The 103,404-nt window shown below is 43.4% G+C and overlaps 2 protein-coding genes across 2 annotated transcripts; one reads left to right on the top strand and one right to left on the bottom strand.

Moving 5' to 3' along the window:
• Nucleotides 1-3,135: 3,135 nt before the first annotated feature.
• On the top strand, nucleotides 3,136-45,116 carry NLRP4 (NLR family pyrin domain containing 4). Its single transcript, XM_007998210.3, has 10 exons — nucleotides 3,136-3,676; nucleotides 15,093-15,437; nucleotides 20,601-22,176; nucleotides 24,434-24,595; nucleotides 25,040-25,207; nucleotides 30,592-30,759; nucleotides 34,013-34,183; nucleotides 40,168-40,338; nucleotides 41,803-41,973; nucleotides 44,736-45,116. The coding sequence occupies exons 2-10, from the start codon at nucleotides 15,158-15,160 to the stop codon at nucleotides 44,851-44,853; spliced, it is 2,985 nt and encodes a 994-aa protein (XP_007996401.3). The 5' UTR covers nucleotides 3,136-3,676; nucleotides 15,093-15,157; the 3' UTR covers nucleotides 44,854-45,116.
• A 10,279-nt stretch (nucleotides 45,117-55,395) lies between these two features.
• NLRP13 (NLR family pyrin domain containing 13) lies at nucleotides 55,396-95,936 on the bottom strand. The gene is made up of 11 exons (XM_038006378.2): nucleotides 95,593-95,936; nucleotides 88,027-88,095; nucleotides 86,981-87,049; nucleotides 86,316-86,381; nucleotides 73,854-75,441; nucleotides 71,398-71,568; nucleotides 67,891-68,055; nucleotides 64,805-64,975; nucleotides 61,853-62,023; nucleotides 58,557-58,727; nucleotides 55,396-55,570 (listed from the first exon to the last, which is right to left on the bottom strand). The coding sequence occupies exons 1-11, from the start codon at nucleotides 95,909-95,911 to the stop codon at nucleotides 55,396-55,398; spliced, it is 3,135 nt and encodes a 1,044-aa protein (XP_037862306.2). The 5' UTR covers nucleotides 95,912-95,936.
• Between the last annotated feature and the right edge of the window lie 7,468 nt (nucleotides 95,937-103,404).

Here is a 103,404-nt window from a genome sequence, read left to right as displayed (position 1 = left end):
TATCTTTTACAATAAGACGCAAGACAAACATGGCCTCCGTCCCCACTCTTGTTTCAACATAGTGCACCTGTTCACTGGGGCATGAAAACGGATCTGAAAGAAAGAGGCGAAATTATCATATTGTTGATAATTTGAGTATCCATGCAAACTCCCCTTAAATCTATTGATAAATTGTTAGGATTCAAAGCAGATTTGGTGAATATAAATTAACATACAAATCTGATTGTATTTCTCTAAAAAAAAAACTAATTGGAATTTAAAATTTTAAAGGATGCCACGTGCAGTTCCAAGAAAAATATAAACTAGAAATAATTCTTATAAGAGATTGTAAACCTTAATGAATGTTATATAGAATGTTACTGCCATATACAAGATCCTTATAAATGAAGGATAACATTACATTCTTGTACAGGAATTATTATTAAGAAGATATCAATATGCTCCCAAATAGACCTTTATATTCAGGAAAACAATAAAATCCCAATAGAAATTTTCATATCAAAATATAATTCTGAAATGTATGTGGAAAATAGAAGGGACTAGTACAAGCCAAGAGATGCCTGAAGAACACAGGTGGGTGGGAGGTGGGAAAGTTGATTGAACTGGATCCACCCTATGAAGATTTAATTAAAAACTATGGTAATTAAGACTTATTGGTTGGCCAGGCACGGTGGCTTATGCCTGTAATCCCAGCACTTTGGGAGGCCGAGGCGGGCGGATCATGAGGTCGGGAGATCGAGACCATCCTGGTTAACATGGTGAAACCCCGTCTCTACTAAAAATGCAAAAATTAGCTGGGCATGGTTGTGGGTGCCTGTAGTCCCAGCTACTCGGGAGGCTGAGGTGGGAGGATTACTTGAGCCTGGGAGATGGAGGTTACAGTGAGGCAAGATCATGCCACTGCACCCCAGCCTGGGCGACAGAGAGACTCCGTCTGAAAAAAAAAAAAGACTTATTGGCACATAGATGAGCAAATACATAGTGACACAAAACATAGAACCCAGAAACAAATGTAGGCAAATATGAAAAGATGGTTTATAACAGATTCCTGGGCAGTAGAGTAGGTGAACCATTCACTAAAAGGAACTGGTGCCATTTGTATTTAAATGACCAAAAAAAAAAAAAAAAAAAGGATCGCTTCTCCCTACCTTAGAGAAAAGTCATGACAAGTGACTTAATATTTCTGTGTGAAATTCAAAACTGGATCCTATTTTAAAAGACAATATCAGATATCTTCATGAGTTAGAGCAGGGAATGATTTTTGTTAACAAGGCCCTCACATTTATAAAACATAAAGTACATGTTGATCAACTTGATTTCATTTAAAATAAAAGCTGTTCAGTGAATGGTTCTTACATAAAGAAAGCTACAAACCACAAACTGGGAGGAGATATAAGAAAATACATAATTGACCACGCCACTGTTTCAGAATATATCAAGCACTTCTTCATGCAAATAAAAACAGAAAACAACCAATAGAAATATAAGGAAAACAACGAAAAGGCATTTCACCAAAGAGGCAACAAATGGCTCACAAACATGAGAAAAATGCTCATGTGTATTAATAACCACATAAAAGCAAATGAAAACAATAAAATACTTTTTCCAACCAATATTTGGGGACTACTTTAAAATGTCGACAACATCGGGAGTAGGCAGTGAGGTGCAGCTGTGGGGATAGTCACCTGGGCCTGATGCTAATATAATCGGTAAAACCACTTGTGAAGAGGCAACTGAAGTCACCTGTGCCTCAGGGACCCAGCCATTCCACTCAGGTAGTCCAAGAGTCCTGTGGGCTCACGGATGCGTGCAAGAATGTTCAAAACAGCTTTGCTCATATTGGCAAAAACTGAGAAACAACCCAACCATCTATCAGTGACAGAATGCGTCATGAAATGGTGACCTATTCATACATTTAAATACTGTAAGAGCTAGAAACAAACCGCAGCTAAAACAAACTACCATTGATTAATCTCAAAAACATAGTAAGTCAAAAGAATCAAGTCACAGAATAATACATTATAATTTGAAAATGAGGAAAACAAAACATATCTCTTAGGGGAATGTATATCACTGGGAAAAACAAAAAGAAAATCGAAGTGAGTGAAGTTCACTTCACAACTGGAAATTCATTTTGGTGACAACATCCGAGGGTGGAACGGGTATGCTGTTACGGCTATAGGAGTCTGCAAAGGTCCCCATCATGTCCACTTCTCAATCTAGGTTCTGGACCACGGAGACTTCTGTTATGATTACGGTAATTCCTTAAAGTTTTCATTATGTGTTTCTACATTCCTTGATGTGTATATTTCAAAACCAGGGTCATCACGATCATCGTAACACTGAACTCAGGATTCTTATAAGGAAGAAGTAAAATTGTGATTGTAAAAGGATAGCTCCTAGGACACTGAGATTTGGTACGAACTCAGAAGATGACTGTAATGGTTGTAGGGAAGCTGGAATAGAAGAAAAACCATGCCCAAGGGTGAAATGTTGACCTCGTGTCTAAAAAACTTAGCACCTGTTCTGCCTATGCAGCAAGAAAGTAGCCAATATTCATTAAGTTCTTCTTGCAGGCCAGGCACAGTGGCTCACGCCTGTAATCCCAGCACTCTGGGAGGCCAAGGCGGGCAGATCACTTGAGGTCAAGAGTTCGAGACCAGCCTGGCCAACATGGTGAAACCCTGTCTCTACTAAAAATACAAAAATTAGCCGGGCGTGGTAGTGAGTGCCTGTAATCTCAGCTACTCAGCAGGCTGAGGCAGGAGAATCACTTGAACCTGGGAGGTGGAGGTTACAGTGAGCCGAGATGATGCCACTGCACTCCAGCCTGGGCCACAGAGTGAGACCGTATCTATTAATAATAATAATTAATAATTTCTTCTTGCACGATAGGTTTAGTTAGGGCAGAAAGATATTATGGCACATAGACATTCTTCAAGGAGTTTAGGATGTAGGAAGGAATTAAGCATTTAAATTATGAACAGAGTCACCTCAACTCTCCAAATGAACCATTTTGGAGAGACCGGAGGAGCATATCTGCAGCCGGGAGTCCTGGGAATCCTGAATAGGGACCTCAGCCTGAAACATCCCCTGCTCTATAGGACACCAGGAGCAAAGGTCTGGAACAGGCCCTCAAGGGGCAGTGGGAGTTTCGCTTCACATATTTTCTGGATCTGTTCATCAAAAGCCCTCCTGAGCCAATGGGAAGGGAGCAATTCATTGGCCAATCAAATGGCACCAGGGATCTTTTCCTCCCGCTTCCAGCCGCCAATCATTAAGACCCAGGAAGGCGTGGAGCGGTGAGTCAGCGCGTCGTGCTGGGCTGTGCTTCTCTTCTATCTGCTGATTTCCTTGGTTACTTTGGGTCTTCCTTTTCTTTCTCCCTTTTCCCCTGTCTCCATTTTTGATCCTGATCGGTCACAGCCAGGCTTCTCCATCCTGTTTACCCAGCGTTTTCCTTCTCTCCAGTTAGTGGGGTAGATGAACGCCCTGTATTTATAAGGTGCCTCCCAGTTGAGCCTGAGACCTGGGAGAAGAATGGGGAGTGGAGGTGGGGGACACTCGTCACGAAGGGAGACCTTGGAGCTTCGAGGGTGGGAATGTTCTTATTAGATTCTTCATCTCTGTTGACACAAACATGTAGGAGAAGCTGGAGGACATAGACAGGGATGAGGTAAGGGGGGCCCTGCCCGTGAACGGTGAGACCACTCTGCGCTCGTGAGCTTGCTCTCTGACCTAGGGCAGCAACATCTTTGATACTATAATTCCAGCATGTGATTTAAAAAGAAAATCACACTTGTAGTTGACTCATACTAATTGTGTACATGAGATGCAGAGTGATGTGTTGGTACATGGATACGTATCATTAAATCAGGGTAATTAGCATATCCATCTCCTCATACATGTATCATTTCTTTGTGTTGGAAACATTCGGAATCCTCAGGTGGGAGGAAGGAGAGGGTCAGGAAAAGATAGCTGTGGGGTCCTATTCTTAGTACCTGGGAGACGAAAAAATCTGTACACCAAACCCCTGTGATACGAGTTTACCTATGTAACCGGTGTACCTGTACCCCTGAACCTAAAATAAAAGTTAGGAAAACCCTTGAAAATATACAAGATATCATTAACTATATTCAACCTACCGTGCGCCCATTCCTACCTCCAGGTGTAATTTGATGTCCATTAACCAACCTCTTTTCATCCCCCTTCTCCAATTATACCATTTGTTTAGACTATGAAATAAACGTGTATAGAAAGAATATCTATCTTTCTATATCAATAAAAGTTGGTTTTTACCGTTAAGGGTTGAATTGTGTCCCAACCCTAAAAACACACACACAAAATCAAAAACAAAAACTAAAGTCCTAACCCCTTCATAGGGTGACAAAATAAGGTTGTTGCAGCTGTTACTAGTTAAGATGAGGTCATACTGGAGTGGGTAGGCCCCCTAACTTAACGACAGGTGTCCTTATGAAAATGGCCACATGCGGCTGGGCATGGTGGCTCATGCCTGTAACCCCAGCACTTTGGGAGGCCGAGGTGGGTGGATCACCTGAGGTCAGGAGTTCAAGACCAGCCTGGCCAACATGGTGAAACCCTGTCTCTACTGAAAATACAAAAAACAGCTGGGCGTGGTAGCAGGTGCCTGTAATACCAGCTACTCATGAGGCTGAGGCAGGAGAATCGCTTGACCCAGGAGGTGGAGGTTGCAGTGAGCCGAGATTACATCATTGCACTCTAGCCTAGGTGACAGAGAGAGATTCTGTCTCCAAAAAAAAAAAAAAAAAAAAAAAGGGGGGGAAATGGCCACAAAGCTGGGCGCAGTGGCTCACGCCTGTAATCCCAACACTTTGGGAGGCCGAGGCGGGTGGATCACCTGAGGTTGGAGGTTCAAAACCAGCCTGACCAACATGGTGAAATACAAAAAATTAGCCAAGGAGGCTGAGGCAGGAGGATTGCTTGAACCTGGGAGGTGGAGGTTACAGTGAGCCAAGATTGCGCCATTGCACTCCAGCCTGGGCAACAAGAGTGAAACTCTGTCTTAGAGAAAATGGCCACATGAAGATAGAGACAAGCAGAATGGCATGTGACAGAATGGAATTACATAGCTGCAAACCAAAGAATGACACAGATTGCCAGCAAACCACAGAAGCTATGAGAGGCAAGGAAGGGGGCCTCTCCTGGGTTTCAGAGAGAGCACTGCCCTGCCAACACTTTGATTTTGGACATCTAGGCTTCAGAACCATGAGGCAGTAGGTTTCTGTTTTAAGTTACCTAGTTTGTGGTACGTTGTCATGCCAGCCCAAGGAAACTAGTACAGTATTTTAAAAAATGGATGTGATTTTACCCTTAGAGAACAGCTTCGAGAATATATCCTTTACTTAGCATCACCAAATGTTAAAGGTTTACCTTATTTAGTGTCTCTCTACACTTATGTATTTTTCCTGATCTGTTCAAGATTTGTACACATTGTACAAATTTACACCTAGTGTTTTACCCTAAATGCTTCAGGGTTTGTGTTCTAAAAATAAGAATAAAAGTAAGCTCTTTTGATAACCACACTATGTAAAAAACAGGAAATTAATAGTACGTTATCTAATGTACAGAGCTTACACTTAATGGACTTCTTAAAATGTTTGCATTTGTTTTCACAAGTGGACTTAACATGCAAATTCTTACACTAAGCCTGTTGTTTTTTGTTTTAAGTTCTGGGATGCATGTGCTGAATGTGCCGGTTTGTTACATAGGGATACGTGTGCCATGGTGGTTTGCTGCACCTATCAACTGGTCATCTAGGTTTTAAGCCCTACATGCATTAGGTCGTTGTCCTAATGCTCTCCCTCCCCTTTCCTGCCCCCACCACAGGCGCCCGTGTGTGATGTTCCCCTCCCTGTGTCCGTTTGTGTTCTCATTGTTCAACTCGCACTTATGTGTGAGAACATGTGGTGGTTGGTTTTCTGTTCCTGTGTTAGTTTGCTGAGGATGATGTAAACTTGTTTTCATTATCCAACCTGTGCCTCAGTGTGAGACTGTGCGTTCTCTCTCACCTTCCCCCACACACACGTGCTTATGCTCTCTCACATACCCACACCATGCTCTCTCTCTGTTAGATTCTGGAAAAAAATAATTTTTATTTAAATTTTGAAATAATTTTCTGGTGAAGACGTTTGAGCCTGAAGTCTTCTCTGGGGAAAGGATTTCATGGTTTTTTGTTGTTGTTGTTGTTGTTTTGAGATGGAGTCTGGCTCTGTCGCCCAGGCTGGAGTGCAGTGGCTGGATCTCAGCTCACTGCAAGCTCCGCCTCCCGGGTTTATGCCATTCTCCTGCCTCAGCCTCCCGAGTAGCTGGGACTACAGGCACCTACCACCTCGAAGCTTTCACAACTTCACACACAAAAAATAGATGAAAGTTGTCATTTTCTAAGAATTTATGTATTTGAAAAAAATATCAGTTTTATTGGCATAAAAATGGTAATAGTGTCTATTTTTGATATCTGTAGGATACACAGTGGTATCTCCTCTTCTGTTCCTGGTATTTGTTGCTCATGTCTTCTTATTCATCAGACTTGTTGGGGTTTATCCAGTTTGTATTGTCCAAGAATCTACTTTTGACTGAGTCTTGTATTTTAATTTTTATTTCATTGATTTTTTTTTCTACTGTCTTTTGCTATGTTTTGCTTTTTAGCTAAATGTATAATTAGCTTATGAATTTACAACCTTCCTTATACCTTCAAAGTAACACATTTTTCTAGGTCCTGATTTAGCTGCATTTCACTCACTTTATATGTAGCATTAAATATTCAGTTCAAAACGTTGTATTTGATATTTTCTCTTTATTCATAGGTTACTTAGAAGTATGTTTCTTAATTTTGGTATGTCCTTCATTTCATTGTCAATTTCTGACATAAACTGTGATCAGAATATTCTGTGTAACTTATTTGAAATATGTTGAAGCTTGCCCTGAGGATCATTATATGGCTGACATTGGTAGATGATTCATCTACCTTAATGTGTTTTTTCCATTTATTGGATGAAAAGGTCTGTGTCCACAAGGTAAAATTTATCCATTGTCTTTAAACCCTTTATTTTCTTTTTAACTTGTTTAATTACTAGAACAAATTTATAAAATATCCTATGATTAGGGACTTGCCTAATTCTCCTTATGGTGCTGACCTTTGGGGGGGGTGTGTGTGTGTATAGACATACACATACACATATATACATATACACATATACACGTATATACATATACACATACACATACACATATACACATATATACATATATACATATACACATACATATACACACATAGACATACATATACACATACACATATACAATTATACACATACACACATACACATATACATATACACATACACACATATATACATATACATATATACATACATACACATATACACATACACACATATACACATACACACACATATACATACATATATACATATAAGCGTGTGTGTGTGTGTGTGTGTATTTTTTAATTTATTTTGAGATGGAGTCTTGCTCTGTTCTGGGCTGGAGTGCAGTGGTGCGATCTTGGCTCACTGCAGCCTCCACCTCCCAGGTTCACACCATTCTCCTGCCTCAGCCTCCCGAGTAGCTGGGGTTACAGGTGCCTGCCACCACGCCTGGCTAATTTATTTTTTATTTTTAATTTTTTTTTGGTATTTTTAGTAGAGACGAGGTTTCACTGTGTTAGCCAGGCTGGTCTAGATCTCCTGACCTCATGATCCACCCACCTTGGCCTCCCAAAATGCTGGGATTATAGGCATGAGCCACCGTGCCCCGCTGACCATTGGTATGTTTTAAGGCCGTGTTATTGTTGCATGTATGGTTATAATTGTTCTCTCTTCCTGGTAATCTGAGCACTGTGGTTATGCAGCATCTAGAATTATCACTAATGTTTTGGCTTGGGGTCTGCTCTTCTGATATTAATATGTTACAACAGATTTTTTTTAAAAAAAAACCTGGAATAATTTAATATCTTTTGCCTCTAATTCAAGTCATGCAATAAATGGAATGGATAGAGCTTGGTGAGTAAGGTTGGTTATAATACCTTATGCATGTATGACATGCTATTTTGTTCAGATTTCCCATTTAAAATATTTTTTAATTGACACATAATTGTACGTATTTATGGGGTACGGTGTGATATTTTGACACGTGTATCCATTGTATAATGATCAATTTTGACGTATGTGTCTGTTGTATAATGATTATGTTTCTTGAGACATTTATCATTTCTTTGTGGTGATGCTCAAAATCTTCCAGCTATCTTGAAATATCCGCCACACTGTTACTTGCTTTAGTTACCCTCATGTGTAAGAGAACGCTAGAACCTGCTCTTTCTAACCATCAGTGTGCCTGCTGACCAGTCGCTCCTGGTCTCCCCCTACTCTCCCGTCCCTTCCCCAGTCTCTAGTAACCGCTATTCTACTCTCTACTTCTATAAGTTCTTTTTAGATGCCCCACATAAATGAGATCATATGGTAGTTTTCTTTCTGTGCCTGCCTTATTTTACCTCATGTCCTCCACGTTCATCCAGGTTGCCACAAATGGCAAGATTTCATTATTTTTTATGGCTAGTATTCCACTGAATCTATAGACCACATTTTCTTTATGCATTCATTTATTGACGGGCACTTAGGCTGCTTCTATATCTTGGTTATTAGTGATAGTGCTGCAGCCCGGGCGCGGTGTCTCACGCCTGTAATCCCAGCACTTTGGGAGGCCGAGGTGGGTGGATCACCAGGTCAGGAGATCGAGACCATCCTGGCTAACATGGTGAAACCCTGTCTCTACTAAAAATACAACAAAAGAAAAAAAAAATAGCCAGGCGTGGTGGTGGGCGTCTGTAGTCCTAGCTACTTGGGAGGCTGAGGCAGAAGAATGGCGTGAACCTGGGAGGTGGAGCTTGCAGTGAGCCGAGATCGAGCCACTGCACTCCAGCCTGGGTGGCAGAGGGAGACTCCGTCTCAGAAAAAAAAAAAAAAAAAGTGCTGCAATAGACGTGGGAGTACAGATATCTCTTTGACATCTGAATTTCCCTTTTTAAAGATATATATACCCAGCAGTGGAATTACTGGGTTATATGGTAGTTCTATTCTTAATTTTTTGAGAAATTTCCATACCATTTTCCATAGTGGTTCTGCTAATTTACATTCCTACCAGTGGAATGTGAGAGTTGCCTTGTCTCTGCATCTTTGCCAACATTTGTTATTATTATTTTTTTTAGTAATAGCCATTCGACCTGGGGTGAGCTAGATTTTTTTAGGTTCAAACTTGCATGTTGTTTAGTCTTTCAACTTTTGTTTTTTTGTTCTTCGTTACCTCTTTAAAGAGCAAGTATTTGGTTTTTGTATTTAGTCTCACCAGCTTTGCCTCTGTACCATTGAGGCAATTATTTTGTGTAATTACTAATGAGAGTTTAAATCGACCATCCCTTTTTTATTTACCCTATATGTTCTAGGTTCCTATTTCTGTCTTTCTTTGTTATTTTTTGGATTAGTTTGACATTTTTCCTCTTTATGTACTTTGGCAGGCAAACTTTTTTATGGTTATATCAGAATTCTATCAGTGGGCTTATCAGAATTTCATATCAAAGTTTTACTTCTGTCATCTTCCTGGAGAAGAACATTAGATCTCTTGATGTCCTTTCTCTCTCTCTCTTTTTTTTTTTTTTTGATTTACGTGCCAGCTGTGATAAATTTTAATTCTATTTTCTGTCTCACAAGACTGACTCTATAAAGCAACTTTTCTTCGAATTCACTGTGGCATCTCTTAATTTTCACCTGGAATAATTTTCCTTCTCTCCAGTGGTCAATTTTCAGAATTTCCTAGAGTGTAAGTCCTCTGTTGGAAAATTTGTCATTTATCTGCAAATGCCTATTTTTACTTTATTTTTGAGACAGAGTCTCACTCTGTTGCCCAGGCTGGAGTGCAGTGGTGTGATCTCGCCTCACTGCAACCTCCGCCTCCCGGGTTCAAGCAATTCTCTTACCTCAGCCTCCCGAGTAGCTGGGACTACAGGCACCCACCACCACGCCTGGCTAATTTTTTATATTTTTAGTAGAGACGAGGTTTCACTGTGTTAGCCAGGATGGTCTCAATCTCCTGACCTCGTGATCCACCCGCTTCGGCCTCCGAAAGTGCTGGGATTACAGGCATAAGCCACTGCGCCTGGTCTTATTTCTTAAAGATTATTTTATTCTGGTTAGACTTGAGTCAGCAGCTCAAGGTGTTTTGGGCACCTTCTATGGTTTGCTGCTTTAGTTTCTTCTTTCTGTAGTATCTGATAGGTCAGCTGTCAACATAATGGCACAACCTTTCGAACAAATTATTGCCCTCCCCTTGCCTTAACCTCACTCTGGAATGCTTTCAAAATTTTCCCTTTTGTCTAATTTCTTTATGTTCTAATGTCATTAAGTTTCCCTGTAATGTGTCTAGGTGTGGGTTTGTTATTTATACTCTTGGACTTTACTGGGCTTCTTAATTAGTAGATTGATTTTTTTTAATTGGTTAATAGAAACATCCAGGTCAGGCACAGTAGCTCATGCCTGTCATTCCAGCACTTTGGGAGGCAGAGGCGGGTGGATCACCTGAGGTCAAACGTTCGAGACCAGCCTGGCCAGCATGGTGAAACCCCGTCTCTACTAAAAATACAAAAAATTAGCTGTGCGTGGTGGCGGGGAACTGTGATTCCAGTTACTCGGGAGGCTGAGGCAGGAGAATCACTTGAACCTGGGAGGTAGAGGTGGCAGTGAGCTAAGATTGTGCCACTGCATTCTAGCCTGGGCAACGAGAGTGAAACTGTCTCAATTGAAAAGAAGTTATAAAAAGAAGCATCCTAGTAGCAATCTTACATTAGGTTGGTGCAAAAGTAATTGCAGTTTTTGCATTATTTTTCATGGCAAAAACGGCAGTTACTTTTGCGTCAACCTAATAAAACATACTACATCTGGTCCACAGTTTCTTTTCTCCTTTTGGGGAGCCAATAACAAGTGTTAGCCCTTTTCATCCTCAGTCTCTTGTCCTTTTTTATGATTTTAGTCTTTTTTCTCTAATTCTCCTTGGATGACTTCTCTTAACTTGTCTTCTAGACCACTAATTATCTCTGTCAAATCTGATACTAACACATTGTATTAGCTTCCTGGGACTGTCATAACAATGTACTACAAAACAGACAGCTTATGCAACAGAAACTTACTGTCTCACAGTTCTGAAGGCTAATAAGTCAAAAATCAAGGTATTGGCAGCTGTAATTCCTTCTGAAGACTGTGAAGGAGAATCAGTTTCATTCCTCTGTATTAACTTCCACTTGCTTTAGGTGTGCTTTTGTTAGTAAGTGGCATTTTCCCTGTGGCATGATATCCTCTTCCCTCTATTCATATGTGTCCAGATTTTCCCCTTTTTTATTTTTACTTTTTGAGATGGAGTCTCACTTTATTGCCCAGACTGGAGTGCAGTGGCATGATCTCGGCTCCCTGCAAGCTCCACCTCCCGGGTTCAAGTGATTCTCCTGCTTCAGCCTCCCGAGTAACTGGGATTACAGGTGCGTACCACTACTTGGCTAATTTTTGTATTTGTAGTAGAGACAAGATTTCACCATGTTGGCCAGGCTGGTCTCGAATTCCTGACCTCAGGTGATCCGCCCACCTCGGCCTCCCAAAGTGCTGGGGTTACAGGTGTGAGCCACTGCGCCCGGCCAGATTATCCCCCTTCAATGAGGTCACCAATCATATTGGACTGGGGGCCCACCCCGCTTTAGTATTACCTCATCTTACATGTTCCAGGACAGCTAATTACATCTACGAGGATGCTATTTCCAAACAAGCCCAGAGTTCAGTTGCACTTGATGACCTCCAGTGTGGCTCATTGTATCTACAAGGATGCTATTTTCAAAAACTTCATACTTCAGCTGTAACTTTTGCGGGGGGACACACATTGGATGCAGAAAAGATTCCCTGGGGATTTTTGTGGTAGTGGTGGTAAAGGAGTGTGTGTGTGTGTGCACGCGTGTGTGCATGTGTGTGTGTGTTTGGGGGAATATTGAAAGTTCGATCTGTAGCAAATCTGAATGCAGTCTTTCCCTTCACTTTCAGAGGATCTCTTCCCAGAGCAGGAGGTATCAGTATTTCAGCCTGTGGCAAGAGGCTAAACTCTGATCTTGACACTGTCTCTACATCAAGAAAAGTCCAGCTCTCGTTGCCTGCTTCTCCAATACGGTTTCAGAGCAAAGCACCAGCAATGTTCTTGCCCAAAGTCATTCTTTAAGTCAGTGGTTTTCAAACTTGGGCGTGTGTCAAAATCAACTGAAGGTGTAACAAATGGCTCTGCCCTACCCTCAGCATTTAGTATGTCTAGGGAAGGAACTGGGGATTTCCAAAGCAAGTTGCCAGTTGGTGCTGATGTTGCTTGGAGAAGCATTGCCTTAGGCCTTGCTCAGTGGTGGCCTCAGGACTCAGATACATGTTCCTATAATTAAGATTTTACTAAAAGTAGGCTTTAAAAAACTATTGGCAAAAGCACCCAGAGGAGAAGCCATGAAGGTCACCTTTCCATCATCGTATTCTCATTCTGAATACTGCTTAATAATTTTCCCTAATTTTTGTGGGGGTTTTTTTGTTTGTTTCTTTGAGGCAGTCTCGTTCTATCGTCCAGGCTGGAGTGCAGTGGCGTGATCTCAGCTCACTGCAACCCCCACCTCTCAGGTTCAAGCGATTCTTGTGCCTCAGCCTCCCAAGTAGCTGGAACTACAGGTGCCCGGCTACTTTTCTCTAATTTCTGGATCTTAGATGTTATTAAATTGTTTTTTAAAGATTTTTCCAAATTACCTAGTTTATTTGGATCAACATTCTGCCTAATGGCCACCCATGAATAAAACAGTTTTATTTTTATTTTCCACTGTATAACTTAAGCCTTTTATTGACTTTACTACTGATCTCTAATTTCATTGCCTTTAAGACAAAGATGACCTCGCTACTGTTGGTTTTTTCTTTTTGAATTATGATTTGCTTTACAGCTCAGAGCTCAATTGATTATCATGAATGTTCCATGTATGCTTGAAAAGAATGTGTTATTGTTGGTATAAATATCCATAAGATGATGTGTTGATTTTTTATTTATTTATGTATTTATTTATTGTTTGAGATGGAGTCTTGCTCTGTCTCCCAGGCTGGAGTGCAGTGGTGTGATCTCAGCTCACTGCAAGCTCTGCCTCCCGGGTTCACGCCATTCTCCCTCCTCAGCCTCCCAAGTAGCTGGGGCTACAGGTGCCCACCACCACACCCGACTAATTTTTTCTATTTTAGTAGAGATGGGGTTTCGCCATGTTGGCCAAGGTGGTCTCAATCTCCTGACCTTGAGATCCACCTGCCTCGGCCTCCCAAAGTGCTAGGATTACAGGAGCGAGCCACCGCGCCCGGCTATACTGTATTGTTTAAAAAGTCTCTGTGTACAACCCACATGATATGGCTGTGTCCCCACCCAAATCTCATCTTGAATTGTAGCTCCCATAACTCCCAGGTGCTGTGGGAGGGACCAACTGGGAGATCATTGAATCATGGTGGTTTCCCCTATACCATTCTCATAGTAGTGAATAAGTTTCATGAGACCTGATGGTTTTGTAAGGGGAAACCCCTGTCATTTGGTCCTCTCTCTTGTCTGCCGCCATGTAAGATGTGCCTTTTGCCTTCTGCCATGATTGTGAGGCCTCCCCAGCCACATGGAACTGTGGGTCCATTCAACTCCTTTTTTCTTTATAAATTACCCAGTCTTGGGTTGTGTCTTTATCAGCAGCATGAGAACGGACGAATACACCACACTTGAGAGGTGGGGAGTTATACTGCATCTCCTTAAAGGGGAAGAATCCATCTAGCTAAGCTACTTGGAATTCTTCTTGCTCAAGTTGTTACAGTTTTAGCTACTGGAGGCTCTTTCAGCCTGCGCCGGGTTTCTTTTGTTAGGAAGTGGTCTTAGAAACCAAGATCTGATCTGGACCCTGGGTGTATTGATTGCCACTAGGGTATCTGTTATACTTCCAGGCCTTTGCGTGAGTGTGACCATAACAAAGTACCGTAGATAAGACTATACTTCCAGGGATCATTTCTCTAGGTCACTACAAAATACTGCAGACTGGATGGATTACCAACAGAAGTTTATTTCCTCTAGTTCTGAAGGCTGGAAGTTCAAATCAAGGTCCAGCAGAGTCCGCTCCTGATGAAGACTCCTTCTGGATTATACACGGCTGCCTTCTGTGTCCCCACGTAACAGAGTCAGAGGAAGAGATGGGGAGAAAGAGAGCTAGGGAGGGACTTCCAGTTGTTCCAGCACCATTTACAGACAATCCTCCTTTGTTGTGCCTTTGTCAAAATCAGTTGGCTACATTTATGGGGCATGCCTTCTCTATTGTTTACTGAGAAAAATGTAATTTCTATATTTACAATGTAATTTCTATATTAAAATGTAAAAATGTAATTTCCCTATTTACAGTGTAATTTCTATATTTAAAAGTAAAAATGTAATTCCCATAGTTACAGTGTAATTCCCGTAGCTACAGTGTAATTCCCATAGCTACAGTGTAATTCCCGTAGCTACAGTGTAATTCCCGTAGTTACAGTGTAATTCCCGTAGCTACAGTGTGATTCCCGTAGTGTAATTCCTGTAGCTTCAGTGTGATTCCTGTAGCTACAGTGTGATTCCCATAGCTACAGTGTAATTCCCATAGCTACAGTGTAATTCCTGTAGTTAGTATAATTCCCATAGCTACAGTGTAATTCCTGTAGTTACAGTGTGATTTCTAAAAATGTAAAGTCTATATTTGCCTGGATATTGAGGCTATATCAGGTGACTATAGGATTCTCATATCTTCTAGGTTATTGTGTCTGATTCCCCCATCTATTATTGAGATTTTGCATGACCATTTCAATGAAAAGGTGAAATGAACCTAATAACTTTCTGCCTTCATCACCATGCCCCCAATACTGGCAAGATACTATATAAGAAAACGGTAATCTTGATCCATTTATTTTTAATAATTTGGCACTATCCTGAATTTTCCACAGGTTTTATTTATTTGTTGTTCCTGGTCACTGTCTCTTTGTGGATTGGTGTCTCTGCTCTGGACAAGATGGCGGCCTCTTTCTTCTCTGATTTTGGTCTTATGTGGTATCTGGAGGAGCTCAAAAAGGAGGAGTTCAGGAAATTTAAGGAACATCTCAAGCAAATGACTTTGCATCTTGAACTCAAGCAGATTCCCTGGACTGAGGTCAAAAAAGCATCCCGGGAAGAACTTGCAAACCTCTTGATCAAGCACTATGAAGAACAACAGGCTTGGAACATAACCTTAAGAATCTTTCAAAAGATGGATAGAAAAGATCTCTGCATGAAGGTCATGAGGGAGAGAACAGGTGAGGGCCTCTGGGAAGAGGGTCAAGGCTTCTTGTAATGACTATGTCCTAATTTTGGTAAATGGTCTCTGCCTGTCTACAACAGGACCAGAATGTGCTATGGGAAAATATTAGTCGGTTTTTCTTTTTTTTTGTTTTTGCTTTTGTTTTTGTTTTTTGTAGATGGAGTCTCACTTTGTTGCTCAGACTGGAGTGCAGTGCAGTGCAGTGGTGTGATCTTGGCTCACTGCAACTGCAACCTCCACCTCCCAGGTTCAACCAATTCTCCTGCCTCAGCCTCCTGAGTGGCTGGGATTATAGGCACCTGCCACCATGCCTGGCTAATTTTTGTATTTTTAGTAGAGATGGGGTTTCACCATGTTAGCCAGGCTGGTCTTGAACTCCCGACCTCAGGTGATACACCCACCTTGGCCTCCCAAAGTGCTGAGATTACAGGCATGATCCACCACACCCAGCCTGAAAACATTGTCTTTATAGGCAGGAAATGCTCTCTTAGACCTGGTGGTTATATGTGGATAAAATGTCGGTGGCTATTATGTCCTAACCTGTATTGTACCTTTATCTGGGTCACCAGTGATTTTTAATCCTAAGCTGAGAGCTTGCAGCCAAGCCAGAAACTCTGAGGTGAAGTTGTAGCATAGGAACTATGCACTTGAGTTATTTGCAAGAACAACCAACACCTGCGACAGAGGATACGGTGAACTGAGGCTGACTGTTGTAGTCGTGCATTTAGCCAAAGTTCACATCAGAGGAGCTATGATCTATAAGCAGTGTGGCTTTTAGAGTCACATTTATATTTATCCTGGCATAAGGTGTTAACCGTGACTTTGCACATTTGCGATATCAATGGCAGGAGATAGCTCTTTCGATTTGACTGCTGAATTGTTTCTCTTTGTCGTTGTTCAGTGTTTTACTGTGATGTGCCTGGATGTGGTTTTGTTTTCGTCCCGACTGGGATTCTTTAATATTCTTGCAACTGAGATTCAGTAACTTTCTTCAGTTCTCAATTTCAGCCATTGTCTGTGTATTCCATTCTTCTGTTTCTTCTTCTGGGACTCCAGTTTCACCTACTGGACTTTCTTGTTTGTTCGAGATAGGGTCTGGCTCTCTCACCCAGGGTGGAGTGCAGTGGTGTCATCACGACTCCCAGCAACCTCAACTTCCTGGGCTCAAATGATCTCCCACTTCAGCCTCCCAAGTAGCTGGAACTACAGGTGTGTGCCACCATGCTTGGCTAATTGCACACCTGGGTAATTTTTATAAAAAATTTTGTAGAGACGAACTCTCACTATATTTCCCAGGCTAGTCTCAAACTCCTGGGCTCAAGTGATCCTCCTGCCTTGGCCTCCCAAAGTGCTGGGATTACAGGCATGAGCCACCATACTGGCCTAGACTCTTTATTATTATTATTATTATTTTATACAGAGTATCACTCTGTTGCCCAGGCTGGTATGAAGTGGTGTGATCTTGGCTCACTGCAACCTCCACCTCCCAGGTTCAAGCGATTCTTCTGCCTCAGCCTCCTGAGTAGCTGGGATTACAGACACCCACCACCACGCCCAGCTAATTTTTTGTATTTTATTAGAGACACGGTTTCCCCATGTTGGCCAGGCTGGTCTTGAACTCCTGACCTCAGGTGATCTGCCCACCTCAGCCTCCCAAAGTATTGGGATTACAGGCATAAGCCACCGTGCCTGGCCTTGATTTCTTAAATTTAGTTCACGTTTTATTTGTGCAGTTTGCCTTTTCACATCCATTTTTTCTCAATATTTATTCCATCTTCTATTTTATTGAGCATTTTAAATTACTTTAAAATCTGCCTGAAGATTTTAACATTTACAGGTCTCTTTCTACTGTTTCTTTTTATCTGGTCATACAGTCTCCTAGTATATACGGTAATTTTGAGTGCCAGATTTTGACTATGAGACATTGAAAAGATTGAGGATCTGTAATATCTCATTCCAGTGAAATTGGAATTGGTTCTGGTAGTAGTTGGGGGGAAAGTTCCTTAATAGTGAGGATTAAAATAATTGGTTTGAAATAAGATAATTTGAGAGTTTCCATTTTTGGTGATGCTAGCCTTTCTTGCACATTTTCTTGATCTGGAATATTACTTGAAAAAAACCCTTCCCAGTCCAATTTTTTTTTTTTTTTCCTTTGAAACGGAGTTTCACTCTTTCACGCAGCCTGGAGTAAAGCAGCATGATCTTGGCTCACTGCAACTTCATTGAACGCCCCAGGTTCAAGTGATTCTCCTGCCTCAGCCTCCGGAGTAGCTGGGATTATAGGCGCCGCCTGCCACCACGCCCGGCTAGTTTTTATATTTTTAGTAGAGATGGGATTTTGCCATGTTGGCCAGGCTGGTCTTGAACTGCTGACCTCAGGTGATCCGCCCACCTTGGCCTCCCAAAGTGCTAGGATTACAGGTGTGAACCACCGTGCCCGGCCCCCCAGTCCAAATTTTCAAACAAATTCCCCCATGTTTCCTAGAGTGTTTTGGTGTCACATGCTGCAGTCTCAGCTACACTGGAAGCTGAGGCAGGAGGATCACTTCAGCCCAGGAGGATGAGGCTGCAGTGAGCTGTAAGCCTCCTGCCTTGGCCTCCCAAAGTGCTGGGATTACAGGCAGAGCCACCATACTGGCCTAGACTCTTTTTTTTTTCATTATTATTATTTTATACAGAGTATCGCACCAGTGCACTCCAGCCTGGATAACACAGCGAGACCCTGTCTCAAAAAAGTAATTTATATAAAGAAGAACATTCTTTGCACGTGGAACTATTTTAGACTATTGCTAAAATAAAACGTAAGCAGGTCTGAAGATAGATCTTCCACTGGGTACTTATGCCTTTATCTCTTTTCACAGTTAGTTTGAGGTTGTAGCCACTTAATTCCCCTTAATGAGCAATGAAACATGTCACCGAAATCTCCAGAAAAGCTGAGAGGACCAGGAAAGCAGGAAGCCACTGGGGAATGGGCAAACAACTTACTGAGCTTAAGATGCTAATGGGATCCTACCAATGTCAGATGGCATTTTTACCAGTTAGGAACTTCAGGGGACTGAAAGATTGGGGGAATCCCTTGTTCTCCCCAGTAACTTAACGTAGCATTACCTACTGTCACACCCAGCAGTCTATGGGCATTGGATTATATCTTTCACCTGCATCCAATCAAATCCGTAACCATCATGCAGGGGCATAGGGAAAATTTCTTGCCTACAACCGCCCCCCACATCTCCAGTCCCTCGGCAACCACTCACCTGCAGAATATAAACATCATACTAGTTATTTAAGGAACAGATAACTGTAAGGGAGTTTTCAGCCTGGCTAAAGGATCCGGCTCTAGGCTGGTGCTCCAGAGATGACTCTAAGAACTGTAGCACCAGGGAGCTGCTACCTCTCCTGTAGCGAGGAAAGAGGGAGATGGGAAAGCCCACTGTTAGAACTGTGACTTTAGAAATACACCACAATGGCTATGATTCAGAAATTGGGAAGCTCACCAGTGCAGCAGCTGCCTAAAATCAATGACCACAGGAACTGGTTTTTGTTTTTGAGACAGTCTTGCTCTATTGCCAGGGCTGGAGTACAGTGGTGTAATCTCTTCTCACTGCAACCTCCACCTCCCGGGTTCGAGTGATTCTTCTGCCCTGGCCTCTCGAGTAGCTGGGATTATAGGCCTATACCACCACGCCCGGCTAATTTTTGTATTTTTAGTAGAGATGGGGTTTCACCATGTAGGCCAGGCTGGTCTCGATCTCCCGACCTCAAGTGATCCACCTGCCTCAGCCTCCCAAAGTGCTGGGACTGCAGGTGTGAGCCACTGCCCAGCCAACTACAGCAATTGGAGACAAGTCTTCTGTTACAGAAGAACCCAGTGTCTGTGCGTTCATGGAAGCTGGCAGCAAAACAGGCGGAAGATATGACTCCACTCCCCTTCTCCTTCCAGTGTCACGAGAGTGAGGGCAAATCGCAGAACTTAATCTGTACCTTGATCCTAGCTACAAGGAGTTGTGGGATGTGTAGGGCTTGGTCACTATTGTTGCTGGATTTTTTTCTTTTTTTTTTTTTTTTCTTTTTGAGACGGAGGCTCACTCTGTTGCCCAGGCTAGAGTACAGTGGTGCCATCTCAGCTCACTGCAACCTCTGCCTCCCAGGTTCAAGTGATTCTCCTGCCTCAGCCTCCCAAGTAGCTGGGACTACAGGCGCCTGCCACTATGCCCGGCTAACTTTTGTATTTTTAGTAGAGACGGGTTTTCACCATGTTGGTCAGGATGGTCTCGATCTCTTGACTTCATGATCTGCCCACCTCAGCCTTCCAAAGTGCTGGGATTACAGGTGTGAACCACCGCACCCAGCCTGTTGTTGGGTTTTTTTGCTTGTTTTTTCTTTTGAGAATTTTGCCATCGAAAAGAAAGCTCACTGGCATAAAGTTGGAATGGATGCGAGGTGCCATTCTATCCTATCTACTGCACCTTGTCTCTCTTCTAGAGGCAACTGCCTAGGTCAGGTCCTTCTTAGGTAGACTTTCAGATCTAGTCCCTATATGTGAAACCTATATCTGTGTCTAAATCCCTTGTTGACACAAATGAGTAAATGGAATAGACACTGTCCTGTTATTTATCCATGTGAAGAGATTATCCCATACTTTTAATATCTGTATAATAGTTTGTATAATATCTGTATGATAGTTTGTATAATAGCTGTATAATAGTTTGTGGTTTCATAGTTACTTTCCAGTTATTTTGCTATCATAGTAGCAATGAATACCTGTGAAAGTACAAGTTGTCAAACTTTACATAGTAGCAGCGAATACATGTGTGTGTGTGTGCGCGTGTGTGTGTGTACTGAAAGAAGTTGTCAACCTTTTTGTGTAGAGGACCACACAGTTTTCCATTTTAGCCTTTGTGGGTCATACAGTATCTCACAGCTATTCAGTTCTGCTATTCAATCACGAAGGCACCTGTAGACAATACACCCGTGAATGGCGTAGTGAGTTCTCATGAAACTTTACAAGAGTAGACTGACCGGGTTTGGCCTGGGGGCCACAGTGTGTAGCCCCTGGAAAGATACATCCTTAGAATAAAAAAATTTTCAGGGGCAAAGAATATATACAGGAATGCTTAACTTTGTGGTTTTTTTTCTCCTCTTGCCCTCACTGACTCAGGATACACACAAACCTATCAAACTCATGCAAAGCGGAAATTCAGCCGCTTATGGTCCAGCAAGTCTGTCACCGAGATTCACCTGTACTTCCAGGAGGAAGTCAAGCAAGAAGAATGTGAACATTTGGACCACCTTTTTGCTCCCAAGGAAACTGGGAAACAGCCACGTACGGTGATCATTCAAGGACCGCAAGGGATTGGGAAAACGACACTCCTGATGAAGCTGCTGATGGCCTGGTCGGACAACAAGATCTTTCGGGATAGGTTCCTGTACACGTTCTATTTCTGCTGCAGAGAACTGAGGGAGTTGCCGGCAATGAGCTTGGCTGACCTGATTTCCAGAGAGTGGCCCGACCCCGCTGCTCCTATAACAGAGATCGTGTCTCAGCCGGAGAGACTGTTGTTTGTCATCGACAGCTTCGAAGAGTTGAAGGACGGCCTGAACGAACCCGATTCGGCCCTGTGCGACGACGTGATGGAGAAACGGCCGGTGCAGGTGCTTCTGAGCAGTTTGCTGAGGAAGAAGATGCTCCCGGAGGCCTCCCTGCTCGTGGCCGTCCAACCCGTGTGCCCGAAGGAGCTCCGGGATCGGGTGGCCATCTCAGAAATCTACGAGCCCCGGGGATTCAACGAGAGCGATCGGTTAGTGTATTTCTGCTGTTTCTTTAAAGATCCGAAAAGGGCCATGGAAGCCTTCAGTCTTGTAAGAGAAAGTGAACAACTGTTTTCCATATGCCAAATCCCGCTCCTTTGCTGGATCCTCTGTACCTCTCTGAAGCAAGAGATGCAGAAAGGAAAAGACCTGACCCTGACCTGCCAGACCACTACCTCTGTGTACTCCTGTTTCATCTTTAACCTGTTCACACCCGAGGGTGCCGAGGGTCCGACTCCGCAAAGCCAGCACCAGCTGAAGGCCCTGTGCTCCCTGGCTGCAGAGGGCATGTGGACGGACACGTTTGAGTTTCGTGAAGACGACCTCCGGAGAAATGGGGTTGTTGACACTGACATCCCCGCACTGCTGGGCACCAAGGTTCTCCTGAAGTACGGGGAGCGTGAGAGCTCCTACGTGTTCCTCCACGCGTGTATCCAGGAGTTCTGTGCTGCCTTGTTCTATTTGCTCAAGAGCCACCTTGATCATCCTCACCCAGCTGTGAGAAGTGTACAGGAATTGCTAATTGCCAATTTCGAAAAAACAAGGAGAGCACATTGGATTTTTCTAGGCTGTTTTCTAACTGGCCTTTTAAATAAACAGGAACAACAGAAACTGGATGCGTTTTTTGGCTTCCAACTGTCCCAAGAGATAAAGCAGCAACTTCACCAGTGCCTGAAGAGCTTAGGGGAGCATGACGATCCTCTGGGACAGGTGGATTCCTTGGCGATATTTTACTGTCTCTTCGAGATGCAGGATCCTGCCTTTGTAAAGCAGGCAGTGAACCTCCTCCAAAAAGCTGACTTTCATATTATTGACAATGCAGACCTGGTGGTTTCTGCCTACTGCTTAAAATACTGCTCCAGTTTGAAGAAACTCTCTTTTTCCGTTCAAAATGTCTTTAAGAAAGAGGATGAACACAGCTCTATGTGAGTCCGTCCTATGACTTGTTATCTCTTTTCAGAATCTGTCTGTATTTTCGAGTGGGTTTTGCTGATGGAATGTTTAATATAGGATCATGGTTAGAAACTCCCTTTTTCTATCACAAAATCTCAGCTCACATCCTGGCCCAACCCTTTAGGGGCTCTGTGACTTTGTGAGCCTTGCCCTTCTGTGGCCGCAGTGGCCCCATTACAGACATGGGAATAATAACACATGTATTGTGAGGAGTGAATATGAGGACCTGTGTGAGGTGTTTCGCACTTTCTCAAGTATTAGCTGATCAGTGCTATAATTGATATTATTTCCATAGCACCACACGCATGTGTCTTGACCTCTTAGCTGCCAATTACCTTTGAAACTTACTGTAAAAAAAAAAAAACCAAAAACCATACAGCCTGGGTGTGGTGGCTCATGCCTGTAACCCTACCACTGTGGGAGGCCGAGGCACGTGGATCACTTAAGGTCAGGAGTTCAAGACCAGCCTGATCAACATGGTGACACCTCGTCTCTACTAAAAATATAAAAATTAGCCAGGTGTGGTGGCACACACTTGTAGTCCCAGCTACTCGGGAGGCTGAGGCAGGAGAATCACTTGAGCCTGGGAGGCAGAGGTTGCAGTGAGCTGAGATCACACCACTGCCCTCCAGACTGGGTGACAGTGAGACTCCCATCTCCAAAAAAACAAAGCAAAACAACAACAAACAAACAAAACCCTACATAAATAATACACATTTTTTTCTTTTTTTGAGACTGAGTCTTGCTCTGTCCCCCAGGCTGGAGTGCAGTGGCGAGATCTCAGCTCACTGCAAGCTCTGCCTCCTGGGTTCACACCATTCTCCTGCCTCAGTCTCCTGAGTAGCTGGGACTACAGGTGCCCACCATCACACCCGGCTAATTTTTTGTATTTTTAGTAGAGACAGGGTTTCACCATGTTAGCCAGGATGGTCTCGATCTCCTGACCTCGTGATCCGCCCGCCTCGGCCTCCCAAAGTGCTGGGATTACAAGTGTGAGCCACCCCGCCTGGCCAAATCATATAAATTTTAACTTATGGCTCACGCCTATAATCCCGACACTTTGGGAAGCTGAGCAGGAGGATGCTTGAAGCCAGGGGGGGCTAAGGCCAGCCTGGGAAAAATAGTAGGACCCCACTTCTATGAATTTTTTTTTTAAACTAGCCAGGTGTGATAGCACATGCCTATAGCACAGCTACTTGAGGGAGGCTGAAGTAGGAGGATTGCTTGCTTGAGCCCGGGAGTTAGAGACTGCAGTGAGCCATGACTGTGCCACTGTGTATCCCAGCCTAGGCAACAGAGCAAGACCCCATCTCAAAACCCAAAAGAATCACGTGTGGTGGATCCTATTATCCTGTTACAGGTGAGGAAACTGGAAGTCAAGTGAGCTGCCAGGATCTCATAGTTAGGACGTGGAGAGTTTTAGGGCTGAGCCTAGGCTGAAGATGTCAACTTAATGACTGGGCTGTGCTGCCTCATCTTTTATTATAAACCAGCCTGGCCAACGTGGCGAAACCCTGTCTCTACTAAAAATGCTAAAATTAGCCGGGCATGGTAGCGGGTTCCCATAATCCCAGTACTTCAGGAGGCTGAGGCAGGCGGATCACTTGAGGTTAGGAGTTTGAGACCAGCCTGGCCAACATGGGGAAACCCTGCCTCTGCTAAAAATACAAAAATTAGCCAGGCATGGGAGCACACACTTGTAATCCCAGCTACTCAGGAGGCTGAAGCAGGAGAATCGCTTGAACCTGGGAGGTGGAGGGTGCAGTGAACTGAGATTGCACCATTGCACTCCAGCCTGGGCAACGAGTGAAACTCCATCTCAAAACAAAACAAAACCTGTTTTGGATATAAGATAGGGTTTCTCAACCTTGGCACTGGTGATGTTTTGGGGGCTGGCTCTCCTGTTACAGTGGGGGGCTGTCCTGTGCATTGTAGGATGTTTAGAAATATCCCTGGTCTCTACTCACTAGACTCCAGAAGCACCCCTCCCTCAAGTTATAACACCCAAAAAGGCCTCTGGACATCCCCAAATGTCCCCTGGGGGGAAACGTCACCCCAGGTTGAGAACCACTAACATAAGGTGAGCTTACCTGAAGGATCTCCTTCTGACTGAAGGAGGCTCTGCCTCAGACGTCTTCTGTTTGAGAAGACAGAGTAGTGCGTGTGTGTGTTACAAGTGGCTTATGTTGACTGCCTGCCCGTGGAAAGCTCGTCCTTTCTTGACCGCAGGTCGGATTACAGCCTTGTCTGTTGGCATCACATCTGCTCTGTGCTCACTACCAGCGGGCACCTCAGAGAGCTCCAGGTACAGGACAGCACCCTCAGCGAGTCGACCTTTGTGATCTGGTGTAACCAGCTGAGGCATCCCAGCTGTCGCCTTCAGAGGCTCGGGTAAGTTGCGAATCGACCTTGACTCGAGTATGTCACGGAGATGACATATTCATCTCACCTCTAGCTTTCAGTTGAGGCTAACTGCACGAGCAAAGAATTAACACCCAGAGCCGTTTCTCAACCTCAGCACTTCTGGACATCTCATTGCAGCTCATTCTTCATCATAGGGCTGTTCGGTGCATTGTAGGGTATTAAGATGCATCCCTGGTCTCTACCCTCTAAATGCTAATAGCTTCCCCTTGTCCAGATAACCGAAATAGTGTCCAGACACTGCCAGCTGTCCCTTGTGGGGCCAGAATCTCTCAAGTTGAGAACCACTGAGCTGTGTCACTGGGCTGTGAAATCAGAGAATGAGTTCATTACAGATGATAAGAGACAAACATAGGTGTGCAGACTGTGCTCCCGTTAGATGAAACTCATCCAAAATTTTCTTTGTTTTTGCAGAATAAATAACGTTTCCTTTTCTGGCCCGAGTGGTCAGCTCTTTGAGATGCTCTTTTATCAGCCAGACTTGAAATACCTGAGCTTCACTCTCACGAAACTCTCTCGTGATGACGTCAGGTCCCTCTGTGATGCCTTGAACTCCCCAGCGGGCAACGTAAAAGAGCTAGCGTAAGTCTCCGTTTCCTGAGACCACTGATGGGATTTCAAAGAAGACTATGCATTTCTTTTTGCAGGGAGGGGCTGCATAGTTTTCACACATCCACCTTTTTCTTCTAGGATTTGTGTGCAAACTTAGTTTCCTGAGAACTTGAATAGGGAGGTTAAAGTTTCTCAATTGATGCAGTCATTTTGGAAAACTGTGTTTGTCTTCAGCCTTCATGGATTCTGGCAGATTGTGTAACCCAGTAATTCCACCTGGAGGTGGACAGAGGGACTGTCTCAGTTTGCTGAAAGACAGGCACCAAAGCATTCCCAGCAGGCATTCAGAATCTCTGAGAAGTAGAAATACCACTGACAGTAAGTTGGATGAGAAACCTGTGGTTACATGCTCCCTTTCCATGAGAATGAATACTCCCGGCCATATGCAAAAACTGGGATGAATCTCAGACACCGTTGATGGCAATGAGCCAGACTCAAGAGTACATCCTATGGCTTTATGCCTGTGAAGTTTAAAGATGGGCAAGGCTCTGGTGTTGGAGGTTCGGGCAGTGTATTCCTCCGTTCTCGTGCTGCTATAAAGACATACCTGAGACTGGGTAATTTATAAAGAAAAGAAGTGTAATTGGCTTATGGTTCTGCAGGACGTACAGGCTTCTGTTTCTGGGGAGGCCTCAGGAAACTTGCAATCGTGGCAGAAGGCAAAGGGAAAGCAGGCATGTCTTACGCGGGGGAGCAGGAAGAAGAGAGAAAAGGGGGAAAGCGCTACACACTTTCAAACAACCAGCTTGGGTGAGGACTCTCACAGGAACAACACTAGGGGATGATGCTAAACCGCTAGAAACCACCCCCAGGATTCCATCTCCCCTCCAGACCCCTCCTCCAACACTGGGATTACAGTTTGACTTGAGAGTTGGGTGGGGACACAGCCGAACCATGTCTGACAGCTGTTAACTTTGTTAAGATCGTGACCAGAAAGGGATATAGGAGATGATGAACCCGCTCTGTTTTTTGACATGCTGGTAACTCAAGTGCCTTAAATTCATGACAGTCCATTGGCTGGCACTTAACCATTGTGTGTACTTTCCAGTATGTATGTTTTAATTCAAGCATTTTTTTTTTGCAATTAAATAAGGGTTTCCTCTAAATACTTACCCTCTACTTATCTTCATTGGTATTCACACATTCAAATACTTCTCTATACTAGTCTTTGTCGGCCATTTTTCTGAGCTTGCATCAACCAAACACAAAAAGACCCAAACCCCCCCCTTTTTTTAAAAAAAATAACAGCTTTATTGTGATATCCACATACCCCAAAACATACTTTTAAAGTATGTACTTCATATACTTTATACTTTAAAATGTGCTTTTAAAGTATTTATATACTTTAAAATGCTTTTAAAGTATAATTGTACACTTTATATAGTTTAGTGATCTTCATATATATTCATGAGGATGTACAACCATCATGACTGTCTGATTTTTTAGAATGTTTTCATTATCTCAGAAAGAAACCCCATACCCGTTAGCATTCGCTCCTCATGCCCTTATTTCTCTGGTCCCTGGGAATTACTAATAAACTTTCAGTCCTATTGGATTTTCCTATCCTAGGCATCTCATATAAGTTGAATCACATGTGGTCTTTTGTGAATGGCTTACTTTCACTTAGCAGTATGTTTTCAAGGTTTATCCAAATTATACCATGTATCAGTACTTCATTCCTTTTCTTGGCTAAATAGTATTCCACTGTCTAGATATTCCCCATTTTGTTCTTCTAGTCATCTAGTGATGAACACTTGGGTTGTTACCACCTTTTAGCTATTCTGAATAGAGCTCTATGAACACTCATGTTTGAACACCTGCTTTCACTTCTTTTGGGCTTGTAACCAGTAGAATTGCTAGGTTATATAGTAATTCCATATTTAACTTTTAGAGGAACCACCAGGTTAGATTTTCCTCGGTGACTGCACAATTCTGTATTCCCACCAGCAATGTCTGAGCGTTCTATTTTCTCCACATCTTTGCTTACTTTTTACTTATTTACTTATATTTTATTTATTATTATATTTACTTATTTTTTTATTATACTCATCCTAGTAGGTGTGAAGGAGCATCTCATTGTGGTTTTGATTTGCTTTTCCTGAATGACTAATGACGTTGAGCATCTTTTCCTGTGCGTTTTGATTATTTCTGTATCTTCTTTGGAGAAATGTATTTTCAAGTCCTTCACACATTTTTAAAAACTTTTATCTTACATTCAGGGGTACAGGTACGGGTTTATTATATAAGTAAATTGCGTGTCATGGAGGTTTGGTATACAAATTATTTCATCACCTGTTAATAAGCATAGTACCAGATAGGTAGTTTTTTCTTCCTCACCTTCTTCCCACCCTCGGCTCTCAAGCAGGCCCTGGTGTCTGTTGTTTTCTTCTTCATGTCTATATGTACTTGGTGTTTAGCTTCCACTTGTAAGTGAGAACATGTGATATTTGGATTTCTGTTCCTGCATTAGTTTGCTAAGGATAATGACCTCCAACTCCATCCATGTTGCTACAAAGGATTTTCTCTTATTCTTTTTTATGGCTGTATAGTATTCCGTAGTGTATATGTACCACATTTTCTTTATCTAGCCCACTGTTGATGGGTATTTAGGTGAATAGTGCTGTGATGAGCATACAGGTGCATATGTCTTTCTGATAGAATGATTTATATTCCTTTGGGTATATACCCAATAATGGGATTGCTGGCTTGATGGTAACTGTATTTGAAGTTCTTTCAGAAATGGCCAAACTGCTTTCCATCATGGCTGAACTAATTTACATTCCTACAAAAATGTATAAGTGTACACTTTTCTCTGCAACCTCACCAGCATATATTATTTCTTGACTTTTTAATAATAACCATTCTGACTTGTGTGAGATGGTATCTCCTTGTGACTTTGATTTGCACTTTTCTAATGATTAATGAGCATTTTTCATATGGTTGTTGGCAACACCTTTGCACATTTTTTAATTGGGTTCTTTATATTTTCTGATTACAAGTTATATATGAGACATGCTTTGTGAATATTTTCTGCCATTCTGTGAGTTGTCTTTTCACCTTCTTAATGGTGTCCTTTTGAAGCACAAAAGCTTCTAATCTGAGATACACTTTATTTTTTTATTTTGTCTCTTGTGCTTTTGGTGTAATTGCTACAAAACCATTGCCTAACCGAAGTTCAGTAAGATTAACTTTTTCTTTCCTTTTTCCCCCCAAATTTGAGATGAGTCTCACTCTGTTGCCCAGGCTGGAGTGCCGTGGTGCAATCTCAGTTTATACAACCTTCACCTCCTGGGTTCAAGTGATTCTTCTACCTCAGCCTCCCGAGTAGCTGGGATTACAGGTGTGCACCACCATGCCCGACTAATTTTTGTATCTTTTTTTTTTTTTTAGTAGAGATGGGGTTTCACTATGTTGGCCAGGCTGGTCTCAAACCCCTGACCTTAGGTGATCCGACTGTCTTGGCCTTCCAGAGTGATAGGATTACAGGTGTGAGCCACTGTGCCTGGCCCTTTGTTTTCTTTTAAAAGTTTTGTTTTGCCTCTTATATTGAAATCTGTATGATCCATTTTGAGTAAATTTTTGTGCATAGTGTGAAGTAGGCCACATTGTATTTTTTTCACTCCTTGAAAATAATATTGGGTTAGTGCAAAGGTAATTGCAGTTTCTGCCATTAATGGCAAATTACTTTTGTACCAACATATATACACACGCACACACACACGTATGTGTATATATATGCGTGTATATATGTATATACATATATATGTGTATGTATATGCGTGTATATATGTATATACATATATGTGTGTATATGTGTGTACATATGTATATACATATATGTGTGTATACACATATATATGTGTGTATGTGTATATATATATAGAGAGAGAGTTGTTGTTGTTGTTGTTAGTTTTGTTTTTTAGAGGGAGTCTCGCTCTGTCTGCACCCAGGCTGAAGTGCAGCAGTGTGCTCTCTGTTCACTGCAACCTCAGCCTCCCGGTTCAAGCAATTCTCCTGCCTCAGCTTCCTGAGTAGCTGCCACTACGCCCGTCTAATTTTCGTATTTTTAGTAGAAACGGGGTTTCACCATGCTGGCCAGGATGGTCTCGATCTCTTGACCTCGTGATCCGCCCTCCTTGGCCTCCCAAAGTGCTGGGATTACAGGCTTGAGCCACTGCACCCGGCCGCACCAACCTATATCTTAAAGCTAGGAACAACGTTAAAAGCACGCATGGCCACAGAGCCCTCCTGCAGAGGCGTGAGGAGCCGTGGACTCGGTGACTTGCCAATTCCACGTTTATTTCTTGACAACTCCCATGAGGGCTTTCATCTTTATGCTATTGTCTCTGAGTTTAGTTTATTTTTTGTGGCAGCCAGAGGTAAGGAGTGTGGTTGAGGTAATAGAAAACCACAACTACTGGCAACACAAATCAACTCAAGCCCCCAAAAAAGGAGTCCTATGGGACTCAGGTTCAAGGCTTCTTCCATATTCTTTGAGGAGATATTACTTGAGCAAAGACCTGAATAATGAGGTTGTGTCTAACCACAGGCCAGAAAAAGAGCATTCCACTTGGGGTGCACACATGCAAAATAGCCCAAGTTCGGTAAAGGAGCCGCTAAAGATGAGTTTGGGGAGGATCAAACATGAATAATTCCTTAGAGAATGAAACTGGTGTTGTCAAGCAACTGAAAAGAACCAGGGTGACTGGGACACGGGGGCTTGGGAATGGGTAGGACCCTCGTGGATCATGTTGTATATTTTGGGATTTTCTCCAAGTGCAGTGAGATAAGTTACTGGGGGAGGCTAAGCCAAGCATGCATATAACTGAGACGGTGCATCTCAGGTTGGCCATCTCTGTACCCCAGAGACCGTAAGCCAAGCATGCATATAACTGAGATGGTGCATCTCAGGTTGGCCATCTCTGTACCCCAGAGACCGTAAGCCAAGCATGCGTATAACTGAGATGGTGCGTCTCAGGTTGGCCGTCTCTGTACCCCAGAGACCATAAGCCAAGCATGCGTATAACTGAGACTGTACGTCTCAAGTTGGCCGTCTCTGTACCCCAGAGACCGTAAGCCAAGCATGCATATAACTGAGATGGTGCGTCTCAGGTTGGCCGTCTCTGTACCCCACAGACCATAAGCCAAGCATGCATATAACTGAGACTGTATGTCTCAGGTTGGCTGTCTCTGTACCCCAGAGACCGGGTTGACAGGGATCAAGAAAGGGGTTGGGAGGCAGTGAGTCTCTCAAGGACGGCAAATGTGGGCTTCCTGACTCTTACAGGATTAGCAAGAGGAATGAGTCCAGGAACTAGAAACCAACAGAATGTGACCTTTTCCCTTTCCTGCAGGCTGGTAAATTGTTTCCTCTCACCCATCGATTGTGAAGTCCTTGCCTGCCTTCTAACCAACAACAAGAAGCTGACGTATCTGAATGTATCCTGCAACGACTTAGACGCAGGCTTGCCTCTTCTGTGTGAAGCCCTGTGCAACCCAGACACGGTGCTGGTATACCTGATGTGAGTGGATGTCGGGGGAGGCGGGGGGCCGTGGCGACAGTCGAAACCTGGGCCTATTGACAACAATCTGCTCATTGATGGAGGCCACATAGCAGAGGTTTAAAAGCTCATGCCTAAGAATCAGAAAAGACTTGAGTTCTATTTTAGGATTTACCACATAGGCACTGTCTTCTTGAGCAAAATATTTAACTTTGAATGGAGGGAGAGATCCTGTCTTAGAGGTCTTACGGCTATCAATTGAGATTGTCTAGACAGAACACGTACTACATTTCAAAACTGTGAGGAGGTTGGATGAATGCACCTGCAACACACATGGTACTTCCTGTGTTGATAACGGTTACTTCAGGCATGGAGAGTGGACCCGGTAGGTACTTGGGACAGTAGCAGAGCAAAATGTCTGTGGGCCTGTTGACCCCAGTTAATACTACATGTGATGTTCTTTCAGTAATTGGATGAGAAGAGACTATTCAAGTCAGTTTTAGGGTACGTAAAACACAGAAGGAAGACAGATGAGTAAGTGGTAAAGGCCAGTTGATTTACCGATTAATGGAATTCTAATATCTTTAGGTGATACTTATTAAAAAAAGAGGGAGGACAGAAGAATATATATGCATTTGTGTCTTTATTTTTTGAGATGGAGTCTCGCTCTGTCCCCCAGGCTGGAGTGCAGTGTCACGATCTCGGCTCACTGCAAGCTCCACCTCCTGGGTTCACGCCATTCTCCTGCCTCAGCCTCCCGAGTAGCTGGGACTACAGGCGCCCGCCACCTCGCCCGGCTAATTTTTTGTATTTTTTTTTTTTAGTAGAGACGGGGTTTCACCATGTTAGCCAGGATGGTCTCGATCTCCTGACCTCGTGATCTGCCCGTCTCGGCCTCCCAAAGTGCTGGGATTACAGGCGTGAGCCACTGCACCCGGCCTTTTTTTTTTTTTTTTTTTTTTTTTTGAGGTGGAGTTTTGTTCTTGTTGCCCAGGCTGGAGTGCAGTGGTGTGATCTCGGCTCACTGCAACCTCTGCCTCCCAGGTTCAAGCAATTCCCCTGCCTCAGCCTCCCGAGTAGCTGGGATTATAGGCATGTGCCACCACGCCCGGCTAATTTTGTATTTTTAGGAGAGATGGGGTTTCTCCATGTTGGTCAGGCTGGTCTCGATTGTGTCTATTTTTTTAATACACAAATATCATTGGAAGAAATAGTATAGTATAGGCTGACTGTGAGAAATAGAACTGGGAAGCTGGAAGATAGGGGAGGATGGAGATTTTTCCCTCTTTATACTTTCCGGGCATTTTGAAACATGAACAACATGAAAGTGAGAGTGTTCTGAAAATGTCAAGAAAATGAGAGGATTTATACCTCAAGCTAAAATAGAGGGATGGGGACAGGACTTAACCTCCCACCCAAAACAACCAAAAATAACCAACTAAATAAAGCAACTGTTTAAGACCTCAGACATCAGGCAATGAAGGACAGTGACTCCTGAGCAATGAGGGACAAACACGTGAGTCCTGTATTTGTCCTGGGTTACTACCTGGGGAGAGATTTCAGGATGCAGTTCAGGAAGGGGAACCCAGATGGAAGTTGGTAGACTCCCAGAGTTGGTGAAACCCCGTCTCTACTAAAAATACAAAATACAAAAATCAGCCGGGCATGGGGGTGCATGCCTGTAATCCCAGCTACTCTCGAGGGAAGCTGAGGCAGGAGAATCGCTTGAACCTGGGCGGCAGAGGTTGCAGTGAGCCAAGATCGCACCACCGCACTGCAGCCTGGGAGACAGAGCGAGACTGTCTCAAAGGAAACAACAACAACAAAAGCCCACAAATGCCTGGATATGCCAGAAAATGGAGATATAAGAAAGAAGCAAGCTGGGTGAGGCCTGCGTGGAAATGCAGATCTTGTGTCTGTCGACAGGAAGCAGCTGCCCGTTCTGTCCTAGCCTGTTGGATTTCCACGTAGGAATGTGACTCCTTATTGCCAGATAGCCCAGTTTTCAACAGAGGTTGAAATCTAGATTTCATATAAAATTTTAATGATGGTTATAGATTGCCAACTGATTTTGTTAAACACGAAAGTGCCAGAAAGTTTAAATATCTGTAGGCCATGTGTGGTTCATTCATCACTAGCTTTCACCTTCTACTTTTGTTTTTTTCTACTCCACACTTTTTTTCAAAGCGAACATGGATCCTTAAAAAAAAAAAAAATTCATAAACTGGCTGGGAGTGGAGGCTCCCACCTATATTCCCAACACTTTGGGATGCCAAGACAGGTGAATCGTTTGAGCCCAGGAGTTCAAGACCAGCCTGGGCAACATGACGAAACTCTATCCTGACAAAAAATAAAAATAAAAAATTTGCTTGGTGTGGTGGCACACACCTGCAGTTTCAGCTACTCAGTAGACTGAGGTACTGAGGTGGGAGGATCCCTTGAAGCCCGGGAGGTAGAGGCTGCAATGAGCTGTGATCATGCCACTGCACTCCAGCCTAGGTGACAGAGCCAGACCCTGTCTCGGAGAAAAAAAAAAAAAAAAAAAAGTTTTGAACCTATTATTATTTTAAAGAATAATGAAATTGAAAAAGTTGAGGATACTACACACGAGGTAATCAATGCACTTTACCAGTCCATGAGAGAAGAGTCTCAGAAGGCTCACGTCTTGTCAAAGGACATCATCAAATAAAGAATTAGAACCAAAATTAAAGCCCTATTAGAGTATTAGCTATGCCATATTACACGATACTTTTTCCTTCTGCGTTACCCTCTTACTTTCTAATTCTCCTATCGGGCAAGTAAGAAGAAATGAGAGGGTCAGACGCGGTAGCTCATGCCTTGTAATCCCAGCATTTTGGGAGGCCGAGGTGGGCAGATCACCTGAGGTCAGGAGTTCAAGACCAGCCTGGCCAATATGGTGAAACCCCATCTCTACTAAAAATACAAAAATTAGCCAGGTATGGTTTTGGGTGCCTGTAATCTCAGCTACTTGGAAGGCTAAGGCAGGAGAATCACTTGAACCCAGGAGGTGGAGGTCGCAGTGAGCTGAGATCACACTGTTGCTCTCCAGTCTGGGTGACAAGAGCAAAACTCCGTCTCAAAGAAAAGAAGAAATGAGAGAGGGTGTTTTCAGATAATCCAGAACTTCATCTTAGTTGGGGAGTTTGTGAGATTATAGAAATACTACCCTGAATATGAGATTAAGCAAAGCTCCCTGAGACGACATGTCCCTCTTCACTCTCCTTCTTTTCTCCTTGTGGTTTTGTCCCCATAGGCTGGCTTACTGCCACCTCAGTGAGCAGTGCTGTGAATACATCTCTGAAATGCTTCTGCATAACAAGAGCGTGCGCTATCTAGACCTCGGCGCCAATGTCCTGAAGGACGAAGGACTGAAAACCCTCTGCGAGGCCTTGAAACGCCCAGACTGCCGCCTGGATTCGCTGTGGTAGGTTTTTTGCTGTTTCTTGGAAGAACAGGCCGTCTTTTCAAGGGCATGCGCTTCTGAAAATAGGGCACCTGGAACTGAGGAAGGCCATAGTGTCTGTGCCTGGGAATGTGAAGGTTTAAAAAATAGTTGCCTCAGATTCTTGTAGAGACGTTCATGTAAACAAATCTGCACCCTGACTTCTGTGTCTCAGATTTAATATGTTGTAAATAGTTCTGCAGAGGCCTAAGAGAGCCAGAATTAGGTCTGGGACCTGAGGGGCAATTTCATGGCTAAGACGATATTTGGTGCGTGTTCTACAAGATGAATACAATTTCATCAGGTGCAAAAATAAAGCCAAAATTCCAGGTAGAAGGGTAAAATGTGAAGGCGGGAGATCCAAAAATACACTTGAGAATTAATGTGTGTAACAGAGAATGCTTTAGAAGAAGACAGAGGAGAGGGTAGCATGAGATCAGCAAGAAAGGAGATAGTGCAAAGATTTAATTTCATGTCCTCACATAGAGAAATATCTGGGTAATCCCTGTAGCAGCAGTGGCAATGTTTTAGAGTTCCCAGTTAGGATAATATGTTATGCTCTTTTCCTGAAAAAATACAGACTTGTGAAATTTGGCAGCATGATTTTTACCTAATCCATTAGGAAATCAGAGTTTAGAATTTTGTATTCCTCACTCGAAGAGTGTGTTAAATAACATAACAAAAACACAAAATGCATTCATTCTCTCCCGATGGTGTGGTAGGCTATCTGGGCCAATCATTGACACTGAAAGACACCAAAAATGTCAGATACAATATTAAGAAAAAACTTAAAAGCATCTAGAAGCTAAACAGAAATATTCTTTTTTTTTTTTTTTTTTTTTTTTTTTGAGGCAGAGTCTCACTCTCTCACCCAGGCTAGAGTGCAGTGGTGCGATCTTGGCTCACTGCAAGCTCCGCCTCCCGGGTTCCCGCCATTCTCCTGCCTCAGCCTCCCGAGTAGCTGGACTACAGGTGTCTGCCACCACACCCAGCTAATTTTTTTGTATTTTTAGTAGAGACAGGGTTTCACTGTGTTAGCCAGGATAGTCTAGATATCCTGACCTCGTGATCCACCCACCTCAGCCTCCCAAAGTGCTGGGATTACAGGTGCACCCAGCTTAAACAGAAATATTCTAAAGTAGCAGGCTAAGTAGATAGCACTTAAGGCTCTCCAAAAATCCTTAAGACATATTAAAAAAAACCACAACATAATCTTAAACTAGTACTGAAGCCGACACCTGAAAGAAACAAGAGCACATCATCTCTGGAGGTCGGTAATAGGATGACATGATCCTTGACCTTGGCTTATTCCTAAAAGGAATTTTTAAGGTCAGTAAATACCACACAGTTAAAATAACCCAAACCACAAGGAAATAAAGCACATTGAGCCAAGGACAAGTCAAAATACAAACACCTACCAAACTTTATCTAATTATCTATAAAGCAATTATACTTCCTGTGTTTCCAGAAATATAACAAGTTTGAATCTCAGGGAAAAAGGAGATTAAATGAACAAATAATACAACTAGAAATTATAAATATAATAATATATGGGGTGAATAGTAGATTAGACATAATTAAAGAAAACATAGTAAAATAGAAGATAGGTTATAATTACCTAGAAAGCAGCATGCAAACAGAAAAATAAGTAAACTTAGAATTAGCTTATAAGAGTTAGATGATTAAGACATTCTAACACACTTACTGGGAATCCCAGAAAGATAAAATATTTTAAGGCTAAAATTTTTCTGTAACTGATGAAAGATTCTAGTTCAGATTCAAGCATCCAAATAAGTGCTTAACAGGATCAATAGTGGAGAAACTGTAGAACACCCGATATAAAGATGTTGGCCTGGAAAGGTTTAACGAGGGGCTGGGAGCTGGTGGAAATGATCTACAAGAAAGGATAGACAGACTTGGGTGAAGAGTAACAGTGGAAACCAGAGGGCAGTACAGGGAGATATTCAATATGGTGGGGAGAGGGGAGGGTGGATTGTCAACCTAGAATTCTATAGCCACCAAAAACTATCGAGAATGAGGATAAAACACCTTTTCCAATAAATACCAATTTCTTACCACCAGATCCTTCCTAAAAGTAATTCTAAAGACTGTGTCTTAGACGAAGTTAATCATTCCAGATGGAAGAGAGACAGAGCAAAGGAAGTGGTAGATGTCTGGATAAATCTAAACAAAATGTGGTTTGTGTATAAAAATAATACAGTCTTGAAGATTTAATAGAAAACATATACAAGCGCCATAACAAAGTATAAAGGGGTAGATTGAAGTGAATACTCAAATTAGCAGAAAAGAGGAGACAGAATGATTAAAAATACCCAATCCAAAAAAGAGTGAGGAAACAAAAATTGAAGGAACAGATAAGAAAATGTAAAACAAGATATATATTTGAATTCAAATATACTAGTAATTAGATATAAACAGATGAAATGTCTCAGCTAAGAAAAAATTACCATATTAAAACAACTAATGTTTACAAGTTACTTATTAAAACATAAGGTTGTGGTTGTACAACATGGTGAACTGTAGTAAATGCCACTGAACTGTTCACTTAAATATAGTTAATCTCATGTAAATTTTACCTCAATAAAACGATGAAAATGAAAGGATAGAAAAAAAGGCCTTGCAAATATTAAACCAAAGGAAGCTGATGAAACTGTATGAATCAGACAAAATAGAATTTAAGACAAAGTATCATCTGGTTCATTATTTGGTTCCTGCTAATTTTTAAATTATCTTCCTACTCAATTGAACTTTAAATTTTATGAGGTGAACATAATTACTTCCCATATGCAGTCCAGGAATCCAAGGAGAGAAATCATAATGGAAATTAGAACGTATGTTGAAATGAAAAGAGAATATACTTTGCAACAAACTCAGATGGAGCTGTAGTACATGTATATATTTTAAAAGGAATCTAAAGAATAATGAACTTAAGGGTTTTTTTTCATGGTAAAATAAACTCCCTAAAGGACAGAAGGAAATAAAAATAAGGACAGAAACTAATAAAACAAAAATCCCAATGGAAAAGATGAGAAACCTGCAAGGTGGTGCTTTGCAAAACCAATTTTTGTTAATGCCGTCCTATAGAATATAATGCAAGCCACACAGGTAATATTAAATTTTCAAGTAGTCATATTAAAAAATGAAAGTAAATATTTGAAACTGATTTTAATAATATAGTTTATTTAGCCATATATCAAACTTCAATATGTAATTCATATATCACTTCAATATGTAATCAGTACAAAAAATGACTAATGAGATTTTACTTTTTTTGTATTAACTCTTTAAGATTCACTGTTTTATACTATGGCACATCTAGATTCAGACAAGCTGCATTCTAAGTGCACAGTGGTCACACGTGGCTGGCTATCACGTTGAACAGCGCAGGTGTATATCAAGAATGGGTAAAGAAACGTTTCTACAAATGCTACAGATATTAAAAAGATTCAATATGAGCAACTTTACACAATAAACTTGAAAATTTAGCTATTTTCAAGACTCAATAAGCTTCTAAAATAACTTAAATGTACCCAAAAGAAAAATGTATCAATCAAACCTTTTTATATAGAAAATTTCAGGCTTAGAAGCTTTCACTGGTGATTCTTACCAGATTTTCAAAGAATAAATAATTCCACTCTTAGAAATCAACTTTTTCAGGATCAGAAGAGAAGAAACTCCCCACCTTTTGTTTGTGACTAGCATAATCTTAATGCCAGAAACCAACAAGAATTTTATCAGTTGTAATATAATCCTTACAATTTTTGTAAGAAAGCAGAATTAAAGGCTAGTGTCTTTCATGAAATGCAAAAGCACTAAACAGAATATTAGCAAGCAGAATCCATAAATGTATTAAAAGAATAAACATAATAACTAAGTTGGGCTTATCCCCAAAATGTAAAGTTGCTTTAACATTAAAAAGATTAGTAAAAAAATCAGCGTAAATCACTTTACCGGTTACAAATAAAAATCATGATGTAAAATGCAGAAAAGTTTGAATTAAAACATATAGCTCTTGAAAAATTATTTGGGAACTTCCTTGATGATCTAAAGAATATATTCAAAAAAATCTAAAACAAACATTTGTCTAATGATAGAAAAGCTTTCTCTTCAATATCAAGAAAAAAATAAGAATGGTGGCTATAATCACTTCTAGTTAACAACGTCCTGAAAATCTTAGCAAATGCTTCAAGGTAAGAAACACACTAAACCTGTAATCCTTGAAGAAACACCTAAGTCTATGCAGATGATTTGAATGTACATAGAAACATCCAAGAAAATCTATAGCTAAATTACCAGAATTAGAGTCTAACAAGCTTGCTTGAAACAATATATCAAAAACAGTTACCGATATATCAACAAGAAGTAATAAGCTAGTGGAATTAAAGTACCATTTATAGTAACATTAAAAAAAAAATTACCTAGAAATAACTACCGTGATGTATGTGAGACTTTTGTAGAGAATGAGCAAATTATGGCATAAAACAATATTATATTCAAAGATTTAAATATTCAACATCTAAAAAGTCAGTTCTCCTTAAGTTGAATTCATTTGCTTTCATGAAATCCCAGTGAAAATGCCATGTTTTTGTTTGGTGATTGAATTGAACTTGAAAAGTAAATTTTACAGTGTGTATGGAATTTGCAAGAGGCCAATAATACCTAAGAAACACCTAAAATATAAAAAGTAGGGCCGGGTGCGGTGATTCATGCCTGTAATCCCAGCACTTTGGGAGGCTGAGGCAGGTGGATCACCTGAGGTCAGGAGTTCAAGACCAGCCTGGCCAAAATGGTGAAATTCCATCTCTACTAAAAAAAAAAAAAAAAAAAAAAAAAAAAAAAAGCCAGGTATGGTGGTGGGCGCCTGTAATCCCAGTTACTCAGGAGGCTGAGGCAGGAGAATCACCTGAACCCAGGAGGCAGAGGTTGCAGTGGGCCGAGATCGTGCCATTGCATTCCAGCCTGGACAACAAGAGTGAAACTCCATCTCAAATTAAAATAAATAATGTAGGAGCCCTTGCTCTAAATGTATCAAGACTTTCTAAAGTTTTAGGAATTAAAGTGTGAGATTCACACAGGGATAAGCAGATAGACCAGAGACACAGAAGAGAGATCTCAGAAACAGACTGATCCACGTGTGTTCAGATGTTGCATCGTGGAATAGTTTATCACTGGTGCAGAGAGAGGAGAGACCTTCAATGAACGGTGCTGAGGCAATTCCAGTTGTCCCTCCATATCTGCAGGAGGTTGGCTACAGATTTCCTCTGAGGATTCCAAAATCTGCAGATGCTCAAGGTCCTTATGTAAAATGGCATAGTGTTTGTTTAGAGACAGTCTCTCACTTCGTTGCCCAGGCTGGAGTCCAGTGGTGCCATCTCAGCTCACTGCAACCTCTGCCTCCCGAGTTCAAGTGATTCTCCCACCTCAGACTCCTGGGTAGCTGGGACTACAGGCACACACCAGCAGGCCCAGCTAATTTTCTGTATTATTATTATTACTTTTTTTTTTTAGTAGAGATGGGGTTTCACCATGTTGGCCAGGCTGGTCTCGAACTTCTGACTTCAGGTGATCCGCCCGCCTCGGCCTCCTAAAGTGCTGGGATTACAGGCGTGAGCCACTGTGCCTGGCTCATAGTGTTTGCATATAACGTACAGGCATCTTCTCATAATACTGTAAATGGTCTCTAAGTTACCAGGATAGGTAATACAATGTAAATGCTGTGTGAAGAGTTATACTCTATTGGTTTTTTCATTTGTATTATTTATTGTTGTGTTATTGTTTTAATTCTTGAATAATTTCAATCTGCCTGTGGTTGAATCTGTGGATATGGAGGACTGATGGTACCTATCCACATGAATGACAAAGGCTGTCATGCTTTGGTGTCTCTTTTCCTGATATTAGACCGAGGTGTTATAGCCTTGAAGCATGGTACCCTTACTCTTTTGCAGTATGGTAAAATGTTTTATCACTGTTGCCGGCTGTGAAGACCTCGCCTCCGCTCTCGTCAGCAATCAAAACCTGAAGATTCTGGAAATTGGGTGCAATGAAATAGGAGACGTGGGCGTGAAGCTGTTGTGTGGGGCTCTGACGCATCCGAATTGCCGCTTAGAGGTTCTTGGGTGGGTATTGCCAAAGTCCTGGTTATATTTTCATGAGTGGCAAAGATGGAGAGTGGATGGGAAGAAAGAGAAAGAGGAAGACTCCAACAGGACCACATAGCAACTATCCGTGGTTGCGTAATGAACCAGTGTGAAACTTGAGGGCTTAAGGCAATGAGCAGTTAGATTGCTGCTGGCTCTGCTTGTCTGGGCATTGCTGACCTCAGCCAGGTGTGCTTAGGAAGCTGGTTAACTGAGGGACTGGCTGGTTTGGGTTGACCTTGCTATATGGTATGGAGGTTGGCTGGCTGGGCTGGCTGTCCCCTTGGGGATGACAGGTGTAACCGAGCCAGTCATCTAACTGGTTGGTCTGGGCTCATTGACATGGCATCTGTATCAGTTTGCCAGGGTTTAAAAAGTACTATGGACTGGGTGGCTTAGATAACAAATGTATCATTTCACGGTTTTGGAGGCTGCAAGTCTGAGATCAAGGTGTCAGCAGAGTTGGCTCCTTCTGAAGACCATGAGGGAGAATCTGCTCCAGGCCCTTCTCCTTGTCTTGTCGATGACTGTCTGTCTTCTCCCTGTGTCTTCACGTTCTCTTCCCTCTATGTGTGTGGGTACAAATATCCTCTTATGAGAACACCAGTCATATGACTAGGGCCCCCAACACAGTGTCCTCATTTTAGCTTAATTGCCTCTATAAAGACCTTGTATCCAAATATGATTCCGTTTTGGGGTATTGGGGGTTAGGACTTCAACATATACATTTTGGCAGGGACAAAATTGAGCCCATAGCATCTCAGCAGTTCAGGAGATGAAGTATAGAAAACATCCGAGATCACCAGGTGTGATGGCTTATTCCTGTCATCCCAGCGCTATCGAAGGCTGAGGCAGGCCAATAGCTTGAGCCTAGGAGCTCAAGACCAGCCTGGGCAACATGGTGAAACCCCGTCTCCACAAATATTAGCCAGGCGTGGTGCATGCCTGTAGCCCCAGCTACTCAGGAGGCTGAGGCAGGAAAATTGCTAGAACCCAGGAGGTCAAGGCTGCAGTGGGCCATGATCATGCCACTGCACTCCAGCCGGGATGACAGAGACCCCATCTCCAAAGAAGAAAAATATCCAAGATGGTGGCTCAGAACTCTCCTAACCTTGCTTCCATTGTGTTACATTATCCAAATCAAGGTATGAAGCTGGCTCAGGTGTTATATTATCCAAAGCAAGGTGTGAAGCCAGAAATAGACTCTCTTAGTGGAATGAGCTGCAAAGTCACACTGGTGTAGGCAGGGCTACAGAGAAGAATGGACAGTCGTGGCCACTTTTACCACCTACCCGCAGACGCATGATCTGATGTCATAAACACTGGACTGTGAGATATGGCACTTGAGGCAATGGGGTGTGCCTCAGCTAGACATCTAGCTCACATCCCATCCTACCTCCACCCTGAGGCTGGGGTCACTTCTTATGTGTCTTTTTATTGCAGGTTGGAAGAATGTGGGTTAACGAGTGCCTGCTGTAAGGATCTCGCGTCTGTTCTCACCAGCAGTAAGACCCTGCAGCAGCTCAACCTGACCTTGAACGCCTTGGACTACGCAGGGGTGGTTGTGCTCTGTGAGGCCCTGAGACACCCAGAGTGCGCCCTGCAGGTGCTCGGGTGAGCTGGGGTCTGCTGTGCTCTATGGGCTAAGAAGGGATTGGCTGGGACCTGCAGTGTAATCACATTGCATTTAAAGTGCAAATGATGTTCCTTGTCTCAGGGTTGTTGCAGGAGTAAGAACCAAGCAGGTGAGTATAAAACTCTGACCACAGTAAGTGGTGAATGGTGAGTGCCTAATGAATGGAAGCACTTTTGGAGTGGCCTCATTGTCTGGGGTAACACTCGAGGTTCGTTGTCCCGGGGCCATGGAGATCCAAGGACGCAGACACACGAAGAGTGAGGTTAAGAGAAGTTTAATAGGCCAAAGAAAGAAGAGCTGTCAGCTACAGAGAGGGGTCTCAGAAAAATGAATTGCAGGATCCATGGTGAAATGCAGAGTTTTAAAGACAAGCCGGTGGGGAGGTGGTGTCTGATCGACATAGGGCATGAAAAACTGTTTACGACCAGGTGTGCTATTGGTATAGGGTGTGAATCTCTGGCAGCCCCCACCCCAGTCTTTTTATTAAGTGGGCAGGTTCTCTGCCTGAGCTGTACCATGTTGCCCATTTTTTTCTTACTGTACCCATGCTAATAAAAAAGGGAAGATGGTGCTTTCATGGTGAACAGGCCTGGCCCCCAGGTGGCTCTGTTCACTGGCACAGCTGCTGGCATTCCCCCCCGTGCAATCTTCCAGCTCCCTTATTTATGTTTGCAGCTCAATCTTTCAGGATGTTCTTTCTTAGAAAAGAAATGATTTCTTAGGCTGCTTTTTGTTAGAAGGGAAGCTCTGCTGAGGACTCTTTGGCCCTCACTATCTGCCTAAATAATATTTTACCTCCTGTATCACTTGTTACTATTATAATACAAATTATGATACATAAATATTTATTTTTAAATATTTTAAAATACAATTTATATGTATATTTGTAAGTATAACATTTATAAATATAAACAAAATTTATATTTTTTGTTATATTTATAATTACATATAATCCCACAAACATTATTTTACTAGATAACAATAGAATCCTTAACACTTATTTTTCTCATTCATTTTCCCCTACTGTTTTCAAACCAATATGAGATGAAGGCAATCATAGGCAGCAGTTATTACTAGGCTGTTCATTTCCAGAAAAGGGAAATATAATGGGTTAAACCTGTTATAATTCTAACACTAGAACATTCACTGATTTTTTTTCCCCCTTTTGTGAAGATAGTTTTGTTTTCTTGAAGTCTATCTTTTTAAATCTCCACCTGGAAAGGCTGAGTGCTCAACATTATTTCCTTTTCTTTCTTTCTTTCTTTCTTTCTTTTTTTTCTGAGACAGAGTTTCGCTTTTCTTGCCCAGGCTGGAGTGCAATGGCTGGATCTCGGCTCGCTGCAACCTCTGCCTCCTGGGTTCAAACGATTCTCCTGCCTCAGCCTCCTGAATAGCTGGGATTACAAGCAGGGGCCACCATGCCTGGCTAATTTTTTGTATTTTTAGTAGAGATGGGGTTTCTCCATGTTGGTCAGGCTGGTCTTGAACTCCCGACCTCAGGTGATCCTCCCGCCTCGGCCTCCCAAAATGCTGGGATTACAGGAGTGAGCCACCACGCCTGGCTCTTTCTCATTTTAATGTTTGCTAAAGATTCAGAATGTAGACTACCAAAGTAGACACGCGATTAAGGGGAAAGACTCAAATTGTCTGCGTTCTGAGTCATGGAGGTCTGTGTTTGTCTTCCAGCCTCACCACGTTTGACCCTGTAACCCAGGGCAAGGCATTTGTCCTCTTTGATTATCAGCCTCCTATCTACAAAATAGGGGTGATTATTTGGCATGGTAATTATGAAAGTATGCATCAGATAATGTGATAAATAGGACAGAACTCAGTAAGTGAGTTTTCATCTTCCTCCAGCCGGGGACCATAGATCATCTCACAAAGATGTATATTAAGATACATAGTTGCACTAAAGAACATAGCTTACTCCAACAGTGTGGGACAGTTGCATGCAAACAGCTGCCAAATGGAGACAAGAGGTATTATACACGGTGATACTTAATCCTTCTGTGTGATTCAAAGCAATGGTACAATGTATGGGGGCTCCAGAAACAGATGACTTGAATTTGTATGCAGACTACCACTATCTGGTTTTTGTGACCTTTTAACATTGTTTATTCTCATTGTCTTCATCCCAAGTTAGGACAATTATGCTACCTCATAAGGCAGTTATGAAAATTTAATGAGATATGCATGTAAAAGCCTTAGAAGAGGGCCAGGACCCAGGTACTCAGATAATGGAAACTATTAATAATTTATCTTTGAAAAAAATAGCTTTAGGCTTTCTCCCTAATGCTGACTGACTTCTTGTTGCAAATCCAAATGTTGATGTGGAGTGCATGCTCTCTCTAACCGAGTCTGGACACTTATTTCTGTCCAGTGACATGTTGGAGCCAGCTCCTACAAGCTGGTGAGAGCCACTTGTGTCTGTACCTGTCTCTTGTAACTCTGTTTAGTGACGGCAAGTGGGCAGCTCAAAATTGGCCATGATTGGTGTGGAGAATTTACACCACAGAAATTGGCAAAGCTATAAATTGGGACTTTTAAAATTTGTTTTCTGGAGATCCAGGGGTAACATTTATCAGCATACCGCTGCATTTGATGTGTATGTCTTTCCTCTTGGAGGTAACACCAGGGTTTCCTAGGCTTGTCCTAGGATGAATTAGGGAGAAAGATGGGCTGCAGAAAAGGGAAAAAATATGTGGATTAAAAATAGAACCTTTTTAAAATATTTTACCAGGCTGAGAAAAACTGATTTTGATGAGGAAACCCAGGCACTTCTGATGGCTGAGGAAGAGAGAAATCCTAACCTGACCATCACAGACGACTGTGACACAGTTACAAGGGTAGAAATCTGATTGCGAGGAACCTGGGCTCTGACTCGAACACCTGCAAAGGACAGGGACTGGGGCCCTATGTTACGCTGCACCCAGGAGGTACAGATCATTGACACTCTGGGTCGTGAGATTTCTGGCACCCCATTCATAGATTTTATATGATATATGTGGTTTTTATTTGCTCTGTGGCCTTGGACGAGCCACTGAAAGGCCTTCATGGTCTCTCGGTCTCACAAGGACATCTTAACCCCTCAATAAAGTGTTACATTTCTAAACATTGGAAAATCTTTTTTTGCCTTATTTGTGTACATTTAAGGGGTTTCAGTACGTGTTTTGTTACACGTATATATTGTGTGGTAAAATCTAGGCTTTTGGTATACCTATCACACAGATGGTGTACATTGTACCCCTTAGGTCATTTCTCACCCTGCCACCTCCCTCTCACCCTCCTGAGCCTCCGATGTCTACTATTCCACATTTTTTTTTTTTGAGATGGAGTTTCACTCTTGTTGCCCAGGCCGGAGTGCAATGGCACGATCGTGGCTCACTGGAACCTCTGCCTCCTGGGTTCTAGCAATTCTCCTGCCTCAGCCTCCTGAGTAGTTGGGATTACAGACATGGGCCACCATGCCTGGCTCATTTTGAATTTTTTTTTTAAGTAGAGACAGGGTTTCTCCATGTTGGTCAGGCTGGTCTTGAACTCCCAACCTCAGGTGACCCGCCTGCCTCAGCCATTCACAGTGGTGGGATTACAGGCATGAGCCACTGCACCCGGCCACTCTTTATTATGTAGGTCTCACATACAAGTAAGAACATGCATTATTTGACTTAGTTTCTGAGTTATCTCACTTAAGATCGTGGCTTCCAGTTCCATCGATGTTGCTGCTAAAGACATGATTTTATTCTTTTTATGGCTGAATAGGATTCCATTGTATATAAATCGTGTTCTCTTGATCCACTCATCTGCTGGTGGACACTTATGTTGATCCCAGGACTTAGCTATTGTGAAGAGTGCTTCAGTAAATACATGGACGCAGGTATCTTTTTAGTATGACTTCTCTTGCTTTGGGTAGAACACGGTAGTGAGGTTGCCGGACAAAATGGTAGTTCTATGTTTAATTCTTGGGGAAATCTCTATACTGCCTGGAAAATCTTGAAACAGTGTTTGCTACTGGTGAATGCCTGGCATAGGAGTGCAGGTTGAAGAAACTGTGGCCCCCTCCCCATGTTGACGTGGAAAGACGCTGGCCACACTGAAAGCACTAGAAAGGCTGGTCTGACTTGGGCACCCTTCCTTCTGTCGGTCCTACTGGGATTCCAGCTTGGGCTCTTGATCTGTTCTAGCCTGAGGAAAGCACCTTTTTTATTGGTACATAATAGTGGTATGTATTTTGGGGTTCATGTGAATGTTTGGGTAATTTCCATGGCATTGCTAATATTACCTCTCCTTGTGGTCTTTGCCTCTCATTATTCTTCCCCAAACTCCCCTCTGGCTCTCCTTTCCTCACTGGGCCTCTTGAGTTCTGAGGCTACCCTGTCTCCGCCTCCCATTGAATAAAGATCTCTTGGGAGTGGGAGCTGAAAAGAAATTTTAGGAATGGGGATATTTCACTTCCGAACTTTATTTTTTTAAAATATATTTGCTGAGGTTTTTTTTTTTTTAAATTAAGTTCTAGGGTACATGTGCACAATGTGCAGATTTGTTACATATGTATACATGTGCCATGTTGGTGTGCTGCACTCATTAACGCCTCATTTACATTAGGTATATCTCCTAATGCTAAACCTCCCCCCTCCCCCCACCCCACGACAGACCCCGGTGTGTGATGTTCCCCTTCCTGTGTCCAAGTGGTCTTATTGTTCAATTCCCACCTATGAGTGAGAACATGCGGTATTTGGTTTTCTGTTCTTGTGATCGTTTGCTGAGAATGATGGTTTCCAGCTGCATCCATGTCCCTACAAAGGACAGAAACTTTTTGAGACCGAGTCTTGCTCTGCCACCCAGGCCTGGAGTGCAGTGGTACAATCTTTGCTCACTGCAACCTCTGCCTCTCAGGTTCAAGCAATTCTCATGTCTCAGCCTCCTGAGTAGCTGGGATTACAAGCGTGTCCCACCGTGCCCGGCTAATTTTTGTATTTTTAGTAGAGACGGGATTTCACCATGTTGGTCAGGCTGGTCTTGATCTCTCGACCTCGTGATCCACCCGCCTTGGCTTCCCAAAGTGCTGGGATTACAGGCGTGAGCCACTGCACCCGGCCTCATTTCTGAACTTCTATGCCACTGATTTAGGAGTGAAGATTGAGAATATCAGCAACCTTGAATATCCATCAATGGACGAATGGATAAATAAAATGTGGCATAAAATGAAATACTGAGTCTTCAAAAGCAAGGACATTCTGATACATGACACAACATAGATGAACCTTGAGGACATTATGCTAAATGAAACAAGCCAGTCACAAAAGAACAAATACCATATATTCTCCTTCTATGAGGTACTTACAGTAGTCAAATTCATAGAGGCAAAAAGTAAAATGGTGGTTACCAGAGGCCAGGGGAAGGAGGAGAAAATAGTTATTTAATGAGTGCAGAGTTTGTTTTGCAAGATGGTAAAGTTCTGGAGATGGTGGTGATGGTTGTACAATGAGTATGCTCAGTGTCACAGGGATGTACACTTTAAATGGGTTACAATGGCAAATTTTGTTCTGCATGTTTTACCACAATGAAAAAAAGTGGGGAGGTCAGGTGCAGTGGCTCATGCCTGTATTCCCAGCACTTTGGGAGACTGAGGCAGGTGGATCACCTGAGGTCGGGAGTTCAAGACCAGCCTGACCAATGTGGAAAAACCCTGTCTCTATTAAAAATACAAAAAATTAGCCGGGCATGGTGGTGCACGCTTGTAATCCCAGCTACTCAGGAGACTGAGGCAGGAAAAATCGCTTGAACCCGGGAGATGGAGGTTGCAGTGGGCAGAGATTGTGCCATTGCACTCCAGCCTGGGCAACAAGAGCTAAACTCAATCTCAAAAAAAAGTGTGGAAAGAAAAATAAGGGAAAGAAACAGGAAAATTTGGAAAGTCATTTAGTCTGTCATCTGTAAACTGGTGATGATTAAGGACTTCCCATCTGGGTGAGATAGATGTGATAAAATATAAAAGCAGCTTGAACCAAATAACCTATTCTCCCAGCTACCTTAATTAGGTTCATGACATGTCCATTTCCACCCCCCAGAAGGAACATTAACATTTTTCTCCTAACAGTTTTCCCTCCACTAAAAGTAGAGGTCAGGAAAGAGGGAGAAGGAAGTGCTGACAGAACAAGCAGTGAGCTGCCAGGCACAGTGGCTCACGCCTGTAATCCCAGCACTTCAGGAGGCTGAGTCAGGAGGATCACTTGAGCCCAGGAGTTAGAGACCAGCTTGGGCAACACAGCGAGACCCTACCTCTACTATATATATAATATTTATATATAATATTAATATATATAATATATAATTATATATAGTACAGGTATATTATTTATATATATTAATATATAATATATAAATATATATTATATAATATATATAAATATATACATTATATATAGAGAGGTAGGGTCTCACTATGTTGCCCAAGCTGGTTATATATATTATATATACACACATATTTTTAATTATCCGGGCATGGTGACTCATGCCTGTGGTCCCAGCTACTCAGGAGGCCAGGGAAGGAGGATCACTTGAGCCTGGGAGGTTGAGGCTGCAGTGAGCCACGGTCACACCACTACACTCTAGTCTGTGTGACACAGCAAAACACTGTCTGAAAAACGTTTTTTTTAAATCACAAAAAAGAGGTACCGAGCTATAATAAGTCTAAGTTACAAATAAAGAATCTTAATGACAGAATTGAAGGAGATAATTCACCTAAGAGCTATTAATACATTGACAGGTGCTTACCGCACACTGAATATTTTATATGTGTTTTTTTAATTCTTGCAAAATCTCTGAGGTTGATGTTATAAGACCCTTCTTGTCAGGGGAAAAATTGGCTTAAAGGGTATAAGTAACTGCTACCGAGCTAAAAAGCTACCGCTCTGGCTGCCCTCACCCTGGGAATCCTTTCCCACCCAAGTGTCCTCCATTCCTGGAATTGCATCTCTGTCTCTTCTTCAAAGGATCTCCTGGGCTGTTTCAGCATCTACCACCTCTGTCTCTTATCACCTGCGCTATGCACCAAGCTTGACTCACCTCAGTCACACACTAGTCCTGGGCACATCTAGCCAAGCTTTTAACATTGCATGGTAGGCTGGGTGCGGCGGCTCACGCCTGTAATCCCAGCACTTTGGGAGGCTGAGTTGGGTGGATCACGAGGTCAGGAATTCGAGACCAGCCTGGCCAACATGGTGAAACCCCATCTCTACTAAAAATACAAAAATTAGCCAGGACACAGTGGCATGCACCTATAGTCCCAGCTACTCAGGAGGCTGAGGCAGGACAATGGCTTGAACCCGGGAGATGGAGGTTGCAGCGAGCTGAGATCATACCATTGCACTCCAGCCTGGGCGACAGAGTGAAACTGTCTCAAAAAAAAAAAAAAAAAAAAAAAAGCAAGGTAGTGGGTAAGTGAGGAAGTAAGTGTCGTGAGTGTCGAAAAAGCAAGCACCGTGGGTAAAAGGAGGAGTGGGAGGAAAGGTGAGTGAAGCTGGAGACATAATCCTTCTACCTTCCTCATAAACAGAGGCTTGAAGTTAGACAATTGGTCACAAGCTAATTGGTCTGTCTTGGTTCATGGGCTTCATAATTTGGAGGCAGCCTAGAAAAAAAGTTCAGCAGTCAAGGTACACTGGAATCCCTTCTATCTCATCTCTTTTCCTGAACCACCAACTACCCGGTTCCAGACAGGCAACACCTATTATGGACTCCCTGAGTCCTACAAAGTAACATTGCCCTGACTGTACAGTGGCTTTGAGATCATCTGACTACTGTAAAAAAATGTTGCTTTAAGATACTTTGATGTAACTGAATTCAAAGACAAACTTAGAAACTGTAGAATAACAACAAAAAATCCCTAAATACAAAATTTAGTAATTGAGTAAATATGATTTACTTATTGAGTATTGATTACTAAAAATTTAGTAATTGAGAATTTGTGGATCAAGCATTAAACACAGGATATCCCTGTGTTGTTTTTTGAGATAAAGTCTCACTCCGTCTTCAGGCTGGAGTACAGTGGCACGATCTCAGCTCACTGCAACCTCTGCCTCCTGGGTTCAAGCAATTCTCTCGCCTCAGCCTCCTGAGTAGCTGGGACTACAGGTGCCTGCCACCATGCCCAGCTAATTTTTGTGTTTTTAGTAGAGACGGGGTTTTACCATGTTGGCCAGGATGGTCTCGATCTCTTAACCTTGTTATCTGCCCGCCTCAGCCTCCCAAAATAGCTGGGATTACAAGCATGAACCACTGCACCCAGCCATCCCTGTTTTGTTTTGTTTTTTTTTTTCTCTGAGACAGTCTCGCTCTGTCACCAGGCTGGAGTGCAGTGGCACGGTATCTGCTTATTGCAACCTCCACCTCCCGGGTTCAAGCAATTCCCCTGTTTCAACCTCCTGAGTAAGTGGGACTACAGGCACGTACCACCACACCTGGCTAATTTTTTTTTTTTTGTATTTTTTGTATTTTAGTAGAAATAGGGTTTTACCATGTTGGCCAGGATGGTCTTAATCTCCTGACCTCGTGATCTGCCTGCCTTGGACTCAAAGTGCTGGGATTACAGATGTGAGCCACTGCACCCAGCCCATCCCTGTTATTTTTAAAGAAACAATTGTGAAATCTTGGGATAGTCTTTATCTTGTCAGATTATAAGAAATAACATGGTTGGCCAGGTGTGGTAGCTCACGCCTGTAATCCCAGCACTTTGGGAGACCAAGGCTGGAGGATCGGTTGAACTCAGGAGTTTGAGAGCAGCCTGGGCAACATGGCAAAACCCCATCTCTACTAAAAAAAAAAAAAAAAAAAAATTACATGGTGGCACACACCTGTAGTCCCAGCTACTCGGGAGGCTGAAGTGGCAGGATCCATTGAGCCTGGGAGGCAGAGGTTGCAGTGAGCCAAGATGGTGCCACTGCACTGCAGCCTGGGTGACAGAGTGAGACCCTGTCTCAAAAAAGAAAAATCAATGCAGAGTCTAATACTTCTTGGGGGAATCAATATAAGTGAAAATAAAAGCATATTAGGAGTTCTGGATGTCTATGTGACTTAATCCCAGTATAATAATTATGGAATTATAAATATATCGATCCTACTTCTCAATCCATGAGAATTAAGGCTTTGGGCTTTCCAGAGGTATTTTTATATCCTTTGCTTTATTGAATTCTCTCAATACCTCCAAGAATTAAAAACATACCAAGGAGGGACATAGTCAAGACTGAAGGCACAGCCAACTTAGGACCTTGGGACCAGACACAGTATTAGACTAGGATTCCAGACCTGGGTGTGTAATGAGCCGCCTCCCACAACCGTGACAAAACCTCCTGCGGGGAACAGCTCAATTGTCCCCACACATGGTGACATCAGAGTGACACACAGGCCAGGATGTCCTGGTGGCGTTTCCCCAAGATCCCTGGTCAAGCCACGTGACATCCGATCCGTGGAATCACCACCACCACTTGTCTTCCAGGTCATTAAAATCCCAAGCAGACTTGAGTTTCAGACAGAGCTCCTCCTGGGAGGTCTGCATCTCCTCTCTCACGACGCTGTGCAAGTCTTTTTGAATCCTGCAGAAAAAAGGAAGTACTGAAGTTGAGAAGCAGTGAAGCAATTTAGAAGTAATGATTTTTTTTTTTTAAAGGTTGAGGGGAAAATGTACAGGTTTGTTAGATGGGTCTATTGTTTGGTGTATGAACGATCCCATCACCCAAGTGAACATAGCACCTGACACGTAGTTTAACCCTTGCTTCCCTCCCACCCTCCTCCCTCTAGTGATCCCCAGTGTCTACTGTTAACATTTTTTTTTTTTTTTTTTTTTTTTTTTGAGATGGAGTCTCACTCTGTCACCCAGACTGGAGTGCAATGGCACAATCTTGGCTCACTGCACCCTCCACCTCCCAGATTCAAGCAATTCTCCTGCCTCAGTCTCCAGAGTAGCTGGGATCATAGGTGCCTGCCAGCACGCCCGGCTAATTTTTGTATTTTCAGTAAAGACTGGGTTTCACCATCATGTTGGCCAGGCTGGTGTCGAACTCGTGACCTCAGGTGATCCACCTGCCTTGGCCTCCCAAAGTGCTGGGATTACAGGTGTTAGCCACTGTGCCAGGCTACTGTCACCATCTTTAAATCCACATGTACTGATTGTTTAACTCAAATTTGTGAGAATATGTGGTATGTGGTTTTCTGTTCCTGCATTAATTCACTTAGGCTAATGGTCCCCGGCTGCATCCATGTTGCCGCAAAGGACATGGTTTCATTCGTTTTTAGGGCTGTGTAGTAGCCCATGGTGTATATGGACTACAGGCTTGTGTGTGTTCCTCACAGCACTATTCACAGTAGCATTGACATGGAACCAACCTAGGTGCTCACCAACAGCGGGCTGGCTGGAAGCAGTGAAGTACAGGCAGGGTGCGGTATAAAGGGGCAAACTGACAAAGCAACAAAGGTTTAGGCAAAAGTAATTGCCATTTTTGCCATTAACAGTAATGGCGGCCGGGCGCGGTGGCTCACGCCTGTAATCCCAGCACTTTGGGAGGCCGAGGCGGGTGGATCACCTGAGGTCTGGAGTTCTAGACCAGCCTGACCAACATGGAGAAACCCCGTCTCTACTAAAAATACAAAATTAGCCAGGTGTGGTGGCGCATGCCTGTAATCCCGGCTCCTCGGGAGGCTGAGGCAAGAGTATCGCTTGAACCCGGGAGGTGGAGGTTGCAGTGAGCCGAGATCCTGCCATTGCACTCCAGCCTCGGCAGCAAGAGCGAAACTGTCTCTCAAAAAAAAATAAATAAATAAATAAAAAATAAAAAGTAATGGCAAAAACCATTAGTTTAAAACCAATGGCAAAAACCATGACTTTAAAACTACTGCATTCAAAGTAACAGCAAACACCACAATGACTTTGGCACCACCCTACAGAAAGACTAGCAAATGAAGGTAACTTTTGTTTACCCTTTGATTGGGACCTCCCACCACCCGAGCCTAACCCACAGATGTCAGGGAGAAGATCTGATGGCACAGGAACCCCTTTCCATAGAGAAAAGGCACAACCACAAAGGCAGGGGATGAGAAAACCATGGTACAGATGACACAAGGGACCTCGTGGGCAGGCCAGGGTAACTCAGGCCATTGTCACTGCGTATGAATAAATCCACGCACTTCTCATTAATCTGCATCTAGCAATTTTTTTAAAAATCTGAGCGTTCTACAAGAGGAGGTGAGGGTCTGGACACCCAGTCAGAAGTCCCTTCTGCACACATGCATGATAGACAGCAGAGAAGCTTCATCTTTAATGGTCACTGTCCCAGAACCCTTTTTAAAACGCACCACTGAAGTGTGAAGTTGGCAACATCAAATCTTAAATCTAAAAGGTGCAGATTGTGACTCACTTCCAAAGAAGGCAAGGTTCCTTGGCATCTGAGATGACTTCTGCTGAAATGTACCTAATAACTGTTAACTGCTTACCTTTCTCCATGCCCCCCAACTTTTTTGTTTTGAGACAGGGTCTTGCTCTATTACCCAGGCTGGAGTGCATGATCATAGCTCACTGCAGCCTTGAACTCCTGGGTTCAGGCAATCCTCCCACCTCAGCCTCCCAAGTTGCTGGGACCACAGCTAATACTTTTTAAATTTTTGTAGAGACAGGATCTCCCTATATTGCCCACACTGGTCTTGAAGTCCTGGCCTCAAGTGATCCTCCTGCCTTGGCCTCTCAAAGTGCTGGGATTACAGGCATGAGCAACTGCAGCCAGTCTGCTTACTTTTCTGATTTCCTTAGAATACTGGATGGGGTACAGAGTATTCTAATTAAATGTTGTTCTTTCAGTGCCTCAAAGGGGCAACATAAAGCTTGGTGCAACCTCAGGGCCTTTGCCCATGCTACTGAAACATCCGTAGTACATTCCACCCTTCATCTCTAGTCACCTCTCATGTTCCCTTCCTGATGTAGGGACTCCTCCCTCCAGCCTCCTTGGGACTCAGGATCAATGGCACCACCTCAGGCAAGCCCCTTGCTATTCTGGTCACCCTCCTGTCTCATCTCAACCTACAGTTTTTCTTTCACAGCATTCATGACAATAGAGATTGCTTTTATGTCTCAGACCTGTTATCTCCTGGAGGAGAACTCAAGACTTGTGAGGACAAGGCTCATGTCCATTTGTCTGTCTGCCATGCCATGGTGCTTGGCCCAGAGTCGGTATTGAAAAAGAAGCCATGAGTTAATGGCTGTGGAGTGAAATGTAGAGTAGGTACAAGAATGATAAAAACGAGCAGGCTCTCAAAATACCCAAAACTCTCCAGGACTGCACCATCCAGTACGAAGATCATTAGCCCCAAGTGGCTGTTAAGATTTAATTATTAGGTTGATGCAAAAGTCATTGCCCTTTTTGCCATTACAAGTGATGGCAAAAACCATTAGTTTAAAACCACTGCATTAAAAGTAACAGCAAACACCACAATTACATTGCACCAACCTAATAAAACTAAACATTTAAAATTATGTTAAAGAAAACAGGCCGCTAGCCAGGAGCCATGGCTCACACCTATAATCCCAGCACTTTGGGAGGCTAAGGCAGGTGGATCACCTGAGGTCAGGAGTTTGAGACCAGCCTGGCCAACATGGTGAAACCCTGTCTCTATTAAAAATACAAGAACAACAACGATAAATTAGCCAGGTGTGATGGCATGCACCTGTAGTCCCAGCTACTGGGGAGGCTGAGGCAGGAGAATTGCTTGAACCAGAAGGAGAAGGTTGTAGTGAGCTATCACTGCATTCCAGCCTGGATGACAGAGTGAGACTCCATCTAAAAAAAAAAAAAAAAAAAAAAAAAAAACAATCTGGGCACAGTGACTCACACCTGTAATCCCAACACTTTGGGATGCCAAGGCATGTGGATCACCTGAGGTCAGGAGTTCAAGACCAGCGTGGCCAGCAAGGCAAAACCTTGTCTCTACAAAAATACAAAAATTAGTTGGTCATGGGGGTGGGCACGTGTAAACCCAGCTACTCGGGAGGATGAGGCGGGAAAATTGCTTAAACCCGGAGGTGGAGGTTGCAGTGAGTCAAGATGATACCACTGCACTCTAGCCTGGGTGACAGAGTGAGACACTATCTCAAAAAAGGAGAAAGAAAAAAAGAAAACTACTAATTCAGTTCCCAGTCACACTAACCGTGTTTCAAGTTCCCAATGATGAGATGCCGCTAGTGGCTACGTGGCAGGTGCACAGCATGGACAGAGATCACTCCCACCCTTAATGGAAGTTCCACTGGCCAGCACTGCCCGAAGAAGCTGAGTGCAATGGAAACCTGACACGTGCTCTAGAAGCCTAGTCAATCTAGCCTTGTCCCTGTAGGTTTTCGCCCGTGGAAAAGTCAGTGGGGATTACCCGAGTTTCTGCAGCCTGCACGTCGACTTTCTCAAAGCCTTACATAGCATCTTGACACCATCATGATCCAATTCGTTGCCTAGAAGATTCAGATTGACCAGGCTCTTACTGCTGCTGAGAACAGAGGAGAGATGCTGGCAGCAAGCAGTTGTCACATTGCATTTTGCCAACCTAGGGGCGGGCAGGAAGAAAGCATAACAGATAATCCTCTGAGACTGGAAAGTTAGAAAAGAGATATCACATCTACAGAAAAACTATTACTAAAACAGACTGCTAAAGAGTGGAGCACTTGCCCCCATGCGGTGGCTCATGCCTGTAATCCCAGCACTTTGGGAGGCTGAGGTGGGTGGATCACGAGGTCAAGAGATCGAGACCATCCTGGCCAACATAGTGAAATCCCCTCACTATTAAAAATACAAAAATTAGCCAGGCGTGTTGGCACATATCTGTAGTTCCAGCTACTCAGGAGGCTGAGGCAGGAGAATTGCTTGAACCCAGGAGGCAGAGGTTGCAGTGAGCTGAGATCACCACTGCACTCCAGCCTGGTGACAGCAAGATTCTGTCTTTAAAAAAAAAAAAAAAAAAAATGCTGGGTGCAGTGACTCACACCTGTAATCCCAGCACTTTGGGAGGCCGAGGTGGGTGGATCAGAAGGTCAGGAGTTCAACACCAACCTGGACAAGATGGTGAAACCCTGTCTCTACTACAAAAAAATACAAAAATTAGCTGGGTGCAGTAGTGTGAGCCTGTAATCCAATCCCAGCTGCTCGGGAGGCTGAGGCAGAGAATTGCTTGAGCCCGGGAGGCTGAAGTTGCAGTGAGCCGAGATTGCACCACTGCACTCCAGCCTGGGCAACAGAGTGAGACTCCATCTCACAAAAAAAAAAAAAAAAAAAGAGTGGAGTACTTATTCCATGCTGGGTACCTTTTAAATACTGACACGTAACTCATCTAACCCATCCATCAATTCCTATTAAAGGCAGATACTATTTTAAACTGTATTTGATGGAGGAGGAAACAAAAATTTAACCTGCCAGAATGTGAAACAAACCATTTTAGTATACAATGGATATGAGTTTATTAGATCTCTGAAAGAACTGAAATAGCACTATTATTCCTGATTTCCACTTTTTTTCCATCTTATTTCTAAATTCAACAATACAAAATTTGAACATATGGTTGGCTAGCTACTAGAAACACCAAGACAAAAGTGAGAAAGTACATTAGATCAGTTTAACACATCAGGAATCTCCACCTGAGTTCATAAATAACTATGACACGCTGGCCAGGCGCAGTGGCTCATGTCAGTAATTTCAACACTTTGGGAGACTGAGGCAGGCAGACCACTTGAGCTCAGGAGTTTGAGACCAGCCTGGGCAACATGGTGAAACCTCATCTCTATAATAAATAGAAAAAAATAGGCAAGTGTGGTAGTGTGCACCTGTTGTCCCAGCTACTCAGGAGGCTGAGGTGAAAAGATTGCTTGAGCCCAGGAGGCAGAGGTTGCACTGAGCTGAGATCGCACCACTGCACTCCAGCCTGGGTGAGAGTGAGAGACCCCATCTTTAAAAAAACAAACAAACGGGCAGGGCGCAGTGGCTCAAGCCTGTAATCCCAGCACTTTGGGAGGCCGAGACGGGCGGATCACGAGGTCAGGAGATCGAGACCATCCTGGCTAACACGGTGAAACCCCGTCTCTACTAAAAAATACAAAAAACTAGCTGGGCGCTGTGGCGGGCGCCTGTAGTCCCAGCTACTCGGGAGGCTGAGGCAGGAGAATGGCGTGAACCCAGGAGGCGGAGCTTGCAGTGAGCCGAGATCCGGCCACTACACTCCAGCCTGGGCGACAGAGCGAGACTCCGTCTCAAAACAAACAAACAAACAAACAATAAAGCCCTTCTTTTAGAAAGAAAAAGGTCAGAATGAGTCTCTCTCTTAAGGAAATAGTTCAGTAAGTTGCTTCATTAACTGATTCTTTTGAAGACGAACTTGGTTCAGAATGCATTTATGCCAAACTGTCTTAAATTTGTCACTGCAGACACCATTAACCTATTCATGTCTCTTTCAGGCCTATGAGAGAACAAGTCTAGTTTTGTTTAAATCAATGATTATTTGTGGTGTCTATAGCGTAGATTTAACAATCTCTGAATAGAGGTTTGAGGGGGCTGGTAAACCCCAACAACGCTGGAGGTGGTTTACAGTCTGAGTCGGTTCATTTGATAGTAACAAATCCTGACGAACACCTTTTCGGAAAACATCACTGAGCTATTGGATTAGTGAGCCCTGGAGCCATTCCCTACATGAGAAATGGCTGTCATTTAAACCACATTTAGCAAAAACTCCTACGTTTCAGAGCAACTCATCTGAGTCTGCTGAGTCTACGTTGCATGACGGTTAACAACCGTGAAGTGGAGATTCACAGTGTGGAGAGCAGGCTGCACCCACCCGCCAGCGCCTGGCACCCACCGTGGACGGATTGGGAGGAATAATATTTGCAGTGTAGCGAGGATAGTGGTAACAAGAGTGAAACACTTCTCTAAACGAGAAAAACTTCAAGCTTATCATGTAGCAGGAGAGATTTGTTTGTTTGTTTGTTTGTTTATTTTTTGAGATGGAGTTTAGCTCTTGTCTCCCAGGCTGGAGTGCAGTGGCCCGATCTTGGCTCCCCGCAACCTCCACCTCCTGGGTTTAAGCGATTCTCCTGCCTCAGCCTCCTGAGTAGCTGGGATTACAGGTGCCCACACCTCTATACCGGGCTAATTTTTGTGTTTAGTAGAAACGGGGTTTCCCCATGTTGGCCAGGCTGGTCTTGAACGCCTGACCTCAGGTGATCCACCCGCCTCAACCTCATCGTATGCTGGGATTACAGGCATAAGCCACTGCTCCCAGCTAATTTGTGTATTTTTAGTAGAGATGGGGTTTCCCCATGTTGGCCAGGCTGTTCTCGAACGCCTGACCTCAGGTGATCTGCCTACCTTGGCTTCCCAAAGTGCTGGGATTACAGGCGTGAGCCACCGCGCCCGGCCGAGATTTATTAGAGGAGGACTTGTTCTTCCTTTGTCTCACTTTCTAACCCCTGATGGGATCCTGTCATTTTATCTCCGTACCCGCCAAAGTAGAGAAGGGAGACTCTGCAAGGAGGACAGCATCAACTCACCCAAGTGTGTGCAACGCACGATGTGAAGGTTTCAGAGCCTCACACAGTAGCTTCACTCCATCATCCTGAAGATCATTTTGTCCCAAATCCAAGATTTTCACGTTATGATTATGCCTGAGGGCATTAGCCAGCTCTCGACAGCCCTCTCTTGTGAAAGAACAACCTGACAAACTGCAAAATAGAAACGTACAAAAGGGGGGAAACTAATTGCGTCCCGAAGCTGTGCTGTGTTTACATCTGCCCATCTCACATCCAAGGCAAGGAGACACCCTGAAGCCAGACTGTTTACACCTGCCCGTCTCACGTCCAAGGCAAGGAGACACCCTGAAGCCAGACTGTTTACACCTGCCCGTCTCATGTCCAAGGAAAGGAGACACCCTGAAGCCAGACTGTTTACACCTGCCCGTCTCACGTCCAAGGCAAGGAGACACCCTGAAGCCAGACTGTTTACACCCGCCCGTCTCACGTCCAAGGAGAGGAGACACCCTGAAGCCAGACTGTTTACACCTGCCCGTCTCACGTCCAAGGAAAGGAGACACCCTGAAGCCAGACTGTTTATGCCTGCCTGTCTCATGTCCAAGGAGAGGAGACACCCTGAAGCCAGACTTCTGTCCCAAGCCTGAAATGAGGAAGAAGTGAGTCAGGAGGGCCGAGACACCTGCAGGTGCTCTGTTTGCCTGAGATAGAAAGAAGAGGGCACAGCAGTCCAGCCCTGTCCCTCCCACGCCCCCGCAGGTGCATGAGTGTGAAGGGCCTCTCTGTGGTGGTTACGCCCCAGCACCCAGAGTTGGCTTGGTTATCACAGTGCACCATTCTCAGCCCTCGAGTTCAACAGTTGAGCTGAAGATACCAGGAATCTCATATAATGGCAGGTCTGAATTTCCCAGAATAAATTACTATACCATAATAAGTTCAAGACAGTTAATCCAGGTGACTATTTGGAGAAAATATGGGATGAGGTGGGGAGGGATGAGGAGAGGAGGGACAAGGAAGAGACAGGAGGAGAGAAAGGAACATTGGAAGGCTGATACCCTTATGCGGAGAAGGCGCATGGCAATCCAAAATCCTTAAATCCCCTCTCCCCGGCAAAAAAAGGTTTGGCCAGGTGTGGTGGCTCATGCCTGTAATCCCAGCACTTTGGGAGGCCGAGGCAGGTGGATCACGAGGTCAGGAGATCGAGACCAGCCTGCCCAACATGGTGAAACGCCATCTCTACTAAAAATACAGAAATTATCCAGGCATGGTGGTGGGCGCCTGTAATCCCAGCTACTCGGGAGGCTGAGGCAGGAGAATCACTTAAATCCGGGAGGCAGAGGTTGCACTGAGCCGAGATTGTGCCACTGCACTCCAGCCTGGGCAACAGAGCAAGACTCCGTCTCAAAACAATAAATAAATAAAAATAGAAACAGTTTTGACTATGTGAAGGATGTCCATGTGGCTAAACCCTCAAAGGCCAAGTGTAAGAGAACTGCCAACCTGATAAATGATACATGCAAATCAAAGACAGTCAGATCTCCCTAGAGTTTAGACATGGTGGTCAAAGGGTACAAAAATCTCAGCAGGAATATCATTTTTTTTTTTAGATCTATTACATGTCATGGCAAATGTACTTAATAGAACATTGTACCTTTCAAAATTGCAAACATAATTTCAAATATTGTCACCACAGAAAAGTATTTGAGGTGATGGATACGTTAACTTTATTCCACTTTGCATTCATAATCATAACACTTTGCACACCCAAAACATATACAGATGGTAAATTTACAACAAAAAGATTAAGCTTTTAAAAACAAAGAATTCCCTACAAGTGAGTAGAGAAAAAACAAAATGCAACTGGTAAAAAAAAAAAAAAAAGTTTTTATCAGTGGTTGTCAGCATTTGAAAACATACTCAATTTCATTCTTATAAATGCAGATGCAAATATGAAACTACTTTGTGTTTACAAAGGAAGAGATATCACCCACGGGATGGGCCTCAAAATCATCTTAGAGGGAGAAATTAGTTCAACCATTGTGGAAGACAGTGTGGTCATTCTTCAATCTAGAACAAGAAATCCCATTTGACCCACCAATCCCATTACTGAGTGTTGGTGAAGCTTTAATGAAAGAAGATAGGTCATAAATCAGTAATTGTTGAAGTTTGAGCATGGATTGGAGTATATGCTCTTCTGTCTACTCTTAAGTTTCAAATTCCCCTGGAAGAATAAAAAATCTATCGACCGGCCAGGTGCGGTGGCTCGCGTCTTGGTACACGGTAGATCACACATAACCTCATGTCTTGGTACATGCTAGATCACACATAACCAGCACCCAGTAAAAACCCTGGGCAGAGGGTCTCCAATGGGCTGCCCTGGTAGACTGCACTTGGCATGATTGCCACAGCTGGTGGCTGGAGGAATTGTGTGTCTTGTGTGATGTTGGAAATAAAGTTTGGAGTCTTAAGGAAAACGAGCACTCAGACCAAGGAGTTCTCAGCAAAGCAAATTTACTTCTGCCCAGAGGGATCCTTCTCTTTGGCCAGTCGCCCCGAGAGCACATAGAACAAAGGAAAATGAAAGTTTTTATCCCTGATGCAAATCCTGACCCCGTGCCCTTTCCCCACTGGCTGGGGTCGAACCGCACAATCTAAACTAGACCTGATTGGCTAAACGTTTGAACTTTCTCTTAGATAATGTGGGCCCGTAAGGGAGAAAGGGGAGAAGGCGAAGAAGTCTTCTGCGATGATGAGCTAGAAAGCTAGTTTTCTTCCCAAATAAGGAAAGGAATGTGAGCTAACACTGAGAAGCCGCTGGTGCCTGGACATGTAAAGGCAGAAAGAAAAAGAAGAAAAGGGAAGGGGAGGGGTACTGTGGATTTAAGAATAAAGGATTGATCAGGCTGTTTGAAGAGAAGCCTTGTCATATCCCACATGTAACTACATGGGGAAGAGGACTCTTGGGAGCTTATGTCTGGTTTCCTCTGGACTCTGTCCCAAGTCCCTTTCTCTTTGCTGATTTGCCTCGTGTCCTTTCATCCTGATGAAGTGTAGCCGTGAATACAACTCCGGGCTGAATCCCCAGTCCTCCCATTGAAACATCAAACCTGGGGGCTGGTCTCGAGGTCCCCCAGACACATATACATTCACAGTCATCCCACTTTCCCCGTCCCACACCCCCAACAAAACCGGAAGCTCCTCTATGGCAAAGAGCTTGTCCACACCTCACTCAAACCCCATCAGGAACTCAGGCATGGGTGCTTCAATTCCCCCATCGCTCTCTTCCATCCACTCACTCAGAGGGAGCCAAGAAAACTTACTTCAGGCTCTGCAGGTTACAATCCGGGTGACCCAAGGCCTCACACAGGAACTTGACTCCCTCATCTCCCAGGTGGTTCTTGCTCAGATTTAGGTGTGCCAGGCTCCTGTTCTGCAGGAGAGCATCTGACATGTACCTGCAACTGGGTGCTCCCAGCTGGCAAAACCAGAGCCTGCAGGGTGAGAGCCACAGAGACAGATGCTCAGGGAAGCAGCCCAGACCGAGGCTCCCAGGCCAGAGCCTCAGGCCGCCTCCGAGTCTACACATGCAGCAGCTCCCTGGACCACGTGGCCTTTCTTTTCCGCTGGACACCAACCCAGTCTATGCTAGTACCTTGCGTATCATAACCCTCCCTCAGTCCAGGTTTCTACAATGGGCATATCAAGTCTGTGCTTCTCAATCGTGATTGGTTTAGGAAAAAATAGAGAAAAAAACTTTCAAGGCTCCAAGGTTCTGGAGCCAGTTGGGCATGGGTCCAAATGGGCTTGTCTGTCAGCAGCTGGGAGACCCTCAACAAGCTCCTGCACTCTTTTCAGCCTTCAATGCCTTCCAATGTAGTAGAAGGCATGGTCTAGCAGTAGGATGGTCTAGCAGAGAGCTGCCAGTGAGCCCATTAGCAGTGCGTGTGCTTGGGATGGCACTTGGCAAACAGGCAGTGTACAGGTTATAGAAGATTATTATGTCACTAATACAGATGGCATATGTTAGATATGTATGTATTGTATAATATGTTTGTGTTAACATGTAAGTTTTATGAAAATATATGTAGTTATATACTATCATATATTAATATATTAAATATTAACTATATATTACATATATGATACACATATTACATAATACATATATCACTAATATGAAATATGTTACAGTTATATACATATATACACAATGTACATACATATAATTACAATAAATTATATTATAAATTATAATTTAATAATTTGTTATAATATATAACTATATTATAATTAGTTGTAATTATATAATAATTATAATTGGTTAAAATTACAACATGTAATTATGTGTGTATGATCATGTTACAATGGGTAGAATTAACACGATTATAATTATACTAATTATTATTAGGGTTATAGTTATATTAGGGTTCTAATACTAATTATAATTAGTTATAATGGTGTTACAATTCTACGCATTATATTATCATACACATAATTACACACATGTATGATTAACTCACATTATACATATGAATCACATATCGATATTCCTGTTCTTGCAGACTCAGTGCTCAGTGGGCACTGGCCCTTTGCTCCTTTGCCAGTTCAGAGTCCGTGGTTCTCCAGGATCATGAACTTGGTGACACCTAAAGGCCCTTGACCTTTCTGTTTTTTATACTCAGTCTCAGGAAGTTGTCCAGTCTCTGCAAAACCCAGCTTTCCCTCTATTCTACACCTGCACCACAGCAGCACAATGCAGCTAGAGAAAGGAGATCTAAAGAATCTCACTATGTGTCCACCACTGTACGGGGTCTCTCATCCTCACACAGCAATCCTCTGGATTCCCGCAGTCCTGCCTACAACTGCTCACGTAACATCTCTGCGTGGTTATTCGATAGGCATCTCAAGCTCCTATATCCCCAACCCAAACTCTTTTCCCCCAGACCCAGCTCTGCCCCCAGTCTTCCCCGTGCTGGAGAATGGTCCCACCCTTTACCTAGCTGCCAACCTCACCCTTTGGGAGGTGTTCTTGGTACCCTCCCTCCTAAACCACCCTGAATCCATCAGCAAACCCCATTGGTTCTACCTTCCCATCTATCCTGAAATCCTCTAACCTCCCCCACAGGCCACTCTCTCCTGGTCGATAGGAGCCCCATCATCTCTTGCTCATACTGGTATTTTTGTCCCGACTGTAGTCTACCTGTCAACAGCAGCCTGCACGACCTTTCAAAGTAGGTCAGATTACGGTCATGTCCCACTTCCAATCCAAGCATGACTTCTATCTCACCCCAGACAAAACAGATTCCTATATAGCCCAGCATGTCCCAGGCACCTCCATCTCCTCCCACTATCACCCTCACTCACTTTACTCCAGCCATGCTAGCTTCCTCATTGTTCTTCCAACATACTGTGCTCATTCCAACCTCACGCCTTTTTTTGAGACGGAGTCTCACTGTCGTCCAGGCTGGAGTGCAGTGGCGCGATCTCTGCTCACTGCAACCTCCAGCTCCTGGGTTCAAGCAATTCTCCTGCCTCAGACTCCTGAGAAGCTGGGATTACAGGCACATGCCACACACCCGGCTAATTTTTCTGTGTATTTTTAGTAGGGATGGGGTTTCACCATGTTGGTCAGGCTGGTCTTGAACTCCTGACCTCGTGATCTGCCTGCCTCAGCCTCCCAAAGTGCTGGGATTACAGGCACAAGCCACTGTGCCCGGCCCAACCTCAGGCCTTTCACTCTGCTGGTTCCTTCTCTGCATACTGCTGCCTCCCCTTGCTTCATCTGAGTCTCTAATTTTAGTATCACCTCTTCAAACAGGTTGGTGAGAGAAGACCCTGCTGGGAAATCAACCCCATCCCTGTCATTCTATTCTCATTCTACTTTGTTTTTCTTCATATCTATTGTTTTGTTTTCATATGTCACTCATAAAACTGTATCTTCCACATGGGCAGGAAGTAAATGTCATATCTACCACCCCAGCCTTGAGGCCCTGTTCTTTCTCTGCTAAGAACTCACATATGGGTTGACCAAAAAATTCATTATTTCCTGGGGTCCTTGTGGAAATTAATTTTCTTGGCATAAACTCCAGAGGTGGAATCAACAGATCTAGGCTGCTACTCAGAATCTGTTTTAGAGCAATTCCTGGCACACAGTAATTACTCAGTGAATGTTACTTTTTAATAATGTAAATACATAGCAGATGAAGAAACCATTATTCTTGGTATCTGTGCCCATAGAGTCATTTCTAGAAACAGAACCAGGGAAAACTTACTCCAGTCTCTCTAAGGCACACTTGGGGTGAGTCAGGGCCACACACAACAGCTTGATGCCGTCATCTTGGAGCTGATTAAATCCCAAGCACAATCGAGTTACGTGTTGGATGCTGGTGAGAAACAAGGCCAGGTCCTGACAGCTGGCCGCCGACAGGTTGCATTTCTCCAGGCTGTGGAAGTTGCGGGTATGAGGTGAGCCTCAGCCATGATGCCCGGGTTCCTCTACTTTTCTCTCTCAACCCCTTAACCCCCGAGACCCAAACACTATGGGAAGATTCAATTGAGGAACAAAAGCTTAAAGGAGAAAAAGGACCAGGTGCAGTGGCTCATGCCTATAATCCCAGCAGTTTGGGAGGCCAAGGTGGGCAGATCACCTGAGGTCAAGAGTTCGAGAACAGCCTGGCCAACATGGTGAAACCTCATCTCTACTTTAAAAAAAAAAAAAAAAAAAGGCTGGGCATGGTGGCGGGCACCTGTAGTCCCAGCTACTCAGAAAGGCTGAGGCAGGAGAACTGCTTGAACCCAAGAGGCGGAGGTTGCGGTGAGCCAAGATTGCACCACTGCACTCCAGTCTGGGTGACAGAGGGAGACTCCATCTCAAAAAAAAAAAAAACAAACAAACAAAACAGTGAGTCAAGGTAGGATTTTCTCAGCCCTGTAGAGGTGTGGGCTGGATCACACTTAGTTGCAGAATGACAGGACCACCCTGTGCATTACAGGAAGTCAGTAATAACTAGCCTTTACCCACTAGGTGTTACCCACTAGCAGCATCCCCCGCACCATCGGGACAACCAAATATGTTGTCCACGCATTGCCAAATATCCCCTGGGGGAAAAATCAAATCATCCCTAGTTTCAACTAATTTAATAGAATCCAGTTGAAAACCCCTAGATCTGGGGAGGATCAAAGAAGCCCAAGGAGATTATGCAAAGAAAGGCTGCTGGGTGAGACAGCCATGATCAAAGTGAGGGGAAAGCTGGCTGGAACTGAGACCTAAGGTGGTGGGAAGAAAGAAGAGGCCAGGTGCGGCGGCTCACACCTGGAATCCCAGCACCTTGGGAGGCCAAGGCGGGGGGATCACCTGAGGTCAGGAGTTGGAGACCAGCCTGGCCAACATGGTAAAACCCTATCTGTACTAAAATTACAAAAATTAGCTAGGGATGGTGGTGTGTGCCTGTAATTCCAGTTATTCTGGAGGCTGAGGTGGGAGAATCGCTTGAACCCAGGAGGTGGAGGTTGCAGTGAGCTGAGATTGTGCCACTATACTCCAGCCAGGGTGACAGAGTGAGACACCATCTCAATAAAAAAAAAAAAGAAAAAAAAGGATAGACGACCAACAGACAGGTAGAGAGACAGACAAACAGAAACAGAGAAACAGAGACAGAGAGACAGAGACAGAAAGAGACAGACAGAAAGAGATATAGACAGATATAGAGATAGATATACAGATAGAAAGAGAAAGAGAGAGGGATAGAGAGAGATAGAGACAGAGAAAAAGGATAGAGAGATAGAGATAGAAAGAGATAGAGAGATAGAAAGAGAGACAGACACAAAGATAGAAAGATAGAAAGATAGACAGAAACATAGATAGAAACATAGATACATAGAAACATAGAGATAGAGATAGAAAGAGATAGAGATACAAAGAAAGAGAAAGAAAAAGAAAGAAAGAGAGAGAAAGAAAGAAAGAGAAAGAAAGAAAATAAGTATGTCAATGTGACAAGTAAAGACAGTAGGGGGATCCCCGAGGTTCCCCAAAACATACCCTACTGCCACCCCCGCTGTGCCACCCCAACTTGCAAGGAAGATGCTTTGAGAAGGCCGCAAGACTTACGACAGCTGCTTCAGGGGACACGTTGGTAGCGTGGAGGACTCCCTCAGGCTTTTCACATCAGAGAGATCATTGTCCCCCAGGCTGAGGAAGCTGAGACTTGTGTTCTCAGTGAGTTTGAGAAAGAGCTGACAAGTCTGGTGGGTCAGGCCACAGGACTCCAACCTATCACAGAGACCCCGAGACAGACCGTTACTCTCCGAAAGAGTGATCTGCGTTTACAGAGCCCCCTGCTCCATGAATGAAAGCTGACTTTCTCCCTCTTCCTCTCCCTTTCAGAGGTTGGATGGCCTGCATGTCAACGCTACTCAAAGTTTGGTCCACGATCCAGCAAGGGCAGCATGACATGTAGCCTGTTAGAAGTGCTCATTCTCAGGTCCCACTCCAAATGTGCGGGATCTCTGCAGTTGAGTTCCTGGAATCTGTATTTTTTTTTTTTTTTTTGAGTTGGAATCTTGCTCTGTTGCCCAGGCTGGAGTGCAGCAGCACAATCTGGGCTCACCGCAACCTCCGCCTCCTGGGTTCAATCGATTCTCCTGCCTCAGCCTCCTGAATAGCTGGGATTACAGGCACATGCCACCACGCCCTACTAATTTTTGTGTTTTTTAGTAGAGACGGGTTTCACCATGTTGGTCAGGCTAGTCTCAAACTCCCGACCTTGTGATCTGCCCACCTAGGCCTCCCAAAGTACTGAGATTACAGGCATGAGCCACCGCGCCTGGCCTGGAATCTGTATTTTAAAACACCCACTAGGTGGGGCCAGGCACAGTGACTCACGCCTGTAATCCCAGCACTCAAGAGGCCGAGACAGGCAGATCGCTTGAGTCCAGGAGTTCAAGACCAGTCTGGGCAACATGGCAAAACCCCATCTCTACAAAAAGTAGAAAAATTCACTGGGTGTGGTGGCACACACCTGTGGTCCCAGCCACTCAGGGGCTGTGGTGGAAGGACTGCTTGAGCCAAGGAGGCAGTGGTTAAGCAAGCGGAGATCGCATCATTACATTCCAGTGTGGGCAACAGAGTGAGACCCTGTCTCAAAAACAAAACAAAATAAGAAATAATCTCCCCCAATGTGAGGCTGATACACATTAAAATTTGAGAACCACTGCTTCGCACATAGGAACATTTTCCTTTGCTCATTTCTCTGTCTCCTTTTGCTAAAATGCTGAGTGCTGTCAGCCCTCCCAATGGATCGTGGAAGCAAGGGGTGGTCTTGCAACCCCCCTTGACAGATCTAGGGAGCCAGAGACTTACCACAGATACTTGAGGTTGCAAGCTGAATGTTTCAAAGCTTTAAGAATCAGGGGGACAGTCGCTCCCAGTTTGTTAGAGCTGAAGTTCAGATGGGTCAGCTTGCTGTTACCCTGAAGGACAAGAATGAGGTCCTGCAGAACGCACTCAGGAGTTACTGATTTGCACCTGAGGAAGGGAAGGGACATGAAAGCTGGATTGGGGGAGAAGACTGGTTTCCAGGATCCCGTCTGCCCCCTCACCCTGCCTTCTACCACACGCACTGCCAAGGATATACAGGGTACACAAGACATCTAAAACAAGGGCTGAGCCATGGTACTGGACCTTGAAAATAAAAACTAACATACTCCCCTCAAAAATCAGTAAACTCGGTTACATGTACGAAGTGAGGAGTCCCTCCCCTCCCTCTCCACCTCTCCTAGAGATCTGCCATGAAGAGGTCCTGGGGCTACCTACTCCTCTAGGAGCAGGTGGATTGTATGTGTGACTCCCCCACTATACACATACAATCCAACCTAGAAAGAATAATGCAAGCCCAGCAAGGATAACTCTCTTGCAATTTCTTGAACTTCTTTCTCCTTATCTTGAGAACTAAATAAGACCAACATTTTAATATTACAAGAAAAATTTAAAAAGAAGACTGCCCGATCCCATTACTGGGTATATGCCCAAAGGAACATAAATCGTTCTATTAGAAAGACACAAGCACACATATGTTCATTGCAGCACTATTCACAATAGCAAAGACAGGAGATCAACCTACATGCTCATCAATGATGGACTAAACAAGAAAATGTACCCAGACACCATGGAATACTATGCAGTCATAAAAAAGAACGGGATCATGTCCTTTAGGAGAACATGGATGGAGCTGGAGGCCATCACCCTTAGGAAGCTAATGCGGGAACAGAAAACCAAATACTACATGTCCTCACTTATAAGTGGGAGCTACATGATGAGAACACATGGACACCGAGAGGAACACCAGGGCCTGTTGGAAGGTGAAGAGTAGGAAAAGGCAGAGGATTGGGAAAAATAATTAATGGGTACTGGGATTAATATCTGGGTGATGAAATAATCTGTACAACAAACCCCATGATACACATTTACCTGTGTAACAAACATACACTTGTACCCATGAACTTAAATTTTTTTTTTTTTTTTTGAGACGGAGTCTCACTCTGTCGCCCAGGCTGGAGTGCAGTGGCCGGATCTCAGCTCACTGCAAGCTCTGCCTCCCGGGTTTATGCCATTCTCCTGCCTCAGCCTCCCGAGTAGCTGGGACTACAGGCGCCCGCCACCACACCCGGCTAGTTTTTTTTTTTTTTTTTTTTTTTTAAGTAGAGACGGGGTTTCACCGTGTTAGCCAGGATGGTCTCGATCTCCTGACCTCGTGATCTGCCCACCTCAGCCTCCCAAAGTGCTGGGATTACAGGCTTGAGCCACCACGCCCGGCCAACTTAAATCTATTTTTAAAAAATAAATGAAGGCCACAGCCCCCTATGCCTGCCTCTCATGAGTTTGGTCCAGCTCACTCAGTACCACTGATGTTTGAGGAAAATTCTGATCAAACCTTTCACTCTGAACTGGTTGAATCAATGCACGCATCTAGGCTTTAGACCTGGAAAAGTAAGACCTAATGGTGGGGGAAAACCAAGGTAGAATTCATTGGCCTAGATGCCAGATCCTTCAAACAAATCCCACCTCAGATTCAACGCTATGCTTTTCTCTGCAGTTTTCCCCGCTTAATTGTTATGCAAGGCCCACCTCCATCTGCTAATTTCTTCCTATTTTCAAGCCAGATCTGAGACCCTGTCATTCATTCCTCCTTGGATCATATTAGCAGGGGACCAATACGCTTCTGTCCACAGCTGTCCTCCAGCTCTGGAGAGGACACTCCCCCTGCTCACCTTTATTTTAAAAGGTTCTATTTTTAATTCACATACCTTTTCCCTTTTCTGCAGCTCATCCTTCTCCATAATTCATCCCAGGACAAGCCTAGGAAACCCTGGTGTTGCCTTCAAGAGGAAGGACATACACATCAAACGCAGTGGTATGCTGATAAATGTTACCCCTGCATCTCCAGGAAAAAAAAAAAACAGCAGTCCTAATTTATAGCTTTGCCAATTTCTGTGGTGTAAATTCTCCACGCCGGTCATGGCCAATTTCAAGCTGCCCACTTGCCGTCACTAAACGGAGTTACAAAGACAGGTACACACACAAGTGGCTCTCACCAGCTTGTAGGAGCTGGCTCCAACTTGTCACTGGACAGAAATAAATGTCCAGAACTGGTAATAGAAGTGCTGACGGCTTTCTTGGTATCATTTGAACATACTACATACATTCTCCTCATGGTGCCTTCTATCTTGTTTTCTTGTCTTGGAATGTTTTCCCCCAGGTATCCACGGACACAGTCCCTCCTCCTCCCCTACACTGAGTCATGTCGGTCTTTACCCAAATACCTTTTCAGCGAGGCCCTTCTGCCTCTCCTACCGAAAACATGCAACCCACCTTCCTCCTCACACATCCTTTCTGAGCCCCCAGTTTTCTTCAGAAGATGCCACCCTCTTGGGTCTTATTCTGATCTTTTGTTTGCTTTCCTGACACAATGTAAGATCCCTGACAGCAGGAGTCATCTGTTGGCTTCACTGCTAGAACCTCCGAACTGAGAACAGAACCTGGCACACAGGAGACGCCCGGTACTCACGGAAGGCAGCAGTGACCCATCAAACGCTACCTACTGTTGCTTAAGACACGAAACGGTCTCAGACTACACGTGTCTGCAGCTCCTCTTGAGTGCTTTGACTCCACCATACCCTTGAAGTTTTCCACTCCTTCAAATCCAGCTCAAAACAGGACTGAGGCCCTATGGAAAAATTACTTTGTCTACAGGTACCTCTAGTGTGAGATCGTTCGTGATAGATCGGCATTTTAAAATTTCAGCCTGCTTCGCCTAAGTAGCAGTTTCATAAATAAAAGCACAGTTTATTGTAGCCTCCTGAGCACCTAGCTTGCCTTCTGGCAAATAGGTAGCCAGAGGTTGGATGGCCCGCATGTCAACACTATTCTAAGTGCCGTCCATGATCCAGCAAGAGCAGCGTGACATGGTAGCCTGTGAGAAGTGCCCATTCTCAGGTCCCACCCCAAACGGGCGGGATCTCTGCAGTTGAGTTCCTGGGAATCTTTTTTCTTTTTTTTGAGACGGAGCCTCGCTCTGTCACCCAGGCTGGAGTGCAGTGCCGTGAACTTGGCTCACTGTAAGCTCCGCCTCCCAGATTCACACCATTCTCCTGCCTCAGCCACCCGGATAGCTGGGACTACAGACGCCCACCACCACGCCCGGCTAATTTTTTGTATTTTTTAGCAGAGACGGGGTTTCACCGTGTCAGCCAGGATGGTCTTGATCTCCTGACCTCATGATCCATCAAAAGAGAGAAGTACTCATCGAATGAGAGAAGGTGGGTGATTCTCCTAAGGTATCCTCTTGAGCTGTTGGTGTCTCACACTTACGTCAGTTTCTGGACTTTGCATCTTGGATTTTTCAGTGCAAGACAGAGACCCTTCACAGAGGAAGCATGAAGTTTGCTGTTACTCAGGTCTAGCTCATGCAGATTCTCATTTGTGACCAACGTAGAACAAATACTGTTCCATGCGTGCATCCTGGAATCAACCTCGCTTGTCCTTCATGAGGGAGAGAGAACACCATAAGAGCAAATTAGCCTCAAGCAGCACCTGGAACGGAACCTACGGCACACAGAAAGAAGCCCTAACAAAATTATTACAATTTTCCTAATGGGGCTGGGTGCAGTGGCTCACGCCTGTAATCCCACCACTTTGGGAGGCCAAGGCAGGAGGATCACTTGACATCCGGAGTTTGAGACCACCATGGCCAACATGGTGAAGCCCCGTCTCCACTAAAAACACAAAAATTAACCAGGCGTAGTGGTGCACGCCTGTAATCCCAGCTACTCGGGAGGCTGAGGCAGGAGAATGGCTTGAACCTGGGAGGTGGAGGTTGTAGTGAGCTGAGATCGCACCATTGCACTCCAGACTGGGTGACAGAGAGAGACTCCGTCTCAAAAAAAAAAAAAAAAAAAAAAGACCGGGCACGGTGGCTCACACCTGTAATCCCAGCACTTTGGGAGGCCAAGGTGAGCCGATTACAAGGTCAGGAGATCAAGATCATCCTGGCTAACACAGTGAAACCCAGTCTCTACTAAAAAATACAAAAAGTTAGCCGGGTATGGTGGCGGGCGCCTGTAGTCCCAGCTACTCGGGAGGCTGAGGCAGAAGAATGGCGTGAACCCGGGAGGCGGAGGTTGTAGTGAGCTGAGATTGCACCACTGCACTCCAGCCTGGGCGACAGAGCGAGACTCCGTCTCAAAAAAAAAAAAAAAAAAAAAAAAAAAAATTCCTAATGCAATGGGCTCTGAATGTTATTAAGTGTAATCGAGTATTAAAGTCATAAATCAAGCTTTTTATTTCACAAGAGATGAGGGAAGTAAAATAGAAGACACATTTCTTAAGTACCTGAAGGGTATATGCAGTTATACCCCGCAAGCCCACAGTTGCAGCACTGTTAAGAGTCATGTTTCCAGTTTTGGCAGAGGTGGGTGGGAGTGGAGCAGGGGGGTTGTGCACACACATGTCCATTTTCAAATAAAGATTTCTGGGGCCCATCTCACATCTACTTAATCAGAATATCCCCAGGATAGGAATTGAAAACTGAAATCAATGTGTGGCTTAATGTCTCTGTATTCAGCCATCTGGGACGAAGCATACAGGCCTGTTTTTGTGCCAAATAATACTGGAATCGGACAAAAACACCTTCACTGCCTGCTCCAGGAAAGAGCTGCTCTTGGAAGATAAGACTAGGAGCCAACTTCCTGGCTTACTGACCCATGCTCATCCTCAACACTTGCTTCAAGACTCTGGCCCATCGATGCAAGGCAATTATCTGAAACTCTGTCCAATCCAAACCAATTCTCTATCTTTCATTAGCCACCCTAAAACTCACCCACCTTAAAAATCATCCAGCTCAGGTTCTAGAACTCTATACATGTCCTCCTCTGACTTCCTGCTCCAGAGACAGGACTAGACTTCATAAGGTGTCTCTCCCTTACTAAAGTAAAAATAATAAGCTTAGTTTTGCAGGACCTCAGTCTTGTCCTTCTGGGTTACAGCAAGCTGACCCATCTGAACTTCAGCTCTAACGAGCTGGGAATGACTGTTCCCCTGATTCTTAAAACTTTGAGACATTCAGCTTACAACCTCAAGTATCTGTGGTAAGTCTTTGGCTCCCTAGATCTGTTGGGTGCGGGGGGCAGGGGTTGCAAGACCACCCCTAGTTCCCATGATCCATTGGGAGGGTTGACAGCACTCAGCACTGTAGCAAAAGGAGACAGAGAAATGAGCAAAGGAAAATGTTCCTATGCATAGAGCAGTGGTTCTCAAATTTTAATGTGTATCAGCCTCACCTTGCGGGTGGTTATTCCTTATTTTGTTTTTGAGACAGGGTCTCACTCTGTTGCCCAGGCTGGAGTGCAGTGATGTGATCTCCACTCGCTGCAACCACTGCCTCCTTGGCTCAAGCAATCCTCCCACCACAGTCCCCGAGTGTCTGGGACCACAGGTGTGTGCCACCATACCCAACTAATAACCACTCAGTCATGGGCATTCAGTTACATACAAGTAGATGTCTTAGCACAATGCCTGGTACTTAAACCTTCCATATTGTACACCTAAGATATAAAGATCTGTCTGTAAGTAGATCAATTAAATTAGCTAGGAAACTAGATGATGCCTAAAGGACAATATTCTTTCAAGCTGGAGCTGCTCCAGACCATCTGGTCAGAAATAAGCATGAATACAGAACGACAACACATCCCTGGTTTTGCATGAAAGAATTTGCACAGAGCCTGAGAAAATAGGAGAAAGTTGAGAAAGAAATGGTTTGTAATACTCACTCCAGAATTTCCAAGTCCCTTTCAAGGATGTGACTGCTAACAGAAAGCCTTAGCTTATCTAACCTTTTACAGTGCTTTAGGCAAAATGAAGAAGCTTGGAGTTCTTCGTTCCCCAGGATATTAAGGTCAACTTCAAAGATATGACCCAGCATCTTCTTCGCCAAGTCTTCCTCCTGGGACTCGTGTAGGCAGTGAAAAAGTTGTAGAACGTGAAATTGGAGAGAGGCACTTTCAGCCTTACCTAACTCTTCTCCCCACTTTAATAATTCCTCCATTACCCTGGGAGACATTTTACAATGCAAAGTATCTTCCAGTTCTCTTGCTAGGTTTTTTTTTAAAAGACCGAAGAAGAACAGAACCACTGGAGTCCAGTAGGCTTCTTTGTTAAACAAGACATCTCGCAGTAATATCTTCATCTCTTGTGGCTTTGTGGAATGGGGAAGGAGTTCTCTAGGTTCCTCTAGCACGAAGGACATGGCTGCAAAAAACTCCTGGAAACTTAGGTGGGTGAAAGTAATGCAACCCCTACAGTCGTTGCCTTTTTGAATAATATTGAACTTGTAGAGACAATCAATGAAAGGCACTTCCAGGCCCTCGAGCTCAGTGTCTTCTCTGTCAAACGTCAAGTTCACAGACCACAGCCCCTCCATGGCCAGATTGCAGAGGGCCCTCCATTGTCCTGGCCAGCTTTCATCTGCCAAATCCACCTCTGCTGTGGAGAACAAGTTGGAGAAAAAATGGGCATACAGACTGGTGGTGGTCTGTGTGATTGACTGGAGATCATAATACCTCACCTTCGACTGCTTCAGACAGGAACATACGGTCCAACACACCATGGGGACACTGCAGGAATGAAAGAGATTTTCATTTTTTCTTATCTGTTGCAGGATTTTCTCAACCTCCCTTGAGTCTTCAAAGTGTCTCATGAAATATACCCACAGGTCTTCCCCTGTGAACCCTGTAATTTGTACAAAGCAGGGATTCACTAAGGAGGGCTTAAGATCTATCACAAAACAGGTCTTGATCGTGATCAGTAAGGTAGCCAGGGGAACCAATTCTTTCTTCACCAAGCTGAGTAGGATTTTGGTCACCGGGAGCTCCTGGTACCAGTCTATACATGGTGAGCCATCATTCAAGCTCTCAGAGCTTGGCTCAGATATGATTATTTCCTCAAAGCCATCAATAATAAACAGGAGCTTCTCTGGTTGAGACATGAACTCTTCAATGGGGGCATCGGAATCAGGCCAATCCAAAGAAATCAATTCAGCAAAGCTAGTTTCTTTCATGTACCTTATTTTATGGCAGCTGAGAAAGAAAACATAGGAGAATCTTTGCTGAAAGAGAACTCCATTTGCCCAGTGCAGCATAGCCTGCATTGCCAAGGTGGTCTTCCCAACCCCTGCCCTCCCCACCAAGACTATCGTCTGAGCCTGGGTTCTAGTCCTCTTAGGATCCAGTAGGCGCTGCAGTTCCTCATGTTCACCCTCTGATGTATTACGGACATATACGTGGTCTTTAGGCCAATCGATGTTGTCCCATGTCTCCAAAACTTTAGCCTTCATCTTCTCTCTGTATTTTCTTCTGTGGTCTAGAGATGGGGAAGGGGGGAGAACAATGGTAAGAATAAGTTTCAGAATTAGGAATGATTCAATTACAAAGTTCCTACCCCAAAGACTTGAATAAGACAAACCCTGCCTTCCCAGGTTTTGTGGGAATGCAGTGGTAGAAAGTTACAAAAGGAGGCTGAGGCAGGAGAACGGCGTGAACCCGGGAGGCGGAGCTTGCTGTGAGCCGAGATCGTGCCACTGCACTCCAGCCTGGGTGACAGAGTGAGACTCTGTCTCAAAAGAAAAAAAAATTTCAAAAGGTGAAGACAGCTAAATAGTTTGATGGTATACACAAATGAAAAATACACAACAACATAAGAGATCAAGAATACCTTTAGAAGAGGGCAGAGAAGGGATCATAGTGAGAAGTCTCTCACTAGAGGAAAATACACTGAGAGTGGAGAAGAATCATCAGAAGTCAGTCTGAAGTCCTTTCAGACAGGGTGGAAGGCCAAGGTGAATGCCTACCCAGTATTTTTTCTGCAAGCCCCTTGAGGGTGCCTACCCCATTCTCTGACTAGCTCAGAACCCCAGAAACACCTTCTAGCCAGTAGAGGGGGCCCCATGAGCCCTCCTCACTCACCAGCTATCAGATTGTATCTCACTTCCTCGAAACACTTGAGGGCAACAAGGGATTTGGGCAGATGAGAGTCCCTCACTCACTGAAGACTGACCCAACTCACTAGGGAACCGGTAACTGTAGAGCCTGCCAGTTTCCCAGGTCCCTGTGCCCCTACAGCTTCAGCTGGTGAGGGCTTGGACTCTAGGCTGCCCTGAAGATCAAGGCTTTGTCTCTCCCATTCTTCCCATTCCTGGGTTTCTTCCCAAAATGACTACTGTGGGGTCAGTCACAGCACAAGAGCCAGCACGTCTAGAGAGGCTGGGGTGAGGAGGGATGGAGCCTAGCTGTTCTTAGAGGCCTTCTGGGGCCTGTTAAGTATCCTGAGACAGAAATGAGCACTCTAGAGTACAGTGACCAAGGCATGTGGTGGGAGGCTGGATCGTGAATATCTTTGCTTCGAAAACCAAGGAACGAGACACCCTAATTTTTTAAAGCTCCTGGTTTTGTAAAGAATAGATTATGATGCATCAGTGTAAGAAAGGAGGCAGGGAAAACAGGCAGAAAGCTACTACTATCTTCATCTAAGTGAAAGTGGGCACCTGGTAGACTAGAATGTATTTGTAGACTATAAAGGATATATAACTATTACATATCTGTAAAAAAAATTAGGAATGAGTGGTAATCACCATTCTACTTTCTACTTCTACGAGTTTAAGTTTTTTAGATCCCATATATTAGCGAGATGGGGCAGTAATTGCCTTTTTGTGCCTGACTTATTTCATTTATCATAATATCCAGGTTCATCCATATAGTCACAAATGATAGAATTTCCTTCTTTTTAAAGGCTGAATAGTATTCTATTACATCTATAGGCCTTATTTTCTTTATCCATTCATCTGTTAATGGACACCTAGGTTGATTTCATATCTTGGCTATTGTGAATCGTGCTGCAATGAACATGGGAGTGAAAATCTCTCTGACATACTGATTTCTTCTTGCCAAGTGAAATAAGCCAGACACATAAAGACAAATGCCACTTGTATGTGGAATCTAAAAAAGTGAAACTCAGAAGTAGAGAGTAGAACGGTGATTACCAGAGGCTGGGGAATGGGGTGGGGGAAGGAGAGAGGAAGAGGAGAAATTTTGAGTAAAGGGTATGAAGTTTCAGGTAGACAAGAGGAATGAGTTCTGTGATGTATTGCATAACAATGTAACTGTAGTTAATAACAATGTATTATATAGTTCAGCATTTCAGAAAGAATAGATTTTAAGTGTTCTCACCACAAAGAAAAAGTAAGTGTTGTGGATTGAGGAGGTTCGAGATGGCTGACTAGAGACATTGGGTGCCAGTTCTTAGAACCAAAATTACAAATAGATAATTACAACCATGTGTGATGGCTCATGCCTGTAATCCCAGCACTTTGGGAGGCCGAGGCAGGTGGATCACCTGAGGTCAGGAGTTCAAGACCAGCCTGACCAACATGGTGAAACCCTGTCTCTACTCAAAATACAAAAAGTAGCCAGGCATGGTGGCACACACCTGTAATCCCAGCTACTCAGGAGGCTGAGGCAGGAGAATCACTTAAACCAGGGAGGCGGAGGTTGCAGCAAACCAAGATCGTACTCCAGCCCAGGCAATGGGGCAAGACTATACTCCAGCCTGGGCAATGGGGCAAGACTATACTCCAGCCTGGGCAATGGGGCAAGACTCTGTCTCAAAAACAAACAGAACAAATAGATAATCACAATTCAAATAGAGTATCAAGAGAGAATACTTGAGCCCAACAGTGAACTCATAGGAAGAAGCTGGGCACAGAAAAAGGAAGAGAGGCCAACTTGGCCAGCAGAGGTCAGCTAGGACAGGCTCGCCTTGCCCAGCTGCACCCAACTTCACTACCACCCCTCCATGACTGATCATGAAGCCCGAGCCACCATGCATTCCACAGATCAGCCCATCGCCTGATGCACAAGAAAGTTTCTCCTGGTGAACAAAGATCAAGCATAAAAGCTACTGCAACTGCTGCAGCTGGCTCTAACCTGCAAGTGTCATCTACTGGACTAGACGTCAAACTATACAACCCAATATGAAAGCTGCTGACACAAGTAAACAGTGCCTGGGAACCAGATAAGCTTCAAGACCTCACCAACCTGGCTCCACAGGAGACCAAGAGCCTACGCACACACCTAGTAAACCACTACTAAAACCACATTTAGAAAGCCACTGCACCAATACTGTCTATAACCAAGGAATTCATACAGAATCTTTGTCAATGAAAGCACTCAGAAAAGCCAAATAACCCTACTAAACATACCTTATAGTCACATCCTCAAGGGAAAAAAATAGTCCCATCTAAACAGTAAATGCAAAAATAAGAAGTGATAGTTTCTTCACATAAGAAACTAGTGTACAATTCTTGGCATATGAAAAAACCCAGGGTGTTATGACACCCCTAAAGGATTGTACTAACTTGCAGCAATGGATCCTAACCAATGGACCCTAACCAAAATGAAAATGTAAAAAATGCCAGATAAATAATTTAAAATATTTTAAAGAAGCTCAGTGAGATCCAAGATAAATCAAAAAATCTGTACAAAGAAATCAGAAAATAAATTCAGGATATGAATGAGAAATTCACCAAAGAGATTTTTGAGAGAAAAATAAAATAAAACTTCTGGAAGTGAAAATTCATTGAAGTTACAAAATATAGCTGAAAATTTCAACAACAGATTAGACAAAGAAGCGGAAAGAATCTCAGAACTTGAAGGTCTTTCAAATTAATTTAGTCATACAAAAATAAACAAGATTTTAAAAAATGAACAAAGCCTTAGAAAGGTATGGGACTACATACAATGTCTGAACCTATGAATCATAGGTATTCCTGAGGGAGAAGAAAAAGCAAAAAGTTTTAAAAACCTGTTGTGGTAATAAATGAGAAAAACTTCCCTACTCTGGCAAGAGATCTAGGCATCCTAAGAGGCTTAATGAACTCCAAAAAAATGCATTGCAAGTAGGTCCTCACTATGATATTTATTCATCAGACTAAGTTTAATGTGAAGGAAAAAACCTCCTAAAATCAATAAGAGAAAAGAGTCTAGTCACCTAGGAAGCAAATTCCATCAGACTAACAGCAGACTTCTCAGCAGAAAATTTACAAGCTAGAAGGAATTGGAATTCTACTTTCAAAGGTGTTTTGTTTAAAGAAATAAAAACTGTTAACCCCAAGTTATTGTATCCTCCTAAAATAAGCTTTATAAATGAATAAGTAAAGTATTTCTTGGAAAAGCAAGCAGTGAGGGAATTTGTCACCACTAGACTTGTACTACAGGAAATACTGGAAGGAGTTCCAAACATGGAAATAAAAGGTTGATACTTGCCATCATAGAAACACACAAAAGTGTAGAATACACCAGTCTTATAAAGCAATCACACAAAGGAGAAAGAAAGAAATCAAATGATAGCATGACAGAATTCCATCAAATCACAAAGAAAAGGAACAACAACAACAACAAAAAATCTGTAAAGCAACTAGAAATCAACATTGTAACTGGAAAAAAGGTCATATATCAATATTAACCTTCAACATACATGGATTAAATGCTCTTCTTAAAAGATATAAATTGGAAAAACAGATTTTAAAACATAAGCCAAATATATGTTGCTTTAAAACTCACCTTACTTCCCTATAGTCTGAAGGTAAAAGTTAGAAAAAGATTCCACTCTTCCCCCTTTGCTTCACAAAAAGCAAACTGGAGTAGCTATACTTATATTAATTGAAAGAGACTTTCAACCAGCAATAGTTTAAGAAAAGGCAAAGAAGGTTATTATATAATGATAAAAGGATCAATTCAAGAAGATATAACAATCCTAAATATATATACATCCATATCAGAGTACCTAGATTCATAAAACAAATACTAGACCTAAAGACAGCAAAACAACAATAATAGTGGGAGACTTTGACACCCCACTAACAGCACTAGACAGATCAAGACAGAAAATCAACAAAGGAAGTCTGAATTTAAATTGGACTTTAGACCAAATGAACCTAACACACATTTACAGAACCTACTACTCAACAACTGCAGAATATACATTCTTTTCATCAGTGCATGGAACATTCCTTGAAATAGACCATATGTTAGGCTACAAAACAAGGCTCAACGAATTTTTTAAAAACTGAAATTGTATCAAGTATCTTCTCAGACTACAGTGAAATAAAACTAGAAATCAATCTCAAGACAAATTCCCAAAACTATGCAAATTCATGGAAATTAAACAACTGCTCCTAAACATTCTTTAGGTCAATGACAAAATTAACACAAATTAAGTTTTTTGAAACTAAAATGGAGACACATCAAAACCTCTGATATAACCAAATCAGTTTTAAAAAGTTTATAACATTAAATGCTTACATTAAAAAAAAATACAAATTGGCCAGGCACGGTGGCTCACGCCTGTAATCCCAGCACTTTGGGAGGCCGAGATGGGCGGATCACGAGGTCAGGAGATTGAGACCATCCTGACTAACACGGTGAAACGCCGTCTCTACTAAAAATACAAAATTAGCCAGGCGCAGTGGCGGGTGCCTGTAGTCCCAGCTACATGGGAGGCTGAGGCAGGAGAATGGTGTGAACCCAGGAGGCGGAGCTTGCAATAAGTGGAGATCACGCCGCTGCACTCCAGCCTGGGCTACAGAGTGAGACTCTGTCTCAAAAAAAAAGAAAAAAAAAAGAAAAAAAATACAAATTAACAACCTAACAATGCAACTCAAAGAAAAAGAAGAACAAATCAAACCCAAAGCTAGAAGAAAAATAACAAATCAGAGCAGAAATAGAGACTAAAATAACAATACCAAGCATCAATAGAACCAAAGGTTAGTTACTTTAAGAGATAAACAAGATTGATAGATGGCTAGCTATACTAACTAATGAATGAAGAGAAGATTAAACAAACTCAATCAGAAATGAAGAAGGAAACATTACAACTGATACCACAGAAATACAGAAGATCAGAGACTACTATGGACAACTCTATACTCAAACTAAAAAACGAAGGAGGAATAAATTTCTGGGAACATACAACCTACCAAGATTGAATCAAGAATGTAAATCCTGAACAGATAAAAGACAAGGAGTGAATCAGTAATTAAAAAAAAAATTAACAAAAAAAACCCCAGTACCAGATGTATTTCACAACCAAATTGTACAAGACATACAAAAAAGAATGGTACCAATCCTACTGAAACTGTTGCAGAAAAAAAAGTTGAAGAGGAGGGAATACCTGCTAACTCCTTTTATGAAGCCAGTATCATACTGATACCAAAGCTCAACAAGGACACAAAAAGACAATTACAGACCACTATCCCTGATGAACATAAGTGTAAAAATCTTCAACGATACCAGAAAACTGAATCCAACAACACATAAAAAGATAATATGCCATGACCAAGTAGGTTTTAATCCAGGAATACAAGGATGGTTCAACACTCACAAATCAATAAATGTGATTCACCACATAATCAGAATTAAAAACAAAACTATATGATCATCTCCATAGATGCATGGAAGCATTTGGTAAGATTCAGCATCCCTTCATTAAAAACCCTCAACAAACTAAGCTTCAAAGGAACATATGTCAAATTAATAAAAGCCATATACGACAAACCCACAACCCACATTATACTGTATGGGAAAAAGTTGAAAACAGTCTCCTCAAGAACTGGAACAAGACAAGGATGCCGACTTTCGCCACTCCTATTCAACACAGTACTGACAGTCATAGTCAGAGCAATCAGGCAAGAGAAAGAAATAAAAGGTATCTAAATTGGAAAGGAAGAAGCCAAATTATCTGTTGATAATATGATCTTATATCTAGAAAATGCTAAAAACTCCTTCAAAAGACTCCTAGATTTGATAAATGAATTCATAAAGTTTTAGTATTAAAACAAATCAATGTAGAAATATCAGTAGCCTTTCTATACACCATAATGATCAAGCTGAGGACCAAATTAAGAAGGCAATCCATTTACAATAGAGTAAAAAAAAAAAAAAAAACAACACCTAGGAATGTTCAACCAAAGAGGTGAAAGATCTCCACAAGGAAAACTACAAAAAACTTAAGAAATTATAGATGACACAAGTTATGTTCATGGATCACAAGAATAAATGTCATTGAGATGACCATACTTTCCAATATATTGATTCAATGCAATTCCTATCAAACTTCCAGCGACATGTTTCACAGAATTAGAGAAAACAATCCTAAAATTCTTATGGAACCAAGAAAGAGCCCTAATACCCAAAACAATCAGAAGCAAAAAGGACAAGTCTGTATGCATCACATTACCTGACTGCAAATTATACTACCAGGATATAGTAAACAAAACAGCATGGTACTAGTACAAAAATAAACATATAGATCGATGTAACAGAATAGAGAGACCAGAAATAAAGCTATATATCTACAGCTAGCTGATCTTCCACAAAGTCAATAAAAACATACACTGGGGAAAGGGCAGTCTATTCAATAAATGGTGCTGGGAAATCTGGCTAGCCGTATGCAGGAGAATAAAACTGGACCCTGTCTCTTACCATATCCAAAAGCTAACTCAAGATGGAATAAAGATTTAAATGTAAGACCCGAAACTGTAAAAATCCTAGAAGAAAATCTAAGGAAAACTTTTCTGGACATTGGCCTTGGCAAAGAATTCATGACTAAGACCTCAAAAGCAAATACAAGAAAAACAAAAATAAACCAATGTGATTTAATTAAAAAGTGTCTACACAGCAGAAGAAGTAATCGTGAACAGATACCCTGCAGGATAGGAGAAAATATTTGCAAAGTACACATTCAAAGGTCTAATATCCAGAACCTACGAGGAACTCAGTTTAAACAAAATAATCCCATTAAAAAATGGAGAAAGAACATGAGCAGACATTTTTTAAGAGAAGACATACAAATAGTCAAGAAGCATTAAAAAAATGCTCATTACCACTAGGCAGAGAAACGCAAATTAAAGCCTCTGTCGAAAAACCCAAATGTTCGCAAGGATTCAGAGAAAATAGAACACTTGTACACTGTTGGTATGAAAGTAAATTAGTACAAAATCTATGAAAATATTAGGAGATTTCTCAAAGAACTAAAAATAGAACTACCATTTGATCTAGCAATCTCACTACTGGGTATCTACTCTAAGAAGAAAAAAAAAAAAATCAAAGATACCTGCACTTGTGTGCTTATTGCAGCAGTATTCACAATAGCAAAGATATGGAATCAGCCTAAGTTGTCTATTAATGGATGGTTGGATAAATGTCGTGTGTGTATACACATGAAGAGTATTCATAAAAAATAATGTATTTTCAGCAATATGGATAGAAGCGGAGGCCGTTATCTTAAGTGAAATAAGTCCGACACAGGATAACAAATACCACATGTTCTCACTTATAAGTCAGAGCTAAATAATGAGTACACATGTACATATACAATGGAATAATAGACATTGGAGACCCAGAAGGGTGGGAAGGTAGGAGGGAATTGAGGGATGAAAAATTCCTTTAATAGGTACAATGCAGACGATTCAGGTGATGGCTCCACCAAAAGCCCAGACTTTACCACTACACGATATATCCATGTAACAAAATGGAATGCAAAGTACGTATTGAGTCAAGATAATATTTCTATTAATTTGGCAAATATTTGAAATAATTTTTATTGATAGTTGGAAGGAAAAAGACACCCACAATATCACAGTGGATGACATTTTTTTACAGCCTTTTAGAGGATCAATTTGACTATAAACTTTAGATTATATGTATCTTTTTGTCTAGGAGTCCTACTTTAAGACTGTCTTCTACAGAAATATTTATGGATATGCACAATATGATATGGACATTTATCAAAGTATTGCTTAATGTTTTTAAAAAAGCCTGGAAGCCTAGATTTCTGTCAAGAGGAAAAGGTTAAATACAAACCATGACATATCCATACAAAGGTATATGGCAAAAGAATAAATATTACTCGATGTGATCCCAGAAAAATGATTAAGGATCTGGAGAAGAGGAACTTATCCTGGGTTATCTTGGTGGAGGTGGGGTGGCTAATACAATTGCACGATATCCTCCTAATGTAGGAGCAGAGGGAGATGAGGCACAGACACCCAGAGGAAAAGACATGGAAGGTGGCAATGAGGCCACAGAGGTGGAGATGAGAGTCATGAGGCCACAAAACCAAGAAATACTGGCAGCCACCAGAGCTGGAAAAGACCAGAACAGAGATTCCCCCTAGAGCCTTTCTACCAACACCTTGATTTCAGTTATTTGATGTATTTGTCTGTTCTTACACTGCTAATAAAGACATACCCAAGACTGGGTAATTTATAAAGGAAAACAAGTTTGATGGACTCACAGTTCCACATGGCTGGGGAGGCCTCACAATCACGGCGGAAGGTGAAGCGGGAGCAAAGACACGACTTGCGTGCTGGTAGGCGAGAGGGCATGTGCAGGGGAACGCCCCTTTATAAAACCATCAGATCTCCGGAGACTTATTCACTATCATGAGAACAGCGAGGGAAAGACCCACCCCATGAATCAGTTACCTCCCCTCAGGTCCCTCCCGTGACACATGGGAATTACAGGAGCTACAATTCAAGATGAGATTTGGGTGGGGACACAGCCAAACCATATCATTTGGCCTCTCAAAGAGCTGTTTTGTTGGTTTTTGTCAGTTTTTTTGTTTTTGTTTTTGTTTTTTGAGATGGAGTCTTGCTCTGTCACCAGGCTGGAGTGCGGTGGCACGATCTCGGCTCGCTGCAAGTTCCACCTCCCAGGTTGAAGCAATTCTCCTGCCTCAGCCTCCCGAGTAGCTAGGGCTACAGGTACATGCCACCACGCCCGGCTAATTTTTGTATTTTTAGTAGAGATGGGGTTTCACCATGTTGGCCAGGATGGTCTTGATCTCTTGACCTCGTGATCTGCCTGCCTCAGCCTCCCAAAGTGCTGGGATTACAGGCGTGAGCCATCGTGCCCAGATTTGTTTTAAGCTATCCAGTTTGTCATACAATTGGTTAACAGTGGCCCTAGGAAACTACTGCAGCACACAACCTTCATTGCAAGACTCAGCATCAATTTATAGGCCCAGGATACTGAATCCTGATGCTGTCACACACAAGAGAAATGATGTTATGGGAGGATAGAAGGGAAGAGAGATACCTACCATGACAAGAAGTCAGTAGATAACTGATTGGAAAACTAAGAAATAGCAGGAAATATTAATCACTTATGACCATAGAAACAATTATCAGAAGTAGCCCCCAAGAGTAGTGGTTGGATGTCTCTGTAGAGCAGACTTCAAGAGCTGGCCTGGAGGATTGATGGTTTGCATTACAAGTTCCGTTTCTGTGACTCTTTGGGGCTTGCATACATGCACAGGTATTTCTTTGATAAAACTAAACTGAGTACTAGAATGTGTGTTTTACTTTCTCAGTGTGAAAATCTCCATAGGGCCACCAACACAAAAACTACAGATGCCTATTAATTCACCTGTTAATAGGCAACCTCAGTATCAGTTATTTAACAAAAGCACAAAGTCCAGAAGCAGACACCAGTGTGTGAGAACCTACAAGAAAAGCAGATAATCCAGTTTATGGTAACCTATTTTTCTGTAGGAGATTGGTCAAGGTGGTGGGAGAAATTGTAGGAAAAACGCAAACCTTGGAAGGCAGTGGGGTGCGGGGGGGTTGCAAAGCTTCAGCTAAGAATGAGTTGAAGGCAGTGGTTCTTATCCCGGGGCAAAGGGTAAGAAGTAGGTACAAAAGAATGCAGGGCAGTTTATCTTAATAGCTTGTTTATCATGTCTCCAGAAACACGGCCTTTCATCACCCACGTGCAGGGGTGGGGCATGACCATGTGAATTGCCCACAAGTGTGTTGACTCAAGGCCTTTGTCATTAAATCTGTTCTAAATAAATGCCCGCAATGCCAGCTTGTCAGTGCCACAGCTGCTAACTTTTTACAGCACCATCCTCCATGTCTGGGCAGCCCGGTCCCCTAGCCTGCTCTTTTGCTGGATATCTGTGTCTGAGTGCATTTTTTCATCCATCATTTGGCCAGGGTCTGTGGATTAGACCCTGCATTTTTCAATAAATTGTACTGGAAGAAGTAGTTGGGAAGAGCTTTTAATTTCTTGCATACCGTAAGTTGAAGAAAATGTCAGTAGGAGGCAACTCTACTCTGAACCTAGTGAAACCAGCGCTCATCGAGCAACCTGTCCATTACCAACATAAAGTAGTGTACACACCTGCTTCTTCTAGCATCTCTGGTTCTTCTTGGTTTGGATCTTGGCATCCCTGAACCTGTACATTCCCTGAAATAAACAGTGATGATGAGACAAGAAAATACCCCAGACTGAAAATGGGCCACAATGATAAAGGCTCTCAGTAGAACCAACTCTTTCTATGGCAAACTTGAGAGTGAAGAGACTGGAGGAATCAGAATGCACAGTTTGTATTTATTTAAGAGATGGAGTCTCGCTCTGTCACCCACACTAGAGTACAGTGGTACCATCTTGGCTCACTGCAACCTTTGCCTCCCAGGTTCAAGAGATTCTCCTGCCTTAGCTTCCCGAGTAGCTGGGATTACAGGCACACACCACCAGGCCCGGCTGATTTTTGTATTTTTAGTAGAGATGGGGTTTCACCATGTTGGCCAGGCTGGTCTCGAACTCCTGACCTCAGGTGATCTGCCCGCCTCGGCCTCCCAAAGTGCTGGGATTATACACATGAGCCACTCTGCCCAGCCCTAAGTTATTATTTAATAAATAATGGAAGAACTAGATGGAAAGAACCTAAAATTTTTTTATGTACCATAAATTCAAGAAATTTCAGTGTAGGCAGCAAACGTGGACCAATGAAGCAAGTGCTCTATCAAGCAACCTGTCAGTTATTGACAAAGTAATGTACACACCTGTTTCTTCTTCTAGCTCCTCTGGTTCTTCTTGGTTTGGATCCTGGCATCCCTGGGTCTGCATGTTCCCTGAAATAAACAGTGACGATGAGATATGAAAGTACCCCAGACTGAAAATGGGCCAGCAGGAACAGAAGTCCCCAGTGGAACCACCTTTTTCTATGGCAAATGGGATTGAAGTGACTGGAAGAATCAGAATGCCTAATTTATATTTTTTATTTTTTGAGATGGAGTCTGACTCTGTCACCCAGGCTGGAGTGCAGTGGTGCAATCTCGGCTCACTGCAATCTCCACCTTCGGGGTTCAAGTGATTTTCCTGCCTCAGCCTCCCAAGTAGCTGAGATTACAGGCACCCACTATGCCTGGCTAATTTTCGTATTTTTAGTAGAGATGGGGTTTCACCATGTTGGCCAGGCTGGTGTCAAACTTCACCTCAAATGATCCACCCGCCTCAGCCTCCCAAGGTGCCAGGATTACAGGCATGAGCCTTCGTGCCTGACTGTAAGTTATTATTTAATAAGAAATACTGGAAGAACTAGATGGAAAGAGTTAATTTTTTTATGTACTATAAATTCAAGAAATTTCAGCGTAGGTAGCAAATGTGGACCAATGAAATCAGTACTCCATCAAGCAACCTGTTGATTACTGACATAAAGTAGTATATACACCTGTTTCTTCTTCTAGCTCCTCTGGTTCTTCCTGGTTTGGATCTTGGCATCCCTGGGTCTGCACGTTCTCTGAAATCAACAGGGATGATGAGATATGAAAGTATCCCAGACTGAAAATGGGCCAGCAATAACAGAAGCCCCCAGTAGAACCAACTTTTTCTATGGCAAATGGGACTGAAGAGACTGGAGGAGTCAGTATGCCCAGTTTACAGTAAGTTATTATTTAATAAGCAATACTGAAAGAATTAGTTGGAACGTTTTTAATTTTTTATGCACTATAAATTCAAGAAATTTCAGAGTAGGCAGCGGATGTGGACCAGTGAAACGAGTGCTCCATCAAGCAACTTGTCCGTTATCAACTTAAAATAGTGTGCACACCTGCTGCTGCTTCAAGCATCTCCACGTCTTCTTGGGTTGGACCTTGGAGCTCCTGGGTCTGCACATTCCCTGAAACAAACAGTGATGATGACATGTGAAAATAACCCAGACTGAAAATGGACCAGCAATAATGGAGGCTCTCAGTAGAACCAACTCCTTCTATGACAAACTGGAGGTTGAAGGTCTGATTCCTCCAGTTTTCTCAAGCTCCATTAGCCCAACTGAAGATGCAGTGGGCACTCGGGAAAGTCCACAGCACACGCTAAGCACATTCCTGCCTCAGGTCCTTGGCTCCAGCCCTCCCCGGTGCCTGGATCCCCAGACATCTGCTTAGTTCACTCTCACAAGGCTCTGCTCAAATCTCACTTCCACAATGGTGCCTGATAAGCCTGATTGTGACCACCACCTTTATCTTTAATCACATACCTTAGCCTCTCCCCATCTGCCTTATCCTCCATTTGCACTTGTCACCTTTTAACACACCATGTGATTTATGTATTATGTCTATTGCCTGTCTAGGGAGATGGCTAGTCTATTCATGGATTCATCCCAAATGTGGAGAACAGTACCCCACACAGAGAAGCCGCTCTAATATCTTTGGAATAAAATACCATAGGAATAAAAGCACCAAGAATTGGGTTCAAACCAAGTCCCTCAATTTGCTGCACCATCACCACTCTGAATGTCCCCTTCCTCATGAGCTAGAAGACTTCGTCTATGACTCAGTGGCCAAACTCATTTTACTGTGTAGTACATAGTTGCTATGGGCCGATACCTTATAAGGGATTTGCATCTAAAGAGACATGGCTCTAATATTTACAACTCCATTGACTGTCACTGTTTACATGGTTTGTTCTGGTTAGCAAGCTGAGTCCTGTACTTCCTCCAGATGTTCCATGTTCCTTCAGAGAATAAGAATCCATCATTCTCTAACCATGGTAGCCTAGGTCAAAGAATCCCAGCTCTCTGAAGCTCTACAAACCCTACCTATGGAGTCTAAGTCCTATGTCCATATATTCAAGCTGAAGTCTGTCCTGAATTCTAACCCTCCTAGAAGCAGGGAACCCAAGTAGGAACCTTTTCCTAGGCATAACCCAAGCAGAAGAAAAGTAGACGATTTTCCCCCCGTTGCTGGCTCTGGTTTATCCAAAAGTCAACTGTCTGACATGTGGCATTTCCTCTGTTGCAAACGAATCCAACGCCATGAGCTTTCCAGGTGATAGCTTTACTGTCAAGGATCAGGCATCGCCATCTGGATCTTAATAGATGAAGACTCTAGATTTAGTGGGGACCACCTGTCATAAGAGCCATGCTGTTCTAGATGAACAGCCTAGCAGGACCAGTACATGGCTTCAAAGAGAAAACAAAGGTTAAAAATTAGTAAGTTTTTGCTTATTCTCCCTAATGCTTAGGGAACTTTGCAAGGACATGAAGAAATAGCAAAGAGCAGGTGTATGAAAGTTCCACCGGTCCCTCACCAAGCCTCGGTATTCCTCCATTCTCTGGTGAGGCGCACTTATCTGAATATGTTTTAAATGCCAGAGGAGCATGTTTTTAGATCACCAGCCTATTCTTTCTACACCCAACATTACTCCCCCAGGCCCCATCGATTTACTTAGCAGGGTCTTTATCCTAATCCTAGACACCCCTGAATGGAGGGAAGCACGGGTGGCTCACACATAAATATGCACTTAAGTCAGTGTGGTCCCTATTCCCATTGCATGTGTTAAAACTCACTGCCAATGTGGAGGATGGTGGGGAAAAGTTTGGCCTTTTCTTCAAGGTCACCCCCAAAATCTGCTTTAGTGGAAAGTGATTCCTACATAATTAAAAATGCAATGCAGGAAGAATATAGAGTACTTTTAAACGTTTAAACGTTTATGTATATAACGAAGTAACTTTGAAAAGTACGAATTCTACCCAGGCATGGCCAGATGATTTTTGACAAAGTTGCAGAAGCAATTCAATAGAGAAAGTTCTTTTCAACAAATGGTGCTGGAGTCAATGGATATCTATACATGGAAAAAATAAAAGAAAAGGGATGGCAATCTAAACTTTACACCTTATTCAGGAGAAAAAGAAAGAAAGAAAGAAAAAAAAACCCAAAGGAGAGAATAGATTTAAGTATAAAAGGTAAAAACCAGCCCAGCACGTTGGCTCACACCTGTACTCTCAGCACTTTGAGAGGCTGAGGCAGGCAGATCACGAGGTCAGGAGTTTGGGATCAGCCTGCCCAGCATGGGGAAACCCCGTCTCTAATAAAAATACAAAAGATAGCTGGGCATGGTGGCAGGTGCCTGTAATCCCAGCTACTTGGGAGGCTGAGGCAGGAGAATCGCTTGAACCCTGGAGGCAGAAGTTGCAGTGAGCCAAGATCATGCCACTGCACTCCAGCCTGGGTGACAGAACGAGACTCCATCTAGAGGGAAAAAAAAAGAAAAAGTAAAAACTATAACACATTTGCCTTTGATTATTCTCTTTTGGCTATGAAATAAAGTTTAATTCCTTTCAAAATAATCCCATTTCTGACTTCCATTTGTACACCTATGGAAGCCAGTGTACAGGGCACTAAGAACCAACTGATCCACCAGTGGAATAAATAGATTCTTCCACTGGAAATTTGCAGACATATCCTTGGGTGGGGTAGAGGGTGTGTGTGTAGTGAGATGACACTCTCCCAGCTCTGATACTGCTGGCGAGGCGCCATGCTTAAGCAATCACCCATAAACCACCAGGGCAAGTGACGCTATCAGATAAAAAACCACCCCAAAGATCAACTAACATAGGAGTTCCTTCTCTGTGCCCAGTGCCTTCTAAGCATTTCACCCTAGAAATGTAGAGGTTGGAACAGTGAACCCAGTTTAAGAAAGAATTGCAGCCCCGTGGTAAGATCATTTGTCCAAGGTTACCGTTCGGCAGCTGGAACTAGCCTTTGAATCCAGGCATCCTGACTCTAGAACCTGAGTCCTTAAGCCAATAATCCCTAAAAGACAGTACATGGGTCCCTGTATACACACGTGTGTCCACAAACTCACTCTCAGATGCATATCCCACAGCACTGGTCAAGTACAGAGATACTCATGGTACAGTTTCCTAGATGATGGGGCTAACGGGGCCCTAAGAACCACCCGATCCACCTGCCGGGCTTTTGTCATCCCCTGCGTGACTGGTGAGGTGGATGTGGCCCAGGGCTTTCTCCTGCTTGAGAGGTATCTTCCACACGACCCACGCCTTTAGAAGGCCAAGTAGGAACCAGACAAGGACCAGGGAAATGGGGCTCCTCTGATGTGCCCCGCCCGGGCCTGCAGCCTTCAGGCAGGAAGTTGATGCTGCCATTCAGAATCAGCAGCAAGAAACAAAGGAGAAATGCTTGAGGGGAGGGACACCCCACCTACCCTGATGTGGTTCTGAGGCATTGCCGGCCTCTATCCCAGTATCTCACATACCCCATAAATAGATACACCTACTACGTATCCAGAATTTTTAAAATACAAGTCTAAATTTTAAAAAAATCAGTGACAAGAAAGAGGATAAATGCTTGAGGTAATGGACACTCCATTTACCCCTGTGACTATTACCCAATGCATGCCAGTATCAAAATATCTCATATACCCCATAAATATATATACCTGCTATGCATCCAGAATTTTTAAAATTTAAGTTTAAATTAAAAAAAAATCAGTGACAAGAAACAGGATAAATGCTTGAGGTGACAGACACTCCATTTACCCTGTGACTATTATGCCATGCATGCCGTTATCAAAATATCTCATATACCCCATATATATACCTACTATGCATCTAGAATTTTTAAAATTTAAGTTTAAATTTTAAAAAAATTAGTGACAAGAAACAGGATAAATGCTTGAGGTGATGGACACTCCATTTACCCCTGTGACTATTACCCAATGCATGCCAGTTTCAAAGTACCTCATATACCCCTTAAATATATACACCTACTATGTATCCAAAAACTAAGTTTATATTTTTAAAACTCAGCAACAAGATAGAAAGTTCTTCCTTTGAGAGCATTCTCCTCTGTGCAAATTCCTCTCTCCAGGTCTCTATAAAGAGAGATATTTGGTTGGAAACAGAATTTAAGAGTTCTAAATCTCTATTTCCAATCTCTGATATCCTTTCTTCAGGACTAAAACACCAAAAGCAATGGCAACAAAAGCCAAAATTGACAAATGGGATCTAATTGAACCAAAGAGCTTCTGCACAGCAAAAGAAACTACCATCAGAGTGTACAGGCAATCTGCAGAATGGGAGAAAATTTTTGCAATCTATCCATGTGACAAAGGGCTAATATCCAGAATCTACAAAGAACTTAAATTTACAAGAAAAACACAACCAACCCCATCGAAAAGTGGGCGAATTGTATGAACAGACACTTCTCAAAAGACGACATTTATGCAGCCAACAGACATATGAAAAAAAGTTCATCATCACTGGTCATTAGAGAAATGCAAATCAAAACCACATTGAGATACCATCTCACACCAGTTAGAATGGCAACCATTAAGTCAGGAAACAACAGATGCTGGAGAGGATGTGGAGAAATAGGAACGCTTTTATGCTGTTGGTAGGAATGTAAATTAGTTGAACCATTGTGGAAGACAGTGTGGTGATTCCTCAAGGATCTAGAACTAGAAATACCATTTGACCCAGCAATCCCATTACTGGGTGTATACCCAAAGGATTATAAACCATTCTACTATAAAGACACATGCACACATATGTTTATTGTGGCACTGTTCACATTAACAAAGACTTGGAACCAACCCAAATGCCCATCAACAATAGACTGGATTAAGAAAATGTGGCACATATACACCATGGAATACTATGCAGCCATAAAAAAGGATGAGTTCATGTCCTTTGCAGGGACATAGATGAAGCTGGAAATCATTCTCGGCAAACTAACACAAGAACAGAAAACCAAACACCGTATGTTCTCACTCATAAGTGGGAGCTAGACAGTGAGAACATACTGACACAGGGAGGGGAACATCACACACTGGGCCTATCAGTCGGTGGGGGGCTAGGGGAGGGATAGTATTAGGAGAACTACCTAATGTACATGATGGGTTGATGGGTGCAGCAAACCACAATGGCATGTGTATACCTATATAACGAAACTGCACATTCTGCACATGTATCTGGAACTTAAAGTATAATTTAAAAAAAAGAAATTAAGACAGTAAAAAAAAAAGAATTCTAAATCACATTCCCTAGTTGTCTGCTTTATATCTGCCTATTACAAACAAGAATATCTGAAGGCTTTAAAAATGAGAGAGGGACAGGGAAAAAGAGGGTGGAGTGGTGTTCTAGTCTCCATCCCATCCTCCTGCCCACCAGAAGATGCACAAAGCCCGAACTTGTATGACTCAGAATGCCCAGTACCCGGGATTCTGATATGGAAGACTCAGTATTGCCCACTCTCCTTCCTTAGAACTCACTCATTTTGGGGTAGGAGAAGCTGTACATGGTCAAGCCCAGAGCCTTTGGAGACACACTGCCTGGGCTCACGTCCCAGCTCTCCTGCTCCACCAGCTCTGTGACCTTGGAAAATGTACTTAAGCTGTCTGTGTCTCAGTTTCCTTCTCTGTAAGATATGAATAATAGGACCTCCTTCTTATATTATTAGTGAAGAGTCAGTACAAATACATAGAAAGCATTAAGCTAAATACCTGGTTTATGGCCAGGCACGGTGGCTCTAGCCTGTAATCCCAGAATTTTGGGAGGCTGAGGTGGGCAGATCACCTGAGGTCACGAGCTCGAGACCAGCCTGGCCAACATGGCAAAACCCCATCTCTACTAAAAACACAAAAATTAGCCAGGCGTGGTGGTGAGTGCCTGTAATCCCAGCTACTCGGGAGGCTGAGGCAGGGAGAATCCCTTGAACCCGGGAGGCAGAGGTTGCAGTGAGCCCAGATCGCACTATTGCACTCCAGCTTGGGTGACAAGCAAAACTCCATCTCAAAATAATCAATCAATCAATCAATCAATCAATGTCTGGTTTATAACAGGCACCAGGAAACATTATGAGTATTTTCAACAGATCTCATAGGCGGTCAGTTCTGCTATAAAGTGACATACGCATTCTGAAAACTCACCACAGCAGATTCAACCGTGCACTAAAACCACACGACTTATGGGAAACAGAATCAGTGATTTTATATACTATATACATTATTTTATATATTTATAATTTTAAGCAGAAGCTTAAACAGCACAGTTTTGCACTTGCTAATTACAAAATACTTTATAACACAATAAACGGCCGGGCGCGGGGGCTCACGCCTGTAATCCCAGCACTTTGGGAGGCTGAGGCATGCAGATCACAAGGTCAGGAGATCGAGACCATCCTGGCTAACACGGTGACACCCCGTCTCTACTACAAATATAAAAAATTAGCCGGGCGTGGTGGTGGGCGCCCGTAGTCCCAGCTAGTCAGGAGGCTGAGACAGGAGAATGGCGGGAACCCGGGAGGTGGAGCTTGCAGTGAGCCGAGATCGCACCACTGCACTCCAGCCTGGGCCACAGAGCGAGACTCTGTCTCAAAAAACAAACAAACAAAAAAAAAAACACAATAAACTGCAGAATCCTACAACACCACAGTCGGCCCTGCAATACCACAGAAGATGTGGCATGAAACTTTACCTTGAGTAAAACATGAACTTTGTGAACAGGGGAAGTGTTGCAGCTTGTGAGTTTTTGTGAAGTGGTGGAAGAACAATAATCTGCAGAATGGGCAGGGCTCGTACTGAGGAAGCGGGTAGATGTTTCAGATGTATGCCTGTGTGCATTTTGTACAATCCTACGTGGCTCTGCTCAGCGGAGTGCAGGGTCAGTGGGTTGCGGGGTTGGGGGGTGTTTGTTGTGCTTTCTCAGTGTTTCTCTTAGGCAAAACCATGCGTAAGCTAACATGACATTTGTGCTGTGCTCAAGTTGTTCCCTAATACAACAATCACATTGGGACAAATTTGCATTTTTAAAAGAAGGCTGGGCTGGTCGCAGTGGCTCACACCTGTAATCCCAGCGCTTTGGAAGGCAGAGGCAAGCAGATCGTGAGGTCAGGAGATTGAGACCATCCTGGCTAACACGGTGAAACACCGTCTCTACTAAAAATAGAAAAAATTAGCCGGGCGTGGTGGCTCGTGCCTGTAGTCCCAGCTATTCGGGAGGCTGAGGCATGAGAATCACTTCAACCTGGGAGGCAGAGGTTACAGTGAGCTGAGGTCGCACCACTGCACACCAGCCTGGGCAACAGAGCAAGACTCAGTCTCAAAAAAAAAAAAAAAAAAAAAAGGAAGGCTTATAACAGAACTGAATGTTCCTCTTCCAATTCCCTTTCTTGTCTTTGCTACTCCTTCCCAGGCTAGAGCACTAAATCTTTAAGCTTTCAGGCCATTGAAGGTTACACTGTTGTACATTATCAAGGAGGATTTGTAGAGGGAGATCAGCCATGTGGAATGACCCCATGGAAAGAAACCCAGCGGCTACCTCCTTGCTCTCAGGAGTGCCAAGCAGTCCCCCGCCTTCCTTCTCGAGGACTCTTACCTTTCATCTTGGCTCTAACTTCCTCACACAGTGAAGTCAGATTCATTGTCTGGAAGATGCCGAGGACCACTTTCCATGCCTGACCTTTTGGGAAGTGTTCGTCCAAAAGAAAGGACAGATTGAAGGGGTCGGCAGCCCTCAAATTGGCCCAGGGGATATGCGGGAAGTGCCCCTGGGGGGCCGACCAGAAGTCCATCAGCTGCTGGGGTTCCAGGCAAAGCTTGAATTCCTCTAGCTGATACTGATCCAGAGCCACCAGGTAAGGCAGAAGCCCTTGGTTGGTACCGCCGTCGGCCCAGGTGGTTACAGAAAAGCTCATCTTGCCCGACACGTGCAATTTCTCACTTTAACAATGTTCTCCTACATCCACAGAACACTTGGGGCCTACAGAAAAGAAGGAGAGAGTTGAAATCATAAGCCATAAATATCACCTCCTCACTGTCTAGACTACACATTTGAGTATTTTCGCTTCACAGTACTTCCTGCTACTTGTGTTACTACACTTTTTTGTTTTTTTGAGACGGAGTCTCACTCTGTCCCCCAGGCTGGAGTGCAGTGGCGCAATCTCAGCTCACTGCAACCTCCGCCTCCCGGGTTCAAGCGATTCTCCTGCCTCAGCCTCCTGAGTAAGCTGCACTACAGGTGCCCGCCACCACACCCAGCTAATTTTTGTATTTTCAGTAGAGATGGGGTTTCACCACGTTGGCCAGGGGCGGTCTCCTGAGGTCACATGATCCATGGACCTTGGCCTCCCAAAGTGTTGGGATTACAAGCGTGAGCCACTGCGCTCAATCTTGTATACTTATTTATGTCTCTCGTCTGCAAGAACGTAGACTCCATTTAGACAGAGACCTTGCCTGTCTTACTCTTGGGTGTAACACCAGAGTGTTCTCTGCTCTGCCTACAACAGGGCCTGGCATCTAGGAGGAACTCGGCAATAAAGGATACGGAGCATTGACTCTACACCATGCATTATGGCCTTTGTTTTATTCTGTCAACAACCAGAGGACTAGGATGGTTATTATCTCTATTTTAGAGAAGTGACAATGGGGGTGGGGGGCTAGGGGAGGGATAGCATTAGGAGAAATACCTTAAATAGATGATGGGTTGATGGGTGCAGTGTATACCTATATAACAAACCTGTACATTCTGCATATGTATCCCCAAATTTAAGTATAATAAAAATAAATTTTAAAAGTGGCAATAAAATGACATCTTTAATTGCTATTTTTAGAAACCTACCAGCCTAGACTGTATGGCCGTGAAAATGTCCTTGACATAGGGGGACTAAATAAAGATGTTTCCAGTCAACAGGTGAGAGGATTTGCTGCCAGCAGATATGCGTATCACACAAAACTACCTAAGAAGTAGTTTATCAGAGGAAAGGATGGAAGTGTGTCAAGAAACAAAGAGCCACAGAAATGGTCAGTCTGCGGATAAATGTAAAGGGAAAATGACTCTTGACGTCATCTTGTGGAATTTATAACATACAGAGTAAAATATGAAGACAGTAACAAAGGAGGAGAGGGAAATACATAAAGCTGAAGTCAAAGATGAGTACTGAGGCCGAGTGCGGCGGCTCAAGCCTGTAATCCCAGCACTTTGGGAGGCCGAGGGGTGTGGATCACCTGAGGTCAGGGTTTGAGACCAGCCTGGCCAACACAACAAACCCATCTCTACTAAAAAGACAAAAATTAGCCAGGTATGGTGGCAGGTGCCTGTAATCCCAGCTACTCAGGAGGCTGAGGCAGGAGAATCGCTTGAATCCAGGAGGCGGGGGTTGCAGTGAGCCGAGATTGTGCCACTGCACTCCATCCTGGGCTACAGAGCAACCCCGTCTCTAAATAAATAAATAAATTTTAAAAATCAATATTCAAATTTCTAGGATAACCATCATAAGACTGAAGGATGTATAACCAAAAAGTTACCAGAAATTAAATATTTATTCAAAAGATGAGAACACATGGACACACAGAGGAGAACCAGAGACACTGGGGCCTATCGGAGCGGGGAGGGGCAGAGGAGGGAGAAGAGCAGGAAAAATCACTAATGGGTACTGGGCTTAACCCCTGGGTAATGAAATAACCTGAACAAAACCCCATGACAAAAGTTTACCTATGTAACAAACCTGCACATCTACCCCTGAACTTAAATTTAAACCAAGATAACAAGAGAAATAAGAGAACGGGAGACAAATGGAACAAATAGAAAACAAATAAGATGGTGTGCTGAAACTAAAATGAGTCAATTACATAAGTGTGAATGGACTAAATATTTTAATTGAAGAATATCTGCTAAACTAGATTAGATACAAAAAGGCATACTTTAAATATGAGAGCATAAAACATGTAAAATAATGAAAAAAGATACAGTATAAAAACCCTAACCTGAAGAAAAGTAGGTACAGTCGTATCACGTTCAGAGTAGATTTTAAGGCAAAATTAATCATTAAATATAGAGGACATTTTATAAGAAGATCATTCCCATATGAAGATATAGTAATGCTAATCTGTATGTACCCAACAGTATAGCTTCAAAATATGTAACAAAAATACAGTTAAAAGATTGATTAGTTTAAGATTTAAACACACATCTCATTAACTGGGGGGAACACACAGAAAGAAAATGATCAAGATACAGGATATCTAAACCACATAATTAACAACCTGACCTAATTGGTTAAACAATTAGAACAATATACCCAACAAATGCAGTAAAAACACTTCCGTTTTTGTAAATGGGAAGAATGCTGCATCAGGCACCTCAGAAATGAGGTTATCCAAATGGCCAAAATGCATGACTCATTGGAAAATTTAAATTGAAACCACAATAAGATACTACTACACCTAGGCCAGGCACGGTGGCTTATACCTGTAATCTCAGCACTTTGGGAACCCGAGGTGGGCAGATCACCTGAGATCAGGAGTTTGAGACCACCCTGGCCAACATGGTGAAATCTTGTGTCTACTAGAAGCGCAAAAAATTAGCCAGGCCTGGTAGTTCACAGCTATAATCCCAGCTACTCGGGAGGCTGAGGCAGGAGAATTGCTTGAGCCCAGGAGGCAGAGGTTGCAGTGAGCTGAGATTACACCATTGCACTCCAGCCTAGGTAACAGAGCAAGACTCCATCTCAAAAAAAAAAAGAAGAAGAAGATAATACTACACCTACGTGAAGTGACTGAAATGATTAGGGCTGATATTACAAATGTTGTTGAAGATGCGGAGCAATTGGAACTCCCATATGTTACTTGTGAGAGTGTGAAAGCCACTTTGTAACTGGCCTAAGCAAAACATTCACTGTAGTTCAAATGCCTGCCTCTGGACAGGAAGGAGCTGAGCAAATAAGCCAGAACAGAGAAGCTACCTGATCTAACCAAAACCTTAATCCTCAGTGTGTCACTCCTGCTACAGTCTAAATGTTTGTGTCCCTCAAATTTTATAGTTGAAACCTAACCATGAACGCGATATTATTAAGAGGTAGAGTCTTTAAGAGGTAGTCATGATGGAGGAAGCTACGTGAATAGGAGTTGGGACCTTACTCAAGAGGTTGAATGGAGCAACCGCATCTCGTTTTGCCCTTCCTTTCCTTCACCGTGTGGGGATACAGCAAGAGGTGCCATTTACGAAGCAGACAGCAGGCTTTCAGACACTGAATCCGCTGGCACTTCAACCCTGGACCTCCCAGCCTCTAGAACTGCAAGAAATCAATTTCTGCTCTTTATAAATTACCCAGTCTAAGATATTTTGTTACGGCAGCAGGAACAGACTAAGACAACTCCCTAAATGCAAAAAAAGAACTGTCCAGGAAAGTTTCTGAGCCTTTCTCTATCCTGCAATAGGCCTTCAAAACATCCTGGTCAAAAACACATACTCTGCCCAGAGTTTCCTTTCTCTCCTACACCAACCAGATAGCAACACCCAAGACACGCACTGTCCCCAAGACTGAGGTAGTTTGTTTTTTTGGTTTGTTTTTTCAGAGGGAGTCTCACTCCGTCACCCAGTGGCCGGATCTCAGCCCACTGCAACCTCTGCCTCCCAGGTTCAAGCAATTCTTCTGCCTCCGCCTCTCAAGTAGCTGGGATTACAGGCAGGTGCCACCACACCTGGCTAATTTTTGTCTTTTTAGCAAAGATGGGGTTTTGCCATGTTGGCCAGGCTGGTCTCAAACTCTTGACCTCAGGTGATCCACTGGCCTTGGCCTCCCAAAGTGTTGAGATTACAGGCGTGAGCCACTGCACCCGGCCACTGGTTGTTTCAGTGATTAGGGGAAGGGGGAGAAGGGAAAAGATTTACAAATACAAACATCTTTTCACTTAAAACACAAGCACTTATTTCTATAAGAAAACCAGTAATATTCTGAAAATACGAACTCCTCCTGGTAAATTAAGGATCAATTAATTGTGCTGAACCTAGCTCTTAATGTCGTTTCCCACCCTGAACCTAGCTCTTAATGTCTTGTTTCCCGCCCCTGAGAAAACGCAACGCAAGAATAAAGGAAGGGAGGAAATGGTGGTGGTAAACATTGACTAGGGTTTCCGGATTTGACCAGCAAAAATACAAGATGCTGAGTTAAATTTGAATTTCTGGTAAACAATGAATGATATTTAGGATATACTTAGAAAGTTATTTGTTGTTTTCTTAAATGCAATTCCATAGGGTGCTGATTCCAGTTCAATTTTAATTTTGGATACACAAGAGTGTTATTTGGAACATACACACACCAAAAAGAATTTGTTGTTTATCTGAAATCCTGACTCACCTGAGTATTTTCTCTGGCAACCTTATCTAGACTCGAGACCACTCGCTTTCATCCCATCCCAGAAGGAAGGATGCCATCAGCACCTGATTTATCTGCCTTACTAAAACAGTGACAGCTGTCCTAGAAAAGGTACAGGTTCCTGATAGTACTTACCAACTCACATTTAGAGGGTTCACCTGAAATGTGGATAAAAAGAACATTGAAGTGAATCAGTCACAGTAAAGATCAAAGACATTTGAGAGATGGGAACGTGGGAACTAATCAGGGAGAAGGGGTAACAGAGAAAACAGAAGTCAAGGCTGAGTTCTGCCCATCACGATGTTGGCCACCAGGCAGCCAACGGTGATTGAGACAGATCTGCCGCTATTCCCCTGTAGAACCTGGTCCGGCACGTGTGCTGGGTCATCTCAAAATACCAGGTAGCATTGAAGGCAACAGAAAGACAGCAGAACAAAAGACTTTATTTTTTTGAGATGGAGTTTTGCTCTCGTTGCCCAGGCTGGAGTGCAATGGCTCCATCTCGGCTCACTGCAGTCTTTGCCTCCCAGGTTCAAGTGATTCTCTTGCCTCAGCCTCCGGAGTAGCTAGGAGTACAGGTGCACACACCATATCCAGCTAATTTTGTATTTTTAGTAGAGACAGGGTTTCACCATGTTGGTGAGGCTGGTCTCGAACTCCTGACCTTAGGTGATCCCACAGGCCTTGGCCTCCCAAAGTGCTGGGATTATAGGCGTGAACCACGGTGCCTGGCCCAAAACACTATGCTTGAAGCTACTGGTGTGTGACCCGCCCCCGCCCCCATGTCTCCCAAAGAGAAATCTCCAGAAGAGATGTATGTTAGGACCTACCCTGGCAGTCCAAATTCATTGGACTACTCCAGAAATTGTTGGAGAAAAGATGGGGAAGGGCACACAGAGGAAAACTTGAAACATCATGGAAAAACCCTTTCCGGTATTAGCAGGGAGGGTAAAGACCAGGGAAAAAGCTTATTTGAGATTCAAACGGCATTAAGGCAGCATCGAACATCGAGTAGAAGCTGAGCAAGGGGGCCAGGCTCGGTGGCTTACGCCTGTAATCTCAGCGCTTTAGGAGGCCGAGGTGGGCAGATCACATGAGGTCAGGAGTTCGAGACCAGCCTGGCCAACATGGTGAAACCCTGTCTCTACTAAAAATACAAAAATTAGCCAGGCGTGGTGGTGGGCATCTGTAATCCCAGCTACTCAGGAGGCTGAGGCAGGAGAATGGCTTGAACCTGGGAGACGGAGGTTGCAGTGAGCTGAGATGGTGCCACTGCACTCCAGCCTGAGCGACAAGAGCCAGACTGTCTTGAAAAAGAAAAAAAAAAGAAAAGTTACTCCATGCTGCACTTCTTTTCTCGTATGTCTCTTGTTTAAATTTTTAAACCAAGGAGACAAGAACTGAGGTATCACATCAGCCATCAACAACTCCTCCAAGATTATAGAATTAGGTTCCCGTGAGCCTCTGGTCACATCTTCATCCACTAGTCAATACGTAACCTTGTTTTATACGTGTCTCTGCTTAAGGACACCTAACTGAAAACATATTGTTGACTCATTAACACTGAGCCCACCGCCACCAACACTATAGCTCATGCCTGAATGAAGCTCATCTAACACATGCATTGTCTTCAGAACTCACATCCCTTCTTGTGTGTAGAGCACCAGACGGAACTTCCACACTACATGAGGGGGCATTTAGACAGCAAAGTCACCAACGAAAAGCCCAAAAATGCAAAAACAGGGCCCTAAGTAGCCCTCCAGCACTGCCGTCTCTGACCTCAGCTTGAATTTTCCCTGACTCTGTGCACGTCCGAATGACTTGGAAAGCTCTGCAAATATTGATTTGGGGGTTGCCAGCAGATCTGAGCGAGTAGATGAATTCCACAGACACGGAATCCACACACAAAGAGGGTCGACTGTAATTAGGATGAAGCACGTTGGGTGTGAGACCCACATGGTGCCATGAAGTTACACAGCAAGGAGACCAGGTACATGGGACTCGAAAGGAAATTCCTCCAAACTGGAAGCATGCATCAGAATGAGCCAAGGAGGGCAGGAAGAGGATTAGGAGGTAGAGCGGTCAGTGAAAACAGCAAGTGCAAAAACCCTGGAGGGGAAAAAAAATACAGGAACAGAGAAATTCAGCTAGAAAGTCTCACACGACTGCGGAATCCCCTTGGTTGAGGAGGTGGAAAGCTTCCAACTGAAGAAGGAAGCGTGTGCAATCAATTCCTGCTCCTGAGTAAGAAAACACCAGCAGGATACAGTGGAGGGAAAGGTCCCAGAGAAAGACGAAACCTTAGAGCAGAGAGAGGAGACATCTCTTACCAACCGGACTTCGAATCTCATACGAGTTTCCAGAGGCTCTGACTCGGGAAACCCCCACAGAAGTAGTCACCGCCACCCCTTCCTCACCTGTGACCCGCCCTTGGGTCCGTCTTCCTCCTCTTAGCTGTGTCTCAGGGCCTCCTGGTTTATAGCTCTCTTCCCGCTCCCTTTCCCCAGCACAACTCGGGATCAGTTGAGAAGCCAAGACTCAGCTGCGACGTACGAGCTCTGGCTGTTCTCCTCCAGGTCTAGCTAATCACAGGCTTATTCAGGCTGGGAGGCAGAACTGGGTTTCTAATTAAAAACCATACTGTCCTGAAGTAAAGGGAGCCGTCCACGCCGGCAAAGAGCCACAGATGTGAGTAATGCCTGTGATTGCCCCTCCTACCATCTGGGAGATCTCACAGGGCAATGAAAGATGAAAGGGAGAACGAGTTCGTGAGACATTAAAATCACCGTTGCCGCCACTTACAGGACCGTTTCTTCTTCCAAATGCAGGAGAAATGCTCCTTCATCCACTCCATCATGAACACAAAGGATTTTCCACTGAAGTCAGAAACAAGACAAGGATAGTCGTAACTCCACTGCTATTCAACATTCTGCTGCAGATGTCAACCAATTCTATCAACCATGTTAGCTAGTTTTAAGCTCAGGTTACAGGCTTTAAACTGGCAATTGGAAAGCAATTAGCGAGAGGTATAATAA

The sequence above is a fragment of the Chlorocebus sabaeus genome, chromosome 6 (genome assembly GCF_047675955.1).
Source record: "Chlorocebus sabaeus isolate Y175 chromosome 6, mChlSab1.0.hap1, whole genome shotgun sequence".
NCBI lineage: Eukaryota > Metazoa > Chordata > Mammalia > Primates > Cercopithecidae > Chlorocebus > Chlorocebus sabaeus.
The sequence above is the reverse complement of the archived record's forward strand: the minus strand, read 5'-3'. Positions and strand labels throughout refer to the sequence as shown.

Coding starts and splice junctions, on each gene's coding strand:
- NLRP4 (XM_007998210.3), top strand. CDS start 15,158: ATGGCGGCCTCTTTCTTCTCTGATTTTGGTCTTATGTGGTATCTGGAG. Junction 30,760..34,012: donor ACGGTGCTGGTATACCTGAT/GTGAGTGGATGT, acceptor TTGTCCCCATAG/GCTGGCTTACTGCCACCTCA. Junction 34,184..40,167: donor TGCCGCCTGGATTCGCTGTG/GTAGGTTTTTTG, acceptor ACTCTTTTGCAG/TATGGTAAAATGTTTTATCA.
- NLRP13 (XM_038006378.2), bottom strand. CDS start 95,911: ATGAGCTTTTCTGTAACCACCTGGGCCGACGGCGGTACCAACCAAGGG. Junction 64,976..67,890: donor TGCAACCTCAAGTATCTGTG/GTAAGTCTCTGG, acceptor CAACTTCCACAG/CCTGGAGAAATGCAACCTGT. Junction 58,728..61,852: donor TGTAACCTGCAGAGCCTGAA/GTAAGTTTTCTT, acceptor TCTATTTTGCAG/TTTGTCAGGTTGTTCTTTCA.